Raw genomic sequence first — 121896 nt, forward strand, 5'->3', positions numbered from 1 at the left:
GGAGGTGAAGTTCAAGGATATGGACTGTGGAGGTTAAGTTCAAGGGTATGGGCTGTGGAGGTTAAGTTCAAGGACATGGACTGTGGAGGTTAAGTTCAAGGGCTCTAGAAACTAGAGAATTCCCCAGAGAGTCCTCAGGCTGATCTTTTGTCTATGGTGTTTAGCAGGCCATGATGTTGCTGCCTCAGTATCCTCAACCATAAACCAGGGATGCTGGCACCTTGTCACCCTTACCACCTCTTCAGAGAAATTCCATGGAAACTGGACATCCACATAGACCTGGTACAGAGGCCTGGTATTCAGCCTATGCCCAGCCTCTCTGCCAGTGCTCAGGTTACTAGAAAGGGAGGTGAATTTGGACCTTCTAAAGGTGTTGTCTGGTGATATGCTGGTGAGTGCAGAGTGAAGTGCCCAAAGACCCCACCTCTGGCTGTGTCCCTGCTGGACCTTTCCCTCCCCACTTATGGTTGGTTTCTCTCTACAGGAAGGTCAGCCTGGGTAGGCACTGTCAATACATGCATGGGCCGCTATGGCCTCCCTCCTGTGGGAAAAGATTATCTCCGATTGGCTCCAAGTTGGGCACAAAATCTTGCTCCAAAGAAGCAGTGCTCACTGGGAATCCATGGCACTGTGGGTCCAGGCTGAGTGTGTACTGAAGGGCAGAATACTTGCTCAGCATATGCAAGGGCCTGGGTTCAGCCTGCATAGGGGGTTTTCAAGCAGCAAATAATTTACCAGCTCCACAAGGATCACTATAGGTTGGACTACAGAAGAGGCCCCAACAAGGACTGGGACAGAGAGTTGGAGATGCTCTGGGGAGAGATCTTCGGCTGCCCCTGGGAGCCACCAAGGGATAATATAGGATAGTGAAGGGTGGGGGAGAATGGATGCCAAATTCTACATGTTTATTCGACCTGAGGGACTCTCCTGCATCACCCCCTGCTCAGGAGTTACTAAGCCCCAAGAAGGAAGGAGCTCTGGCTGGAGCCCAGCAGAGGAGCACCCATCTGGAAATACTGTGGAACCCGATAGTCTGGTGGCTGTGGCCCCAGGGAGGTTTGTCAATGGGGTCCCCCCTGTAGGAGCCCAGACTGAGTGAGCATATTTAAACATGGGGAACTCACTGCTCTGTTTCCACTGACTTCACCACCTTAGCTTCCCAACAGGATCAGGGAGAAGTTCCCTTTCTCACTAGTTTCCTAGTATCTTGTGGGGATCTGATATCACTTTCATGTCATGGTGCCAAGAGAGAGTGTCCCTACCTCTAGGGGGATCAAGAAACGGTAGGTTCTTCTCCTGGCTTGGTGACATGAAGACAGACTCCATGATGGCAGCTTACTAATGGTGATCAGTAAGGACACTTTGCTGGGATGGCTTTGTAGATATTACCTCTGTTATCTAGGGAAATTTTAGGCACAGATAATGCAAATGGTTCTCAAATTGGAATAAGCAGTGAAAGGACTTACTGAGCTGAAAACCTAAGGCAGGTTGCTTCCAAGTAAAACTGGATAGGGTTTCAAACGAAGTCACCAAAGTCTCCAGCCCACTTCACACTGAGGTATCACCCGCCCATACAAATACATATAGAAATTGTAAATAGGTCCAGGTGTGGTGACCCATGCCTCTACTTCCAGTGCTCAGGAGGCTGAGGCGGTGGGATTGTAAGTTCAAGGCCAGCTTGGGTAATAGTGAGACACTGCCTCAAAAGCCAAAGATAAAAATTCAGTGGTAGAGTGCTTGCCTAGCATATGTGAGGCCCTAAGTTCAATGTGCAGTACCACAAGACATAAATATTTAAAAATTAATTGGGCTGCAGAGATGGCTCAGTCCTTAAGAACACTTCCTGTTCAAGCATGAGGACCTGAACAGGCCTGAGAGCTCACTCAAGTTCAATTCCCAAGAACCCATAGAAATCGCTGGGTGAGGCACAGAACCCTAGTCCCATAGAAAAGTGGACACTCTAGAATCACTGGAGCTTGTGACAAAATGACAGGCTCTGCGATCACTAAGAGACACTGGCTCAAATAAGACTGGGGGAAGAGACATAGACCCAACAACCCCCTCCAGGCACTACAGGTGAGCACAGCCCATTGCAGGTATGTACATGAGGTGTCACATATGCATACATACACACATACACACACACACACACACACACACACACACACTTAATCAAAATAAATTTTCAGTGGACTACTGATCCCATTAACGTGGTGGGCTCAGGGAATTCAAGTTTCCCTCAGCCTCAAGTGCATGTGGGGAAGGAAGTGTGCTTTTCTAGGGGACCCAGGTATGCTCTGAACAAAAGATTACTGGGCAGGGGGCAATAGATCCACACCACAAGTCCCTAGTGTTCTGAGCCTGAGGTGGAAGCTGTGGGCTGGAAGCATAAGAAAGTGGGTGGGAAAGTGGGTGGGGCAAAGTCATGGGGGAGACAGAGACCTCGGGATCAGAAGTTCAAGTGGGGGTGGATGGGCAAGGTAAGCGTGACAAGGAGAGACACAACCCTCACGTTCTCCCAGCCCAGCTAGGACCTTTTCTCCCTTCATTCTGTCTGAGGAATCTCAAGTGTACCTAACTGGCCTGGTATAGGCCAAATGGAGCTGGCCTGTCCTTTGACTCCCTGAAGCCTCTTAAGAAAGCAGATGTCTTGGCTATAATCTCTAGAGACTGGGTGTGCCCTTCCACCACCCCACATTTCAAGGAGATCATTCACTTATAAAAGCAGTTTCTGATCCAGGAGAGCCTATAGTGTATGACTCTGCCCTAGGTACTAGGAACACCACTGATGTTCTAGTACCAGGGTCAATAAAGTTGGGCTGGAGAGATGTGGAGATAGTGGGTAAGGCACTTTCCTGCAAAGCCAAAGAGCCCAGCTTCGATTTCCCCAGGACCCATGTCAAGTCAGCTGCACAAAGTGGCGCATACATCTGAAGTTCATTTGCAGTGGCTAGAGGCCCGGTGTGCCCATTCTCTCTCTCATAAATAAGTACAATATTTTTTTAAAAATTTAAAAAAGAAATAAAAGTGACAAGATTGTTTTGAAGCAAATGTCACTACCAGAGAGTGAATAACCCAGAATGAATCCTTTTCGGGTATATTCAGTCAAGGAGGGTTCTGCTGAGGAGGTAGCTTTTGAAGTGAGACCTAAGAGAGACTTTATAGATCTAAGAAACACTGAGTGCTACATTAACAGCGTGAGATGGAGCTGCCACGAGTATGGGCCTGACTGGAAGGAGACTGTGGGCTTGAGACTGTGCTGAACGCCTTACCCCTCCTCAACAGAAGCCCCCAGCAGTCTCCTCCTGGCCGGCACACAGAGATGTTCTCTTTCAGGGACAGAAAGGGGAGTGAAATGGTCCAGGTTAAAGACCAAGGGAGAGTACTGGGAAAGGAGTGTCCAGCTGGACATTTCTCTCTGCATCACAGATTGGCCCTGCACCCTGCAACCCCCTGTCCTGCCCCTGGACTGTAGGCCAGAGGAGCCCTGTGTGTCTGGCCTCGGGTTGAATCAATGGGGAGCAAGTGAAAGCTCAGCAGAGGAAGAGCCTGAGACGACCATGTCTGCTGCCTCACTAGAGGCCCCTGCTCAGCACAGGTCTCCTTCCTTTGGAGTTGCACTGGGGTGATATGAGCCTTAGGCCTCTGGGCTTCTGTCCTAGGTGCCTGTGACACCTTTGTTCTCCCTTTACCTGCCAGGCTCCTGAGAGGACACTGTGGATTTTTGGGATATCTTGTGACCTGACAAGGAAGTGAGGTTTTGTGATGAGTAAAGCTGGAGAGATGGCTTAGCGGTTAAGGAGTGTGTGTGTGCCAAGCACAAGAACCCAGATCCCACGTAAGCCAGATGTACAAAGGTGAGGCTAGTGCAAGGTCACACATGTACACATCCAAGCATATGCTACACATACACACACACACACATATACATCCATGCATATGCCACACATGCACACACATGCCTCTGGGATTCAACTGCAGTGGCTGAGGCCCCGGCACACCACCAATTCCCTCTCTCTCTCTCTTTCTCGCACCCCACCAAACAAAAGTAAAGCAAAGACAAAGCAAGGTATAAAGAGTGCACAGAGTCCTTGGAACCCAGAGGGGTGGTAACCTGGAACTGGGGCTTCGATACGGCTGCAACTCTTGGACTCAAGGGAAGGCCTCGCCCGTTCGTACCTGGAAGGACCCCCGAGGTGCTCCTCAGATGAACTTGAGACCCAGTGGCAGCAAGGAAACAAGGGAAGGAAGAGCCTTAGGGGGAGGGGCTCGCTGGCCCTGGCTTCTTAGTTTCTTGTGGGTTGAACTTTTCCAAATAGGTTTCAGCAAAACACTTGAAGTTGGACAAGCCCAAGGTTAACTGACCCACACACTAAAAGTTCGAGTGCCGCCTGGCTCTCTTCAGGGCAGGGTGGCTAGAAGAAAGGCTCATCCTCTCTCTTTCTCTTTGTCTTTCTCTTTCTCTCTTTCTCTTTCCCAAGTTCTTGGATCCATTTTCTTTGGTATGGCTTCTGCCTCGGTTGGCCTCTGGCCTTCACCACCCACATCATATGAAGTGTACTACTGAAAGCTGCATGGAAAGTTCTAGAATTCTTCTTGGGCTTCAGTAGATACCTTTGCAGCCCATAGCTGAGCTACACCTTGCCAGGGAAGCGGCTCAGTTTCCATCAAGGTTTGCCACTGCAAAGCCTAGGGTGGGTCACACCCATAAACCTAGAGTGTGTGGGGTGGGGGGGCGGTTCCCAGAGAAAAGCTAAGGGGCAAACACTGAAAGCAGGCATAGGTCTCAGGAAGGAGCAGACCACAGAGAGCCATGACATACCCCCAAGCCCTGCGTTTTCAGGCTTTAGCGACTTGTGCTGCCACGTTGAAGGAGGACCCAGTAACCCTAGCTAAGTCCATTTCTTCCTCTGAGTCCTCCCAAGTGTATCTTAAATTCCAGGAACAGGGAGCTCGGCAGGCATGTACCCAGACTGGAAAGGGGCATGCCTCCTCAAACAGGATCATTCATCTCCAAACAAGAAACAAACTGTCCCCTCTAGCAGTAGTGACTTCCCGGAGCCATCAGGACCCAGAACCAGCCCTGAGATGGCCATCAGCCAGACTACTGTGGGGCCAGGGCTGCTGGGCTAGGAATGCTTCTTGATGCCTGCTTTGTCTTTCCCCTGCATATTCTGAAGCTCGCATCAGCACCCCAATTCCAGGGCTCAGGGTGCAGGTCCCCCCACCCGGCTTCTTCCCAGGGTAGCTACCCTGGATAACAAATTCCTTCCTTGCTTCACGAGTACTCATCTCTTTCTGATTGGCCTCTTGAGGTGGCAAGTGGCTGAATGTGGTCTTGAAGACACCAGTGAGCAACGCCTGTCTCTGTAGGGACATGAACTCTATCTGGATGATGTTGGAACCTAACACCGGAAATAGGGCTCAATGAAGAATTCCTGAATGAATGAAACTCTTGTTATATCCCAATGCCCTCCAATTGCAGCCTGGGTAGTTTCTAGGGCTATGGTAAAAAAGTTCTCTGGGGCTGGAGAGATGGCTTAGCGGTTAAGTGCTTGCCTGTGAAGCCTAAGGACCCTGGTTCGAGGCTCGGTTCCCCAGGTCCCACGTTAGCCAGATGCACAAGGGGGCGCACGCGTCTGGAGTTTGTTTGCAGAGGCTGGAAGCCCTGGCGCGCCCATTCTCTCTCTCTCCCTCTATCTGTCTTTCTCTCTGTGTCTGTCGCTCTCAAATAAATAAATTAAAAAAAAAAGTTCTCTGACAAGTCGAGTGGTTTCAAACACCTGAAATCCAACCTCACCCATTTCTGGTGGCTAATGCACGGCCACTTGAAGGCCCCCAGAGAAGACTCTCTCCTCACCTCCTCCCGCTGTTGTGGAATGCCGCCTTCAAAGCCTGACATGGCCTTTCCTATCTTAACATCAGAGCAGCCATGATTGCCTGCATGAGACCCTCACAAGATTGGGCCTGCACACTTTCCTTTGTGGAGGAAGGGAAGGCTCCAGAGACACTCAAGGACACGGCCAGTGGGCTCAGGTGTGATGTGAGAGGTATAAGGCCCTGCCCTTCCTTGAGGATTTTATAAGCCATTGATGACTGATGGCAGGTAAAGACTTTTCTTTGGTAGTATAGTCATACATAAGTTGCCCACGTTTCTGTCGATAAGCCCTCACCCATGCTCCTGCAAGGAACTCCAGTTAGACTCATTAGTTCACAAAGCTAGACTTGTGTGGATAGAATTGTGGCTTTGGTTTGTCACTAGAGCCCTATCTGAGGCAAATACACTTTTTGTTTTGTTTTGTTTTGTTTTTAGAGGTAGGGTCTCACCATAGCCCAGGCTGACCTAGAACTCACTCACTATGTAGTTTCAGGATGGCCTCAAATGCACGGTGATCTTCCTATCTCTGCCTCCCAAGTGCTCGGATTAGAGGTATGTGCCACCACATCTGGTTCACGTACACATTTGCTCACATCTCACACCACCAGCATCCCTACCTTGCAGCTGCCTTGCTTTCACCTTGGCCTCCCTCCTCATCTAGAGCTCTCCTGTGCATCTCTGTGTCCAAATTTTCATCTTATTAGGGCACACTTATTGGAATAGGCTCACTCTCATCCAATAGGATCTCAATTGGATTCTGTTTCAAGGCCCCATTTCCCTATGAGAACATGCATGGGGATAAAGACTTCTGAGACACACATCTGCTCCTCTCCCAGACCTTTTTCTTTGTTGGGATTAGCTAACAAACATATTCCCCAATCTCAGGGGTTTAATAAATCAGTGTGCTTCTCACACTCGATGCCAGGCATGACTCTGGTTGCTTGCATCCTGTGGCTTTGTTTTATCCACATGGGGCTCCCAGGGTTACTAGGCAGGGAATGAGAGCTCCTTGGAGGTGCAATGGAGCCCTGGAGTTTGTGCCTACACTCACTCACAAGCCCGTTTCCATCAGCTCCTGCCCACGCTCTCCTGGTCTCTTGGGCCTGGGTTGCGAGTGGGCCTTGCTGCAGCTCTGCAGGACCCCGAGCCTTCCTCTCACAGATGGAAGCTTCTGGAGCAGTTGCCATCATCAGATAGGCACTATTTACCAGCTTTATAAAAAGGAATATATTTTACTTATTTATGTATGTGTTAGGGGCCACACCAGAGTCTTTTCCAACTGTAAGTTTACATCTGGCATTATATGGGTGCTGGGGAATTGAACCCAGGTTGGCAGGCATTGCAAGCAAGTGGCTTTAACTACTGAGCAATCTCTCCAGCATCCCTGTTCACCTTCTTTGGACATTCATGTTCTTGAAGTGCCTAACATAAAGAAGATAGGCGGTCAAAGTTGCCCTCCCTGAGGATCAACACAAATTCCAGGCTAGTCGAGGCTACCAAGCAAGACCCTGTCCTGCAAAACTAGTGGTAGAAGGCTTGCCTAACACGCACAAGACCCTAAGTTAAATCCCCAGCAGTGGCAGAAAAACCTACCTTCTCCCCCCATAGGAGCTCACTCCAAAGCTATGTTGTTTAAGCTCCATGTCGTAGAAAGAATTTGGGGGAAAAGTTGAAATTTAAACCAGGTATCACTGGAAACTCATGTTGACCTCCCCCTTGGCTCTCTGGTCCTGTGATCTCTGTAGAAAGGCTACAGCGGGGCTGGAGAGATGGCTTAGTGGTTAAGGCACTTGCCTGCAAAGCCAAAGGACCCAGGTTTGATTCTCCAGGACCCATGTACACCAGATGCACAGGGTGGCCAGCCATGGTGTGTACATATTCTCTCTCTCTCTTTCTCTCTCTGCATCTTTTCTCTCTCACTCAAATAAATAAATTAAAATAAAATCTCTTTTAAAAGAAAGACTACAGAGGACACAGAGAGTAGTGTAGACTTTATTGAAGAGTCAAGAAAAGTATGCTCTCAGGACTGGAGAAATGGCTTAGCAGTTAAGCAAAGCCAAATGACCCAGGTTTGATTCCCCAGGACCCACATAAGCCAGATATACAAGGGGCACATACATCTGGAGTTCATTTGCAGTGGCTGGGGGCCCTGGCATGCCCACTCTCTCTCTGTCTCCTATCTCTCTCTCTCTTTGTTTGCAAATAAATAAATAAAAAGAAAAGTATGCTCTCCAGGGGTGAGAGTGGATAATGGTCAGTGTTTAGGCAGGCTTTTTACCATTTCTAAAGTTTCTGGAACAGACAGCTTCCCCTGAAGGGCATTGTCTTGACAGGGTGATTATCAGGTCCATTTGGATTGACTCTTACAGAGGGGGGCACCATTATATGATCACTTAATGACCTTCTGGGCAATTCAGAGTGCCTCAGGATGCTGTGTCTCCTCCTCCCAGGGCCAGAGATATGACTCAAGTATCATTCCTCTGACCAGTAATTACAGTCATGCAAGTTCAGTCTTTGGCTTTATATGTGGCTGTCTATGAGGGAAGGGTACAGTCGAATGGTCTTCAAGCCTGCTATATTACTTATTTTTTAAATAACTTATTTATTTATTTATTAATATGAGAAAGAGAGAGAGAGAGGGACAGACAGACAGACAGACAGACAGAATGAGCGCACCAGGGCCTCCAGCCACTGCAAATGAACTCCAGATACAGGCACCACCTTGCACATCTGGCTTACATGAGTCCCGAGGAATAAAATCTAGGTCCTCAGGCTTCACAGGCAAACACCGTAACTGCCAAGCCAACTCTCCAGCCCCATTCTTTAGTTTCTTGTTGTGATCAATTACCTAAATAGAGAAGCAGCTCTGGGGAGGAAGGGCTTATTTTGGCTTATAGTTCCAGGAGATTCAGTCCTTTATGAGGGGGAGGCATAAAGGAACAGGACACATTGGATCTACAGTTAGGAACCAGAGTGATGAACGCTGGTACTCAGCTCACTTCCCCCGAGGCAGCTCAGGACCCCCCTCATGGAATGGTGCCACCTACAGTTAGGATGGGTCATCATACCTCAATTAATATCTAGAAATTTCCTCACAGATATGGCCAGAGCTTTGCTTTCATTCTTATTGGTATAGGAATTTGGGGGTGTCTTGACAGCACAGGAATCTTATCTCAGCTCTCAGGTGGGCAATAGCTTAGGAGTTAGAGTGTCAGAAAACTGAGTAATCACGTAAAATTCAACTGCGAATAAGGCACTTGCCTGTGAAGCCAAAAGACCCAGGTTCAATTCCCCAGGACCTGCATTAGCACAAGGTGGCTCATGCATCTGGATTTCATTTGCAGTGGCTGGAGGCCCTGTGTGCCCATTTTCTCTCTTTATCTGCCTCTTCCCCAGCCTCCCTTTCTCCCTCTGACAAACAAATGAAAACTGTTTTTAAAAAAACTTCCATTGAGTGAGTGGTGTCTAGATTTTTGTCTTATGAATTCATGGAACTGAAGTCCACACACCAGAGAGTAAAGTTCAGTCAGTTCTTGTTAGATTCTAGGTAGAACTTAAAAGAAGAAAGGAAGGCAGCGCTCTTGCCCAGGGAGGCAAGGGTTTTCTGGGAATGGGGAAGCCCACCTCTATCCAGCCCTTAGAGAACATCTTGTAAGCCCATGGATGGGCTGCTGAGTTTTGAACAAAGGTCAGTTTGTTCCTGAGGCCAGGTGTCTGGGGTCAAGTTCTAGGGAAGGGATGAGTCCTTTTATACCATTCTTTCCTGTCACAGCATAGTAAGAGATAAAAACAGAGGCATTTATTCATCTCCTCTGGTGAGATAAAAAAGACAGATTCTCCCAACTGTCTGACATTTCTGACCCGTAGGAAAGCGAAATGACTTAGATTTTTCCCCTATGGGCCCAAGGTAATTCCTGTGCTTGGCTAAGAGAAAGCCATCTACTTTTGGGTCCTCATCACTCCTGAATTGCCTATCATGTCGTCAAGATTAACCATCACTTCAGCTAACAGTTAACTAACCACCTAATACGGGCAATTGATATAAATGAAAGTGACAGCTGTGGGCCCCACCCACGACAACGGAGAGCAGTGAGGAATGGGACAACCAAAAGCCCCTCCTCATCTGAAAGGGACCACCTAGCTTCCTGAGGGCTGCACATGGAAACAGACACCCAGGGTTGCTAGATCTGGGGCGATTCTTTAAGGAAAACCCCAAAGTCTAATTTTTGCACTAGGTTTCCCAAATTTCAAAATACCAGTCCAGCTGGATTCAGCCCACAGGCCACCAGTTAGCAACCCCTGCTTCAGTGAAGCAACTTTTTCCATTTTCACTCCCTGCTCTCTCGCTTAGCTCTCTGGCTATCCACAGGATGTGGCCAGGATCCAAATGGGGCTTGGCCAGCAGGCAATCCCCCTCCCCAAAGGACCTCAGGCTCCTCCCCCAGCCCGGCTGCGGGGCCTGGCTCCTCCCAGAGGCTCTTTGCAATTGACTGTGGTAAGCCCACCCCACAGGCTGCCTGGCAAGTCTGAACATGTCCAAAGCCCACTGGGATGCAAGCCAGTGAGCCCTGAGATAGCTCACACTCCTCACTGTGACTTCCAAGGTTCCTGTGGCAGGTGTCTCCTGGCCATCTCAGCCTATGACCTTGCTCCTGGAACTGACCCCAGTGCCACCTTCCCTCTTCCCAGACAGGTCCTCGTTGATCCCTCTACCCTGTACAGACAGGGAGACTTCCTTTTCCAGTGCATGTGGCTGGAACATCTTCCCACTCCTACCCAACCATACCACCTTTTATAACCCTTCAGGTATCAGCAGAAAAGCCACTTCTTCAAGGAAGCCTTCCTGGAATGCCCCTTAGTTCAGGGTCTGAGGTCAGGCCCCAAGAGAGTTTTATCCGTCACTACACTGTCTTTCCTGAGAGTGGGGAGACAGTCCTCAGGAACAAGAGAGCTGATTCTATCCATGTTCCTCACTGTATGTGTAGCATCCAGTCATTGAAGCAAAGTAGGAAGGAAGGACGAGAGGAGGGAGGCTGGACTCTGTCTCTGCCTCTCTCCATCTCTACTTATCTCCACTCTCTGTGAGTCTCCATGACTAAATGTCCAAAATCTCTAATTCTTTCTTCCAAAATGTTGTAGTATTGACACCTTCCATAATTGTAAACAACATACCATGATAACTACCTGTCCCCCCCCACCACCACTTTCCCCTTCACAACTCAGCTTTTCATCATATATCCTCTCACTCTCAATAAGTCTCTCTTTAACAAAATCTCTGATTCTTGATCAGGTATCAATGTCACTGGCCCTCCTTCTTTTTAACCATTTTTTAAAAATTTATCTGAGAGACGGGTAGATAAGAGAACGGGCAAGCCAGACCCTGTAGCCACTGCAAACTCCAGATGCGTGCTCCACCTTGTGCTGCTGGCTTTAAGTGGGTACTGGGGAATCAAACCTGGGGCCTTTGGCTTTGCAAGCAAGTGCCTTAACCTCTAAGCCATCTGCCCTGGTTCTCCTGTTTCTAAGCATCCCTTTTCCCACCCCCTCCCCAACCCTGCTCCAGGGAGTGTGGGGTGTCCTGACCCATTCAAACACTGCTGCCCTCCAACCTCCAGACAAGGGGTCCAGAGCAATCACCACCAGGTGTTTACCAGCAAGAACTCCTTAGCTGTGGACCAAGATTGCGGGGTACCAAAAGTGGGGTGGGGAGGAGGCACTGGAGGGGGGGCACAGAGGCCTGGAGTGGCGGGAGGAGGGGAAAACACACGCAGGAGGCCAGCAAAGGAGAAAACAGAAGAGCCAGTGGGGGGTGGGGCAGAGAGGGGCGGACCCGAGCGCGCCCCCTCCCCCAGCCTCGCGCTGCCAGCGCGCTCCCAGCCCAGCCGGCCACATCTGGTAGCTGCCCGCCCTAGTTTCCGCTGCTTCTAGACTTCCTCCGGTGGTGGCTGGAGGCTATGCATCTGGGGCTTTAAGGATACAAAGGGATTGCCAGGCTCTGCAAGCACGAGCAGCGGGCTGGGACGCAGGGCCCCATCATGAGCCCTTGAACCCGGTGCAGCCCCAGCAGCCGAGCCAGAGGACTCCTGGAACTCTGCTTGGAGCAGGCGCCAGCCAGGCGGCGACGCGGCCACACGCACCGAGCCAGCGACCCCGGGGGCGGCTTGCGGGGGCCCCGGAGCGCAACGATGGAGGCGCGAGTGGCCTGGGGAGCGCTCGCCGGTCCCCTACGGGCTCTCTGCGTCCTGGGCTGCCTGCTGGGCCGCGCCATCGCCGCACCCTCGCCCATCATCAAGTTCCCCGGCGATGTTGCCCCCAAAACGGACAAAGAGTTGGCCGTGGTGAGTTGCTATACTAGCCTCATCCAGCCAAGTTTAGACAAGCTTTCGGAGGCAGAGGACGGGGGAAGGGGAGGGCGCCCTACCCTCAGCTGGCACACAGTGTGGGGAGGGGCTTTGGTAAACACGATGGGGGAGTTCTTTGGCTAGCTGATGGAGGGCTCATTTCGGTAAAAGTTTGGCGGCAGGGTGACCTTTGGAAAGTAGAGAAGGCCTTTGATAACCAACTTGGAAAACTTCAGGGCACATCCAGGGAGCGAGGAAGGAACTGAGGAGAGGAAGATCGGTGATTTGGCAAATGTCTGGAAAGAGGTTTTTGTTTTTGTTTTTAAATTGTAAATAAAGGGGACATTGTCTACTATCTGGAGATTTGGGGCGGCGCGGGCTTTATAAACGACTTTTGGACACATGTGGGAAGCTGGCAGCAGAGCCCTTGGCAAGCGTCTTGGTAGGCCATTGGCAAACAGCTGAAGGGGAGGTGGTCTCTTGAAAATGGGTGGGGGACTTTGAGAAGGGCTGTTTTGGTTTATAATTTGCACAAATCTTTGCACTTGTAAGGATGGCCAAAGCAGGGCTTGGCAATCTTATGGAGGGGAGGTCTTTGGCACACATCTGGAGAGGGAAGACACTGGAGGACCACTTGGCAAATAACTGGAGCAGGAAGGAAGCAGGGACTCAGGGTACAAGTTGGTCGGAAGGATCCAAGTTTAAGAAAATTTCTTCGAACTTTTGCAGAGGACAGAAGGAGACAACCTGCCCGTGGCAGCGGCGGGAGGGCGGCGAGAGGAGAAAGCGCGTGGGGCGGGGGCGGACGGCGCCGGGCTGGGGTCGGCCAGCGGCCAGCTTCGCCCTCCTTCCTGGCCAGCTCCAGCGCTGCGGCTCAGATGTTATTGTGTGAGCGCGCGCCTGGCTCTGGGGCGCCCTTGGCCACAGCGTTGCATAAGCTGCCGGGGAGTGGGGAGTATCCCACTGCACCGTGCCACGATCACATCCTGCCGTGGCCGTGGACCACTCTAGATGTTTCCCCAGACCTCAGGATGTCTGTGCGTCTATTGCTTCAAGCACCCTAGATATTCCCAAACCACCAGCCGAGTTTCTCTCCATTCTCCCCAGAACTGTGAATAGCCTTGCCTCAGGTCACTTTGGGGAGCCTCTTTCCCCAACTCCCATTCTTTTGCAGCCTCTGTCCCCTCTGGGCAGATGGATTGGGAGGTAACAAATGTTTAGGGGCTACTTTTTTCAAGGGTCTAATGAATGATGTGCCTGGCGGTGAGTAGCTAGAGTGGAGCATCAGAACAGGGCAAAAGCTATCTGGGGCCCCACACCTACAGCCCAAGAAAGCCCATGTTTCTCAGAGGCAATGCAATGCGTGTGCGTGGGGGATATCTACAAAAGGGATAATGAAGGAGGGAAGCAATACAGTGATGGAGGAGGGCTTTCCAAGAGGGACTCTAGCTAGGTTTAGTGGCAAACACCTGTAAACCCAGCTCCAGGGGAGGCTGGGGCAGGAATATCCTGAGTGCAAGACTAGCCTGTGCTACACAAGACAAAATAAGAAAAAGAAAAGCTAGGGACTTTGAACGTATACTTATCTGTCTTCCGATGGAGTGTGCTAACCAACTGGCCTGGGGGACTTCTGAACTTCTGCGCTCTCATTTTCTTCATTTGTAGACGGAGGGTAATGATGGCAGCTATCTTGGGGTAAAAGGACAGGTGATCTTATACACTAGAAGAGTACTTGGTGCTTGGGAAGCACTCAGCAAGTGTTAGCCTTTATTACTATCATAATGTTGTTAATACTGTATCCTCTCCCCCCACCCCCCCTTGGCTGACTACTGGCAATGAAGTTAAGGAAGTCATGAGAACTCCTGGCTCTTAATTTTTCTTTTTTCTTTTTTTTGTTCTTTATTTATTGGAGAGTGACAGAGAGAGAGTGACAGAGAGAGAGAGAGAGAGAGAGAGAGAGAGAATGGGCACTCCAGGGCGTCCACCCACTGCAAACAAACTCCAGATGCCTGTGCCCCCTTGTGCATCTGGCTAACGTGGGTCCTGGGGATTCGAGCCTCGAACCGGTGTCCTTAGGCTTCACAGGCAAGCGCTTAACCACTAAGCCACCTCTCCAGCCAGCTCTTAATTTTTCTAACCCAGCCTTTATCACTTATTTAATTTTGTGTATCTTTGTGATCCACCCACCTCCCTGCACTGGGCTTTAAATCTTACGAACAAGAAGGGCCTGTCTGTTCACTAGTTAATCTCCACGGTAGCACAGGGCTTGGCACATAGTAGGTATCAGAAAAAATTTGTTGAGTATATAAACTCTTGGTGTCTGAACTTACGCACTGGCATGATTGGTTTTGGGTAGAGCCCCTGAAGGACAAGCATGGTCCCTTTTAAGGAATAGCAGACCCAAGATTTGAACCCAGGTCTGTTACCAGAGCCCAAGCGAATAACCCTTCAATCTCTTGATAAGAAAACAAAAAGGAAGAAAATAATCCAGATGTCGAGTGTCTCAGTGAGATGATGGTATCCAAGAAGGGTGCTGGAGTATCATGGTTTGAAGACAGGCTCTGGACAGAGAATGCCTGGGCACCAAATCCAGATCTGCCATTTGTGAAGTGCGTGACCTTAGGCAAGGCTCTTGACCTGTTTGTTTTAGTTTCTACTTGTATGTGATAGGGATAACCTGTATAATGAGCAGTAAATGAGTTAATGGATACTGACTGCAGGGCAATGAAAGGTGGTGGCTATGTCCTCGGTAGCCTTTGACTCAGCTGGGGGGGAGGGGTGACAGATTTGGGTGGGGACTGGTTGGAGCAGTCCACTTTGTCATCTCAACGTGGCCCCTGGCCTTGGGGCTGCTCTTTCCTCCCAGCAATACCTGAACACCTTCTACGGCTGCCCCAAGGAGAGTTGCAACTTGTTTGTGCTGAAGGACACCCTCAAGAAAATGCAGAAGTTCTTCGGGCTGCCCCAGACAGGTGACCTTGACCAGAATACCATCGAGACCATGAGGAAGCCTCGCTGTGGCAACCCGGACGTGGCCAACTACAACTTCTTCCCCCGCAAGCCCAAGTGGGACAAGAACCAGATCACATACAGGTACGAGGGGCTGGGGAGGCAGCACCAGCTGGCAGAGGGTCAAGAATGTCCTTGGGCCTTGGCTTCCCTAACTCAGGTGGCCCAGGAGATATCAATGCTGGGCACTCTCAGGAGTTTGCATACAAAGTTCTTGGCAAATGGAGTCAGGCAGACCTGGACCTATGCCTCACACTGGTTTTTGCCCTTGCCTACAAAGCCGGGCTAGGAAATCCCATCCTCCTAGTGCTGGTTGGAGAACTAAGCTACGTTGCATATTTATCAGGGGCATCCATAAATCTTGGGGATTGTAATTACCCGCTGGCTCAATGGAGCAAGAAGCAGGAGCTCAGTGATTGGCTGCTGACTGGGTTTCTATCTCATAGCAGTGTTATCATTGGTTGCTAATGGGGTGAAGAGCTCCAATCCATGGCCAGTGCTGATTCTCAGGGGCAGATCTCATCAAGACATTCTACGAGGGTTGTTCCCTTAGTGAGCTCGATTCAGCCCACTAATCTTCACAAGCATGCTTGTGTGCACACTCACACGTGCATGCATATCCATACCCTTTGTGCACACGTTGCCCCCTTACCCCCACACACTTGCATATACGCGCACTCACGTGCATGTCTGTCACCTCCAGGATCATTGGCTACACCCCTGACCTGGACCCTGAGACAGTGGACGATGCCTTCGCCCGGGCCTTCCAAGTCTGGAGCGATGTGACTCCTCTACGGTTTTCACGAATCCATGATGGGGAGGCTGACATCATGATCAACTTCGGCCGATGGGGTAGGCAGGAGGAGGCTGGCGGGCAGGACAGCCAAGAGACAATTGGGCTGTGGGGATCTTTGAGAGTCATGGGGATCCTGAGGACAGCTTAGAGAGCAGAGTCGCAGGTGTAGACACTGGGCGGGGGGGGGGGGGTTAGATGTGGGCAGCAAGGCACAGTGCAGACGGTGAGTCACACATGTGAGGGCAGAGGACAGTGTACTTCAGACAGCGAAGACTTGTAAGAGGCCCACTGTACCCCTGTGGGAGCCCCTGTGTGCATATAGTATTTGGATTTAAATTAGTAAAAGAAAACAAAGAGGTTTATTTATGAGAGAGAGGGAAACTTCTGGCACATGGGCCACTTTCTGGGGTCTGGCTTTGTGTGGGTACTGAAGAATCGAACCTAGGCCATCATGGTTTGTAAACAAGCACCTTTAGCTCCTGAGCAATCTCTTCGGCCCTCTCCAAACCAAGGAGGTTTCTAAAAATTAGAATTTAGCTCTTGGTCACAATAGCAATGTCTCAGGTGCTTAATAGGCACAGGCAGCTGCAGCCTATTGTACAGCACAAAGGACATTCACAGCGCTGTGGACAGTTCTGCTGGATAAGCTGGTAGATGGGAAGGGAAAGCAAGTCAAACTAGTGGAGCAGTGCACCCATGGGAGTGAAGGGACGGAACCCGGAGCTGGCGGTGTGAACACATGAAGGCTGCTGATGTGGACACTGAGTGGTGCAGTGGCGATGGAAAAGGGCAGGTCAAGAATCAGTGTGGACGCGGGGATAAGTGTGGGATGAGCATGGGTAAAGCACTGGGCCCAGGGCTAGATCTATGGAGAGCTGGGGTGTGGGGAGGAGGGCAGGGGTATGGACCTGGGGACCAGGGGGGTCTGCTGTGAGCATGCTGCAGTGGCACAGCAGGTGTGTGGCAGGGGCAGAGCTGATGCCAGCAGTGTAGATAGCGAAGGTCGGTGGTGTGGACCAGGGAGGCGTGTGGACTTAAGGGAACAGTGTGGAGCATAGGAAGGTAACAGCCAGGCCCACTTCCTCTGTGCATCTCCATCCAAGACAACCCCAGTGGAACAGGGGAAAGGAGCAGATGTAGGTGGGCACAGGGCTCCAGACACAGACTGGAGTGCGGATGGGCTTCAGGGTGCCCGGCTGGGGAGGCTAGAAGCTGACATCCACTGTGGGTTTCAGAACATGGAGATGGATATCCCTTCGATGGCAAGGATGGGCTCCTGGCACATGCCTTTGCTCCGGGCACTGGTGTTGGGGGAGACTCCCACTTTGACGATGATGAGCTGTGGACTCTGGGGGAAGGACAAGGTAAGACAGTGACCCTCAACATGTCTGCTTGTCCCCTGGAAGTAAAGCCCATGGGTTTCCCTGGCAACCTAGAATCATCTGCTTCTGCTTCATCTGCTCCAATGGGATCAGGGTGATGAGAGGGGAATGGGAGTCACACCCCCAGGGTGAGTTTGCAGCAGAGGCTAGGGAGGTCAGTGCCCCTCTCTTGTGTCCCCGCAGTGGTCCGAGTGAAGTATGGGAACGCGGACGGGGAGTACTGTAAGTTCCCGTTCCTGTTCAATGGCCGGGAGTACAACAGCTGCACGGATACAGGTCGCAGTGATGGTTTCCTCTGGTGCTCTACCACCTACAACTTCGAGAAGGATGGCAAGTACGGCTTCTGCCCACACGAAGGTGAGCATCCACCCTGGCCCTGACTCTCTACTCACCCAGGCCTCCAGCCTCCATTAGTTCCTGGAATGCTGACACCCTCCACACTCCACAGAATGGCAGCTTCCCTCCACGCCACTGGACCGTGGTCAGGGCCCATTATCCTGTTTTGATCCATCCCCATGTCTGTCATTTACTGCTAGGATCCTGCATTGTTTAATGTTCATCACTGTTGTGTGAACAGTGCGTTCTTTTTTTTTTTAAAGAAAACATTCATTATTATTTGCAAGCACAGAGAGAGAGAGAGAGAGGGAATGGAAGGGAGAGGAGGAGACAATGGGCTCACTGCAAATGGACTCCAGATGCATGCACCACTATGTGCATCTGGCATTTCATGGGTTCTGGAAATTCGAACCTGGGCTATTAAGCTTGCAAACAAGCACCTTAACCACTAAGCCATCTCTCCAGCCCAGACATAGTATTCTCATTCAACTTAAGATGGGTGTGATATCACCAAAGTCTCTGATGTTATGGGACCACTGTCATACATGTGGTCTGCTGTGACTTTAGTATTGTTTTGCGGTGCATGGCCATATTTACTTACTTCATATTTACTTAAAATCCTTCTCATTTTTAGAAGTCTCACCTGTAGCAATAAGATTTAAAATCATGAGTTTGATGTACATACAACTTTTTTTTAACATACACGGCAGTGAATTTAGCACATATGGTTAAAACACATAGTAGTTCTCTCTGGAGCTACTCTGCACCTCAAGACTGAGGATTCAAGAGGAGGAGGAGAGAAGAGGCGAGACATGAAAATGGATGGAAAGCCTATAATGGGATAGGGAAGCAGGGGTTCAACTCATGCTGGTACTCGACCCAGTTGAGGACTCCAATCCTGGAGATATCAGCCATCATTCCTGCACTGGTCATGATGGCCTTTGTGCTAGTGAGTGACATTGTGAGTGTGTGATCCTAAGAGCTGTACCACCTGATTTTGTCTTCTGTCCTTCTAGGCTAGGTGTCCAGCTCAGGCTGTGTCCCTGTGTCATGACAGGGGTATCAGGCTGTGTGTGTGTGTGTGTGTGTGTGTGTGTGTGTGTGTGTGTGTGTGTGTTCATCCATGATTGAAAACATTATGTAGAGATGTCCACTGTCTATGGGAACAGGGATGTTAAAAAAGGATGTTAAAAATGTATTAGTTACTTTCTCAGTGCTATGACCAAATTCCTGACAGGAAGCAGCTTAAAGGAGGAAGGGTTTATTTTGGTTTACAGTTCCGGAGGCTGTAGTCATCATAGGGTGGGGAAGGCATGGGGGCAGGAGTAGTGAGCAAATTTGGTCACATTGCCTCCAGAGTCAGGAAAAGAGGGTAGAGAGGAGGAGCAGGAAGTGTGGCCAGACTACACAACCGCAAGGTCTGCTCAAGTGACACACTTCCTCTAGCAAGGCTCCACTTCCCAAATCTTCTCAAAACACGGCCACCAGCTGGAGACCAAGTGTTCAAACACAGGAGCCTATGGGTGGCATTTCACATTCAGACTATAATAAAGGGCAAAGATGTTGATATTCATGTTTAATCCATTTTTGAAACATCCCTGACATACCTTGTCATCCTAAATCTGTTTTTTAAAGAAGTACACAAGTTTCATGTTTAATCAGGTCACCATATAGAGTGCTTCCAGAGATCAAAACTCCTCCAAATTTGAGGAAAATGGGGAGAAAATATAAGCATTTCCTATACATTAACTACTTGCTCATCCCCTAAGGCCTCTATTTTTCAAGACTGTTTTTTTTTGGAGAGACTATAATTGTACTTGTTTGTGAATCTCTCTCTCCCTGTTGCAACAGAATGTGGGCACCAATCATCATGACAGAAGGAAAGAAAGAGCTTGATAATTGTCTTCCTGTTTACACTTTTTGTTTATCCCCCCCTACTAGAAATCCCCTTAGGGCCTCTGCATGATAGGCAAGCACCCCACCTCCATGCATATCCCCAGCCCCAGTTATACTTTTATTACTGAAGCAAAGTTTGTATTAAATAAGGTCTCAAGCCACTGGTCATTAGTAGGTCAGAGATTCTTAAATAAAATTTCTTTCTGTGTCTTGCATTTCTAAGTAGGGACTGGGGAAAGGTGGCGCCCCTTCCATGAGGCAGCCCCTTAGCTGGAACAGGAGCATTGATGATGGATGTGAAAGCAGCTGCTTTTCATAAGCTGGGGTGGGTTGGAAGGGTGGAATGCTGGTCTTTTGCTTGGTCCTTAGCCAGGTGCAAGTGTGCATACCACATATGTGTTTGGGTCTGGGTTGGAGGTTCTAGTTACTCAGCCCCTCCTGACTGCTGAGTCAGCGTCTGCTGCCTGCTCTCCTCTTTGGGAGGCGGGTGGGTCCCAGAGGAGACGTGCTTCCTAGGTGGCAGAAATGTAACAGATGGGATGCTGGGGAAAGATGGCCCCCATCCAAGTTAACACTTTACCATCTTTTACTCTAAGTCTTTAGAGAGCGTGCTCAGTTCTGCCTCTTCTCTGGGCCCTGCTGTTCCTGGAACTACAGAGCAAGAGCAAAGTCTTGTGTTTGAGCAGAACTGAGCATCAAGGATAGAGACCCCCAACCCTGGGCTGAGAGGCCAGGGCTCGGGCTCCATTCTGCCCATGGTGGGGTTAACAGGCCTGGTGAGGTCACCTCTGGCGCCGCGGTGCACAGATGGTCCTTGTTACGCACTTGTGGTTTTGCTAGTTGGCAATCCCAGAGACACACCATTTTGTAGCTCTGGGGTGGGTGAAGGGATGAGGAGCTTCAGGAGAACTCCAAACAGACAGGCTGGCCCAAATCCCATGCCTCCCCCATTCTGCAATCACGGCACCCAGGCTGGGGTCATCAGAGTGGGAACCTGGACAGCAGCTGCCCCTCTGTCCCCTGCTCCTGGAACTCCTGCGGGCACTGCAGCAGGACTATCTGAAAAAGGGTCCGTGGCTGAAAAGAGGGGAGCTGCCTCTATAGACAGAGAGAGAGAAGGAGAGGGAGGGAGGGAGGGCGCAAAAGAGATTGTAATTAGTGTGGTTTTTCAGTTTTCAGGTACAAACTTCATTCATTTCCTTTCTCATATGAACATAAGAAGTTTAGTTTTATGTTTTAAATTTATTTATTTGGAAACAGAGAAAGAAAGCGAGAGAAGGAGTCAAGGCGTGGGGAGAGAATATGGGCGTATCAGGGCCTCCAGTCACTGCAAATGAACTCCAGATACATGTGCTACTTTGTGCATCTGGCTTTGTGTGGGCACTGGGGAATCAAACCTGGGTCCTTAGGCTTTAGGCAAGTGCCTTAACCGCTAAGCCATCTCTCCAGGTGCCTATTTTTATTTTTCAAAAATATTTTTATTTATTTGAAAGGGGAGAGGGAGAAGGAGAATGAACATACCAGGGCCTCTTTCCACTGCATATGAACTCCAGATGCATGTGCCAGTTTTTGCATCTGGCTCTTTGTGGGTTCTGAGGAATGGAATCCTTACCATCAGGCTTCGTAAGCAAGCACCTTTAACCTCTGAGCCATCTCTCCAGCCCAGGAACATAAGAAGTTTTGAAAGTTTCCCTATCAAATGGAGACACTGTTACAGATGTTCCCACATGAACAGTATGTGTAATAATTCCACTGTTGTAACCATTAGTCACACAAAATAGACAGTGACCTTGGGGATATGGCAGAGTTCTGGAGACCAGCTGTGTCCCAGGTGTTAACCATCGTATGGCTTGGTGTCCGTGAGGTCTGAGGAGAGTGATCATGTGAGCCACTCAGGCAGGGGTCCTCTCTGGCACCAGAGTAGCAGCTCATGACCAACAGGTAGAGATGATTTTAATATTTTAATATATATTTTTTAAATTTTTTATTTATTTATTTATTTGAGAGCGACAGACACAGAGAGAGAAAGACAGGTAGAGGGAGAGAGAGAGAATGGATGCGCCAGGGCTTCCAGCCTCTGCAAACGAACTCCAGACGCGTGCACCCCCTTGTGCATCTGGCTAACGTGGGACCTGGGGAACCGAGCCTCGAACCCCGGGTCCTTAGGCTTCACAGGCAAGCGCTTAACCGCTAAGCCATCTCTCCAGCCCGATTTTAATATTTTAACAAGGTAACAATTGACTGGAGTGAACCAGCAGGTGGGCATCTGGCCATCCCTGCCCAGGCAGGTGTCTCTTTCTCAATAGCAGTCTTCCCATTTCTTTCCCTCCCCAGCCCTTTTCACCATGGGTGGCAATGCGGATGGACAGCCCTGCAAGTTCCCGTTCCGCTTCCAGGGCACCTCCTACAACAGCTGCACCACCGAGGGACGCACCGACGGCTACCGCTGGTGCGGCACCACTGAGGACTATGACCGCGACAAGAAGTATGGATTCTGCCCCGAGACAGGTGCGGGTCGCCGCCTCTCCTTCCACCCCGCGGCCCGGCACCGTGCTGTGTGATAGACACCCGCCTGCCCACCGCCAGCTGCCTTTTCTTAGTCTCACCTGCTAGCCACAATGCTGAGCAGCTGGTGCTGCACGGGTACAGAAATCCAAACAGACACTGGGCATCGGCAGCTGGTACAGCTGTGTTAGTCTGGCCGGCAGGTCTGTCCAGCGTAGCTGGCTCGTACTCGCCGTCCCTTAGCCTCCTCGACACTGAGTACTTCTTCCCCTTGACCTTGTGTCTCCCCTCCCACATGCTCAGCATCTTATCTCCTCTCAGTCTCTGTTTTTCATCAAGGACTCCCTCCTTCCCTGCCTTGCTCCCTCCCTTCCTTCTCACTTCCTCCAGTCTCCACGAAGTACTGGGCCTGCTTCGTGCAGCTGACTCAGATGCTGGTCTCTGCAGGACTCGTCTGAGGGGTCACCTTCTAGGGCTCTGTGTTGAGACCATCAACACGCCCAGCCACTTAAGCACCTGGCCTCTCTGCCCTTCTCCACAGGCTCTAGACTCTGGCTGCCTGGGTTTGAATCTCTCCTCTGATACTTTCTAGCAATATGAATTCTTTTTTTTTCTTTTGGTTTTGATTTTGGTGGGAGAGAGAGAGAGAGAGAGAGAGAGAGAGAGAGGGAGAGAGGGAGGGAGAGTGTGTGTGTGTGTGTGCGTGTTGTGTGGGTATACATGTTTGTCTGTGTGAGGGTGAGCATGTGGGGGGTTCAGGCCAGAGGAATGCCTTGAGTGTTGCTCTTTCAGCAGTTGTCCCCCTTTGTTTATTTGTATTTTTGGAGGGATAACCTCTTTCTTTGACTTGTACCTGGCCAATTAGGCTAGGTGGGCTGGCCAGAAAGCCCCAGGGATCAACCTTTCTCCATGGCTACCAGCATGCCTGGTTTCTCTTTGTATGTGTTCTAGGGTTCAAATTCATGTCCTCAGGCTTGTAATGCAACCTCTAGACCCAACAGCAAGTTTCTTTTTCTCCCCCCACCCTTCTTTTTGGCTTTTCAAGATAGGGTCTCACTCTAGCCCAGGCTGATATGGAATTCACTGTATAGTCTCAGGGTAGCCTTGAACTCACAGCAATCTTCCTACCTCTGCCTTCCAAGTGCTGGGATTAAAGGCATACACCACCAGACTCAGCTGCAAGTTTCTTAATCTTTCAAGCCATGCATAATACGGGAGATAATATGGGGTCCATCTGTTCAGAGTTATTCATGAAGGGTGAGATGAGATGGAACAAGTGTGTGATTTATTAATGTCAGCATGATGTCATTCCTCCCTGGGGTGGTCTCAGAGTCTCGGCTGTCTCTTGATCCTCGTCCTTCACTTTACAGCTATGTCCACTGTGGGTGGGAATTCGGAAGGTGCCCCCTGTGTCTTCCCCTTCACCTTCCTGGGCAACAAGTATGAGAGCTGCACCAGTGCTGGCCGCAGTGACGGGAAGATGTGGTGTGCGACCTCGACCAACTACGATGATGACCGGAAGTGGGGTTTCTGCCCTGATCAAGGTATGAGACCCTGGCCTTTAGCCACAGACAGTGGATACCCCCTGCTTTTGGACTGGAGATGTGCCCGAGGCAAACTCCAGCACGGACAGTGCCTCCCAGACACCTTCCACTCTACTGAGGACACAGCCGCCCCCACGCTCTGTCCGGTACCTATGAGGACAGTTTCTTTTACAAGACGTCACTTGGCTGACACCTGATCCTGGGTAGGAAGCAGCCCTGTTATGTCCATCCTTACAGGCAGGGCTCTTGCTGCTGAAAGTGCCTCAATTGTAGGCATGGCTTATTGTGCCCTTAGAAACACCTCCGCCCATTCAGCTACGTCCTCAAGGAGCTGGGACACAGCCAGTGAGAAGGAATGTGGCATGATTTCATAGGAGCTCCCAGCTTTCTGCCACACTAGCTCCATCCTTGGCCAAGGTGTGAGTGCCAGGTCCTCCTCTGTGCTGGGTGCTGAGGACCTAGCTGGCTGGGACAGCTGTCTATCCTCCAAGACTCAGGGTGGGGTGAGAGAATGATCAGGGTACAGCCCCTGACCTTACCGCAGTTAGGACTGTGAGTAGGCACTTTAAGTTCAGCCCACAGGGGCACTGGGCTTCAGCTCCCGGGTGGCCTGTGTTGGCCTGAGGCAGGAGCTGGTCCAGGGACTGCTAGCATTAGGTCAGCCTGTCTTCATGTTACTTGTATTTGTTTTACTCCCAAAGACATGGAAACTGGCAAAGTCCAGAGGCTGCAAAAGGAGTGTTCCTTACCCTGATAAATGGCAGCTGGGATAGATGCTGGCTTTCCCTGCTCTGTGTAGTCTTCAAGATGCAGCGAATGGCTGGTGGTTCAACCAGGGTAAACATTAGCTTGCTCAGGTCGTCATGACAACGTGTGATAGACTGGTGGCTCAAACCATAAATTGGTTCTTTCCAGCTTCTGGAGGCTGGGATTGTAAAATCAAGATGTCAGCAGGCCCTCAAACCCTGCTAAGATGGTCTCGCTCCATTCGTTGCCTCGGTCATTACATAGTTCTCTCCCCTCTGTGTCTACACCTGTTTTTGTGTCTCTTCTCAGGAAGACACAAGCCTATAGGATGAAGGGCCGCTAATACTCCAATGTGATAGCATTTTATTTTAACGTCCTTTTTCTTTTTTTGTTTGTTTGTTTTTTTCAGACAAGGTCTCCCTATGTTGTCCAGACTGGCCTCAAACTCCCTTGAGCTGGGATTACAGGTGTTCATACCACACCTCGTTCTAACTGCCATTTTAATTATACCTGCAAATAAAATTACATTCACAAGTAATTGGAGCCAGGCACAGTGGCACGTGCCTTTAATACCAGTACTTAGGAAGCAGAGGTAGTTGGATTGCTGTGAGTTGGAGGTCAGCCTGAGACTACAGAGTGAGTACCAGGTCAGCCTGAGCTAGAGTGAGCTCTCACGTCAAAGAGAGAGAAAGAGAAACAAATAGTTGGGAGTTATGCCAATGAGTTTGAGGAGGCCACAAAAGCAACAGAATGTGATATAGTGTTTGCTTGCATTCTAGCTAAGCCTAGGTAACCCTTGTAAGTGGAAATGATAGTTTTTATTTTTATTTTTGTGGCTTTTTTTTTCCTGGGCTGCTGGGGATGCTAGAACCTAGGGCCCGTGTGCAGAGAGACCGCTTTTCTTGGGGAAAATGAGGGAGCCCTGGGTGCAGCATACCCCTACTTGTCTCTTGTGGAAGACCCTAAGCAGCAGGTTTTGCCCCGGCTCTTTATGGAGAGACAGAGGGCCAGGAAGCACGGCTTTTAACGCTTAGCACATCAGGTGTGGGCCCTGCGAATGCTTCCTGTCCCCCTCCTTCAGAACACATGTGAGGAGAGGCAAGAGGATGCTGGAAGAAGTTCATGAAAGCACGAGGCTTCCCAGGACAAGGAGGAAGTCCACACATACCACTTCTGGGGCTGTCAGCCCCTCCCTGGGAATGTGCCCCAAAGTCTCCCTCCCTCAGACTAAGTCTTGATGCCAATCTATTCTCTCTCCTGAGTTCTACCCACCCTGTCTCTTCTTTGGTCTACAGGGTATAGCCTGTTCCTTGTGGCAGCTCATGAGTTCGGCCACGCTATGGGTTTGGAGCACTCACAGGATCCTGGGGCTCTGATGGCACCCATCTACACCTTCACCAAAAACTTCCGCCTGTCCCACGATGACATCAAGGGCATCCAGGAGCTCTATGGTGAGAATCAGCTGGGAGGAGTCTAGGAGCAACCTTCAGCCTTAAAGAGAGGCTCTTAGAGTGGGAAATAGCACGATCTTATCTAGCCAGGAAGGCCAGGGACACAGGCAGGGGTCAGGAAGGGTGCTTTGTTCCAGGTCAGAGCAATGCTCTAAGGTTACTTGGACAGCCAGTCCTTTCTTTAAAAAGAAAAAAAAAAAAAATGGGGCTGGAGAGATGGCTTAGTGGTTAAGGCATTTGCACTTAACAAAGCCAAAGGATCCCGGTTCAACTCTCCAGAACCCATGTAAGCCAGATGCACAAGGGGGCCACATGCATCTGGAGTTCGTTTGCAGTGGCGAGGGGCCCTGGCATGCCCATTCTCTCTCTCAAATAAATAAATAAATATATTAAAAAGTTTTTATTGGGCTGGAGAGATGGCTTAGCGGTTAAGCGCTTGCCTGTGAAGCCTAAGGACCCCTGTTCGAGGCTCGGTTCTCCAGGTCCCACGTTAGCCAGATGCACAAGGGGGCACACGCATCTGGAGTTCGTTTGCAGTGGTTGGAAGCCCTGGCACGCCCATCCTCTCTCTCTCCCTCTATCTGTCTTTCTCTCTGTGTCTGTCACTCTCAAATAAATAAATAATAAAAAAATACTGTTTAAAAAAGTTTTTATTAATTATTTACTTACTTATTTGAGAGAGAGAGAGAGGGAGAGAAAGAGGCAGTGAGTATGGTCGTGCCATTGCTTCCTGCCACTGCAAATGAACTCCAGACACATGTGTCACTTAGTGCATCTAGCTTTATGTGTGTGTTGGGGAAATCGAACCTAGACCATCACTTTTGGCAAGCAAATGCCTTTGACCCCTGAGCCATCTCTCCAGTCCAGCCCTGTCCTTTTTAAATAACACTAATTGTCTATGCCTGCCTTGGCTTCCCATTTCTAGGGGGTCTCCACTTGCTAGGCTAGTAAGCTGGCCTAGCTGCCCAGGTTTAAGCAACCGGGTATGGTGTAGGATCCAGGAGAGGGGGTGACTACTGCACAGCATTTTCCATGCCGCAGAAACGTAAATGATGATACAGGCCTGAACATTTGTAGTTTTCACAATATACTCCTACTTTAGTAGGTAATAAAAACATAACAATGAGACCCTAAAAGCAATGCTTCTTTTTTTAATTATTGTTTGTGCTTACAGAGTTTAACTAGAGTTTAAAAATCAGTCCATTTCCTAAAAATGAAATGAATTCTATAATGGTCCTGGTGGTTTTTGACCCAGGCAAAATAGTGAAAGTGGTCTTGAGTGAGGAAACTTGGAGATGCTAAATGTGGGAAGGAATCTAAGACATTAAAGGTGCAGTGTGGGGTTCAGTCTGAACCCTGCTACGCACCAGCTGCAAGAGATTGTGGGGATCTTTTGTGCTCAGTTTCCTCAACTACGGCTGCATTTTAAGAAGAGTAAAGGAGTTAACCCTTAAGAAAGTGTCATATCCCTGGAGTAGCCCCCACACTTCCTTGTCTCCTGTGAAACTAGAAACCTGAGGAATATGCTGAATTCTTGCCCAGTGACTCAGCCTTTCTGGGTCTTTGTTTTCCTATCTATGAAGTGGGGTAATAATGATGCCCACCTCCTCTGGGTATCGAGAGAACCCCTCCAGATCCAGAAGATGTTTTCTTCTCACCTTAGCAGGTTGGGTGGGACAGCCCTGGGGCTAAGCCTGCTGGGGAGAATCCTTGTTGCTGTAGAGAGTCTAAGATCAGGTGTCCCCTCTTCCACAGGGGCCTCCCCGGACACTGACATTGACACTGGCACCGGCCCCACTCCCACACTGGGACCAGTCACTCCTGAGATTTGCAAACAGGACATTATCTTTGATGGCATTGCTCAGATCCGTGGTGAGATCTTCTTCTTTAAGGACCGGTGAGTGACAAACCGCTTCTCTCCTTGCCCCTTGTGCCGAGCTTCTTTCCCGTGTTCTGATGACTCCTCCTCATTCTGAGCATTCCCTGGGGCTCCACAACAAATCACCTGCAGTCTTCTCATCTGGTTTTGTTTTTATTTTTATTTATTTATTTGAGAGAGGGAAAGAGGGAGGGAGGGAAGGAGGGAGAGCGAGAGAGAGAGAGAGAGAGGGAGGGAGAATGGACATGCCAGGCTTCCAGCCACTGCAAACGACCTCCAGACGCATAAACCACCTTGTACATCTGGCTTACATGGGTCCTGGGGAATCAAACCAAGGTCCTTTGGCTTTGCAGACAAGTGCCTTAACCGCTAAGCCATCTCTCCAGCCCCCTCACCTGCTTTTTCATTGTCTCTCACAACCTACAGACCGCAGTGGCTTACCACACAGACAGTCCTCTTGCTCCCATGTGCTCCAGATGTATTAAGTATCTAGGCTTCTGCAGAGACACTCTACACATCTTTAATTCTCCTAGGATTAGTGGGTGATGGCTGTAGGATAACAGGGTGTAAGAGGACAAATCAAACCACATAAGAACCCTGAAAGCACACATAACACTTCTGAGAATCTTCCATCCATTAAAGCAAGAATGTGGCTAAGCCTGGTCATTCACCCTAGCCTAGAACCTTGAAGGATGGAATGTACTATTACATGGCAAGAAGAAACCTGGAGACAGATAGAGGGAAGGATGGGGAAAAAGTAATCCAGTCTCCTCCTTCTCCCAGAACACCTTTTACCTCAAGTGGCCAAATTATTGTCGGTGTGAGTAACCAGTGACCATGAGTAGAAAGAGGCTGTATCCTTTATGCCGTGAGTACAAGTTCCACTTATGACCAAATGCAGAAACTCACCCTAATGCCATAGGAAATGGCAAGCAGGATCTAGGACCTCATTAAAGCATCCTCAGCCATCCACATATACCTTCATCCATTCATCCATTCACTCATCCATCCATTACCTGTTATCCTTCCATCTGCTGATCTAATTATTCATTCATTCATAAAGTTAGTAGATGGGAAAATGGGCTCCAGAGACAGAACAACACTGCACCTCTATGTACAGGTTGCATGATCTCCAGCCAATTAATTATCTTCTTTGCAGTAGCTTTCCTCATCTCTAAGGTGGAGCTTATGTCGTGACCTATCAAACCAGCAGCTATAAAGAAGAAATGAACTTGGTGCTTACAATAAGGCCTGGACACAGAGAAAGTGTACTCAGTTCTATTAGCTGTCATCTTGACAAATCATTGTTTATTTATCCTCTATTGTGCCAGTGATCAGCTAGGTTTGGGTACCTGGGGGGAGGAAGACAGTATGCTAGGGACAGAGAGTCTCAAGGTCCATATCAGTGATCTCAAGAGAGGGGCATGGGCTCCAACATTAGAACCATCTAGAGTAGAGCTGTTGAAGTAGGAACTTCTGCCCTCTGTTCTGACCCTTGACTGGAATCTCTGGAGGTGGGATCCACACAATTGCATTTTAGCAACTTCCCCCGAAAGCTGTGCCCCTCCAGTGTGGTTGGGGAGACAAAAGCATGGAAACATGACATAGTAGAATGAAAGAAACATACTTGTGAAGGCAAGGCTTGAAGCATGAGCAGAATGCTCCTGCGGGTGTGTCTCAGTCAGGGAAGGCTGCAAAGAGGAGATGGTCTTTCAACAGGTCCTTTAAGAGGAAGCAACGGTCTATGATGGTGATGGGGGTGGCAGGCTGGGACTCCAGAGAGGAACTTGTGAAGGGCTCCCTGCTACAGGGCCAGGTGTGGGTGCTTTCCATCAGGTCTATGACTGCCAGCCAATGGAACACAAGAGAGAAATATGCTACTGCTGTCCCCTGTAGGGAGGGAGAAGAGGAAAGTGGGGCTTCTCTTTACAGCGAAGTCCTCAGCCTAGAGCACTTGCCACCGTTGAAGCTGTGATCATGTGCACAGATGTCAGAAGTGGGCTCCAAGCTGAGGCCCAGGCCAGGGCTGGTTTTGGACCTGTTGTATCACACTTTCATTCAAAAGGACTTTGAAGTATGTTTAATGAACTCACTGACTTAATCCATTAATTCATGAAAACATTGGCATCATGTTGGGAGGAGAAGAAAGGACAGCACTATAGGATGGTTAGATGTGGATTTTGAAAAAGACATGAGTTTGAATCTGGGTAATACCATACCCTGTATGATCTTCGTTTGCCAAATAAGGGTCATGACACCTTCCTATCAAAGGGTGTTTTGCTGCAGGTAACAGGTACAACCTATGTGTGCCTCACATTCAGAAGTGGAGAGAGTGTCCCAGGCTGAGGCTGCTTCAGAGGACAGAAGAGTCAGTGACTTGATGTCTTTGTTCACTGGCACCCTTTGCATTGACTGTATGCCAAGACTTAGTCACCTCATGGTCACAGGGTGACTGTCAGTGGCAATTGGGGCTCAGGCTTCCCATATCCAGGAGGAGGGTGGAGGGCGGCAGAGCAAAGAAAAGGGATTACCAGAGGTGAGATACCGGTCTATCTGCTCAATCTTGTCATGCCGATGTAAGACATGTGCCAAGGAATGCTAAGCTAGCCAGCTTTGGCAGACAGAATTAGCTGAAAGGCTTGTTAGAACAAATTCTCAATCCCAAGTCCAGAGAGTCTATAGATCTCAGTTAGAGTCTGACAATTTGCATTTCTAACAAGTGCCACATACTGCCAGTCTAGGGACTACACTTTGAGAATCAGGCGCTTAGACTAATCTGCGTCTATTCATAGAATGAGGATTGGGGTTGTAGGCAGCATGGGCTGGCGGTGGAGAAGGATGATACAAGTGGATCCAAGAGGAAGGACAGTATGGGAGGAAATGACTGTGCATGCCATCAAGAGTACATACTGCACAATTATGAGGATTACATGGTTACAAGGCACATAAAGTGCTTGGCTCTCAGTAAGCACTCAGTGAATGATAACTGTTACTCTTGGGAGCAAATGGGTGACTTCCCAGCTCTGGAGTCCTGCAGAGGGGCACCCTGCCCATTCTCCAGTCACTGTCCAACCTTCTTTTGACCTTGCCTGCCTCCACCATGATAGTACCATCGTTGGGATGTTTCTGGGTGGGCTTGTGGAGGCATATATGTTTAAGGATGTAGAATGACTGAAGGTGTCCCCTTCCCATTCCCAGGTTCATTTGGAGGACAGTAACTCCACGCGACAAGCCCATGGGCCCCCTGCTGGTGGCCACATTCTGGCCTGAGCTCCCAGAAAAGATTGATGCTGTGTACGAGGCCCCGCAGGAGGAGAAGGCTGTCTTCTTTGCAGGTATGTGGGAAGTGTCTGCTGGTCCTTGACATGGCCAGACTCCTTTCTCTGCCAAACTATGGTTTCTGGGACCTGTAGCTGCTCCATTTCCTTTAGGGGTCCATTCTTCCAACATCATTTTCCAAAGCATGGGATTCATCTAGGAGACTGGTCTACAGACACCCAGCATCATATAGCTCAGCCCACAGAAGGAACATTTCCTTGTCTTTGAGTTCTTTTTCAAACTTCCAGTCCCTTTTCTAAAAGAAAGGAACATCCCTTTCTAGTGCTAATGTGCCCCTAATATCTCTCAGTACTAGAGCCTTTGGCCAGCAACTGCTGAAGTTGGAACTTTCAAAACTTACAGGTTTTCATATTTTAAATTTTTAACAGAAACTTATTTTATCTTTCTATTTTTTGAGGCAAACCCAACAGACTACCTTTTTAAAAAGTGTGTGTGTGTGTGTATATGTGTGTGTGTGTGTGTGTAAGAGAGAGAGAGAGAGAGAGAGAGAGAGAGTGTGTGTGTGTTAGAATCAGGATGCCAGGGCCTGCAGCCACAGCAATCAAACTCCCAGTGCATACACCTCCTTGTGCTCATGCACAACCTTGTATCACTGTGCGTCTGGCTTATGTGGGACCTGGAAAGTTTAACTTGATTCCTTAGGCTTCGCAGGCAAGTACCTTAACTGCTAAGCCCTATTTCTATCCCCAGAAACTTATTTTAATGGCGGTAGTTTTTTTTTTTTTTTTTTTTTTTGTAGGAATGTATTGCAATTGGTTTTGGTTATCTAAATCTCATGTTTTGAATAATCCACTTTTGCCCTGGTTTTGATATCAATATTGGTTTTGGTGGGGCTCACTGCTTTTTAGACTGGATCTGATAATATAACTTAGTAGGATAGCCTTGAATTCATGATTCTCCTGCCTTGGATTCTTTAGTGCCAATGTCACAAGCATGAGTCACCAAACACAACCCAAACAAGTTTAAAGAAGAAGTTCTCAGGCTTGAGAGATGGCTTACTAGTTAAGGCACTTGCCTGTGAAGCCTAAGGACCCACGTTCGACTCTCCAGGTTCCATGTAAGCCAGACTCGAGGTGATGCAAGTGTGCAAGGCCACACATGTGCACTGCTAGGTGGGGCATGCTTCTGGAGGGCCTGGCATGCCAATTCTCTTGTTCTTTCTCTCTCACTCCCACCCTTTCACATAAAAAAATAAAGACATTCTCTTGAAGGATATTGAGACTAATTTCCTGAGAGCAAAATCTCAAGTAAGGAATACTGCAACAAGTCTCCATACATGGAAAAAAGTCATGGCTAAAGATGAGGAAACCCTGTTCACTAAATCACAATTGAATCACCTACTATGTTGTGGGCTCTGCTAAGTTGCAGAGATACGGCTCCTGCCCTCCTTTGCCCACTGAATCCTTGGTGAGACAGTCCCCTAGACTACCATGAGGACCATAGTGTGGGCTGTGATTGAAGGGGTACCTGCACTGACCTAAGGGGGACTTAAGGAAGGGCTTCCTAGTGTTGGTGACTATGTATTGTCCTACCTAGCAACATTCCATCTTCATTCTGTGGTAACTAGTCCTGATTAGAACACCTGCTGCTGGCTGTCCGAGTTCCTATATACGAATTAGGTAGAGGCGCCTCTCCATGGCAGGTCTGACACTTCGGAGGACTGTACCTCATGCCCCCAGTCACCACTTTGGCTTGGCACCTTCTGTAACTGACTTATGAAACCACATGTGAGGCCTGCTTCTGCCTCCACAGCTCAGATGTGAGCAGGAGGATGTGTCCTGCTGGAAATGCCTGGGGCCCTGAGAGGTCGTAGAAGAGACAGATCAATATGGGGAATTTCCCCACAGCCACCAACATGCATTCTACTCCCCACCTTCAGGGAACGAGTACTGGGTCTATTCTGCCAGCACCCTGGAGCGAGGATACCCCAAACCACTCACCAGCTTGGGGTTGCCTGCTGACATCCAGCGAGTAGATGCTGCTTTTAACTGGAGCAAGAACAAGAAGACTTACATCTTTGCTGGAGACAAATTCTGGAGGTAAGAGGTTGGTGGGGGCCTGGATAGGCAGCGGCATGGAGCTGGTGGCGGCATAGCCTCCTGGGTCATGTTTTGTAGGCCAGTGGCTGTGGATGCCCCCTCTCTGATGTCCAGCCTTCTCAGCTGTCTTCTGATAGGGCCTGTGGGCATGGGGTTTGCAGGGTCACATGTTAGGGTGACTCACAGAAGAGAGGGTGATTGCAATACGGATAATAACCGTGACTGTTGACACTGTGTGCCAGATACCATTACGTGGACCCAGCGAGGTGTGTTGCAGCATTATCTTCTCATTACTTAGACAAAATACCTGAGCAACCCCCACCCCCAGCCGTTTAAAGGAGGAAGGGTTTATTTCAGCTCACAGCTCCAGAAGGTAGAGTCCAGCGTGGCAGGGACAGTGTGGCAGGAGCAGACAGCCAGCGTCACACCATCACATATGTGGGGAGGAAGTCCAGAGTGACAGTGCTTCATGCTCTGCTAGCTTTCTTTCTTCCTTCCTTTCTTTTTTCAAGGTAGGGTCTCACTATAGCCCCCTGGAACTCACTTTATAGTCTCAGGCTGGCCTCAAACTCACAGCAGTCTTTCTACCTCTGCCTCCCAAGTGTTGGGGTTAAGGGTGTGCACCACGATGCCTGGCACTTTCTCATTTATAGTCCAGGAACTCACCTTCTGAAATAGTTCTGTCGGCAGGCCACAGGATGGAACCTTCTGCCTCAGTTAAATCAAGAAAATCTCTCACAGACACGAGGGATTTGTGTCCATGTTGATTCTAAATCCTGTCAAATTGACAACCAGAGATTAACCATCACATGTGTATTAGTCTTTGCATTTTACCGATGAAGAAACTTGGGTTCTGATCTGAAAGTTGAAATAAGTTGCTTCAAGGCCCATAGCCTACAAGTGACAGGTTGTGAGCCTTGGCATGCTGGCTCTAGGAGAACAGGCGAGTCTTCTCTGTGCCAGTCCTGATGCAGAGGTGTCCTAGGGAGAGGATGGTGGAGCCAGGGCAGCAGCACAGGGAAATGTGAGGAGGACAGAACATCCTAGCCAGGCCCTGGGAGAGCAGCAGACATAGCTGGCCCAGGCTGGTAGCATCGACTGTCAGGGACCAGCTTGGAAACAAGTGGCTCTGCTCCAGGGCATCTGGATGGGGCGGAGTCCAGTTCTGAGAGGCCATGGTCAAGCTGAGGGCCAGAGAGCACAAGTTTCCAGGGATACAATGGCCAGGTTGAGAGCCAGGGAGCACAGTGTCCGCAATGTAATCCAAACTCAGGAGTGTAATTATAATCGTTCATAACTTCCACCTGAGGATATTGAGGCTCAGGGAAATTTAAGACTTGCACATGGCTGTATATTGACACGGAGCCAGGCTCACAGCTGCTTCTCCTGTCTTCTCCCACTTCCCCCTGCATTGTTACCTCTGTATCATTTGGCCGTTGGGGGCAGTAGTACCAAGAATGTCTTCATTTCTTCCCTCTTGGTGTCCCCACCATTCTTCTGTGGCTGCCTCTGCATCTCCACCTTACCCAGGAATTATTTCGAGAATGCTCCCTGAAGCCTTTGTCTGGTACCCCCCTAACAATCCTGCCTCCTCTAAGGCCTCTTTCTCCTCCCCCACCTCCCTCCAAGCCTCTTCTCTGTCAGCTGCCCTAATTCAGAAGCTGCTTATGTCCCGGGGCTGCTCATGGCAGGGTGGAATTCTGGACACATTGCTGAGACACTTAGCAACCTAAGCTGATTGGTATCTCAAGCCTCAAGAAGGAAAACAGTCAGCCCGGAAACCGCTGAGCGAGCCTTCCACCCACAGACTGAAGCACTCCCCACACACCCACGTACTGTGAATGGCATCTCGGCCTCACAGACCCTCGGATCTGCACATCTGAGCATGGGGACCGGGGAGACAGAGAGTCACAGACTCATGAATGTTAGAATCCTAAAGCCCTGCAGTCTGCTTCATGGTGTGGGAAGGTCTCTGGGAGTCACTTTCCCACATGCCCTGTGTGTGTACCCGTGCAAGAACAGACGTGTCCTGTGTGAGTAGGAGTGCTCATGCACACACGTGGGCCCACAGGCCAGAGAATGCCTTGCTGGTTGCTGAGTTCTAGTCCTTTTCCTTAACAAGGAAAAGGTTTCCTCCCAGGTGTAGGTGTGAGAACAGACCCTGCTGAGGAGGTTCCAGGAGCCTTCAGTAGAAGAGTTGGAGTAGAAAGTACTCATCTGAGGCTCTGGATTGGGTTTGAATGTCCTGGAATAGGCTCTACTTAGGCTCTGGTGGCATTTGTGCCAGAAGGAGATCCCTGAGAGCAGGTGCCTTCAGAATGAGTGCTCAGCTACTGTCTTCAGAAGCCACATGAAGGCCACAAATAGATAGGTGTTAGGGAGATGGTGGCCCAGAAGTAGCCCTCCAGGAACTTAGAGTGAGTGAGAGAAAGAGACTTAAACATTCAAATAATGGTAACTCTCCTTCTTGGCCTGTCCCTAGTCCTTCCCTGTGTGGAAGGTACACATGCCACCTGGATTTCTTATTTAAGGCAGATGCTCTTAAAGGCTCCATTTTCCAGACCAGTGATACTAAGGCTGGGGTTCGTCAAGGCCTCATAGAGCAAATCTGGGACACCAGTGTATGTGCCCTCACAGCTGCTCTGTCCCTGTCCTGCCCCTCTGATGTCTGTGTGGATGAGAAGCTTTGTGAGACCTTTCAACATGATGGGTTAACTAGCACATGAGCAACTCCGGGGATGCTGGAAGAAGTGACACCCCTTTAGTGCCAACATCCTCTCATGCCACAATACCGCATCACTATGGTCTTCCTAGATGAAATGAACTTGAAAGAAAATTGTTTCACTTCTCTGAGCCTCCGTTTTCTCATCTATGCAGTGAGTTGATTCCAGCCCTCCCACCTGCCAATGGTAGAATGAGAAAAGAAACGAGGGCACATTCAACCATGGGGCATATGTCTGAGTCATCATAACCCTAGGAATGAGGAATGTCATTGGAGAGGGTCAGTGGAGGTCAGAAGGATGGAGGTGCTGGGATTTTGAGCTTAGGGAACTTGTTTTTGTTAACCTTGGTCACAAGGAAGCAGGTTTTGCAAGAAGACATGGCCGGGCCTATGTAGGCTTTTCTGGAAGTTCTTGGGTGATGCACTAATGGAGAGACCCTTAATAAAGGAAGCCTTGGGGTAAGCTGCTGCTGGAGTCTGTGGTAGAGGAGGTGAGACTGGCTGCGGAGCGTATGACAGCCAGCTGTGCAGATGAAAGCTTGGCCATCGCCAGGGTGGGATTCATAACATTATCTATCTTGATAATTTACTCCAAAAGAGTAAGACTGGAGGGCTGGAGAGATGGCTTAGCGGTTAAGCGCTTGCCTGTGAAGCCTAAGGACCCCGGTTCGAGGCTCGGTTCCCCAGGTCCCACGTTAGCCAGATGCACAAGGGGGCGCACGCGTCTGGAGTTCGTTTGCAGAGGCTGGAAGCCCTGGCGTGCCCATTCTCTCTCTCTCCCTCTATCTGTCTTTCTCTCTGTGTCTGTCGCTCTTAAATAAATAAATAAAAAATTTAAAAAAAAGAGCAAGACTGGATCTTGTTAACAAAGCTAGCCCCAGGTACAAAGATGGTGGGGGGGAGGTTCATTACATGTTTGTATACCAAATGGATTGATGGTCAGTGGGAAAACACAGGAATCAAAATGACATCAGCTCTTAAAAAGGCCCCCCCACCCCCACCAATTACAAACAACAAAAGTGCTTACTGGCTAGGGAGAACTTGCTAACAAGTGCCCAAGGTATTTACCTGAATGAAAGGGAGCTGTGAGCCCTGACAGCTGCAGCTGGGACCGAGGTGGCCTGTGGTCCGCCCTGTGACTCATAGTCCTGAGCTCACACTCACCACATTGCATGTAACCGCACTGTGGTCGGCACCCAGATGTGGCTTGGCATCTCTACTGGACAGACAAAAAAGCAGCAGTTTGTCCAAACCACACAGTGAAAGAATTATGGGGCAGCTCTGTGTCCCCGGGCTTCCGGTTCAGGGCCCCATGGGATGCTATAGGGATCAAAGTGTGTGAAGGAAATAGCAATCCCCAACTCCTTGCTGAGTACCAGGCATGGCAAGAGACACTGCGTGTACTTGCGTTTTTTTCTCTTTTAAATTTTATTTATTTGACAGAGAAAGAGGGAGAGAGAGGAAGAGAGAGAACAGGCGCGCTAGGGCCTCCAGCCACTGCAGACAAACTTCAGAGGCGTGCATCCCCTTGTGCATCTGACTAATGTGGGTCCCGGGGAATCGAACCTGGGTCCTTTGGCTTTGCAGGCAAATGACTTAACCGCTAAGCCATCTCTCCAGCCCCCCTTTTTAAATGTATTGTTTTAATTTTTAGTCAGCACACACATTTATTATCATTCATTCTGGCATTTTCAAATACAATTTGTTTTTGTTGATTCCCATTCCCCCTCATATCCCCAATATTTCTTCCTTCCCCAACCTCCTCTTCTCCTGGTATCCTCTCCACTTCTGTTTACATGTCACATGTGTCCTTTTACCCTTCCTTCACCCCTCTTTCAGCTCATCCCTTTATACTTGGTTTTGATTCAGACAGAACATGCAGGTTTTTTTTTTTTTTTTTTTTTTTTTTTTTTTTTTGAGATAGGGTCTCACTCTAGCTCAGACCTGGAATTCACTCTGTAGTCTCAGGGTGGCCTCAAACTCTCAGCAATCCTCTTACCTCTGCCTCCCCAGTACTGGGATTAAAGGCGTGCGCCACCACGCCTGGCTCAAGGACATGCAATTTTGATCTTTCTGAATTTGGGTCCCTTCACTGCTGCTTTGTCCAGGGTCATGCACATAAGACTCACTAGGGTAGTAGGTATGATTCATATCTAGGTCTGATCCCAGGCCCTGCACTATTGCCAACTGTCCCCCCGCCCCGAAGTGTCAGGCCTGGTTTTCCAGACTCACCCAGCACCATTATCTAAAACCTCCCCTCGAGGATGGAGAAGGACTGGCCTTCAGAGAGGCCCATCTGCATCTCCATGTCTCTTTCCTTAGATATAATGAGGTGAAAAAGAAAATGGATCCTGGCTTCCCCAAGCTCATCGCAGATGCCTGGAATGCCATCCCGGATAACCTGGATGCAGTGGTGGACCTCCAGGGTGGTGGTGAGTTGCCCAGGCCTCTGTGGCTTTCTAGGAGCCCCTGGCCCCAGCCAGGGCCCAGCTTTTTGCCAGCACATACTGCTACACCATGCAGGGTAGCTGTGCCGTGTCTCAGGAAAACACACCAGCGCCTTCAGCCCAGCGCTGGGAAAGTAGCCAGTTCCCTGACCCTTGCTGTGAAAGCCAGGCTCCAGGCAGTAAGACCTAGAAAGGCTCCTCCCAGCTGCAGGGCCTGGAGCCATGAAGCTAGAGGGCCGGGAGGTCTGGAGGGGCAAGGAACATGGCCTGGTGCCCTGGATTCATTCTGGGGCTTGAGCCAGGCCGTGTTGGGTTTCGTAGAAGGCCTTGTGACCGCCTCTGATCAGCAGAAGCATGGCTGCACTTGAGACAAGGCAAACTTTGTCATGCCCCATTGCTCACGTGGCAGTGACCCTCCACCCAGCTCTTTGCTCCCGTGCTGAGTACAGCCGAGCTAGTGTCAGCACCGGACAACACTGGGATCTTGAAAGCCACGTTCCTGGGGAGGCTTCTGTGAACTCTCAAGGGCCCTGCAAATGAGGTCAGCTTGGCTTCCTGGAGGCGATTTCAACTCAATTCCACAAAGATTTTGTTTTGTGCTCCCACCATCTGCTGCTGCTGAGCACATAGCTAAGAGATCCAGTAGTGGACAGCCTCACAAGAGCAAAATAACAACAGTGTATAATCAGGTGCTAGGTTAAGGGTTACTTTCGATCAAACTGTCCATTGAGTGAGTGCCTGCTGTGAGCCTGAGTCTGAATCTGAGGAAAGAGGATCATTTGTGCTAGGAGGAATTCACAGATTCCGAAGCCTCTGGGGACTCGGCAGGCAGGCAGAAGAGAATGGATGGGATTGTGATTGTGATTGTTTGTGTCAGTGTGTCGCAGTGAACAAAAAAGAAACACTTTCTTGACAGGGAAGCAGGAGTTGCTTCTTGACTTCTGGCCCACGAGAATCAGGGCCTCGTGTTCTTAGATATTCTAGTTGTTTTTTTAAAAAATTTTTTTATTTATTTGATAAAAAAAAAATAAACAATCTTGACAACCCAACAGGTTGCTAACTTGTTGAATCTTACTGGTAAGGCAGCTAGACCGAAGTAGAGAGAGAGAAAGAGAGGTAGAAAGGATGTGGGGGGAGAGAATTGGCATGTGAGGGTCTCCAACCAATACAATCTCCAAACACATATGCCACCTTGTGCATCTTTCTGATGTGGGGAATCGAATCTGGGTCCTTTGGCTTTGCAGGCAAGTGCTGCCTTAACTGCTAAGCTTCTGGCCCTCTAGTTTTTATTTTGTTTTGTTTTGTTTTAATGAGAGAGCATGCACACGCACACAGGTGTGAGAGAAAGAATCAAAGTATCAGGGCCTCCAGCCACTACCATCAAACTCAAGATGTGTGTGCCATCTTGTGCACATGTGCAGCCTTGTGCGCTTGAGTCCCCTTGTGTGTCTGGCTTACGTGGGACCTGAAGAGTCAAACATGGGTCCTCGGTTTCACAGGCAAGTGCCTTGACCACTAGGCAACCTCTCCATCCCTAGATTTTTTTAATTATTATTTTTTATTTGACAGAGAAAGAGGCTTCAACTCTCAGCTAAGGAACTCCAGATGCATGCACCCCCTTGTGCATCTGGCTAACGTGGGTCCTGGGGAATCAAACCTGGGTCCTTTGGCTTTGCAGGCAAACACCTTAACTGCTAAGCCATCCCACCAGCCCCCCTTGTTGTTTTTGATAAGAAGCCTGACATATGAATTGGAAGATATTTACATGTTGGTGACTTATTCAGATGAAGTCAAATCAAAACAAAAAGTTTATAAAGTAACTCAACCCAATAGGGCTAGTGGCCCACTGGTTTCCACTTCTCATATATGAAGTGGAGTACCGTTATTACTGTCACCAACAGCAAATATTGCCTAATTTAATCTCACCCAAGCCCTACAGATCCTTGTCTTGCAGATGGATCAAGCACAGGCCTGACTTCATAGTCATGTCCTTCCTCCAGCCCATAGAGCTTTCCTGTTTCAAACACTTTTTGCCCTCACCAGGCAGGCACGCACATTTCAGGGACTTGTATGTGCCATGTCGGGATGGGGTAGCCTCAGCCCCTCTTCCTTCTCTGCCCCAGGTCACAGCTACTTCTTCAAAGGTGCATATTACCTGAAGCTGGAGAACCAAAGTCTGAAGAGCGTGAAGTTCGGGAGCATCAAATCGGACTGGCTGGGCTGCTGAGCCTGTGTGGCTCCCACAGGCCCCTCATCTCTGTCCCTCTGCACACCAGGCCAGGGGCACCAGGGAAGGATGCAGAGGGCCCTGGCAGTGAGCTCTGTAATTAATCTCCATTTTCACCTTCACCTGGTGACTTAAGATTTCAGACAGCGACTTCTTATGCCCAAAGAAAGGTGCTGATTATACCCCTCCCAGGTGCCCTTTCCCTTTCCAGCCCCTCAAGAGATGCTTGGGTATTCTCAATGCAGCCCTGCTTTGGGCTGCCCGGTGCTGCCCCACCTCAGGCTCTTCTCCCTCCACAACCTTTATGGCTCCCAGCACTCTTGGAGTCAACCAAGACTGTCTTAAGAGGGCACTGGTGGCCCGACAGCATGGCATGGAGCAGTGGGATCGAGGTGTATCCAGGTGGCAACTCACAGCACCTGGCTTCTCACTGCTGGCTGCCCTAGAACATTCCTCCCTACACTTGTTGCACACACCTTGTTCTTTTCTCTCAATCTTCCTACTTTTCTACTTTATCACATTTCTCGACAGGACTCAGGTTGTCTGAAGTCACTGCTCAATGCATCTCAGCCGACATAGTAATGGTTTCCTTGTTCACTCTGTCTAGAATGCCCTACCCGGTCTCTTCCTCCACTGGATGGAGGAAAACCAAGCCAGCTGTGGCTTCCTGCACAGTCCTTTCCACCTCCCCCCTCAACAGTGCCCCAATGGGAAATGGCAACAAGTATAAATAAAAACATTAATTGAGTGGCAGTGTTTATATCTGTTTTAGCACAGCCAGAGAACCCCGCTCCAGCCAGAAAAGGAAACTTAGGAGCAAATCTGTTCTCTGAAGGGAGCAGAGAATGTGTGCTGGGAAGGTCAGAGTTGCCAAACTAAACAGCAAGAGAACACCAGCGTGGACGAGCTTAGTGCTTCTGATGCACACGAGGAAACAGCACCAAAACAGCCCGAAGTCTTGTTGCTTTAGTTACGGGGCCTGTTCAGATTCAAAGTTTGCTTTCTTTCAGTCAGTTTTTGTTTATCAGCCATGATAGCAAGAAGCAGTGGTCACGTGACCTCCTTTGTTAGGAGGGCTGTGTGCGTCCATCACTCAACCCTCACAACGCAACAGGCTGTGAATTATTTGAAGCTTTCTGTTGAGGCATTCAGGAGCTGAGGACAAGGAAGGCCACTGGAGAAACTTCACAGCCCTTAGCTCAGAATCCCCACCAACTGCTTGAGCTTCCCCCAAACCTTCTTCAGTTAACACACTTGGGGGACAGCAATGTGCTTGTTTCCCAGATACAGCCACTGTTAAGGCGTTACTCCTACCCCCCTCTAGTCACAGAAAAATTGAAGACCTGGGTTTTTGCTTTGTTTTCTCTCTAGAAATCCCGGCCAGCTCTGATAGTCTGATAGTTGCTTTAGGCCTTAACTGATAAGGTTGGTGGAAAAGGGAGGGAGGAGTGGACTTGACAGGAACCTTTGGAAGTGACCTCAGTGACCTCGTCTCCCATGGCCTGCCCAGTGGGTCTGATTCCTTGAGAGCTCTGTGCAGGTATTGGACTAAAGATGTGAAGCCACCCCTCCCATAGAGATGTTTATATCATAACAGTAATGTACTGCGGTTGAAGTTCTTTGTTACACATTCAGCTGTAGCACCAAATGCCATTTATTGAGTGCTTTTCTATGAACATAACACAGTGTATTTTATTTCATCCTTACTCTGCAACCCTATGGGAATAAGAATTCCTCTATCACTCCAAGAGGAGGCAACAAGCTCAGGGACAGACTGGACACACACATGCACCTGGCGAGGCTGGAAGATTCCGAGATTCTGCGGTGGCTTAGTTTGCAGAGGCAGCTGTCCCACGGACCAGAGGACTCTCCTTGTCTCCTGCCTGCTGGGAGCACAGCCAACCAGGAGGGAGGAGTGCTTGACCATCTCCAGGCTTCAACTCTCAGCTATGCAGGGTTCCACCAAGTGGCTTCGGGTCCTGGGACAACCCCTACTTGCTGCCCCCACCCCTCCCCCGCCTACTCAAGTCTCTCATAGCTCTTAGCACTTCCTCAGGGTGAAATGGAGCCACTGCCTCAATCATTTCCCCTTTCTGAGTGAGGTTCCTCATCTAGAGTAGAAGCTATTTTTTTTTTTCCATCTCTGAAACGGCAGTTCAGTTTTCCCTCAAGAGAGGCGTTTCCACACTGTTCTCTCGTGCTCTGAGTGGGAGACTCCAATTCTGATACCAAATCCCATGTGCTCTCTTTCAGCTGTAACCAACCAATCAGACTGGTTTACCTCCCAAGCCAAATCACACCCGACATCAAACACGGATAAAAGAAACCCACCCTGAATACATTTATTCACTTTTAAAAGAGCAGCCCAGGGCAAGTGGGCGCCGGATGCAAGATTTGTTGTTGCTGTTTGGTATTTTGAGGTAGGGCCTCGCGCTAGCTCAGGCTGACCAGGAATTCACTCTGTAGTCTCAGGGTGGCCTCGAACTCAAGGCGATCCTCCTACCTCTGCCTGTCGGAGTGCTGGGATTAAAGGCGTGCGCCACAAAGCCCAGCCGGATGCAAATGTTGTGTATCTTCCTATCCCCATCTCCGTTTTTTCAGAAAGAGGCAAATGAGGTTCATAGAGATCAGTGACTTGGCTTGAGGCTCAGGGCCAGTAAAACGGAAAAGTCTGGTTTGCCCAGCCCTGCAGCAGAGAACTCTGCCTCAAATGCTGCAGCTGCTCTGAAGCAAAGCAGGTGTCTCTAAGGAGGCCAGCTACACTCTCAAGGCGCCTACCTAGGGGGCGGAGCCAGGCAGTGGGCGTGGCTAGAGCAGTGGGCGTGTCCACCGAGGGGCGGGACAGCGCCTCTAGGTAACTGAGGTGCGTGCGCAGAAGCCGGGGAGCGGCGCCAGGGACCGGGACAGTAGTGGGGATCCGCCTCGGTTTGTCCGGCTAACTCATCCCGAGCGTTTCGCCTCTGGTCTCTGCTCGGCTCCGACGCCGGCTCGGTGATGAGCCGGTGCGCCGAGGCGGCGGCGGTGGCGGCCACGGTGCCCGGGGCAGGTGTCAGGGACGCGGGGCTGCGGCCGCCCATGGTGCCCCGCCAGGCGTCCTTCTTCCCGCCGCCCGTGCCCAACCCCTTCGTGCAGCAGACGCGGATCGGTGCGGCGCAGCGCGCGCAGGTGAGGGAGGGAGGGAGGCGGAGGGGCTGGTGGGTCTGATGGGGGAGGCATACGAGATCCTGAGTTTGACTCGGGAGACTGAGAGGATGGTGTGTCTGAAGGGAGAGGCATCTTTTAGGGCAGTGTGTCTGATGGCAGAGGCATCTCTTAGGGATGGTGTGTCTGATGGCAAAAGCATCTTTTAGGGATGGTGTGTCTGAGGAATGGCAACTTTCAGAGATGGTGTGTCTGATGGGAGAGGCATCTCTTAGGGATGATGGGTGTGATGGGAGAGGCATCTCTTAGGATGATAGGTCTGATAGGGGAGGTGTCTGACGGGAAGGTGGGTTTGACAGGGGAGGTGTCTAAGCAGAGGAGGTCTCTGATAAATGAAAGCGACAGGAATAAAGCTGTGATACTAGGGAAAGGGCTTTCTGAGTGGTCATGAAGGGCAGAGATGTTGCAAATCAGAATTTAAGGACTCTGGGGTGGGTTGAACCAGGCAGAATTTTGACTTGAGTTTGTGAGAGGTTGGTGGAGGCAGACCTCCACAGGAGAGTGGGTTTGGAGGAGTGTGTGTGTGTGTGTGTGTGTGTGTGTGTGTGTGTCCTGGGAAGGAGAGTGGTCAGTCTTAGTCTGGTCTGGCCTTGGAGCAGCAGGCAGGGCTGCAATGACCCAGCTAAGCAGGAGCAGACAGGCTGCAAATGAGAAGCAGAGTGAAAAGGAGTCACTGTGGTAGTTTGAATGGATGTCTTCCAATAGATTCAGTTTTTTATTTTTATTTTTCGAGGTACAGTCTCACTCTAGCCCAGGCTGACCTGGAAATCACTCTGTAGTCTCAAGGTGGCCTCGAACTCACGGTGATCTTCCTACTCTGCCTCCTTAGTGCTGGGATTAAAGGCATGTGCCACCATGCCCGGCTAGATTCAGTTTTATTAAAGCTTCTTAGATTTCTAGCTGCCTGGCTGGAGGAGGTGTCACAGTGGGTGGAACCTAGGGTCCAGCCTCAAGGTGAGTTTGGGGGTGGATCTGAATTCAAGCCCAAGTTAGGCAGAGTGCTGGAGTTCTGCCTGGGTTTCCCTAAGTATGCTTGTGTAAGTTTACCTAAGTATGGTGCTGGTGGTGGTATTTTTTTTTCGCATGGACATGTGAAAGGGGGCTAGCTTCTTCTGCCATTATGGAACTTCCCCTGGATCTGTAAGCTCCAGTAAATCGGTTCCTCTCATAACTTGTGCCTGGCTTGGAAGTTCATCCCTGCGATACAAATCTGAACACAACAGTCACTTTAAGGTCGTCAGGAGGTTTGGGGTGGAATTAGTCTTCCCACAAACACTTTCCCTTCACTGAAGGATGACAATAGACCAGACTGTCTTCCACTGCTAAAAATGGCTGTTCTCACAAAGGAAGCTATCTGTTCTTGCTCTTATAAAAGGCTGCTTTTACCATAAGCAGTTGGGCGCCCTCTTTAGACTTCCTCTTTGGTGAGGTTAGTGATTTGAGAACAAGATAGACCACTCACACTGCACTTGTCCTGTCCAGCAAGTTAAAAAACAACAACAACAAAAAAGACAGTGGTTCCTGTCCTCACAATCCTCAGTACTTTGGATTGAAGTGATAGCAACTTTTGCAGTCTTTTTGTATGCAGCTCTAGGACTGTTGTCCTCTACAAAAAAGACACTTAAGTACCTAACTAAGTACTGTGGAATGGCATTTAGATAATGACAGATTGCCTGGTTGAAGAAGGGTGTGAGAGAGGAAGATAGGGGATGTTGAAATACCTCTTTGTAAGAAAACAAAAGGTGTAAAATGTTGATCTTCCTGTCTCTAAATGTATAGAGATGTTCCCTTTCTGTCTGGAAGCATCCAAAGCAATTCTAAATACACTAACTATCCTGAAGATTAAATATAGATAAATAAATTTTATTTAAAATGAAAATATTCTCTGGGCGTAGTAGCTCACACCTTTAATCCCAGACCTTGGGAGTCAGAGGTAGGAGTATCACTGTGAACTCAAGGCCATCCTGAGACTACATAGTGAATTCTAGATCAGTCTCAAAAAACCAAAAAAAGGGAAAAAGACAAAAGAAAATATTAGGCTTTATAGTTTGGAGGAAGAAACAAAGTGCCCTATATAAATATTCATACTGTTGAGTAGATTAGTTTTTTGTTTTTTTTTTTTAATTTTTTTTGTTAATTTATTTACTTGAAAGTGACAGAGAGAGAAAGAGACAGAGAGAGAGAAAGAGATTGAGAACGGGCATGCCAGGGCTGCCAGCCACTGCAAATGAACTCCAGACGCGTGCGCCCCCTTGTGCATCTGGCTAACGTGGGTCCTGCGGAACCAAGCCTCGAACCAGGGTCCTTAGGTTTCACAGGCAAGCGCTTAACCGCTAAGCCATCTCTCCAGCCCACAGTTTTTTTTTTTTAATCACTTGGCCAGTTCTTATTTAGAGAGCTCTTTCTAAGAAGTCAGTGGAGTTGCATACAATGCAAAGATCAGTAGTCATTAATTGTGTACCTTGGCCAAGTCACTTAACTTCTTTGAACTATTTATCTATTATACTTTCTCATCTAATGAAATAATTTCTGAAATGAAGGTTAACATGGAGTGAGATAATATGAGACATAATGTAATACTGTTTATTGATCTTAATATTGGTAGTTCTGCTATTGGCTGTCTATCATCATATACTGTATACAACAGTGCACACATTGTACACAGTCTGGGCATTAACATTTTTAAAAATTCAATAAAATATTTTTTAAAGGGGGGAACTGGAGAGATGGCTTAGCAGTTAAGGTGTTTGCCTGTAAAGCCAAATGATCCCTGTTTGATTCTCTAGGACCCAGGTAAGCCAGATGCACAAAGGGGTGCATGCATCTGTAGTTTGTTTGCAGTGGCTGGAGTCCTTGGTGCGCCCATTCTCTCTCTCTGTCTGCCTCTTTCTCTCTCTCAAATAAATAAATAAATAACATATATTTAAAAATTATAAAAATTCATGTTGACCAGTGTTGCCATGCATAGTCCAGTGACTTGAATGGTGTGGATAAACAGGAATAACTAACAATGTTGTCTTTATCATCTAATGTAAAATAGGAACTTAATTTAGAGTAAATTTAATCTTGAATCATTATCAGTATCTTGTTTAAGGGCAGTTGTTACTTTAGCATGTCTTTTTTTCTTTTTGTTTCCGTTTTTCAAGGTAGGGTCTCACTCCAGTCCAGACTGACCTGGAATTTACTGTGTAGTCTCAGGGTGGCCTTGAACTCATGGCAATCCTCCTACCTTTGCCTCTCAAGTGCTGGGATTAAAGGCGTGCGCCACCATGCCTCGCCTTACTTTAGCATTTCATTCTAGGGCTTACAATTTAAATTTATCCCTACTTATTTATTTAGATTATATAAGGGCATTTTGCTACTTTGTGACATGGGAAAAAGCAGCCTAATTTTTATTTGCGCAATAGAGTATGGAATTGAAATGAGTGGTTATAATTATGGGGTCATCTAATGATATCAAAAGCATTTATTGGATGCCTACACTATACTGTCTACAGATCTCTGGACATAGAGCAGTGAACAAGAGAAATAGGATCCTTCCTATCTAAAGCTTACCTTGCATTGAGAAAGTTGGGAGTATGACAATATACAATTAAACATGTTAGCAAACAGTGCAAACAAAAAAGAGAAGACAACGTTGGGCGAATGCTTCCCTCCAGAGATGACATATTACTAAATGGAATCATGACGGAATCCTCTTAATTTGCCAGTTACCTTAAAGTTGGTTTAATGTTAAGTATTACCATTTTTTGCAGGCCTTGAAAATGTGCAGGTTACAAAAAGCCCAGTGTTTGACAACTTGTTAAAGTCCCTACTGGCTGCTCAGTGTAGATATGAGTGAATCTTGCATGAATATACTTTAAGCTCATTCCATCTCTTTCTTTTGAGTCTGTGATATGGTTCTTTCTGGCAAGCAAGATTACTTCTTGATTTTGTTCTAGTACTGAGAACTTTTGGAAGAGAGTCTCAGCCAATGACGTGTCAGAGTGACACGGGAAGAAGGATATGAATTTTCTCACCAACACTGTATTGTCCTTAAACCTTTCATCACACCAACCATTCCAAATAGATGATTTACTTTAAGAACTTTATGAAGAATCTCCTGGATCCAGTATCCCTTCTATGTGGTAGTTCTGGAAGTCCTGCAAGTCTAACATTATACCTGTTTCATTTGATAGGAAATAGAATGATAGCAAAGTTTTACAATATTTATAAATTAGCTTTCAAGTGAAGAAAAATATTAAGAGTGGGAGATTTGGTCTCAGGAGTGGTAAAGTAGCTTAAATCAGATGTCTCCCAACAGATAACTGTTGGGAACCATGGCCAAAATAAAATCGTGTATGAGGACACTATGGAAGAAAAAAAAAGAATTAAAGAAAAACCAGACAAACTAGAGGGTATTAGTTTCTTCAAATAATATAACCACATTGTGTGAAATTTTCCTTTTTCCCCTCTTTTCTGAGCATCTTCCCTGTATACCATAAGCGTAAATTGCTAGGAAAATCTTAGACTTTTTGATCTGCTGTATCAGAGGACAGAGTTCAGGGCAATCAGAATGGCTGGAAATTGAGGGAGAAAAATTCCAGGAAGTAGGAAGTCAAAGGAGCTCGCAAATTGGCATATACATTCCTCTCAAATCCTGGGCAGATCCCTGAAGTTTGTGTTCACAAAGGAGCATGGAAGCATCTTAGAGAAAAGCAACACATAGTCTGAATAGACACTAGAATTAGTGACTATCACAAGGATTACAGAGTCACATGGAGTAAAGGGACCTTAGTAAACACCTCACATTTTATATGCAGATTAGACTTTACAAAAGTAATATGGCAAGGAGAAAAGATGTACTAGGACTGAGGCTTCAGTCTATGACTAAGGGCAAATTCCAGAAAAAATTTTGCCTAGCAAAATATCCAAACAAAGCCTCCATAAGGTGAAAGTAATCAGACAAAACTTTACCTATGTACTAGGAAGAAAAAAAAAAATCACTCTTCAGAGGGAGATAACAGAATATAAAAGATGCAACGTGTCATTGAAAATGGGCAGTATAAAAACAATGCTAGAAATTAAAAGGAGAAAAATGTGACCTGGGTCAAGATAAAAAGTGGGCCTAAATGACTTACAGAACTAAGTCTATAAAAATATAGCCTAAAATGACCAATGTAAGAATTTGTAGATAAACATGTTAAAGTTGCTTTTATAAAAATGCTCAAGGACTTAAAGGGAAAGGGAGTCACTAGATAGTTGGATGAAGCTCTGAAGAAAATACAAGCTATAAAGGAGAGCCAAATGGTACTCTAAAACTCACAGGTATTATATCTAAAGTGAAAAATTCACGGAACAGTGTCAACAGCTTACAGGCAGGTGGTAAAAGAAAGGATTGGTGGACTCGAAGGATCACCAGAAGTTATTTAATGTAAAAGGCAGAATGAAAAAAGTTGAGATGGGACCAGCAGAAAGGGTGAAATCAGGGCCTTTGAAAAAAATTCTCCTTAAAAGCAATGAGAACACAGGTAAACATAAAAAGTGAAAATAGAATCCATTTTGCCATAGCTCTGAAAATAAACCGAGGGTTTTCAACAATCCTGGGAGCATTTGTTCAAGAAAAAGAAGTGCTGACTCTTGGTAAGAGCCCTAAACTTTGTGATCATTGAACCCATCCCCACTTTCTCTCCTCAGCTATGTAGCGTCCTTGAAAACAGCTTGCAGTCCAGTGAAAAGCCAGCAACCTGGCAGCCCACAGAAGAGGAAGAGTGGGATTGGATTTCTTCAAAACCTTAGTCCTAGAGAAACGTTATTATTTGATCTCTCTAGTGAGGGCTTGTAAGACTGCTTTTTCAAGACTGTCTTCATTTCATCTGGATTGGAACTCAGCCAGTGCAGTCAGTCTTTTCTCAGGAATTTTTAAAAAATTATTTATTTATTTATTTGAGAGCGATAGACACAGAGAGAAAGACAGATAGAGGGAGAGAGAGAGAATGGGTGCGCCAGGTCTTCCAGCCTCTGCAAACGACCTCCAGACGCGTGTGCCCCCTTGTGCATCTGTCTAACGTGGGACCTGGGGAACCGAGCCTTGAACCGGGGTCCTTAGGCTTCACAGGCAAGCACTTAACCGCTAAGCCATCTCTCCAGCCCTCAGGAATGTTTTCAAAACTAGTCAGAAACAATTGTTTAGCATTGCACCTGCCTTAGATAGTGAAGTAACAATAGGATCAAACAGTAGGCTAACTGGAAAAAAAATGGGATAAAATGGGCACAGGAGGCTTTAAAAAGCATCGATATATTCCTGGAAGTCTGGATGACACCTGTGTGTAGGGCTGTGTGTCCCCAAAATTATACACATGTTCTGAGAAGACCCAAGAATACTTGAAGGTCTTACCTCTGACAGACCTTCAAGCTCTGCAAAAGCAGGAAGCTAGTGCTAAGACAGAGGTGTGAATCATAGGACTAAGTGCTGAGATGTGTCCGAATATACATACAGACCCCCTTTGTAAGCACTAGAAAACTACTGAGAAGGAAAGTCCTCTTGAGCCTTTGGCTAATAAACTGATCAGAGACATCAGTAGCTATTCATGACAAAGAATACAAACATTAGAAAATTAAAGTCAAAGGACGCAGGTTTGATTCCCCAGGACCCACGTTAGCCAGATGTACAAGGGGGTGCATGCATCTGGAGTTTGTTTGCAGTGACTGGAGGCCCTGGAATACTCATCCTCTCCCTCCCCCTCCCTCTTTTGCTGTCAAATAAATAAAAATGAACATTAAAATGTAGTTTTCTTTTTTAAAAAAAGTCACTAAATATGTTCATATAATTAGGAGATAACTGAGTTCCAAAAAATGGTTCTGGAAAGAAATGACCGGAGTGCTCAGTATTGCAATATCTCTGTCACACCTTCCGAGGCTCAGGGTCTAATGAGGAAGAGGTGGCGGAAAGAATGCAAGAGCCAAATGAAGAGTAGGACTCCTTACAACCCAAAATGGCCTGGATATCCCTGACCTCACAGTGCCTGACACTACCTACACAAGACCATCATAAAGGGAGGAAAAGATCATGACATCAAAATAAAAGAGAGACTGGTGGGGGGGGGGGTATGATGGAGAATGCAGCTTCAAAGGGGAAAGTGGGGAAGGGAGGGCATACCCATGGGATATTTCTATAACCATGGAAGTTTTAATTAAAAAAAAATTGAAAAGTAAGAGTTGAAATTATAAAACTCTTAGGAGAGAACATAACTATCTTCATGATCTTATGTTAGATGGTGGTTTCCTATATAGAAGAAAAATGCAAAAGTAAACACACACAAGATTATATAAATAATACTATTAAAATTAAAAGCTTTGGCTGCACATGGTGGTGAATACCTTTAATCCCAGCACTCAGGAGGCAGAGATAGGAGGATTGCAGTGAGTTCAAGGCCATCTTGAGAGTACATAGTGAATTCCAGGTCAGCCTGAGCTAGAGTGAAACCTCCAAAAACAACAACAACAAAAAAGTGCTTTGAAGCACTCCCACCACCCAAAAATTGAAGAGAAAGTTGGACAAAATATTGGCAAATTACATATCTGATTAAATTTTATATATCTAAAATATATTAAAAAGGAAAACCTCAAGGGCTAGGGAAATGTCTCCATGGGTAAAGTACTTACTGTGCAAGTGTTAAGACAAGAGCTCAGATCCCCAGTGCCCATATAAATGCTGGGTGGTCACCATGGCTCCCAGTAATCCCAGTGTGAGGCAGAGACAAGGGGCCCCTCAGGCAAGCTGGCTAACTGGAGTGGCTGAATCAATAAACTCTGGACTCAAATGAGAGACTCTGCCTCAGTAAATAAAGAAGAGAGTGAGGAAGACACACACAGACACACATGCACACACACACACACACACCCATATATACACCATAGACACATACACTCATAAAATACAAACCAAACTCTTAGAAGTAAAACATAATTACCAATCTGGAAATCTGTATGTAATGAAAATGTTCTTCAAAACTTTTTTTTTTTAAATGATGATGTTTTAGATATGAAAAAGTGGAGAAAATTTGTTGTCAGACAAGACTGAAAGAAGTGGTAAAGTGAGGCTGGACTGTAGTTTAATGGTAGAGTAGCTGTCTGGCATGGTAAATAAATCTTCGTGTTAAATACTCAGTACTGAAAGCAAAAAAGTTAAAGGATTGTTTTTAGGTTGTAGAAAAATGACATCAGATTATAAGATCGAAAATGCAGGAATAAATAAAGAACACTAGAAATTGTAGAGTTGGAAATAAGTAAATAAAATGGTTTTTTTTTCATTTATGATTAATTTAATGAAGGAAACAAGATGTGAGTTAAATACAAAATATAAAAAATATAACATTGTTTTGTTGAATTTACAAATATGGAGGATACAGTGCTTAGTGGTAACTTCAAAGCTTTAAATTCTTCAAGAAAAAACGTCTTAAACTTCTGGTTTGTGCTTTTACTCAGGAACCAGAAGAGTGAACAACCCAAAATAAATCTATAAAAGAAAATAGATATAAGAGCAATAGTTAGCTAAATAGAAAACAGTCCACAAAGATAATCAACAAAATCACACATTTGGCTATTAATAGAATATATTAATAAAATCAGACAAGAATTTGGCATGTTCAGAGTGGCATGGCTGTAGATGAGATCAATTCCCACTAAGACTAGATTATAGAACATTATCCCTCATGATCATAGCTATAAGAGCCTTTGATAAAATATCAGCAGGTAAAATATAACAATATGTGGAAAGGATAATAAATCACATCCAGATTTGGTTTACATAAGGAATATAAGGCTGATTTAACATACTACAATTCAACATCAGTGTAATTCACTGCCTTAGCAGAATATATGATTTTTAAAATATATGATCTCAGTAGAATGTGGAAAGTTAATTAACTCATGTGACAAAATTCTCAGTAAAATAGGAATAAAAAGGAAATTACTTCAGTCTGATACATGGTATCTATGTAACATCTACAGTTAATAATGCAATGCTGAACCTGTTTTTTTTTTTTTTTTCAAATGGGAACAAGGCATATATTGTGCTTACCACTTTATTCAGTTCTACACTAGGATGCTATAAGATACCAAAAAGAAATAAAAAAACATAAATTGGAAAGAAAAAAAAGCACACTTGTCTTTTATTCACAGATGATATAATATGAACTCCCTAAGGATTCTACATAACAGCCAGCTACTAGACTTAATAAGGGAAGTCAGTAAGATCATAGAATATACAATCCAAAACTTTAAATAAATTGTGTATTTATGTCCTAGTGCAAATAATTAAAAATGCAATGAAATGATCTTATATATAATAAAATGATATTAAACTTAGAAGTACTTTTTAAACTTTGTATTGCCAACCTTCATGCATGTAGACAATATGCCATGATTACCACCTTCCTATTACCCACCTTTTCCCACTCCTCAAGCCTCCTTTCACTGAATCCTTTCTTTCTTTTTTTTTTTTCCAGCTAGTCTCTCTTCTGTTTTGATGTCATCATTTTCCCCTTTAAGAATGTATTTAACCAAAACCTCGTGTGGCCACTATGATGGAAACAACAGAATATTGCTTTGAACAATTAATGAAGACATAAATGGCAAGATGTTACATATTTATGAACTAGAAGAACCCATGTTATTAGGATGAAAGTTACTTTTAGATTAACTAAGATTCATTGAGATCAAGAGTAGCCTTCAAAACTGGACATGATAGCACATGCTTTTAATCCCAGTACTTGGGAGGCAGAAGTAGGAGGATTTCCAAGAGTTCAAGACCACCCTGAGACTACATAGTGAATTCCAGGTCAGCCTGGGCTTGAGTTAAACCCTACCTCCAAAAACCAAAATAAATAAATAAATAAATAAATAAATAAATAAATAAATAGAAAGCCTTCAAGGGGCTGGAGAGATTGCTCAGCAGTTAAGGCCCTTGCCTGTAAAATCTAATGACCCTAGTTTGATTCCCCAATACCCAGGTGGAACCAGAATTTTGGAGGACACATACCATTTAATTTTTTAAATTTTTTTGTTTACTTTAATTAATTTATTTATTTAAGAGTGACAGGCAGAGAGAGAAAGAGGCGGGGGTGGGGGATGAGAGGGAGAGGTGTGCCAGGGCCTACAGCCATTGCAAATGAACTCCAGATGTGTGCGCCCCCTTGTGCATCTGGCTAATGTGGGTCCTGGGGAATTGAACCTTGAGCCAGGGTCCTTAGACTTCATAAGCAAGCACCTAAACATTAAGCCATCTCTCCAGCCCATACCACTTAATTTTATCTCTGATTTCAAAACTACAATAATTAGAAAAATGGCAGAAATCGGGTAACTAGATTATTTTGGGCATTTTTGTAAATTATTTAATGATGTTCAGATTTATATAAATGTCAATAAACACAGAAGAAGGATGACAATGTTTGAATAGTGCAATGGGTTTATAAAAATACAAGATGTTACATGCTAGGATTATTTGTTAATTTCACTTAAAAGTCGATGTAGTGTAAGGATTAAAAGCAAGAACTTCATGAGCTGGAGAGATGGCTTAGCAATTAAGGTACTTGCCTGTGAAGCCAAAGGACCCAAGTTAAATTCCTCAGGACCCACATAAGTCAGATGCAGAAGGTGGTACATACATCCGGAGTTCGCTTACAGAGGCTGAAGGCCCTGATGCACCCATTCTCTTTCTATCTGCCTGCCTGCCTCTCTCTCTTTCTCTTAAACAAATAAAATAAAAAGTTTTTTTCTTTTTTAAAAAGCAAAGACTTTATAACTAAATTTGGCTCAAAATCCTGGTTTTGACATTAACTATATGATCTTGTTAAGCAATTGATTCATCTCCATGTGCCACTACTTTTATGTAAACAAAGAATATGATAACCAAATGAAGCACTATGTGCCACATGCTTAGAGTGCCTGGCACAAAGTGTTCACATTTTTATTGCTTTTGTTTACATAATATATATTCTTATTTATTTTTATTTTGTCCTCCTCCATCTCCTGTTGTCTAGTTACAGAGGACTGGCATCATTGGAAAGCAACATACTTCATTCGCTAATGCCTTCATACTCCTCTGTATGCCTCTCTCAAAAAGCCATCTTCCCCTCTTGCCTTACTCGCACCTGCTCATTTTATGTTTTGCAGCTGGGAGTCAGACTCAGGGAGCTCACACTTACAAGGCAAGCCCGCCATCAGCTCCTGGTTTAAATTTTGAGACAGGATGTTGCTAAGCGTCTTGAGCACTGAACCTATTGTAGCTCTCTCAGGCTTTGAACTTGCAGTCAATCCTTCCCAAGTCGCTAAGGCCAAAAGCCCTGGCACCTCCTTGTTTGGTAAGACCATTCACACTGTTCTTCCTCTATAAAACCCTGGGTACTAAGTCACACATCTTTACTTTGTGCTACAAGCATCTTCAATTCACTTTCTTTTGATATATTGATCAGGTTGTCTGATTTTCTTCACTACTTCTGCATGTAGTAGCTTTTGAAGATCAAATGTCATGGTGTATTTTCCTTGAATTCATCTTTGAATTAATGCATGAATAGCATGAGGATTTATGTTACATGTTTCTGCTCATCATGATCTATCAAAATGACAAACATTCATCATGTTTTGTCAACTTTGATTTACAGATTTTTCTTCTTGGCATTATCCTGCTTCCACTTCGTGCATTACTGGTTGCAGTAATTGTGTTACTGGCATGGCCATTTGCTGCCATTGCCACAGCATGCTGCCCTGAAAAGCTAACCCACCCAATAACTGACTGGCGAAGGTAAGAAATAATTATGTCCAAATATGACATAATATTTTTTAAAGATTTGTTAGTTTAGTGACCAGTAAGTTTAGATTATTGCTGTTTGCTCAGTTTTTTTTTTTAATTTTTTTAAATTTATTTGAGAGCGACAGACACAGAGAGAAAGACAGATAGAGGGAGAGAGAGAGAATGGGCGTGCCAGGGCTTCCAGCCTCTGCAAATGAACTCCAGAAGCGTGCGCCCCCTTGTGCATCTGGCTAACGTGGGACCTGGGGAACCGAGCCTCGAACCGGGGTCCTTAGGCTTCACAGGCAAGCGCTTAACCGCTAAGCCATCTCTCCAGCCCTGTTTGCTCAGTTTTAATAATTTTTTTTTCAAGTGAAACTTCATTTCTATAGAAATTAGCATGTAAGCACATTATGATAAGCTTCAGTTTTAGTTATAATTTCCTACTGTTAAATGTTTTGTTCTTTAGTTATTGCAAAGAAAAAAAAAGATACATTCCTGGTTCTGAAGGAATCCTTGTGTTATAATTTGAACATAGACTCCCTCCTGTAGCCTCATGTACTGGAGGAATGGTGGGCAGCTGATGGGCTTCTGAAAGTGATTGGACTATGAGGGCTCCCACATAATCAAAAGATGAACCCCTGACCGGATCCATACTACGATGGCATTATTGAGAGATGACGCAAAGTAGGAGAGGCCTAGCCTACTTGGAATAATTAGGTCACTGGAGGTGTGTCCTTGCTGAATGTCTTGTGCTGGTCTCTTCTTGTATTCCTTTTCTCTATTTTTTATCCACCATGAGGCAAGTAGCCTCACCATATACTCTCATTACCATGATGCCCTGCTTCATCATGATCCCAGAAACAGTGAGGCCAGCCATGAAGTACAGAAACCTCTTGAAGCCATGAGCTAAAGTACATCTTTCCTCCAAGGCAATTGTGCCAGGCGTCCTGACACACCAATGCAGAGTCTGAACAAGGTGCCGTTATTGTTTCGGGAACCATTGTGGCTGCAAATACTTGACTTTCTTTTGCTTTTTCTTAACTTTTACATTTGCCTTTGTTCTCCTAAGGTATGCTTTATGCAGTGATGCATTTTGCTGGATCAATTATATTATTTTTATTAACTACATTAGTGGTTACTGGCAACAATTTAATTATTACTCAGTGTAGCCAAGTGTTTTCAGATGTTGGCACTGAGGCAGAGAGAACTGCTTCTCCAGTATTTTCCAAGTTGGATGGTACTAGAGAATACATAGGTCAAAATTGAAGAAAGCCAATAAAAAAAGTGATTCCTGTTGAGCAGAACCAAATCATTGCTATTTGTAGACCTTGAAAGTGGGCTCCTTAATATGCTCTCCATGGGCCCACATAGATGGCAAACCCAGAGATTTGCTTAGGATATTGATGAAGTCTCTGAAATCATGCAATTTGTTTTTGTTGGTGGTTTATTCCATACTCAAGTGAACCCGATTTTTATCCAAATTTCAAATGTAGATGTGTTGTCCAAACTTTTTGAGAACTGTGATTGTAGAAAAACTTGTATAGAAGTAGTTTGCTGCTCAGTTCCCATCCTGCTGCATAAATGTCAGTATCAAACGCAAGGCTGATCTGAAGTGGAAGTGCATCCAATGCTCGTGGTGCCCAGTCCTCGCAAGTCCTTCTTCTTGGTTTTGTAACTCAGGGTGCTACAGTGTACCAACTTCAAGGGATGCTTTTCTGGACTCACATTGCTACAAGATTATCTCTTTGTTTTCACTGTCAGTAGCTTTAAAAATTAAAAAAAAAAAAAGTACAGGGTAATTGGAGAAATAATCCAGAAAATATAATATATGTTGGGAAAGTTTACTTTTTTGTTCCTTTTTTAATAAAAGGAAAATTTACAGGCTGGAGGGATGGCTTAACAGTTAAGGCATTTGCCTGCAAAGCCAAAGGACCCTGGTTCTATTCCCCAGGACCCACATTAGCCAGATGCCCAAAGGGGGCGCACACATCTGGAGTTCTTTTGCAGTGGCTGGAGGCCCTAGTGCACCCATTCTCTTCTCTCTCTCTTTCCCTCCCATCCTCTTTCTCTATTAAATAAATAAATAAATAAGATTTAGGTGAGATAAGACATTCAGTATGATATTCCTAGACATAAAGAGATTTAAGTATTTTTTTAAAAGATTTACTTTCATCAATTGAAAGTGTCTTTCTCAAATAAACAGGAAATATTGAGGAAATTATATGATACCAGACTTTTAGACCCTTGAAAAGCTTTCAAACCGAAGTAACTAAGAGGTCTGAATAACGTGTATTCTGAAGTATATTCACAAGAAGCTACACATCACTACAAATATAAAAAGGTGACAGGACCAGGGATAGCTCAGCAGGTAAGAGCACTGAGTTTGATTTCTAGCACTCATAGGGGAAGCTGGGCATGGCCGTACCTGCCTGTAATCCCAGTGCTGAGCTAAGTGGAGACAGGAGAACCTCTAGGCTCGCAGGTCAGTCGTTCTAGCCAAGAAATGATTGCTCCGGGTTCAGAAAGAGTCTCATCTTGAGGAAATAAAGTGAATGAGGATTAGAGGAGGGCACCTGACATCCTCCTTATGAGTGTGTGTGGAGAGTGTGCTTACACCACACGCGCATACACACCCACACCAACAAAAGGGAGGTATGGAACTGAGGTGAGGGCGTGCTTTGTATTCCTGTATCACCATAGCATACGTTTCATCTTTAAACTAAAGGAGAAAGGACTACACTCATTTCTCAGTGCCCTCTGAAGATAGTTTACTGTGTCTCACTTCTCTTTGTGAAATAAACCTTACAGCAACTTGCTCAATGACTAGCTTCTCACTAAGTCATCATATGAATGTCTAAAGAATTGGAAGGAAGGGAGCCTGTTTCTTTTTAAGGTTCTCATTCATCATCACCTTGTGGGTGATAATGGCAGTGGGTCCCTCATTTGTAGCTTCAACCAATTATTTATCAGTGATGCTTAGTAAAATATACATATATCTGTACTACTGAACATGAATAGACTTTTTCCTTCATCCCTAAACAATGCACTATAGCACACATTTATACTGAATTGGGTATTACAGCTTGCAGATAATTGAAAGTCTATAGAACAATGTGTTAGTTTGTATGCCACCATTACATTTGTTATATAAAAGCCTTGCAAATCCAAGGATTTTGTTATTTGCCAGGGTTCATGGAATCTATTCTTTAGAGATACTTTGGCATGACTGTACATAATTTTCTTTTTCTGAATAAGCTGTATTGTTGTCTAAGCTTTTCCTGGGAGAAATTAACAAATGTCTGTTCACCCAGATAGGGCACCTACAACAGACCAAAGGACAACTTGGTAAAGCACCAAGTTTAATTGAGGCTTCTTACCTCAAAGAGCATGATTACTTACAGGCTTACTTACAGGCATGTGGGCAATTTAAGGGTGACTCCATCACCAAAGCAAAGGTAGTCTAACAACACGTCCTTCTACCCCAAGCAAAGATAAATTGCTTATATATATATATTGATCATTGGGGTGGGGGCGTGGCCTTGTGAGCCTATCTTCACCACCACAAAGGAATGCTAGTGGGCCCAATCTGTGAGGGGTAATCATAGCTGTTTGGATATCAAGATGGCATTGGCCATGTCATGCCTGGAGGGCAACGTCCACAACATATATATCTGCTGTATTCTGAGTTATCCAATCTGTGCTTAGGAGTCTAAAACATCTGAGTATGTTTTTGCTTCTCAATTCATTGAGCTTAAGTTGGTAACTAGATCTTACTTATCATATATGCCAAGCACAGTTCCTTTCAGAGTTTGATCATTAATCTTTAATATCCGAATATTTTTACATCATTTTAAAAAGTAAATAAGTAGATTTCTAGAATTGCTTGAGTGCAGCTCTGTTCCATGAAAGTGCAGTGGCAAGTTTATTTCTGAAGATCTGTGATGGCATCTAAGAGCTATAGCAATGTAGGGGAGATTTATTCCTCAAACAATTCAGCATAAGACTTTCACATGTATTTGGGAAAATAGCAGCATCTTCATCACACAAGATGAATTCATTCCCAAGGTGACCACTTTGAAGACCAATACTGGTGTGGATGGCCTCAGTGTGGAATATAAGTTAGGAATTCATTTTTGTCACTTTATGGTTACAGAGTAATAGATCCATTTATTATCTGCAAATTACTTCTATATGCCTCAGATTTTTCATTTGCAAAGTGAGGGTAGTAATAAATAACACCTACTTCATAATAATAGGTGAAGGATTAAAAAATTAGCACACGTAAACCATTGAGAATAAAGCCTACCACTTAGCAGAAGGCACTTGATGTAAGCATTAGCTATTATTCTCCTTAACTCAAGTTTTAAGATGCAATTTCTGGGCTGGAGAGATGGCTTAGCTGTTAAGTGCTTGCCTGTGAAGCCTAAGGACCCTGGTTTGAGGCTCAATTACCCAGAACCCATGTTAGCCAGATGCACAAGGGGGCGCATGTGTCTGGAGTTCCTTTGCAGTGGCTGGAGGCCCTGGTACACCCATTCATTTTCCCTCTCTCTCTCTCTCTCTCTCTCTCTCACTGCCTCTTTCTCTCTGTCACTCTCAAATAAATAAATAAAAATGAATTAAAAAATTTAAAAAAGATGAAATGTCCTGACATGCTTTGGTTTGCCTATTGTATTTTAGAGTCAGGTCATGTTGCCAGTTTTAGTAAGCGTAGGTAATTATGTCTTGTCTATGATTGATTTCAAAGGAAAATCACTCAGCCAGCTTTGAGATTTCTGGGTCGTGCCCTGTTCTTCTCAATGGGATTCATGGTTTCTGTGAAAGGAAAGATTGCTAGCCCTTCTGAAGCACCGATCTTTGTTGGTGCCCCTCATTCAACATTCTTTGATGGAATTGCCTGTGTCATAGCTGGGCTGCCTTCTCTGGTATCGCGAAATGAAAATGCACAAGCCCCTCTAGTTGGAAGTAAGTATTTGTAAGGTAACAGATAAAATATTATCATGCTCATGCCTTAAGTCAAAAGAATCAGGTACAGCGCTTTTTGATAAGTATTTTGAATTTATTATCTTTATTTATTTGTTTACCTTTAGTGCTTGAGAATTGAACTCAGGGTCTTGCTCATGCAAAGCAAGGCTCTGTCACTGAACTGCACCTATAACCACTTAATTTTTAACATATTTTTAAAATATTTAAACAACTTTTCTTTTAATGAGATACTCTATGGAAAGAATAAGTTTGTGAAAACAGATTAGAAATTTACCTTATCTATGACCTCATCAGTCTTTTGAAAACTTGACTCTGTCACTGTACCATCATATCTTGCTGTTGTTATATGTGGTCAGGAAAACCTGCATATATATGTGTGTGTGTGTGTGTGTGTGTGTGTGTGTGTGTGTGTGTATTAGAAAGAGAGAGAGAGAGAAAATTTAACCAAAGAACCTGTGAAAACCCAACGCACATGTTATTTCATGAAGCTCTCTTCAGGATATTAGGATGATAAATATACTATATCTTTTCTCCTAGCTCTGTTTTCTAAGTTATTGTCCCCTGTGTTTCCCTGAGGGACATTTGTGGAACTCTTTGAAAATTATGATGTGGAACCATAAGTGCTTCCTGCCATAAAAAATAATGAAGCAAGTGAAATGTTTTCCCTGCCAGATGCTTCAGTCTCTCCCAAAGGAGTCAGTCTCCAAGTAACTGCTCCCCGTTGTCCCAGGGTTCTTGCAAGCATCGAGGTCGAGAGAGCGGGTGTGAAAGTCGCAGGTGTTGCCAAGTCGCTCTGGAGAGTTCCTGGTCGTGCTTGCAGCTCTGTCATGCAGCTGACACACTTATTTTTCTTCAGTGTGTAACTAGAGCACTCAATGTGACATAAGTTTTTCCTGAAAAGCTGTGTAGCCACACACAGTTAAAGTGAATTTTACCTGCGCCAGGAAGCGACTTAGAAGACTCGGGCTGAAAATTTTAGCAAAATGAGTTATAATTGCCCTTTAATAATTAATCTACTCAGGTTTGGTTTTAGCTATACATAAACTAAAATAAAATCTATTACTAACTCATCCTATGAATTCACATAATCTCCACTGAGGGTATTCCTAAAATCAAGGAAGATAATCTCGTTTCTCCTTCCAAAGGTTTAATATCAATTCAAGAAGACTGTTAAGGAGAAAATTGCATTTGCTGTTTTTCTTATTATTGCTACTGACTTCTGCTAAATCAATGAAATAAAATCCACCTCTGCTTTTGAAATCATCATCTCAGTTTAGTAGATTTTGAATTTTTTTAATAAGCTGTTTTCTGATCTGATATTATTTTTATTTTCTATAAAACTTTGTCTTATGACTTACCCAGTATTAATGTCATTGTGGCTATAGCCAAAAAATAACTTGGCTATGTTTTTGTTTGTTCTAAAGGACTGTTACGGGCTGTGCAGCCAGTTTTGGTATCCCGTGTAGACCCAGATTCCCGGAAAAACACAATAAATGAAATAATCAGGAGAGCAACATCAGGAGGGGAATGGCCCCAGGTAAAACACATTAGTCATTCATTTATATTGAAAGTTTATTATCTGTCTGCAGACTCACTCATATGCATGCACACATAACAAGATAATCTATGCCAGCTCTCTTTAGCATAATGGATACAGAATAAATGAACTAGTGAGTATTAAAAAGTCCTCTTCCCCAGAGATATACCATAGATTTAAATATATATTTCTTTTTCATTTCTCAGACACTTTGAGTCAAATTTACTTGGTGTCATAAAAAATGATTCTCTAACTCTGACTTTCATTACCATTAAGAAGTATGAGTATTTCTTATAATTTAACTCACTTAATTCAGAAGTGTGGTAAGTGTATTAAGTCTTTTCTCTGATCTACTTAAAGAAAGCTTGTCAGTTCTGAGGGCATATCAAAGAAAATAACCTGAAAAACTTGAACTTTACCACTTCCTTCTCTTTTCTGAGTAAAGGAAGGCAACATTGCTTACATAAACCAGAGGTGAGCTATCTTTGCTCGGGTGCAAGCGAATGCTCTAGCAATGCAGTGGTCAGGACACCAGTGAGGACATACAGTATTAAAGTGCCAAGGCGAGCGTGGGCATACAAGGAGGGGAAGGGGTGGGCAGAAAACAAGGCATGTTTGAAAAACTGATTGAGAAGGGGTGGCATTTGGGATAGCAGTTTAATTTTTCTCTTTGGAGCCAAGAAATATGTCTAGGATTAGTAGATCACAGGTCACAAGTAGATTTTAGCTCATTTTGCTCATCTTGTGGAAGATCTTTCTGTCTGGAGATAAAACGGTTGATTTGGTATCCTTTTCAGGCATTGGTTGAGCAACTACTTGGAGGGATATTCTAGAAAAATATTTGAACATTAGCATTGTTAAGTTACTTTTGATGACTTTTCCATCTCATGAGATTTTATGGTACACTTTATACCATTCTTTGTTCAAAATGTGGCTATATACAAAATAAAACATATTTACTATTACGTATGGTTGTCATGGGAAATCTATTTTATAAATTTGAGGGTGGAATTACACTTATCATAATTTTCATAAATAAATTAAGTGGATAGCAGTCTGACCCCATGTTTTCTTTCTCTATTATAAAACAGGTATTACTAAGTGCAGTGTAGTCATGGGTTTTCTTTTTAATTTAATGATTTTATGTACTTAGCAATTTACTCATGATTAAATCTTAAATGCTTCAGAAAACCAAGCTCCTATCTGAGTTAACAGAGAAACTAACAATACTACATGTCATTCATAAAGAAAACAAAATAGCACATTAAAAGCAAAACCACTTTCCCTAAATTAAAAAACAAACAAACAAACAAGTTCTGAAGTTGTCTTCCGTATGCTAACCAATTCAAATAAACATACAACACATTGCAGGCATTTTTCTCCTTTTTCCTCAAGACATACCTGAATGATAAATAGAAATAAATTTCACTTAATGAGAAAACTGAAACAAAGAGATTGCTTGGTTAGGAATGTTTTATTTTAGATTCATTCAGATTATTGATAGAAATATCATTAAGAAAATGTCAACAAAGAGACTTATGTAGCACATTTTATAAATTAAATATATTGTCTGTCTGAATTTGTAATCTACTTTCTAATTACCTTCATGGTAAAACTAACTTCTTTTTGAGGAAATGGAATAACCAGATACCAACTTTCATTAGAATCAAGTGTCAGCCTTTTATTTTTTTAAGCATTGGCAGCTGTTGAAGTCATAAGAGAAAAATAAAAGAGGTAATCTATTAATTAGACTAAAATATTAAATTTATTCCTTTTCTCCCAAGATACTAGTTTTCCCAGAAGGTACTTGTACTAATCGTTCCTGTTTGATTACTTTTAAACCAGGTGAGATAAATTAAATTATGTATTGTAACAATATAGTGTGGAAGATTTCTCAAATGGTTAGACTAACAAAATACAACTCAGTGGCTCCAAGAATTTCTTCTTTTCTAAGGAAACATTTTGAATGTTGTGATTCTATAAACTTACCTCTTTGCTTTCTTTTCTGGTTTCATGACTTTTCCTTATGGTGTCCCTATGTTTTTGTATTGGCTTCTGCAGGGCTCAGCACCAGAGTCATTACTCACTCACAGCACATAGAACTTTTGTTTTATCTAGATATTCTTATTTTCTCTTTGTCTTGATTTGTCATTACTTTTTTTTTAATCTGTTGGATCATATGTATTTGAGAAATGAAAACACCTAAATTTTTTAAATGATAAAATTATATATATATATATATATATATATATATATATATAATTGTTTTAAAATAATTTTTTTTTCTTTTTTTGGTTTTTCGAGGTAGGGTCTCACTCTGGTCCAGGCTGACCTGGAATTAACTATGTAGTCTCAGGGTAGCCTTGAACTCATGGCGATCCTCCTATCTCTGCCTCCCGAATGCTGGGATTAAAGGCGTGCGCCACCACGCCCGGCTAAAATAAATTTCTTTATGACTTTTTATCAAAAAAGGAAGATTGAAAAACAATGGATAAATACATACCCATATGGTTTTATTTTGCTTACATCTTAATTTGAATAATTCCTCATGTTGGTAAATACTTTAGCATAGTTTGTGTTATTAATAATCTGAAGCTATCAGTGTATTTATATTATAATTAATTTTTAATTATAAAACTATTGTTCAGAAATATAAGCACTAGTAAAATTTCCATGTGGTTCTAGGAGCCTTCATTCCAGGAGTTCCAGTGCAGCCTATCCTCCTCAGATACCCAAACAAGCTGGTAAGGAAATGATCTCAGCAGGTAGCACACATCCTCCAGGACCCCTTGTGCTGATTTGAATAAGGGTATGAGCAGATAAATGGTAGAAGCAACTGGGTAGATTCATTCTGTTTGCCATCTGGTTTTTAATATTATATAAAATCTTGTTTTTCAATTTTAAGCATTAGGGAGACATTTTTAAGCCTCTGTTCTACTATTTCTGTGACTGAAAGATGAGGTCCCACATTTAATGTCTCTGATTACCCTTGAAAGTAGAAATTCATTACTTTCATTAAGCCTGGAAGGAGACTTTTCCATATTCACAGGTCACTAGTGGTAGGGAAGGATGGACATAGCTAGATATGTTTGAGAGGGACCTAGTCTTGGATTATTGGTCTAGTATTTACTAGGTCTATGGCTATTGGCAAGGAGTCTAATTAAATAAGAAAGTCTTAGAAAGACCTCATGTATCTGTAGTCCAGGGTTGGCCAAGGGAATAGTCTCTTCTGCATAAGTTGGGCAGATGTCCACCAGGTATCAATTATACTACCATTTCCCCACAGCTCTTTTAAAGGGTGGGGAGAGTGGCTAGAGAATTTATATAAAGAGACAGGATGTAATTATTTCTTGTTTATGCCATTTAAGATCAAGAGATTTTTAAACTATTCAACTTTCTATTCAGTGACTGGCTTCTTAACTTGAATATAGTTAAGAATTAAAATCTATTAAACATCTACTCATGTTTTTGTCTATTAGTTTGGATTTATTATATATTCACATTCTTTCACTGTATACTTTAGTCTTCTATCCCAAATAATTTTTGTTGCTGTTGTTTTGAGAACAAATGTATTCTGGATTTTTGGTAAGCAAATTAGTTTTCCAGACATACTCATAATGGGAGAAAAATAACTGAACATGTACAATAGATTTTTAAAATTCAGAATAAGATCTTCTATAAAAGATAGAGATGTAGGAAGAAGGCTCTTTGCTATGAATATATGTATATATTTTTTTCAGGAATGCATGCATCAGTTCATTGTACCTTAATAATTATGTGCTAATTTGGGTTTCTAACATGCTTCTTTTCATTCCAGAAATATATACAGAAGTCCTAATATTAAAAAAGAGCTCTATTATATTTGGTATTTTCACTCTAGCCTAACAGGATTATTTTGCAGGTTGGGTAGCATGGGAGGACAGGGTCTTATATATCCCAGGCTGGCCTTAAATTCACTGTGGAGCCAAGAATAACCTCACATGCCTTATACTCCTGCCTTCATCTCCCAAGTGTGGGGATTATAGACAACAATACCAGGCTAGACTAACAGTTTGAATACTTTTCTTGTTACAGGATACTGTGACCTGGACATGGCAAGGATATACATTGTAAGTCATTTATATTTTTAATGGTTTTTGTAAACTTTATTTTAATGAAGAAAAATACTCATTTTTATAATCAAACTTTGTTTTTGTAAAAGAAAATATTTCTAGTTAGAATCTTAACTCTTATAACCAACATCACAATAAAGAGTGTCACTACTTTGCCCACTAATGTTCATGTCTCCTTTTTGGAGATTCTAGTCAAATGTCATGTTCAAATGGATCTCAAGTTTTTATGTATTGGTTTCTAAGGAACATTCCAGTGATCTATCTTGTTTCTTACTTATCTTGAATTTTGTACTGTTTTTCCACTTCAGATTGAATATCAGCTAGTATGTCTGTCCATAGTTTACAACATTGGCTTAAGCAGTTCAGGTCATCTTTGTGTCATGGTCTGAAATCATGGCTATGTCTAATGTATCGTGAGAAGATAGCTAACCAAGAGTTCAGTTCCGTTCCTATGTTTCAAAAGCACAGATATCAGCAGCTTCTGTGAGCTCTTAAGAGCAGAGTAATAGTTTCACTATTAAACAAGAAGAAGTGAAACAGACCTTTCCAAAAGAACAGAATATGTAGAATCCAGCTTTACTTTCAAGATCATTTCTTTAGCTCCTTCTATAGAAATTTGAATATGCTTCTGAAAACCTGAACCTGAGGATTTTCCCCAGAGGCCTGCTCAGTTTTGATACTATTAAGAATAGAGCTCAAATGACATAGCTGGTGGAATAGTGACTACCTCTTGGAAATATTCCAAGGGAAAGCATCCTGGGCTTCTCTGCACACTGTGGGTATATTTAGATATTGACACACAGTCTTGTGAGCTTCCAAAAATCAGGGGGAGGGTATATAATAATTTCTCCTTTTGTGTACATGTTTTTTTTAAAATAACAAATCAGAATAGATATATTATGGGTGAGTGGAATACACATTAAACATATAAGACAGTTATATCCCTATTGTGCCTCAGTCCTCAATAGTTCAAGTTAAGAAAATAGTATTAATATAATGATCAAGTTATACAGGATATATGAGTAGTCCGTTATCTTTAACTCTTCAAGAACTCCATTCACTCAATCAGAATACATGTTTCACACCACTACTGACTGAATTCCTGTTCATTAGCAGTCAAACAAATGGGATGAGAACATTTTAGAAAGAGAAGTTCCTAGAATCGGGTACTGTTACATTTCCTGTTGTGCTCAGCCTTCACTCCTTTACGCTAAGTTCCCTGTAGAGGCAATGACTGGGTCCCCTGTGTCATCAATGTAACTTTTTAAAAGATAGTTTAAAAGTTTAAAACTGGGCTGGAGAGATGGCTTAGCGGTTAAGCGCTTGCCTGTGAAGCCTGTGGACCCCGGTTCGAGGCTCGGTTCCCCAGGTCCCACGTTAGCCAGATGCACAAGGGGGCGCATGCATCTGGAGTTCATTTGCAGAGGCTGGAAGCCCTGGCGCGCCCATTCTCTCTCTCTCCCTCTATCTGTCTTTCTCTCTGTGTCTGTCGCTCTCAAATAAATAAATAAAATAAAATGAACAAAATATATATATAAAAGTTTAAAACTATTTTATTTATTTATTTAGAGAAAGAGAGAGTAGCATGTAGAGAGAATGGTGTCCCAGAGCCTTCTAGCCTCTCCAGACACATGTGCCACCTGTGCTTCTGGCTTTGCATGGGTACTAGGGAATCAAACCTGGGTCCTTTGGCTTTGCTGGCAAGTGTCTTAACCACACTAAGCCATCTCTTCAGCCCCCATCAATGTAACTTTTGTTGTTGTGAGCAGTCAGTAGGCAGGTGTGAAGGTTAAACAGAATTATTTTGTTGCAGTCAGGTTCACATTGCTGACAAAAACACCCAACCAAGAGCAGCTTATGGGAGAAAGGGGTTTATTTTGGCTTACAGGCTCAAGGGTAAACTCCATGATGGCAGAGGAAAATGATGACATGAACACAGGGTGGACATCACCTCCTGGCCAGCATCAGATAGACAATATCAACAGGATAGTGTGCCAAACACTGGCAAGAGGAAGCTGGCTATAACACCCATAAGCGTGCCCCCAGCAATATACTGCCTCCAGGAGCATTTAACTCCTAAATTGCCATCAGCTGGGGACTTAGCATTCAGAACACCTAAGTTTATGGGGACACCTGAATCAAACCACTACCGCTTTCTAGAAGGGAGATTACAGAAAGAAAATGGGATGGTTTCATTAATTTAGCTTTCTAGTCAGGGACATAGTGGTAAAGGGAAAAATAAAATTAGAAAGTATATTCAGAAAAGAGAGCAAAACATAACATAGGGGTCAAAGATTTCTTAGGACTTAAAAAAAAAAAAAGTGAGGTCTTTAGAAAGCTCAACTGTGTATTGTACAGATGCCATCATGCTTTCCTATGGCAAATCTCATTTGTCTCTTGGCCTACTTGTTATTGTTAGCACCATGTCTATTACCTCCAAATCATCCTACTTCTCAGATGTCATTACTCAGCATGTGGATTCTAGGGAAGAAGTTTTACTATGGGAGAAGAGACTTGGAGGGATCAGCCAAGAGAAGGGACTGAGCTGTGGAAGGCTGTTTTCTATAAGAAGTATTTGGTTTGTCTTAGTGTGGGCAAGACAAGTTTAAGAGATTTGATGGGTCATTTTGTTTTTAATGGCACTCATACTTTTAAGAGTAGAATGTATGTTTATTCAGATACTTGAATTATAGAACTCTATTTAAATAACTCTAAAAATTACTTGATGGTGAATAATGTAGGTTGACTTGTCTTGGAGTACATAGGTAGTAAATGATTGTCTCCTTTTTTAAATGGAAGTTTTGAAAACTATATTAACAGTTTATAATTAAGTGTAGAAGTCCTACATCTACTTCCTGATTTCCTTCTCTTAACTACATTCCTTGTTGAAACTCCTAGCTAACTTAAATCCTTGCAGATAATTGTTTACAGATAACTCATTCTTTAGTTTAGTACTAAACAAAGGCTCAACTGGATATGTTCTTACCCATAAAGTCTAATCCACTCTGCTTGACTTCTAAGTCAGCTGTGTAAAGAGATTAAACTGAAAATCCTGCAGATACCTTATCCAGAGTTGACATATCTGCAGGAAAGCTTCAAGTCAGAGAATCTATTTCAAAGACTATCTTTGAGAGGGTCAGGAAACCACTTTAATGACAGCTTTTGTCTCATTTTACAATAAAATTTGAAAGCCTTCAGAACAATTTCCCATAGCTAAAACATTTACTACTGAAACAATTTTGATAAGCTTTCTAATTTTAAGGAAAGGCCTACTGATTTTAAAAAAATTATTATAATCCAAAGACTTTAGAAATAGAATAGTCTACTCAGCAGCTTTTCTATAAACACATTTATGTACCTTAAAATGGGCCTTGGGTTGTGTCTGTAGTGACTTGGTCCTACACATATATGTTGTCAAGGCGACTGCAGATTTGTGGGTTAGTCTATTGAGCTGTGGCTCTGAATCACAAAATAATTACAGTGCACTAATTACACTCAGATATTTCTTTTTTGAACAGTAAAATTGTCTAAACCCCCAAAGAGTTATAGCTGCAGTGTAGCAAAATACATGTGAAGCATAGTGTGAGGGTGCTTTCAACTAGAGAAAAAGCTGGGGAGTCACTATGGGTGGCAGGTGGCCTGGCTGTGTAAGAACCGTCTCTTCTCTCGTCTCCTCAGCCTCCAGCTTTGTGTGCTTACTTTCTGCCAGCCCTTCACCAAGGTAGAGGTCGAGGTAAGTCATTTCCCTGGAGCCTTGGATCTTAAGGTGAGGCCTTTCCTTTCATGTTGAATTTCTGGCACAGAGAGCCCACCATCCTTAAAATCAGCCCTGATCTTGTACATTGTGTCTCTAAACCCATGCCATCAGGTTTAGTCCTTAGAAGCATGATAGGAAACAGACACATCAAACTTCTGGGTACTTCCAACACGTAAGCACTTGGTCAGCTGGATTTGTATCCCTTGTTCCCCGCATCTTGATTCCGTTGAATGCTGATCTCTGCCTACGCAGATAACATGCTTTCATACCTGACAACAGGGACAGATGGAAGCAGGTAGCACCAGCTGTTCCCTGAAGAATAGGTCCTGTGAAGGCTGTGAGGTGAGAGTTGAGGCTTGAGGGAGAAACAGCAAGGTCAGAATCGTCCTGCACCGGAGAAGCCTGGGGGAAGTCACGTCAGGGAAGTGCCGCATGTTCACGGACAGAGTCTTTCAGGTTGAGATGTCATGACAGGTGGGGGATTATGAGATAATTAGAACATTTTGAAAATTTGGACCAGATTTCTAAGACTTTTAGAAGTTGGTTCTAGGTAACAAGGGTTATCATCAGTTAGTTACTAAAGAGTGAAAGTTAGAATATTGGGTGTTAGACTGGAGAGATAACTCGGTTGTTAAAGGTACTTGCTTGCAAAGTCCAATAGCCTGTGTTCAATTGCCAGGACCCACATAAAATCAGTTTCACAAAGTGGTGCATGTGTCTGGAGTTCATTTGCAGTGGCAGGAATACCTGCATGGCCATTTTATTTCCCCCTTTCCCTCTGCCTCGTCTTATTTCTGTCTCTCTCAAATAAAAATAAATAAAATGTTTTTAAAAGAATATTGGGTCCTAAGACTCTTGCCTGGATGTTCTAAAATTCATTCATGGATTATGTAATGAAAATCTTGAACTTTCATATGTAGTGCAGAGTTCTGAATGGAAACTTGTGCTTTTAAATTCAGGACTATGAAATTTAATTGAGCAGAATGCCATTTTGCTCTGCTAGATAGTTATTCAGCAGTTTTTAGGTGGTCGGCAATATCCAATGACCTATGAAAGTAAATTATACCTCACACTGAGCTCAAATTTAGTAAAAATTTTCTTGAAATTTTTATGTCGTCTGCCTACCTTGAAGATAACTGTTTATTAGTTTTATTGTACACCTGCTGACTTTAAAACCCTGCATTGCACCTGTCAGCCTGATTATAAAATACAACATGGTACCAGCCCTTGAGATATAGTGAGTTGTTTCTCGTGGGGTGGGGGAGGGCTAATCTGTATCCTAAAAAGTTCAGCAAGTGCCAGGCTCAACACAATGAGTGAGGGTGCTTTTCTCAATATTCTCAGTGTCTCTGAACCATTTGGCCACAAAAAAAAAAAACCCTTTCTTTTCTCTAGCTATCTTCTAGAACCAGTGTTCCGTAGAATATGCCTCAGCAAACTCAGCACCATGTAATCCTTAAGTATCAGAGCACTGATAGTGAAGTTATATTTTCCTTAAAAAATACTTAAACTACCTTGCTTCATGCTCTGCAGACTTTCAAGATATTGTGTGTATGTGTATGTGCATCTTTCTCTCTCTCTCTCACACATACACATACACAAATACACACACAATTCTTTCCTCAGATTGACTCTTCAACTAAAATAAGATCTAGTAACAGATGTGGAAAAGCACACAGAACTCTGCTTTGGGTAAGCACATGTCATGCCATGGTGAAACTGCATTACAACAGAGGTTTTGTAAATTCCTCATTTTGTGCCCCTGACTGCTGTGACCACATTTCCTTTCCATGTCATGACTCTCTTTCTTTTAAGAAGAAAAAAAAAAAAATTACAATGTTTGCATCCTCCAGCTGGTGCCGAGGCCTGCTTGGACAGTATTTTCTAGTAAAGAGAAGAATGCATTCCTTGTTCTATCACTCCACAAACGAAGTGATTTTCAGCCCATCCAGAGTAGTTGAATCAATAGTGATGTGACGTAGGAGAATTGTGGTGCAGGGTAAAAATTGGAGTTTATGAACTTTAAGTTTAGTATTCTTATTTTAAGTATGTTTCAGATTTATGATTCTGCCTTTCACCAGTGTGAATCTACTGGCAAGGGGGTGTGGAGGTTAACCCAGCTATCCAAGCAAACGAATCATGGCCTCTGTCACTGATTTATGTCCTAGCCCTTTTAATTTTATTTTTAGACAATATTCCTGAATTGTCCAGGTTGGCCTTGAATTTATGATCTTCTTGCCCCAGTCTCCAAGTAGCTGGGATTGTAGACTATTAGAGCCACTATGCCTAGCTCTAATAGCTTTATGATATTTGAATTTTGAGCTGTCCCACATGGAGCTTGGTTGGTGGTCTAAGTCCATCTTGGTGCTCCACTTTCAGGTATGTTGGTGCAAAAATACTTCCCTTTTTTCTTTTATTTAAAATTGATGGAAATCCTTGTTATTATTGTCAACATGCTTATAGAACTTCTTGAACATTAAGTAAGCCTAACTCAAGACATTTTACTCAAGAATTATTATTATCATATTTTTAATAATTATGTGTACATGTGTGGGTGAGCGGGCACATGTATTTATGTGTTTGCAAATGTGGAAAAGTATAATACTGCCCACTTTTTTTTTTTTGAGACTATGCCTCTCATTGGCTTGGAGCTCACCATAAAGTTAAGTTGGCTGTCTGGTGCACCCCAGGGGTCCTCCTGTCCTGCCTCTCCAGTGCTGGATTATAAGCACAACCACCATGCCTTTCATTTTTACATGGGCTCTGAGGATGGACCCTAGGTCCTCATACTAGCAAGAAAAGCACTTTAACCAACTGGCTGTCTTCCCAGCTTCCAGAGTTACGATTTCTAAAGTGAACTGTGAGTCAATTGTTGTTTCTTTTTAAAATTTAAAAATTTTTAAATTTATTAAAAAAATTTTTTTTTTGAGGTAAGGTCTCACTTTAGTCCAGGCTGACCTGGAATTCACAATGGAGTCTCAGGGTGACCTCAGACTCACAGCCATCCTCCTACCTCTGCCTCCCGAATGCTGAGATTAAAGGTGTTTCCCACCATGCCTGGCCAATTGTTGGTTTTTTGAAAAGGTATGGCTCTGTTTCCATGGCTGGCCTGGAACTCACTGAACTAAGAGCAGTCCTCCTACCTCAGCTTCTTGAGTGCTAGAGTTTGAGAGGATTATTAAAGTGCCCTTTCAGACACTCTTAGTTTTGTGAGGCACAGGACATCTCATATGCCAATGGCTGGAGCTTTCAGTTTTACACATCTCCTTCAGAATGATTATATAGCTCTGCAGTTACCAAAACCTTGGATAGTCAAAATCTTGTGAATATAATAATATTTAGGAAATATTTTCCTACATCATTTACTTCATTTCTCCCTGTTCCCCAACATTAACACCTTATTGGAAATAATTTATTGCTTTCTTGACTCTTAGATCTTAAAAATATAGGTTCATGCCTTGTGGACTTGCTCTCTGTCATCCTTGAGCAATGGTGATGGCATACATGTCTACAGAGGACTCAACTAAAAATTACATTTATTTATAAAGTGTCTTCAAGTGATCACATTGATCAAGCAGCTACTTCATAAGCAAGCTCTTGTAGACAGGAGGTAGTGGATAAGTAATCACAAAATGTGGCAAAAAGTCTGCTTTATGTTTTATTTTATGATGCAGAATTTATGCTAAGTCAGATGGTGTAGCACCATAAGGCCCGCACTGGTTTGTAAGTGGAAACACGCCTGCCCAGTTAGTTTTCTTTCTTGTAGGCTACATATAAGTGTGCATTCAAACCATGCTGACTTTAGAAGCCATCCTCTGTAGTATAAATACAGAAAAATGGCTAGTCTATAGGCACAAAGGTATGTATTGCTTTAGGAAAACTCTTATAAAGCTTATAGCAATTTTAGAGTAGCTAGCATTAGACTTCTGATACTTCAGTACTAGAAATGGATTTTTTTTAAGTTAAAAAATCTGATTTAAGAAAGGACTATGAGCCAGGCATGGTGGCGCAGGCCTTTAATCCCAACACTCGGGAGGCAGAGGTAGGAGGATCGCCGTGAGTTTGAGGCCACCCTGAGACTCCATAGTGAATTCCAGGTCAGTATGAGCTAGAGTGAGACCTTACCTCAAAAAAACAAAACAAAACAAAAAAAAAAAAAAAAAGAAAAGAAAAGAAAAAGAAAGGAAGGACTGTGAATAATAATTAGTGCTATGTTAAACTTTTTAAGTCTTCAAAGAGCCAGTTGTTTGGGAGGCTGAAAGATACTCATATAGTGAATAGCAACAGGGATGTGTTCAGAGAAATGCACTGTTGGCAGTTTCTTCACAGGCTGAGTTACACAAAAGAAGATGGAAGAGCCTAGCCTGTTATGGAAAAGCCTATTGCTTCTATACTACAAACTTATCCTGTATGTTATTATAACAATAATGCAGGTACTTGTGATACAGTGTTAAATATTGATGTCTAAACATGCATAAACATAGAAAAGGTACAGTATAAAGTGTAAAATAAAAGATAGAAATTAGTACACCTGCATGGTTCACTTGCCAAGAATAGAGTTTACAAGACTGCAGTTGCTTTGGGTGGAATATAAATGAGACATGAGGGAACGTGTAGGTCTCAGGCATGACTGTGCACTGTGATAGACATTTTGTTAGATTTTTGTGACAGAGGATTATTGTGTAGCCTGTACCTCCTTGCTTCTTACTATAGACTTTAAATTGTTTACTTTAGACTATGCACTAAGGTTATACTGAGCTTATATACATATTTTTATTTAATAATGAATCAATATTAGTTTATGCTAACTTTTAAATGAAATTATTTATTTATTTATTTATTTATTTATTTATTTATTTATTTATTTATTTATGAAAGAGAGAGAGACAGATAGAGAGGAAAAGAGAATGGGCATGCCAGGGCCTCTAGCCATTGCAAGGGAATTCCAGATGCATGCATCCTCTTATGCATCTGTCTTATGTGGATTCTGGGGAATCAAACCGGGGTCCTTAGGCTTCACAAGCAAATGCCTTAACCATTAACCCATTTTCCCAGCCCTAGTTCATAATAACTTTTAAAACATATTTTTTATTTACAAGTAGACAGAGATTGAGAATAGGCCCACCAGCGATTTTTGCCACTGCAAATGAAATCCAGATGCATGCACCACTTTGTGCATCTGGCTTCATGTGGGTACTGGGAAATTGAACCAGAGCAAATAGGCTTTATAAGCAAGCACCTTTAACTGCTGAACAATGGTTTCTCAAGCCCCCACATAATAACTTTTTACTTTGCAAAGTTAAATTTTTAAAAACTTTTTGTTGTATGTATGTGTGTGTGTCTGCACACAGAGGCTAGACAGAAACCTTGATGTTGTTTCTCAAACCCCATCTACCTTTTTGTGAGACAAAATCTCTCATTGACTTAGAGCTTGCCAATTAGGCTAGATTCGCTAGCCATAGAGCTCCAGGGATCCTCCCATTTCCACTTCCCAGCATTAGGAATAATTTACCAGGCCTAGCTTTTGTTACATGGGTTCTGGGGATCAAATCTGAGTCTTCATGCTTTCAAGACAAGCACTTTACTATCTCTGCAACCCACAAAACCCTTTTGATTCTTGTAATAATAATAATATTTAAAATATAAACTCATTGTAGACTATAGGAGTTTCTCAGATTCAATATAATCATTGCCACATAATGTTTTGTTGTTCACCAAAATGATCCATATGGTTGTTTAGTTGTACAGTTAATTCAGATATCTGAATACATTAAAATCATCTGTAGTTCTGAATATAAAATGGGCCTTTTGGAAAACTTTCATCTCACAACTATACATATATATACACTGAACACAGATACATGTTCTAACAAAGCTAATATATTCTAGAAGCTAGCAAAAGTCTGGAACTAAGTGCTACTAGAGAAATGGAGTGTTACAAAAAGTATTAGCTGGAATTATTTTTCAGTTTTTTTTACAACTTTCATGTATGTGTTTCAGAACATGACTTAAACTTCTGGAAGTCTATGTTTTCAGTAGCAAATGGAGATTACAGCACATTTTTATAGATTGTGAGGATTTAATAAGGTTACTTATGTGGTACATTTAATAAGTATTTTGATTTTTACTTCGTACCTTACCTGGCATTTCCTTTCAGAAGGAAACAAAAAGTATTGTTCATAAATAACTTCCTTCTTTTGTATTTTCTCTCTGATGATTTATAATGATTTACTTACGTATTTTTATTTACTTGAATGGGAGTGAAAGAGAGTGAATGTGAGAAAGAGAGAGAATGGGCATGCCACAGTCTCCAGTCACTGCAAATGAACTCCAGAAGCATGTGCCACCATGTGCATCTGACTTAGGTGGGTGCTGGGGAATTGAACCTGAGTCTTTAGGCTTTGCAGGCAAGCACGTTAACTGCTAAGCTATCTCTCCAGCCCTCTCTAAAGATTTCAAAGGAGAATTATGGGACAGGAGAGATAGCTCAGTCAGTAAAGTGTTTACCTTTTATTAGGACCTGGGTTTGATCCTCAGTACTCATGTAAAAAGAAAAAAAATGCAGACACGGTGGCCCATGGCTATGATTCAGTGCTGGGGTAATAGAGACAGGAAGATCCTTGGGACTCCCTGGCAAGCCAATTATAGCCTACTTGGTGAGCTCTAGGCTAGTGAGAAACTCTGCCTCAAAGGAGTTGTACAGAGTTCCTGAGGCTATCTTCTAGCCCCCCATAGGTACATGTGCATACACACACATGTGTGTTCACTGCACATGTTCACATGCATACACTAACACACATGCACATATGTGCACACTCACAAGCATAAAAATTAAAAGAATCCTAGGAACAACTAGAATCCCACATTTACTAAGATTGATTTTAAAATGCTTTTCTATTCCAAGAAAAAATAATTGATGATACTGTCCCCCCAGTTATCAATCTTCCTCTTCCTACTTGTTAGTAGAAAAGAATGTGCTAGATGTGGTCAAGAAACACTGAGCAGGGGCTGGAGAGATGGTTCACTCAGTAAAGTGCTTGCCATGAAAGCATGTGGAGCTGAGTTCAGATCCCCAGAACCCATGTAATATCAGTGGTGATGTGATTGGACAATGGGGGTAGAAGGATCTGTAGGGCTTGCTGTCTAGCTAGACTAGCTAACTCAGTGAGCTTAGGTTCAGTTAGAGACTCTGTCTCAACAAATAAGGTAGAGAGTGATTGAGGCAGATGCCTGACTTTGACTTCTGGCTTCCAATTCATGCACAAACATATACATACACACCTGCATGCCACATGCACACACACACATGCCCTACCCACATGCATATGAGCACATGTACACACACAAAAGTGCACTTTAAAAAAATAAAAGGAAATAGGATGGAGAGCTTGCTTAGTAGTTAGTGTTTAAGGCACTTGCCTACAAAGTCAAAGAACCCAGGTTCAGTTTCCCAGGACCCACATAAGCCATATGTAGAAGGTAGCTCATGTGTTGGGAGTGTGTTTGCAGTGGCTAGAGGCCCTAGTGCACTTGTTCTTTCTTTCTCTCTTTCTTTCACTCTCTTTTCTTTATTTCTCTCTCTCTTTCTTTCTATCCCTCTGCCTCTTTCTGTCTCTCTCTCAAATAAGTAAATTTAAAAAAATATTTTAAAAAGGAAGCAATGAGCAACCTGATTTTCCTGGTTCTCAGCACTGATGTAAATAACCCAATCTCACCTTATGCAATACACCCAAGAGTTTTCACTTCATCTTATATACAGTTGAAAGCCCTAGAAGAGATAGGGCACAGTAAAATCAAAAGCACAAAGAAAGTGTCAGTTGGGAGAAGGCTGGCAGCTGGCACCCTTTTCACCTGTAACAGGGTATGGTAAAGTATAGGGCAAACTGGCGAGTGCTTAAGATCTGGAAGGGTGTGGAGCTGTGGAGCCAGTCTCAGGTGCAGTAGAACAGAACAGAAGTTCTCATGGAATGTCTTCGTTCTGAAGTTGAAAGTGAAATGTCATTGTGCCAGGCAGAGAGGGATCAAAGTGGAATTGAAACTTGAAAAGCATGAGACCCATGTAACTTCTTTTAAACTCCTTTCATGCTTTCACATGGGAGTGGAAAGGCAGAATGAAGTGGGGTGACCAAGAGAATGTGTGGCACTTAGTGTAGTTGAGGCAGAAGTGAGAGATTCCAGGTGAGGGAAAGGCCATATGGAAATGTCTGACTCCAGGTCCAGTGTAGATAAGGCAGAGAAGTGTTGCCAGAGGGACTGGATGAGGAAAGATGAATAAGTTCCATTGTAACTGTCAGATTGCCAAAGCCCTTTCCAGACATTAAGGAAGAAATAATGTGTACTGAGGGAAAATTGACCAAAGAATTTTTCAGGGTGAATGTGATCAAAATACTTCATGTATGTATGTATGTATGTATGTATGTATATATGAATTTGTCAAATGAGTTTTTAAAAATGTAAAGACCTTTTTCAAAGAAACAGATAAAATAGATAAAAATCATATGTCTCTTACTGGAGTTGAAGTGGAATTGAAAACACTGTTGGTAGCCAGGGAAAGGCGCTGTGACATCAATGTGGCACATGCACTGAGGACCATGAGAGAAGATAGAGGTAGGAAGAAAAAGTGTGGTCTGGAAGTCCCTGGGATGTTTGCATGTGTGTTGGAGCCATCATAGCTCAGGGCTGCCACGTTCCTTTCTCTAGTGGATTTTCTCTTCCAAATAAGGCCAGTATTCATTCTGTGAGCCCTGAATGACTGTGTAAAGAGACACACGGTACAGAAGGCCAAGTCTTATCCTAGCAGAGATAACCTTATTAGAATTTACACTGAGTTGCTTCTCAATAGGCACAGAGCTGCCAAGACCCAAAACTGTTAAGTCCAGGCTTTTAATTATTATTATTTTTTACTCTGTGGAATTTATTTCCTCAAGGATAAAATGCCATACCACCATGAGAGTTACTAGAAGTCATTTTATGGAAAATGTTACCTGCACTAGTAGAACCAGACCCATAGTTCACTGGACTTTGTTTGACTAATGGTGTAGAAGCAGTTTATTTTGGAGGGCTTTCATTATGTTTTTATGACCTATAAATCAAGTGTATCATAAATGGCCATTTGGCTGTTTTAAAAAATAAAGAAATATTTGGCAATTTAAAACCTAACTTTCTTGTACTATTTTGTTAGAAATGTAATAAACATTGACTTTGAACCTACTCTGTTCTTTCTTAAATTTCATAACATGCAAATATAAGAAATTTGACTTGATGAAGATGGAGGGAGATTTTAGTACTATTAATCTGCCAAGTTTTTGTTCTGGATAGTTAAGTGATGGGGAGACCCCTGGTGGCTTGGCTTATTCTTCCACTTTAAGGAATAACTAGATGCTCAGTAGAGAGACTTCCAATTGGGAAGGATCTTTGAGAGCAGGCATAGTTATTCACTGCACAGAAGCATGAGAGGCCCATCAGGGCAGAATGTTGTCTTTTTCCTTTATCACACAGCAGGGCCAAGGCTGAGTGCTCTTTCTCTCATGTGCCGCTGCTCCCTTGAAGAATTTAATGCAATAAATATGAAAAGTAATGTGGCAGGGAGCACATGATTCTGTAAGATCTACACATGTAAATGGTCTCTTGTAGTCCAGCTACGCTCTAAGCCCTCCCTCCTCATATTGCTGGTATTGAGGATTCTCCTGGGACCACCGCTGTATCCTGTAGGCAGTCACCATGCTCTTCCTTGTATCTCTGGTGCTCTACCACTGAAGTGACTCAAGGACTGGGACCGTATCTTGTTATTCTCCTTGGCTTAAATATTATCACTGTCACCAATGTCCTGGGCCTCGTAACATGATTGACAAGTTTAAAACTAGGTCCTAGGGGAAAAAGTGCTATTTCTTTCTACAGATCTCTCTCTCTCTGTCTCCCTCGCCCCCTTTCTCTCTGTCTCTCTCTCTCTCTCTCTCTCTCTCTCTCTTCAGTTCATAGTTCTGATGACCATGTGTGACTTGGGTTATACTGATCAATCTCTGTAAGCTCATTTTCATCTTTTAACTGTAAATAGTAGAACTTACCTCAGGGAATTGTTAAGAGAGCTAGTTCTATAAAGCATCTAATATAAAGAACCCAGTGCATGATAGATGCTTATAGGCAGCTCTCCTGAGCTGATTTGGCTCATTGTATGAAAAATTTCTATCCCATTGCACAGAGAACTTCTTGAGGGTAGGAACACCAGTGCCAAATCTTCAAGGCCTAGGGTTACTGCCTGGGCACATGATAGGAATGTGTCCCAGCAATTTAGCAATATTTGTTGAATGGATTTGAGTCAGTCATTTAACCTTTGTGAACCCCTATTCATTTTAAAACTTTTTATTTAGTCATTTGAGTGTGTGAGAGAAAGGGGCATGTAGGGAGGAAGGGAAGGATGGGGAGAGAGAGAGAGCATGCCAGGGCCTCCAGACACTGCAAATGAACTCCAGACACATGTGCCAATGTGCATCTGGCTTACATGGATCCTGGGGAATTGAACTTGGAGTCCTTTGGGTTTGCTGGCAAGCTCCTTATCCAGTAGGTCATCTTTCCAGACCCCTATTCTTTTGTTTTGAATTTTTTTTTTTTTTGAGGTAGGGTCACAGTCTAGCCCAGGCCTGCCTAGAATTCAGTATGTAATCTCAGAGTGGGCTGAAACTTAACAGCAATCATCCTACGTCTGTCTCCCAAGTGCTGGGATTAAAGGCATATGCCACATGCCTGGTAGACCCATATTGTTAATGATAGAAATGGAGGATGAGTTAATGAGATGAGATGATGCATATGAAGTACCATAAGTATAACTCAACAAATAGGAACTCTTGGCAAAAGGACATCCACTAGAAGCCCTGATTTAGCACTGACTTCTTAGTAGAGCACGTGGTACGGAATTAGCTGTCTTGTGTGTAACTTCTTCCTAGCTGTTGCCTCTTGTGACATTTCTTGTGACATTTCTCTGTCCCACAGCAGAATTAATTGTTTCCTGCTCTTTCCTCTCATACCTTAGGGAAAATGGTTTAGTGGGTCAAAATAGGTCTGACAAATCTTGAGCTGAATCTGGGCACTGGGTAGGTGAGGTAAGCTTTTAACCCCCTTATGTGATTGAGGTAATAGGTATGTTGAATTATCTGATTAAAATTGGCAGCAATATTGTGAAAGCTATAAATTTATATAAATTCTTGAAAATGGCAACAAAAACCTTCTTAATGTTAGCAAACCTTAAATAAAGACAGTGTGGTTGTTTGAATTATTTGTCCCTTATAATCTCATGTGTTCTGCATGCTAGGTCCTCAGCTGATGGCAACTTGAGAATTGAAGCCTTGCTGGAGGAGGGATGTTGTTGGGGTTGGGCTTAAGGGTGTTAAAGCCAGCTTCCACTTGCCAGTGTTTGGCTCACTGTCATGTTGCTATTTTCTACCTGCTATAACAGAGGTGATGTCCAGCCTCTGCCCATGCCATGTTTTCCCTGCCATAATGGAGCTTCCCCTTAAGACTGTAAGCCAATAAAAACCCTCCCCCCTGAGCTGCTTTTGGTCAGGTGTTTTATGCCAGCAATGCAAAGGTAACTACAACAAAGACACTACAAATCAGAAATATCAGGTGGAGAAAAAAGTGAGACTAAACCCGATAAAGCAAAAAATAAGATAGACAGAAAGCTAAAAAGCCAATTTTGAAGGTTATTTTTAAAATATTTTATTTATTTATTTGAAGGAGAGAGAGACAGATAGGGAAAGAGAGAATGGGCACACCAGGGCCTCTAGCCACTGCAAATGAACTCCAGACACCTTCTACACCTGGCTTATGTTGGCATTGGAGAATCAAACCTAGGTTCTTAGGCTTTGCAGGCAAGTGCTTTAACCACCAAGCTATCTTTCCAGCCCCCGAAGTTTAGTTTTAATTTTTCTTTATTTGAGAGAGAGAAATAGGCAAGGAGGGAGGGAGGGTGGTAGGAGAGAGGGAGAGGGAGAGGGAGAGAGATTGAGATTGAGAGAGAGAGAGAGAGAGAGAGAGAGAGAGAGAGAGAGAGAGAGAGAATGAATGGGCATGCCAGGGACTCTAGCCTCTGCAAATGAACTCCAGACGCATGCTCCCCTTTGTGCAACTGGCCTACATGGGTCCTGGTGAATCGAACCTAGGTCCATTGGATTTGTAGGCAAATGCCTTAACCACTAGGCAATTTCTCCAGCCCTGAAGTTTATTTATTTATTTTTTAAAATCAATAAAAATGTTAATGAAACTAATGGTTTACATTGGAATGGATGGGGAAGAAAATACTACTTAAAAAGAAAAGATTTGAAAAACAATGAGAAAAGAACATTTTCACATAAAATGGGAGTAGATAAAATACAGCTTTGTTAGGAGCTTAAATTTTACAACTTCCAGAGTTCTAGACAGTGGCTTACTTCAGTGTCACAACCGCAAGAACAGCGGGTGACCAGAGCCTCCTTTCCACACTTGAGGAGATAGTTTAACAAAATTAACACACACAGACTTGTATGTATTTAGTCCATGCCCAGCTTTCCTTCCATGACCTCATGTGAACTATACTCTAGAAAGACAAAGGATAAAATGTGCTGATAGATTATTTACTGGTTTCTGGAATACAACCCCTGACCAGAGGCAGTAGATGGAAGGAAATGGGTTATTTCCAGCTTATAGTTTTGAGAAGTTTCATGGTGGGGACAGCATAGCAGGAGCAGACAGCCTGGTGCCATCTCCACACCAGCAGGGAAGAAGTAGAGAGAGAACCTAGCTAGCGCTGGCAAGCAGGGCTGGACTACAAAATTCTAAGCCGACACCCAGTGATGCACTTCATCAAGGCTGTCCCTCCCAGAGGCTCCACCAACTTGGGATTAAGTGCTCCTCTTTATCCCAAGTACATCAGGCTATGGGAGACATTTTATAGTATTTTATAGTATAGGTAGTTAAAAAAAGATTATTGACAAGTGTGGTGGTGCATACTTTAATCCCAGCACTTGGGAGGCAGAGGTAGGAGGATTGCTGTGTGTTCAAGGCCACACTGAAACTACATAGTGAATTCCAGGTCAGTCTGGGCTAGAGTGAGACCCTACCTTGAAAAAGAAAACAAAAATTATTTATTTGAGAGAAAGAGACCACAGACAGATAGAAAGAGACACAGACAGAGTATTGGTATATCAGGGGCTCTTGCCATTGCAAATGAACTCCAGATACATATACCTATTATGCATTTGGCTTTATGTGGATTTTGGGGACTTGAGCCTGGATCGTCAGTCTTTATAAGCCAGTGCATTTAACCACTAAGCCATCTCTCTAGCCCCAACATATAGGTAGTTTACAAATTAATGTATCTAATGTATTGGGTCTCAGGATAGTTATGAAAGGTATATTTGTCTTTCAGTTTATGCCTGTTCAAGTACCAAGTGATGAAGAAAAACATGATCCTGTGCTTTTTGCCAGCAGAGTCCGGAATTTAATGGCAGAGTAAGTATCCATATGAGTCTAGTCAGTAATAAGAAAATAGTTGGAAAAAAATCACTTAATATAGCTTTAGGCTTACCCCCCCCCCACCTTGAGTCTCATTAGGATGCTGAGAGACACCCTAAACATTTCAGAGTGGCAGCCACAAGATAATGGGAATGTGTCTTCACTAGCAAGTTAGGGATGGATGCAATAACTGGGCTGTCATTGTTATAACAGAGCCTCTTTGATGGTCTCACACATTCTGGCCGAGACCTGATTTCCATCCCTTCAGCCTTCATACAGCTGCCAGGGCTGATGTTTCTGAGGCATTCATGATGATAGCTCCAGAAAAGAAAAAGTTTACAAGGGTACAAGATGTACAAAAGAGAGAGAAAAAAGTTACCTTTGTGTAGAAATAGCTATAAATTTAGGATTTAGAAACTGCATAGCACTTAAGGAAGTTTTAACTGGCCAGTGTTCTATTTAGATAAATCACCTCCTGTCTTGTAATGAAAGACTGCGTTGTACTATTCCACTGCCCAGGGTCCTCCAGATGCATACCCTTCTCCCCAGGCACACGTCTCACCATTAGCCCCAGTAGGAGGTCTGGAGCTAATAGGCTTGCAGCAGGTTTTCTCTTCTAGTAAAAATTCAACAGGAACTATAAATTTAGCTTCATAGCTGAATGTGGACTTGTAGTTAGATTTCACATTCATATCTATACACATTACATGCAGTGGTACATTACACACATATAAAATCCTGATGCATATTAATATTTCATAGCAAAATACATAATTTTCAAAATAGGATAAGCACTTATTAAAACATTCTTTTGCTACTAAGTGTACTTAGGTGTGTTCATTTTATCTAATTTCTGAACCAGCTACAAAATTTGCTTTTAGGTTTTTTCTTTCTCAATGTAAAAGCAAATTTTGAAGCTGCTTGCTTCCTTGCATCTTAATAAAACATTAGAAACTGAAAGAGTTTGATACTTTGGTTGTCAAAAAAAATAACAGCTAAAAACAAAGGAGGAATTTGTTCCAGCAGCTGGTTTTTTTTTTTTTGTTTTTTGTTTTTTTTTTTTCTGAATTGCAAGATTGGGGAAGGTATAATAGCCTTACATAAAGAACTACATTGCACAGAGAAACTTTAGCTAGCTGCACTAACTAACTTGAACAAGTCCTCTCCACAGTTCCTTCTCATGTGTGAAAAGGGTATTAAAATTATTGCCTTGTCTTTCACATGGTTTTGATTGTAAGAGAAAGAAAGTACATGATAAAAGCACTTGAACATGAGCCAGGTGTAATGTGGCCCATGCTTGTAATCCCAGCACTCACATGGGAGACCCACGCAGGGGTGCTGCATACACAGTGAATCCCAAAGTGATCAAAGTAAAGGCAAAAATGTGATAAGATCACAAGTGTGCTAGGCCTTCACTTGTGGCATCTAATGCCATGCTCCTTATGGCACCTCTCTGAAGCAAGACAATAGAGTCAGGTTGATAAGCAATTTCCCTACAACTATAATACTGAAATCCACATTCCCTGTCACCAAACTTCTATGATGTTGCATGGCTTATTTTTTAGCATTCCTGAAACATTTTGAGACTCCAAACCAGCCTAGTTCTCTGAATAGTAGTGAGGTTCTGGTCTCTTTGGAAGATGGAGAGTATTAAGCTTAGAAGAAATAATGCCCTAGGATCAAATTGTTTTAGTATTTCTGGAAGCAGGTGAGCTGTAGTTATGGGAAGAACCACAGACAGTGATGGTTTGGATAGATTATTTGCTTGCCATGTACACAAATGCTGCGTATTTGTACACTGTGACTCTGCAGGCGACTGCTGTTACTTCATCCCTGCAGTAACTGAACTAGTATTCCTGTGTACTCCTGAAAGAGTGAAACTTAGGGTTAGTGCCAAAAGGCCCACAGCTGCCAAAGAAGTGCAGGTTACCACTTGAACCTAAGTCTTCTTATTATGTTCAGTGACTTAGATAAACTATTATTATTATTCTTGTCCTTGTAGTTTAAGCACAAAATGAAAATTGTCAGATCCACAGGCAGAAGTTTACAGTTATAAAAAGTTTTAATGAGCCACAGTAAAGCAGTGAAGTAAACAAATGTGTCTTTGGCAAAAAAAAAAAAAGCCAAATTTGGTGGTCAAAAAGGTAGTAAATATTTTTTGGTTCAGTATTATCTACTGGCCATGTCAGGGGTAACAAAAATGCATTACTTTAAAAAATTGATTATTTTCTTCTTTGTAGAGCTCTGGGAATACCAGTAACAGATCATACCTATGAAGACTGTAGATTGATGATTTCAGCAGGACAGCTAACATTGCCTATGGAAGCTGGATTGGTTGAATTTACTAAAATTAGCCAGAAATTGAAGTAAGCATTTGTTAAAAGTACTGGTCAATACTAATCAGTCATAAATGAGTATAAAATCCTGTACATTTATTTTCTCTTGTTTTATTATTGCTCAGCTCTAGTACCATGTAGTGTTTACTAGGAAAGCTGGGACTGTGACTTTATCTTCCATTTTCTTCATCTAGTCTTGTTTGTTCAAGAACACTTAGGTGAGAGATCAGGATAGGCAGTGGTCACAGGAAGAAAGCAAATGCCAGAAAGCATGGGTCTGTAAAGACCACCTGCCACTCCAAACTGTCTGACCATCACTGATGTTCAGATGTTTACTTGAGGTCTACCCAACTTTTTTCTTCTGTGTTCCTATTTTTTAAGGCAAAAACTCCCCTTTGTGCTCTGCTGTGTGTATGTGTATGTAGTGTTTACTACTTATTTACTTGAGAGTGTGTGTGTGTGTGTGAGAGAGAGAGAGAGAGAGAGAGAGAGAGAGAGAGAGAGAGAGAGAGAAGCAGATAGAGAGAAAATCGATGCACCAGGGCCTGTAGTCACTGCAGAGGAACTCCAGACACATGCACCATCTTGTGCATCTGGCTTTATATAAGTGCTGAGGAGTCGAACCTGGGTCCTTCGGCTTTGCAGGCGAGCACCTTAACTGCTAAGCCACCTCTCCAGCCCCTCTTCATGCTTTAATGACCTAGTTTAAGGTCCAGTTTAAACCATTCCCACTTGGCTATTTGGTATAAAAGGTATGACCCTCCCATCCCCTCTAATTATGACTTATTCTATTCTCATCCTTATTAGGAATTTTCAGAATTTGTTAATTATTTAATAGACTTTGGGATCCTTCCTAGGAAATTACTGCAGAATCAGTTACTGTTTGAGAGTTCAGTATTGAAATATAATATTTTATAAATAGTATATGAAATATTAGTTGCATCTTGTAGATGACAATAATGACAATAATGTTTTGCTTTTGTTTTAGTACTATTTCCACAGTAATATGTAGGTCTGAAGTGTACATAGTCTCTGGAATTGCTTATAGAAACATATGGTCAGTCAACTTACTTAATTCTTCAAGGCAAAAACAGAATATGATACATGCCACAGTACATTTTCCAATCAATATTTTTAAAATATTTATTTATTTATTTATGAGAGAAGCAGATAGAAAGACAGGGAGGGCCTCTTGCCACTACAAATAACTTCCAGACGCATGCACCGCCTTGTGCATCTGGCTTTATATGGGTGCTGGGGAACTGAACCTCACCCTTAGTCTTTGCAGGCAAGCTCCTTAAATGTTGAGCCATCGTCCCAGCCTATATCATCCTTATATTTTATAACCATTGAAGGAAATGTATATAGTCTAATAAATTCCCCTATTGCAATAAGAATAATCACTCTGAAAGTTCTTTAAGATCAAACTTTACTGTTTATTTCCTAACAGCCCTGTAACTGTGAACTTATTAGATAATGTTTAGGTAAAAAATTCCTGAGCTATTTATTATTATAGCACAGTGATCTTTTTGTTTTCTTTACTTCAAATATTTGGAAATTTTTTAGTTATACTAAATTTTTAATTAAAAATTAAATGTTTGGGCTCAAGAAGTGGTTTAGCAGTGTAAGGTACTTGCCTGCAAAGACAAAGGACTCAGGTTTGGTTCCCCAGGACCCACATAAGCCAGATACACAAGGTGGCACATGCATCAAGAGTTTGTTTGGGGCTAGAGAGATGGCTTAGCAGTTAAGGCACATTCCTGTGAAGCCTAAGGATCCTGGTTTGATTCTCCAGATCCCATGTAAGCCAGATGTACATGGTGGCGCATGCTTCTGGAGTTCTTCGTTTGCAGTAGCTACAGGCCCTGGCATGCCCATTCTCACTCTCTCTTTCTCTCCCTCTCTCTATGTCTAATAAATAAATAAATAAATAAACAAACAAACAAATAAATAAATAATATTTTTTTAAAAATGAAAGAGTTCGTCTGCAGTGGCTGGAGCCCTGGCACACCCATTTTTTTTTTCTCTCTCTCTCTCAAATAAATAAGTAAAAATAAAATGTTTTAACACATATTCAAGATATTCTTTTAAATACCCATTTTCACTTTTCAGATTTAGCATATAAAACATGTTCCCCCTGGAAGTTAATGAAGCAATGATGATAAAATGTCTATGTGAATTGGAAAGTTCTAATAACATGTGTTTGTTTATAATCCACTGTTTAGATTAGATTGGGATGGGATTCGTAAGCATTTGGATGAATACGCATCTATTGCAAGTTCTGCAAAAGGTGGAAGAATTGGAATTGAAGAATTTGCAGAGTACTTAAAGTTACCTGTTTCGGATGTCTTGAGACAACTTTTTGCACTCTTTGACAGGGTAGGTTAAATTTTAGTATATGAAAATGCACCCCATTGGTTATAGTTCTGTGAGTTCTAGCAAATGCATCGAAGCATGTAACTACTACTGCACTCAACATGCAACAGGTGTTAAAAAAAAAAAAAGAAACAGTAATAATTCCCTGTATCGGGCTAGAGAAATGGCTTAGTGGTTAAGCGCTTGCCTGTGAAGCCAAAGGACCCTGGTTCGAGGCTCGATTCCCCAGGACCCATGTTAGCCAGATGTACAATGGGGCGCATGCATCTGGAGTTTGTTTACAGTGGCTGGAAGCCCTAGTGTGCCCATTCTCTCTCTCTCTCTCTCTTTCTCTCTCATCCTCATTCTCTCTCTGTCTGTCCCTCTCAAATAAATAAATAAAAACAGAAAAAGAGATAAAAAAATAATAATTCCTGTATCAAGCCCATCCCCACCTTTAATCCCTTTCAATTTTTATGTATCCTTCCCTGTAACTTCCCATTTTCTGATGTCATATAAGTAGAATCTTACAGGATTAGATTCTTAGCTGATTTCTTTCACATAGCATAATATATTTGAGATTCATTGTGTTTTATGTATTAATAATCTGTTCCCTTTAGTAGCTAAGATTCTATTATATGAATTTGTCATCATTAACTTATCTATTCCTCAATTTGATTTGTGACTGATTAGTGGCAATTATGTATGTAGGTATAATCTCAGTATTCATTTATAAGTTTTGCTTTAAATGCAGGTTTGCGGGGCTCCTTCCCGCACAGGTAGTGCCGAGGTAAGGACGAGGCCTGCTGGTTCCTCCCTAGGGGTTGAGGGGATGATGAGCGTCGGACGACTCAGAAACCTCTCCTGGCCACCAGAGAAAAACCACACTGAGTCGGGAGTCTTTGCAATGCAGGAACAACTCGCTTTATTACTCTGAGCAGTTGCCTATATCATGTTGGGGATGAAGGCGGGGATTTTAGGGTGGGAGAAGAGGTAAGGGCCAATAGTAAACTTTAACTATTGAAATGGTAATTACAATTACCAGGAGGAAGTAGCAGGCCAGAAGCCCTTAGGCATCCTGCTGAGTCATAGCTGGCCAGAGACAGGTCGCCAAACTTTAGCTAGGCTCAGGAGGTTCCACTAGGCCTCACGCCTAGGCCTTTCAGGGCCCAACACAGGTTTTAATTTTATTTCATTTTTGGTAAATATTTATTAGTATAGTGTCTTTGTTTTTCATTATCTGAAGACAACTTTATTTTTCAATTGTTCCTAAGGCCTTGACTATGCTGTTAACAACTTTAAGAAGTCCTATTGCCTTCAGGCCGGTACGGTCCATGACCTTACTGTTATTTTCAAGTTTTGACTTCCTCAGCAGTCTTCTTGCTATGGGATTTTGTTCTGAGGTGGTTAGCTCTTTGTGTTTATTCAGAGATATTACTTTAATTGAGAAAGAGGGCTTAAGTTAAGCTTATTCCATATTGGCTGGCATCAAAAGTCCCAATTCTCTGTTACCAATAAGAAAAGATATTTTGCAAAATATAAAATTATGGCTTGATGACAGATAGGCAAACCTTTTTCCTCCTCCCCCAAGAGCATGAGCATGTTTCTGATGATTTTTATGTGACTTAATAGGTGAGCTTTTCTTTAATATGATGCAGTTGAAGAGCTTCTATATCTATATCTAGATTCTTCTATATTTAATACCTGGGTCTTTCTTCTGGGCTTACTTATAGCATACAGATGATCTGTCCTCCATGAAATGATAATGCATCAGTGTCATGGTGTTACTATACAGTGTGAAGGTTTAAGGGTAGGTACAAATAAATTATTGGATGTAATTATGTAAGTTGGAAAAACCCACTTTTATAATCACTCATCTTTCTGTGAGATTTCTATAGCAACTTTCGCTATGGCTCAAGAAATTATGCAAGTAATTTTAAGTAAGTTTCTCAGTAGTTGCCATTGGTGATGGGAAGGAATATGGCAAGGATATACAATCAGGAAAGGAGAAAGGGAAATTGGAAGGGCCACGAAACAGGGACAAAGGAATAAATTTATAGCGTGTCTTAGATATCACCAGAATTTTTTCCTCAAAATTAAAAATAATTTCCATAGAAGTTGCCTTGTCCTTCAGGTGTCAAACTGTCATACCTAGTGCTACATAACTGTTAGGGAACCACCTCTGTCTTCTGATGATTTGTGATGCCTGCCAACATCCCAGGTTTCTGTATCCATTCTAAACACATGAATACTTGGGAGTGAGAAAGGAAGCTAATGCACGCAGGTGGTCAAATAACCATCAGTTAGTCAGAATGACTCACTCAGAACTAGAGAAGACAGTTAGCCTCAGGCCTTAGGAAATTGGTGGGAACAGCACCTATTTGGTCAGTCACATTTCTCTAGGAACTGTTTCTACAGGCTCAATATATATGTGTGTTTATGTGTGTACATACATACATACATATATATGTATATATATGTGTGTGTGTAATATAAATATTTGCACATATATCTTCTTGTTTTGTATAATGTACTCTACATTGAATATAAACATAAAATCTTCCTTCTTGGCTCCTTACGGAGTGTATGATTTTAACTTTGCCTGTTCATGAACTCTTCACATATACATATGTTTATCCTTGCAAAATAGCATAACATGAGTCTCTCTCTATCTATCTAACTATCCACACATATGTATATGTGTGTATGCTATTTTTATTTATTTAGTTGAGAGAGAAGGAGGGAGAGAGAGAGAGAGAGAGAATGGGCACACTGGGGCCTCCAGCCACTGCAAATGAATTCTAGATGCATGTGCCACCATGGGCATCTGGCGTACATAGGTACTGGAGAATTAAACCTGGGTCTTTAGGCTTTTCAGGCAAGCATCTTAGTTGCTAACACATCTCTCTAGCTCTGATACTTTCTATTTACCAGTCTGGGCTTTCTGCTTTGTAGAATTTTCCCATTCCCATTCTCAAAGTTGTTTCTTAGTTACATAGATAGGCAACAATATTCCTAATTTCTGATCTGCTCCTCTTATTTAGCTATGGGCTTACTTTTAGACAACAAAATGTATTTTGAACACAAAATGCTTTAGGATTATTAATTACTAAGTTTGAAACTATATTTGCAATATAATACAATGTTACAACACACAATTCATTAAAAATCAGAATGTCAATTTACACATGATGATCTCATCTGTATATTAAAAAGAAAATATAGCCACTACCATAATTTGAGCCACCCACGAGATTTAAATTAACTTGAGAAACCACTCAGTGACAGGGCTATACTAGCTTGAGGTTCATACTTTGGGGGCTTTCCTTTTCTTCTTTCTTTTAAAAAAATATTTATTTTATTTGCAAGCAGAGAGAGACAGAGAGAAGAGAAACAGGCAGACACATACACACACAGAGAGAGACAGAGAGTGAGAGAATGGGTGTTCTAGAACCTCTAGCCATTGCAATCAAATTCCAGACACATGTACCACTTTGTGTGTCTGACTTTTCATGGGTGCTAGGGAATTGAACCAAGATTTTTACTCTTTGCAAGCAAGTGCCTTAACCTCTAAGCCATTCCTCCACCCTCTTCTTTCATTTTTTTTCTGGTTTAAAAATGAAAATGGGGTGGAGAGAGGGATTAACAGTTAAGGCATTTGCCTGTGAAGCCAAAGGACCCAGGTTCCATTATCCAGGACCCACATAAGCCAGATGCACAAGGGGTTGCATATATCATCTGGAGTTCATTTACAATGGCTGAAGGTCCTGACACATCCATTTTCTCTCTATCTGCCTCTTTCTTTCTCTCTGTCTCTCTCAAATAAATAAACTAAATAAATATAAAAATAAAGGCATATGCCACCACACTTGGTGAGATAACCATTAAAAAATATAAATAACAAAACAAAAACACTGAGGGAATTTTTTTCGGCAAAAATGCTTTGAAGGATGACAAGGAAATGGAAAGATGGCTAAGGGCTCATCCATGTATATAGGGAGATGGAAGTGGACATGGTGTAGAGGGATGCAGAGGCTGGGAAGAAATTCCTAATGATAGAGACACAGATCTGGCTACCACATGCAGTTTATAATTTTAAATTTTCCTCATGTGTTTGTGTGGTGAACTTAGCTTTAGAAAAAACCCATGTTAGTCTATAAAGTGCTTCACTTTTGATCTTTACATGTTGGAAGATAGAGAACTCATGACTAGTGCATCTGATATATTCTCTCTGTCTCTTGTTTTCAGTGTACCTTCATGTCTGTACCTGTGAAGGTTTTCTTTGTTTTGAAAAACTGTGTTATGCAATTGTTGCCACACCTTGTGCACATACCCATGTCAGGCCTGTTCTCTCAGTCTAATTAACTGATACAGCTGGGAAACATTTGAAGGAGGAGCAAGGAAGTTTAACAACTCCTTGTTGCTCTCAGTAGCTTCACTTGTTAAATTCAGGATTTAGTGAGGAGATATGGAGAAACGTGAAAGGGCAGGTGCTACTGTTCCTGGCCCAGCAGCTATAAACTCAAAGCTCCCATGGTCTCCTCACATGTTCCTCCCACATGGATCTCTGTTCCTCTTCCTTTCCTAAGACTAATACATTGATTAGTATTTTAGGAATGGCTAAAAGACATAAATCTCTCTCCAGTATCTCCTTGCTCTTTTTTTTTTTATCAGTTATAGTATTGATTTGTCTACTAAAGCTTCACAATGTTCTTTAAAAATATTTTATTCATTAGTTATTTATAAGGAGACAGAAAAAGAAGAAAAGAGAGAGAGAGAGAATGGGCATGCCAGGACCTCCTGCCACTGCAAACAAACTTCAGATTCTAGCTTTACATGGGTACTAGGGAATTGAACCCAAGGCTTTCAGGCTTTGTAAGCAAGCTCCCTTAACCACTGAGCCATTTCTTCAGCCTCCACAATAGCTTTTGCCTAAATTTGTTTTGGAAAACAGTTAGTACCTTGTAGTATGTTCTTTAGATTCTCAGGTATATGATTGCAGACAATTTGGAGGGTCAAGAATAATGTGGTATCTTTGGCAATGTCCCATCTCGTTGAGAAACAAAAAAGAAAAGAATAACATAAGTTTTATTTTATGACCATGTATTGCATTTTCCATTTCAGATATTAACTAAGAAATTAACTAAATGCCCAGGTGAATTTCAGTTGAGATCTCAGGCAATGGCTTGGGATAGTTGCTTCTCAATATTTTATATTCATAGCTCAAATATATACTAGATTTCTTTGTTAACACATTTGAAAAAACCTTATTAATGAGATTAATGAATAATGCTGGCTAAATCAAAAATACTTGCCATATCTCTAACAACATATTGTTCATTTTATCCACCATAGACACCATGCTTTTGAGCAGGTGCGGGTACTGCCCTGCCAATGGTAGCTTATATAGCTATGAGACATCCCTCAAGTACTCAGTACACACAGAGCTTTTCTTGCTAGCTTGCCAACATTATCTGCCTCTTCTGTCTTACTACTAGCACATATGCCACACTGTATTTCATTATGTATTTGGCTTAGTGTAACCATCTAATATTATATGGTATTTATGCATTTGTATTCATACCTACTGGTAGCAAAGTTATATTCCAATCAGCAAAGTTTTTCCATACATGGTCAAATGTAAAAAAAGTTTTGTCTTTTCAGACCATATGATCTCTACTGAAAACACCTCTGCCCTTATAGCATGACAGCAGTCTTAGAGAGTGTATAGACAGAATATCATGCTAGTACTAAGAAAATTTTATTTGGTCTTGTTTTATTTATAGAGCAGGCACCAGTCTGGATTTGGCCTTTGAGCTATAGTTTGCTGGTTCATGGTGTATTTTCTAAGCTGATAAAAATTAAGCATGCTGACAGAGTTAAGGAATGGATCAAAAGATGGGGTTCACTGCTCATAGTGATCATTGTTCACTTGTGGGATATTCCATAGCTAATTTAAAGCAGATCACCATGAATTTTTACTCTTGTCTAATCTATCTCTCATGGATACATCCCACAGTTCTGCCTAAAAAAAGAGAAGAGGAAAAGAATGCTATTGTCTGATACAAATTCATGCTTTCTCTCTCACTAATACTGTTCTGTACATAGACCATTGCCCCACGAATGGTAGATGGTTACTATTTTCCCATTCTGTAAAACAACAACAACAAAAATAGACAAGTGATGTTTTCCCATTTCTGTCATCTAGCGCTAAGTTCTTTTGGCAGTCCTCTGTCCTTTGTTTAAATATGAGACAGGAAAGGTTGTGTATACTTCAGCACATTGGCAATCCAGCCTTTCTGGCTGTTGTGAACTTCTGAAGATCTTTCATTACTGTTTCATTATGTGGAGTGAATGTGTTTCTTTATCCCAAGTCCTTCCTGGGTCTGCCCTGTTCTTGGTATGAGTTCAGATAAAAGTGTTGAGTGCCAAAAACAACAAGCATCCTTGTTGGCCGCTCCCCATCAGAGGAGGCAAGTTGCTGTCTGGGGCGGGGCTTTTGCTCACATTGAAAGTTAGAAGATGATACTTAGTGGTTTAAATGGTTGGAAATCACCTATGAAATTTCCTATTATTTAAATTTCCAGTTCAATTTTGACTAACTAATATAGTGGACATGTGTGAAGAAATCATCTTGATTCAAAGCCAAGTTCAGCCAGAATTTGTCATAGGAAATCCATTTGTTAATTTATGTAATATAATTGGGGGAGAGAGGAAAGGCTAAAGCTTTCTGGGAGGGACAGGTGAACTTTTCTGTGTAGTTTTCCTATTCATTTGGCAGTCTTGTGTGCCTGAACTCTTCTGTCCTGCAGTTGACTTAACACTTGCACTTCCTCCATCTTAGTAGTATGTTCTCTGCTAGTGTTATTTACTAGAGACTTACCCATGACAATTATATGCTTTACCTTAATGCATGTATACCTTGGGATGCGAACAGAGGTAAAACAAAGGTGGTTACAGCAATTCGAGTGTTTTCATTAGAATAAATGAGCAATTTCTGGCCTTGGAGAACACAAGGGAGTTAAAACCAGAGCTTTGTAGAGAACAAACTGTGTCAGATCAGTTTATTTCTCCACATGACAAAGTAAGGACCCAAGATAATAACAGAGAAAATTGATAATATCTGTGTGGGCTTGAGAAAAGCTTTTGATTCTATCCAACATGACACACTTATCACAAATTATCAACAAAGTAGGATGGTCTGGTCCAGATCATGTTGCTGTTGATGAAAGCCCCACTTGGCAGAGGGGCTTTACCTGAAGTGGGAGCTGTGCATCCTTCTGTGTTAGTCTAGACCAGGTCCATTTCTACACCCCTCACCCCTCCAACCTTGACCTTGACATTCTGTTTAGAACATCAACATACATATGTTATAGGCAAGAACATCTTTGAACACTAGACAAATGTAAATGTTGGGATAGGGGCCTGTAAATATGTCTTTCAAAATGATGGAAACAACTTCAAGATGTAGATAATTAGACTAGTATGTAGCATAAAAAAAGGCATAATCACAAGAGGGAAACAGAACTCAAAGGAAGAATGAGGAAGCTGCTGTTACTGTTTCATGGCGCATGAAAATTTAGACTCCCCAAACTGCAGAATGTAAAAGTCATTTGGTACCCAGTTTCCCATTCTCTTTATTTTGCAGAAAGCTGCTAGTCCAGTAGAGGAAGTGGCATGCTCATAGCCAAGAGCTGGCTAATTATAGGACTGAGACTAAAATCCCTGGTTTGGCATTCCTTTTGCTATAAACTGTCACTCCTTACTTAAAAATAACTTTCTGAGGCATATTTTACATATCATATGACTCTTTTCAAGTGTACAATTCAATGACTTTTTTCTGATCTATTTTCAAGTTGTGCACACATCACCATAAATCAGTTTTAGAACATTTCCACCAACCCAATATGATCCCTTGTATCATTAACTGCAAATTCCTGTCACATACTTATCACCCAGCCCCAGGCTACCACTAATCAGCTCTCTGTCTTTGTAGATTTCCCTATCTAAATGGAATACTACAAGGTGGTGTTCCTTGTGTCTGGCTTCTTTCACTTAGCATGTTTTGAGGTAGATCCATTTATCAGGAATCCATCCTGTTTTGTTACTGAGTACTATTCCTTTGTGTGGTTATATCACATTTTGTCTATGCAGTTTGTGAACATTTAGGTGGTTTCTGTGTGAGGCTATTAGAATAATACTGCTCATAACATCCACGTGTCATTGCTTATCTCTTAGTTTCAATAAGTCTTGCCCCAAATTGAGACTAAATTTCCCATTAGGTATGGCGTCTCCTTACACCTTTTTCTTCAGTTCTTACTAGTAATGTTTCCTTCTAGATAGAAACTTGGGTTGTTATTAGTGTTTTAATAAATAGTGGTGGAAGGTTAAGTAACCCAGTGAAGAAAAACTTATTAACCTAATAATAGTATTTTATTCTTTGATGATGTATGAGAATTTGTTAGCCAAATGCCCTCCTTCTTTGCAGAAAATAAATGAGAAGAACTGTATTTAAACTGCAACAAAACTCCCACTTCAGTTGGGTAGAAGGAGGCACATGATATACAACAGTGGCTTCTATCAAGCCAACTTATAATACTACAAAGACAAAGCCAATGTTATTCCTCTTGGAGAGACTAACATGAATGAGTTTAAACCTGTGTAAGCTTAGATGACTTCTTGTGAGCTTCTGAAAGGAAAGTAGTCTTTTTGTGGTCCTTTTACTGTGTGGCTACGGAAAACATTTGTTCTTGTATGTTCACAGAGTTCATTTTATTGTTCCTATGAAGAATAAAGCTAGTTATTGTATGTACCAGGAGATGGAACATTGCTCCTACAGCCTAGAAAGGAGTGATGTTAACTGGCTGTAGTGGCACATATACCTGGACTCCTAGCATATGGTTGTTGAGGCAAGAGGATGAATAGTTTAAGGTCAGCCTAGGCTACATAGTGAGACTCTGCCTCAAAAAAAAAGCAAACGAGAAAGAGAGAGAGTGGGAATGCAAATGTCCTCTTGTAGCTACTGTTCTTTTCCAAATAACAGATCGAATAATCATTATTCAATACCAGAAGTATACAGTGCCAAAGTAAGTTCATATCTATTCTTTTTTTGACTTCACATTTAGGTCATTGGTAGTTCTACACAGACCTGTGAGGGAGACTTTACTACCTGGAAGTCCAAAACCCCTCCAATTCCATCTCTGTTTCCTACTGCTCTCCGAAATAAATTCATCACATGTACTACTCACCATCTCTTGAATCTCTAGTATCTTTTAGTTCCTGTCTGTTTTTACTGTACTATCCTTTTAACTCTGCTACCCACTTAGAGATGTCTCACCCAGCTGTACTGAAGCATCTACTTTCTCTCTTCTGCAGGTGAAGGTCCTTCCTTTCTCTGCTTAGGCAGAGTTCATTGTTCTTTCAGCAACCATGCTGGTCTGACAGTGCAACACACGATGTGTTAGCTTCATGAACCTGACTGAGTAGCTAACTCTTCTGAGTTTCTCATTCCTTATCTGGAATACATTTTTGTCTTTTACAGAAAATTCATGAAACTTGAATACCAAACCATTACTACATGGAACTGCCATGGATTATTATCAATAGTAGAAATGAGAATATATACACCAGCTTATAATTACTACCAGCCCTATAGACTGACTTGATTCTTGAGCACAACAATCCTGTTCTGTTTATCTTTGTATACTAACTACCTACCTCACCCAAGTCCTAAAAGTAAATCAGACTGGGTCATTTTGAAGTAAGCAGGTGAGATACTGTTACCATTACTTTTCAGATTTAAAATTGAGACCCCGTGTTCCAGCCACCTTTCTCTGAATTCACCAGTAGAACTATAAGAGACCCTGGAAGGCTTGAGTTCTGACTACTTAGTATGAGAGGTAGGTTTCACAGAGCATTGTCTGAGACTACTGATCATAGATGGCCTTCAAGAAATGCTTATTACCGGGCTGGAGAGATGGCTTAGCGGTTAAGCGCTTGCCTGTGAAGCCTAAGGACCCCGGTTCGAGGCTTGGTTCCCCAGGTCCCACGTTAGCCAGATGCACAAGGGGGTGCACGCATCTGGAGTTCGTTTGCAGAGGTTGGAAGCCCTGGCGCACCCATTCTCTCTCTCTCCCTCTATCTGTCTTTCTCTCTGTGTCTGTCGCTCTCAAATAAATAAATAAATGAAAAATTTTTTAAAAAAAGTGCCCATAGTTTAAAAAAAAAAAAGAAAGAAATGCTTATTACCAATACAAAACCAAATCTCACAAACAGAATGCTAAGAAAAACATCCAAAGAAGCCAGGCCCCCCAAAGGAAATAAAAGATGAGCTATTACCGCCAATTTTTCAGAAGTAAAATGGATTATAAGTGAGTACTGTGCATAACTGTATAGTAGTAATTTGGATAACTTAGGTGAAATGGACATATTACTGGAAGTACACAGTTGACCAAGCTAAAATCATGAAGAAGTAGAGAATCTACAAAAAATACTAGATTTTGATCTATGTCAGTAACTTCTCAATGAAGAAAAGACTAGGGCCATAAGGCTTCACTGGTGAATTCTTCCAAATGCTTAAAGAAAAATTAGCCCTAGTTGCCCTCAAATTCTTCTAAAAACTTGAAAAAGAAAACTTCTTAACTCACTCTTTAGGGCTAATATTACCATGATAGTAAATGACACAACAACAAAAAAAACCCTACAGTCAAAAATGCCACAAACTTAATATCAAAATCTTCAACAAAATACTAACAAACAACTCAAAAGAATATTGAAAATATGATATGGTACAAATTAAGCATGATTTATTCTTGAAGTATAAAGATGGATCTCTATATTGGAAATTAATGTAATATACCATATTACAAGAAGGAAAAATATATTGTAATCTTAATTGATTCAGAAAAAGCATTTGACAAAATTCAGTGTCCTTCCAGGATAAAAATAAACTCCACCAACTAAGATCAGAAAGAAAATGCCTCAATATAATAAACTATATACAAAAATCCCAGAGCTAAGTTCATAGTCAGTAGTGAACGACTCAACACTCTTCCTCTAAGATGAAGAGCAAGATTAAAATGTCTGCTTTCACAACTTCTGTTCAGCATACTACTAGAAGCCCTAGCAGGATTAGCTAAGCAAGAAAAAATAATAAAAATCTGTGAATTAGAAAGGAAGACATAATAGGTTCTTTGTCCGCAGATGACCTGGTTATATGTAGAGAATGACTTTACAGGTCCTACATACACAAAACTAGTAAATGAATCTGTTATAACTGCAGGATATAAATATAAAGCAGTGCACAAAATTATCTGGGTATCTGTATGCTAAGATAAACCATACGAGAAATGAACTAAGAAAACAATTCCCGCAGCATCAAAAAGCATACAATACTTAGGAAAAACAAAAACTTAATGAAGGAAGCGAAAGACATGTACACTGAAAACAACAAAGCATTGTTAAAGGAAATTAAAAGACACAAATAAATGGAGAGATGTTCTGTTCTCATGGAGTAGAAGAAAGTCATGTTAAACTATAACTCTACCTAAAATGGCCTACAGGTTTAATAAAGTCCTTATCAAAATCCCATTTTTTATACAAGTAGAAACCCCAGCCCTAAACTTCATCTGGAATCTCAAGAAACTATGAATATACCAAAAGAAACTTGCCAAAGAATAAAGTTAGTAGCTGTACATTTCTTGATTTTAAAACTTAACTAAGATGTGCTGGAGAGATGGTTCAGTGATTAAGGGACTTACCCACTGATTAAATCAAGTTCAATTCCCCAGGACCTATGTAAAACCAGATGCACAAAGTGATGCATCTGGAGTTCATTTGCAGCAGCTGGAGGCCCTGTCATGACCATTCTCTGTGTCTCTCTTCTCTCTGTCTCTCTGCTTGCAAATAAATAAATAAAAATACTTTTAAGCCAGGCATGGTGGTGCATGCCTTTAATCCCAGCACTCGGGAGGCAGAGGTAGGAGGATTGCTGTGAGTTCGAGGCCACCCTGAGACTCCATAGTGAATTTCAGGTCAGCCTGGGCTACAGTGAGACCCTACCTCAAAAAACCAAAAAAATAAAAAATAAAATACTCTTAAAAGAACTTACTAGACACTTATTGTAATCAAAATAGTGAGGTGCTGGCATAATGACTCATGTACTAAAGGAACATAACAGACACCCCAGAAATAAACCCTTCACATATGGTCATGTGATTTTTCAAAAAATATACAAAAACTATTCAGTAATGGACAGGACAGGCTTTATAACACACAGTTCTGGGAAAACTCAACATTCACATGAAAAAAAGAATGAACTTGGATCTTTATACCATATTCAAAAATTAACTCAAAATGGATCAAAGTCCTAAGCATAAGAGCTGCCACTATCAGTCTCTAAGGTGAAAATATGGCAGAAGCTTCACCACAGTCAGATTTTTTTTTTCATTTAAGTACAATTTTTATTTTGCCTTATAATCAACAAATATCTTCATTTAAAAACAGAACTTACAGAGGTGCCAAACAAACCAAATATTTACAGTACAGATATTCATATCTCATTTCTAAAGATTCAGTAGACTTTTAATAATTTAATGTAATTTTATTATTGGATAAGATGCCAAAAGAAGCATGGAAGAGGCTATCTGGGTTTGGGTGATATTCTATTTCTTGGCCTGGATGCCATGAGAACATTTTCTTTAAAAATTCTTTTGGTGTTATACTTCAAGAGATTTTCAAAGGCTGGGGAGTTTTCTCAGTGAGTAAAATACTTGCTTTGCAAACATGAGGACCTCAGTTCAGATCCTAGCACCCACATAAAAAATTGGGCAAGGCAGCACACACCTGTAACACCATTTCTGAGCAACTGGAGGCAGGAGGATCCCAAAGGCTTACTGACCAGTAAATGTAGCTCATTTGGTGAGCTCTAGGTTCAGGGAGAGACCCTGTCTCAAAATAAGATGGAGAGCTATCGAGGAAGATGTCAGATGTTGATCTTCAGCCTCCATGCACATATGAACACATGCACATGCACTTTCACACATACAAACACACATATGCATGTGCAAATGCACCACACATACCCACACCCACAAGAGTGGTGGCTGGGAAGGTGGTTCCTGGATAAGACACTAACCATGCAAGTGTGAGGCCTGGAGTTTGGATCTTTAGCACCTATGTAAATGCCTGGAATGTGTGGCAGCCTGCCTATAATACCAGTACTCAGGAGACAAAGACAGTGGATCCCTGGATCAAGCTGGCTAGCTAGACTGGTTGGATCACTGAGCTCTGGGTCCAAGTAAGAGAGCCTGCCTTTCTAAATAAAGTGGGAAGCCACTGAGGAAGACATCTAACATTGCCGGGCTTCCACAGACATGCGCATATGCACCCCCCCACACACACCAGCATGCATGCATGCATGCATACACATCACGCAAAAGTATTTTTAAAAGCTTCCAAAAATATTCATCTTGGATCCCACAGAAGATTTCTAGAATCAGATCCTCTTCCAAGTTTTTCTTAAGGATATTGGATTTTGAGAATCTCATGTCCTTTTGGTAAAGCTACTCATTTAGGTGGAAGTCTGCTGCCTGCAGAGATGTTACCAAAGAAGCAATACTGACTTCAAATGTCCAAGAATTCTCCAACTCAACCACTATAAAAATTTTTTCCTTAGGAAAAAAATTAGTGATTCTTCCAGATCCGTTACCTTCCCCTATTAGGAAAATTTATATCATCTTTCAGGTACTAAGAGAACTAAGAAGGCAATGATGTATATAAATATATAGTTGTATGTCTTCTATTTAAAATATTATTTGAATGCATTGAAATATGATACAACTTTGATCTACGAGAGTGGAAAACAATATTGTGTTGAGGCCCTTGGAAGTCTGACGGGTGCTAGGACCTCGTGGAGTTCAGGCTACGTGAGTTGGAAGTGAAACATTACATCGTGGGTGTGGTGCTCTGTAAGCAGGTACAGAAAAGCCAGTTCTTCCACATGGAAGGTACTCTGCATTTCAGCTTTCTTCCTACCATCTCCAAGATTTCGGCAGCTTTTCTGCTTGCTTGTTAAACAGAAAGCATGTTTCTTGCAAAGGCTATACTGGAAGGGGCAGATCGAGGTCTTGGAGAAGCTCTTGGAGGCCTTCTTGGAGGAGGTGGTCAGAGAAGAGGAGGAGGCAATATAGGAGGGATTGTTGGAGGAATTGTCAATTTTATCAGCGAGGCTGCAGCAGCTCAGTACACTCCAGAGCCGCCTCCCACCCAACAGCATTTCACCAATGTGGAGGCCTCCGAAAGCGAGGAAGTCAGGCGGTTTCGGCAGCACTTTGCACAGCTGGCTGGACCAGACATGGAAGTAGGTGCCACTGACCTGATGAAAATTCTCAATAAAGTCCTTTCTAAACAAAAGGACCTGAAGAGCGAAGGCTTCAGCCTTGACACGTGCAGGAGCATCGTGTCTGTCATGGACAACGACACGACAGGGAAGCTGGGCTTTGAGGAATTTAAGTACCTGTGGAACAACATCAAGAAATGGCAGTGTGTTTTTAAGCAGTACGACAGGGACCGTTCTGGCTTTCTGAGAAGTTCTCAGCTGCAGGGGGCTCTGCAGGCAGCAGGCTTCCAGCTAAGTGAGCAGCTTTACCAAATGATCATCCGCCGTTACGCCGACGAGGACGGAGGTATGGATTTTAACAACTTCATCAGCTGCCTGGTCCGTCTGGATGCCATGTTCCGTGCTTTCAAGTCTCTGGACAGAGATGCAGATGGGCTGATTCAGGTGTCCCTCCGCGAATGGCTGCAGCTGACCATGTACTCCTGAAGTGGACGCCCAGAACTGCTCACAGCCTTGTCATGCCAGCACCCCATCGGGCAGCTGTTGTTTCCTGGCAAGCCTTTTCATTACCCTGTACATCTCACTGCTTCATTAAAACTTAATTTGCTATGGAAACTGTTCTGAGTGGTGTGTGAGCTTTTTGAGGGACTTAATGTCTGTAGGCACATGTATCTGATGGGGAGCAATGGGGTTGACTGTAAAAGGCTGTTGCGTATTTGATGAAGGAACCCCAAGGAGACAGAGCATTGTTGTTGTGTGACTGTTGTTACTAGCAAAACCTTAAAAATCCTGGAGTAAATGAAGAAGGCACTTAGGACATACATTTTTCCTTTTATAAAGGCAAGGAGAAAAGTTTAAAATCTGTTTTGCTCATAATTTTGCATATGTTCTTTCCATTATGCCAAGGGGGTATTTACTACATAGAAACAGGTTTAGAAGTATGAAATTAAACAAGTCTATGTAGGGACAGAAATTCTGTAAATGGTACAGCAACTATCTGAAAATCTAGAATTCTTTGGCACTGTTTTCTGTTCCTATAAACCACATTGTGTGTGTGTGCGTGTGTGTGTGTGTGTGTGTGTGTGTGTGTGTGTGTGTCCACCTGAATGAATCAAAATGATCACTGTTAGTTTACTTCAGCCAAAACCCAGACATGCCCAGGTAATGCTAGGCCAAGACTTGCCTTGTCTTGCCCTACCTTAGAGTTTTGCTTATCTTTGGAAACAGCAGGCAGCAAAACAAAGCACGCAAGGCAGACAGAAGGAAAAAAATACACAAGTATCTATCCATTAAATGAACCATCAAGCAACACAAATGACAAACATTGCTTTTATTACAATGGTTCTTGACCCCAGCTGCAATGAAGAATCCCAGAGAGTTCTTCAGGAATACTAGTTCCTAAGTCCCACTGCATACAAGGTAATAAGACTCCTCAGAGCCTCCCTTTCATCAAGCCCCCTGGTGATAGCAATGAACACATAAGCTGACAGTCCTCATTGCTTTCAATGATAACATCATGCATGGGTTTTCAGATCTGTCTTAGCCAGAACTGAGACCGGGCGGAGAGTCCGTGCTGCCCCCAATGGGGACAGGGAATATAGGAATTCTGAGAGGTGCCACCTTGAAGCTGATTAGTCATGCTTTTCTGCTCTGTAGCTCTTTGTCTGATTTTATAGGTTCCATGTATTTTAGCCGAACAAACAAAATGCAGAACCCCAGTACACACAACTAGAGTCAGAGAGGCTGCATTCACAAGTCTCCTTTCACCTACAGCCTGCTGTGTCATTGATTCTTACCCCTCTGCTGCTGCTTCTAATGCCTTTCCTCTACCCTTTGAAGCGTCCTCCTGACTTCAAAAATAAATAAATTCTTTCCTCTTTTGACTCATGAAAGAAAGTTGCAACTATGGCCTGTTATGAGCCCCAGGGCGCCTACTAGAAGTCCTCAGGGACACTGGGAGAGGCTGGTGTTTGTCTGTTCATCACCACCACTGTTGTGTAATATTAATGAATCACTCACATACATAATTCTGCAGTAAAGCCAGTACATCCACTTTCTGCAAGAGGCTTGTACTTCAATTTCGTCTGATAAGCTACTTAGACCAGGTGCGGTTGTATATGCATGGGACTACTGCCAGCACCATACATGAATGTCAGCCTCATTGCTTGAGAATGAGCCAGCAATAGGAATTGGAGATTAACCAGGAAAGGGAGAAAGCTGTCACAATGCCTATTAAGGACATAGACAAATAACTTTATTGTTTGACTTCCTCATGATGATTGTGGAAAGGACAATGTGGAGCTGAATTTTGTTCAAATTTTCATTATAATTTTCTTTTTCTTTTCTTTTCTCTCTCTCTCTCTCTCTCTCTCTCTCTCTCTCTCTCTCTCTTTCTTTCTTTCTTTTCTTTTTTTTTTTTTTTGAGACAGGATTTCATGTTTCCCAGAGGGTCTCTAATTTCCTGGGCTGGCTTCAAATTCACTGTGTAGCCACAGATGACCTTGAACTCCTGATCCTCCTGCCTCTTAACTTCCAAGTGCTGGATTACAGGTGTACAGTGTCACACCCAGCCTTCAGCATGCACGTTTTGTAAAAGTTAAGACAGTCTTCTACGTTAGGTGTGGCATTAATGATTTCCCTTGTGCCTCAAGTTAGAGGGAATACTTTCTTTCATGATTGTCTTCCAACATGTACAAAAACAAAAAACAAAAAAACCTAAAAACCTAGAAGCTACCTAAGCTTTGGTTCTCTTCTGTGTTTGTATAAAATTCATCTATATAACCTCAGCTGCCAATGTGAATACTAGGAAATTCAGTTCAAACTAGATTTTTTTTCAAGTACATATATGTTTGGCATAGTATAGAACCAACAGCCTAACATTAGTGATTGAATTGCATAGTTTTAAAAGCCATATTTTCAATATTAGAGAAAGTATTAATTGGCAGCCTTTAAAAAATATATGCATGATGGACTGGAGGGATAGCTTAGCAGTTAAGGCATTTGCCTTCAAAGCCAAAGGACCCAGGTTCTATTCCCCAGGACCCAAATTAGCCACCTGCACAAGGGGGTGTATGTGTGGAGTTCATTTGCAGTGGCTGAAAGCCCTGGCATGCCCATTCTGTCTGTCTGTCTGTCTGTCTGTCTGTCTCCATATTTCTCTGTCAAATAGATAAATAAATAAAAATAAATATTTAAAAAAATATTTGCATGGGCAGAAGAGATGGCTCAGCAGTTAAAGTGCTTGCCTATGAAACCTAATGACATAGGTTTGATTACCCTAGTACCCACGTAAAGTGCCACAAAGTGGCACATGCACCTGGAGTTTGTTTGCAGTAGCTAAAGGCCCTGGCATACCCATTCTTTCTGCCTCTCTTTTTTCTGTCTGTCTCTCTGCTTGCAAATAAATATATTTTTAAAATGTATATGCATTTCTCTGGGTGTATGACCCTAGCACTCAGCAAGTGGAGGCAGGAGTATTTGGAGTTCAAGACAAGCCTGGGTTAGAAGTGAGATCCTGTCTAAATTGCCCCTTCCCAAGTACCCATTTTTATATGTGGACAACTACTTCAAGTCTAAGAAAGCATTTGGGTCATCCATTTCATTATAATTGAATGCCTAACAATAAATGAAAAATAATGAGAAAAAATGTATCATATTATACCTTTCACATTTTTACATTTCACAATGTCACACATTATTGAAAATAATTTTATCTTGATAGAATACACTAAATTCTATAACCTATAAGAGGAGAAAACAAAAGTATGCTCTGTATGTAAAAGCAATAAACTCCAAAGCATTCAACATTTGTATGTAGTCTGACGGTCACTTTAAAAATATATTTTAGTATTTTAGAAGCTGACTTCCATAGCAACCTTAGTGAGAAATCTCATTATGATGATGATTATTGCACAAATACCCAGAATAGGCTTTTAAACTGCCTTAGGGTACTTAATATTTTTAATCTTGGACTTCCAGAATTGCTTTTTTAAAGTGCTTCCTAATGTTAAGTATATTAAAACAAATTAATTGTAAGAAAATTGGTAGTATTCTGATGTAAATATACTCTTAATTAGAGCATCCAGGTAATCAGAAGACCCATCCTTGTTTTGGATAACTGAGAATTTACAGTATTTTAATAATAATTTTTCTTCTATAGAGTACCTTTAAAGATGGGGACTTTCTTCATATTGATGAGTAAAATACTGTTTATTTTAAAACTCCTATTTTTTATTTGAGAGAGGGAGGAAGGGAGTGAGAGAGACAGAGACAGGGAGAGAATTGGTGTGCCAGGGACTCAGCCACCGCAATCACATTCCAGATGCTTGTGCCACCAAGTGGGCATGTGCAACCTTGTGCTTGCCTCACTCTTGTGCATCTGGCTAATTTAGGATCTAGAGAGTAGAGCCTGGGTCCTCAGGCTTCACAGGCAAGTACCTTAGCTGCTAAGGCATCTCTCCAGCCCATAAATACTGTTTTATGTGGGTACTAATACTTAACCTATTCTAAGAACCCTGATTATCTCATTCATATAGATGATATTGTGTCAATTATAACACAATAAAGAAAAAATATCCCCTATTCCTAGTACTGTGTCATTGCAGAATGTATTTAAAATCACATTCTTAAATGTTGTAAGACTCAGGACCTGACAAAGAATATCAGATTTTAAATTAATCAACATGTAAATAAATTCAGCTATAAAACAACCCTAGAGAACTGATATCTGAGACTGAGACCATTGGTTTCTCTGGAGATCTTCAATGGCTAGTGTGGGAACAAGTGGCCTAGACTTCCCACTGCACCTGGAATCCGGGATGGCACATAAAAGGTGCTGGGTGACTGAGGACGCACGGTTTCCTCCCACTGTCACCCCAGACATCCATGTTTTCTAATCCTGCTGACCTCTAGGAAATGGACAAAGGCCTACATGGTTCTCAGGGAGCCTTGGGCACATTTATTTTTGCAGTGTCTTATCATAACTCCTTGGTGCCAACTCTGGACTTTCTCTGGGCTCCAGAGTGGGGAAAGTCATCAAGGAATGGTTAGTGGTCAGGTTAGGGCTTCTTACTGAGTGGTTGCTTTTCTTTGTTAAATGTAGGTTTGAGACAAACTTTTTTCTTTTCCTGTCTTTCTTGCTTGCTTTCTCCTTCCTTCCTTCCTTCCTTCCTTCCTTCCTTCCTTCCTTCCTTCCTTCCTTCCTTCCTTCCTTCCTTCCTTCTTTCCTTCCTCCCTTCCTCCCTCCCTCCCTTCTTCTTTCTTTCTTTCTTTCTTCTATTTTTCTTTCTTTTTAGAAAGAGTGAGAGACAAACAGAGAGACAGAGAGAGAATTGGTGTGCCAGGGCCTCAGCCACTGCTATTGAACTCCAGACACTTGTGCCACCTAGTGGACATGTGTGACCTTGCACTTGCCTCACCTTTGTGCATGTGGCTTTCATGGGATCTGGAGAGTCAAACATGGGTCCTTAGGCCTCACAGGCAAGCGCCTTAACTGCTAAGCCATTTCTCTAGCTTTGGGACAAACTTTTGAGGCAAGATATTATTAACTTCATGAGTTTTCTTGGAGAATTCAGCAAAATTTTAAAGAAAAGCCCTTCAGATTTATTTTTATTTTCAGAATATTTTTTAATCAAAAAATTAATTCAAAACATAAAAATAAAAGGACTTTGTTTCTGTGTACCTCTTAAATTAAAAAAAAAAAATTGTGTGTGTGTTTTCAAGATAGGGTCTTGCTCCAGCCCAGGCTGACCTGGAATTCACTATGTAGTCTTAGGCTGGCCTTGAATTCATAGCCATCCTCCTACCTCTGCCTCCCAAGTGTTGGGAATAAAGGCGTGTGCTTTTAATATGCTTTTGAATGTACTTTGCCAAGCTGTTTGCTTTAATTTGCTGGCAGTTACAATAACAATGAATTTTAGTAACTAGAAATAAAACTTATGTCTTAGTTTTTTCCCATTAATATAAAGGAAGAAATTGAGTGATTTCCAAGATTTATTCCAGTTTATTATTATTATTATTTTATTGTGAATTTGGAATGTTGACAGTGTATACTTAATGTGATAAATAATCCTAATAGATAATCTTTCAGAAGAGTTTCCATGCTGGACATGTCTTCACATTACTAGAGTGAAAACTTAAATACTTTTTCATATAATTAAGGTTCTACATATAATTTCATATAATTAAGGGTCATAATATTTAAGTGAAAAAATTTTTCTAGGGAAGAATGCTTGCTGCTCATATGTAAATAAAATGTTGGTATCTAGAATTTTACCTTGTTCTGTGACTAGTCCATTATTTTTCCATTTTTCTGTCTGTAAAATGAGGTATGCTCTCTGATCTGTATTATATATAGGGCTTGATGGTAGAGTAAAAGTGAAATGTCTTACAATAAAGATATATCATATACTCAGTGGAGTACTTTCCATCATACAGATAATCTATAGTTATAACTTTATTGTCCATCATTTTTAGATCAATTGCTCAGAAGTTCTATTCAAAATTTCTCCACTGCTTACCAGAAAAGAGCCAGTTACTTGAGAAATTTATCTATGATGAGCAATTTAGCTATGATTCAGTAAGCCCCTCATCCTCTGAAGCTCATTAACAATAGCTATCCATAGGGAATAAAAAATTAAGTGGTAGTGATACAAGAAGAAAATTATGTTCGTTAAAATTCTCTGTTCAAGGCTAGGAAATACCTCAGTGGATAAAGCAGGGAGTAGTGGAGTTCAGATAGCCAGAACACATGTAAGATGGATGATGGCGTGGGCGTGTATACTCTCAGTGTGCCTGTGGTGAGATGGGACATAGAGACACAGGAATCCCTTACCCCAGTCCCTGAAGTTTCTAGGCCAGCTAGTAGAGGTGAAGAATGACCCTCTGCTTCACATAAGCTGAAAGGCAAGGGCACACCTAAGATTGGCCTCTGACTTCCACATGTGCCATGGCAGTTGTGAGCCCATACTCAAGCACATGTTTGTGCAAAGACACACACACACACACACACACACACAGGAATTCTCTTATCTGAAACTTCTGGGGTGATGAAGTATGTTTCTGGCTTCCCTGCTGTATCCTTTGTTAGTCAGAGCCTACACTTAAAATGGATACATCTTGTTGGATGTAAATGATGCCACAATATAATTGACTTAAAACAAAAGAGATCAGTTCTTATTATAGACTGGTTTTTAGACAAATGTGAAAGTCAAATGACCTGAGTTTTGACTCAGAAATAAACCCTGGTACATGAGGGAAATCTCAAAGCCTCTGTTTCAACCTCCTCTTTTGGGAACATGAAATTAAATTATTATTCCTTTTAGTTTCTTCCCTGCAGTAAAATAAAGTAATATAGTGAAAATGATTCTAGAATTCTTGAGTTCTGGTTATTGAGAAGCTGATGAGAAGCACTGGGATTTTTCCTAGGAAAAAAATATCCATATAAAGATTACAACACCCTCGGGGGCTTCACAGGCTCCCCCTTTCCTCACATTCACTGCTGGCAGTCACACTTGAAGGTCACAGTCATGTCCATCCTGCCCAGGGCTGTTAGTATATTGGATTAGGTGTTGCACTAGAGGTTTTGTCACTGGCTCGTAGTTTATCTGGGAATTCATTGCCTGAAGAGTCTCTGTCAAAATGTTTCTCCCCCCTGGGACTAATAACATGCCTGTTGGCAGTCTTTCTCCCTGTCATTGTCTCTCACTCTCCACCTTGTTTTTCCTCCTTTCCTCTTGTCTCTTAAGCTCCTTCCAGCCTGTTCTTTCTTCCTTTAATCCTTCTTCACTTTATGCCCTAGCTCCCTCTCCTCTTCTTCGTTGTCTTAAGTACCCATTCTCATTAGTTTTACCCTTTTTGTGCAAGTAACATGTGTAGGGTCAACCTGGGTTGGAATTATCAATGCTTTGTTTTCTGTCACTATCATGACACCCTTCCAGAGTGGTATCATGCTCATCGTTTTGTTTTCTTTGACTCAGAAGTGCAGCAGCTTCTATGGCCAGAAACCCCCAAGGGGCTATTGAAGGTGCCTGAGTTTGCTCTTGGTAATCTTTAAATTAAGTGAGACAGAGAGAGGAAGAAGAGGAAGGGAACAGAGAAGGGGAGAGGAAGAAAAAGGAAAGAAAGAAAGAAAGAAAAAAAGAAAGAAAGAAAGAAAGAAAGAAAGAAAGAAAGAAAGAAAGAAAGGGAGAAGAAAATGAAAAGAAAGGAAACAAATGATGCCCCAGCTTTCCCTTTTTCTTTCACTTTATATGGAGAGTTATTTAGAATATCTCTCCAGGGCCCTTTGGTGGTTTTATGGCATTGGCCATTCTGGCAGGACAACTCAAATGATGGGACATACACTTTATTTCCACTAAGGGTGAAAGTCTTATCCCTGCCTCTCTGAGTGGCTCCTATTAAAGCAAGGCTGAGCTCAAAAATGCATGTGAAGTGTCAGTGGGACACTTTAAATGGCTTTGGGGGTAAAAAATTTTTAGCATTATTGCTTGGAAGAAAATGTGCTTTTCTGTCTCCTGAACTGAGAATGGGTGGCCCCTTGCTTGCTATTCCTATCAAAAGAACTCCACATAGGTCCAATGCGTGATGCTACTGAGCTGCACAGCATGCTTGAACCTCACCTTGAGATGTGACGAGCAGTAATTCAACAAGTGTCCTTCCTAATTGATTTCCCTCTGCTTTCACAGAACAATGATGGCCGTATCGATTTCCGAGAGTATGTGATTGGCCTGGCTGTCTTGTGCAACCCTGCTAACACAGAGGAGATCATCCAAGTGGCATTTAAGGTATTGTCAATCCTACTGACAGCATCTTGGTTGGTCTTGTAAATAAGTGTTGACTCTAAGGACATAATTTGAAAAATCAGTGAATACGTTGCCCGAGTTTACAGATCTGCTGTGGCATGCACAGGAGGATAATGTGATTAAGTCCATTGCTACTGAGAATAAAGAAAACACAACATCCATTTAAGCAAAAATGGAAGTAGCCTAGGTAACAGCATCAAGATCAAAGAGCAGGTGATTTAACAAATTAACTGAAAAAATTATTGCTTTTCATCCTCCCTGTTCTCAGGCCCTGAAGTAATGTTTATAAGTAAACACCACCTACTGCCAATCATCTTCATTCACTATCAGGGAAGTCCTGATCTGTCCTTATTTGTGCATTCTGTCAGACAGTTCAAGTGCCATTGTGCACTGGGATTTATTTGTGTGCTGCTGTCAAGTGACCACTATTGTAAATGCCCCAGTTTCTACCCTGCTGATCTTCCTGTGGTATCACATGTATTTTCAGAACAGCACATGGGTTTAAATTAGGAGCAAATGACTAGAGCCTGTGTCCCTTGTCCCCAGCAGAGTCTGACACAAGTTTGTATTGTAAAGGCCCACACTCCACTTCCACTTCCAGGAACAAAAGGAGAGAGAGAGGGCACTAGATTCCCAAGGGTTGTCCTTTGGAGAGGATTCAGCATTCGCTTCATCGCCAGTGTTCACTTGTGTTTCCGGAGTCCTCAGCTCGTGAGGTCAGCCCTCAAGTAAAGTGATGTCTTGTTCTCCCTACTTCTCTTGCCAAGTGGGTGCACTGGCTTGTGCAGCCACGTGGTCTCTGCTTCCATCCAACATGACAGCCAAGGACCTTCTCGCCCCTGTTTCCTCCTCTTATCTCTTCCTGACTTTCTCTGACTCCATCAAGATTTTTTCCCCTCTCTATTATCTAGCAAGGCTCTTCCGCCAAGAATTCTTTCTCATGTTTAGAGGCCACCAGGGATAGCCTTAGGAATTTTCATGTGTTCTGTCATTGTTAGAAGAATCCTTCAGTTTCCTTTTTTTATTTCAGGCTGGTTTAAGCTGAGTTAATGAGGCCTATAAAGAACAAGAGTGCTTGATGCTTAGCAGATGGTCAGAGCACAAGGCCCCCAAATTTTTCCAAAGTTTCAAACCTTCAGCTTTTACAGACTGATTCATCATAAAACCTAAAATTACACATAGAGCTAACTTATTCCGATCCAAATAGTTTTGTTTGCTTGGGAATTGTATGTGTAATTACAAGTTTAGCTGAACAAATGTTCACTTTTGGTTTGCCAATGAAAGACTCAATAGAAAATTTGACCCTTCAGCATAGTAATTACTATTTTTAAAGAAGTTGTTAGAATTTTGTCTAGCCTAGACCTTGGTTTTCAGATAGGGGAGAAAAGAAAGGAAGACTTATAGCTATAATTATCTCATTTTTCAGTAAGGCAAGGGTCATGCTATACATTGGTTATTTTCTATTTATTTATTTTGTTTCTTTGAGATAGGACTTCACTATATAGCCCGAGCTGGCTTCAAGTTTGCCACAGCCTCTTCAGTGCTGGGATTATAGATATGGGCCACTATGCCCAGCTTATTTTTTAACATACCTTTTCAGGTATGCCTGTGCTTTGGAAATAATTTTTCATTCCTTTATTTTTCATTTAATAATATCCTTTCTATAGAATATTTTCACATCCTTTCAGGTGGCTAGCACTCTGTGGTTAACTTCCCATCATGTATGTTAAATGACCTTGCCATTGACCTTTACAGGTGGACCACTGGAGGGTTTCACCACTCTGGCTAACACAAGCTTAATTGGTTGTTAAGGCCAGAGAGAACACGTAGGAGAAAGCTCAGAACCAGATAGGTCCAGAAGTCCCTACCCCGCACCCTCCCTTGGACCCTGCAGTTAATATGAGGAAATTTCACCTTGGCTCATAATTCATATTCCAGGAGGACCAGAATGGTCTTGGACCATGTGCTTGATAGGAAAGACAGGATGTTTTAAAAAATCTTTTTATTTATTTTCATGCACAGGTGTGCATGTGCATATGTATGGGCATGCCAGGGTCTCTTGCCATTGCAAATAAATGCCCGTCTGGCTTTCTAGGGACATCTGGGGAATTGAACCCCCAGCAGGCAGGCTTTGAAAGCAAGTACTTGTAGCTACTGAGATGTCTGCCCAGCCCTAGGATGTTTTGAACAGGAGTCCTACAATACAATGGGAGGGTTTTGTTCCTCCAAAGGATATGGTGGTGTTAAGCTTTCTCAAAGCCCAGATAGCGGGGTTTATGATAGATCTGGGAACTGGGTAGCACAAAGACCATTGAGAGTAGGGGCTAGGGAGGGAAATTTAGGAGTTGTGTAAGGGGAAGGGTCTAGTACGGTTGTGGCAAAGGACCAATGAAGGGAGTAAGGTCCATGAGGGACTGTGTGAAGAGAGATGATTCAGAAGTGAAAGTACCAACTCTAGCAAGAATTTGAACTGCTGAAATGAACTGGAGAGAGTTATTCAGGAATTAAATGCTGGAGAAAGGTTAGAGGCTATGAGGAGGGAGGCGCCACTGAATTCTGGCAGCTACTATTAGAAGTCCAAGATGCATAGGAACCTGCTATCTAATGTCTGTGAAAACGTTAGAATTCACTTCTCACTTTATAGTCCTCCGTTCTTAGTGAAGAGCGAAGTGGCATGAAGTGAACCAGAAGCCTTTGCTCCCAGCTGTGGGGCAATGCATCACAACTTCAGGTTATATTTTCTTTGCTCTGACCCACAAGAATGAACACTTCAGTGTTTGCTTATAGTTCTTTCCATGGTTATCACAACTTACCTAATGCCTGTTTTTCAGCCCTTGATCTTGTATCTGGTCTGAAGTAGAAAGACATCACCTTGCCTGCATTTGAATGTCAGCTGTAGCACTTACTAGCTCTGTGACCTGAGGAAAGTTACCTAACTTCCTCAGGCCTCAGCTGCTCCAGCTCTAAGATAGGCCTGACAGTGGCACCTGCCATTAAAGTATTCTTGGGAGGGCTCAGTATTGTTATAAGTGAAGGGGGACGAGGATTTGATCAGTGGCTATAAAGAGTAAGTACAGGCTGAAGAGATGGCTTAGCAGTTAAGCGCTTGCCTGAGAAGCCTAAGGACCCTGGTTCAAGGCTCGATTCCCCAGGACCCATATTAGCCAGATGCATGAGGGTTCGCATACATCTGGAGTTTGTTTGCAGTGGCTGGAGGCCCTGGCACACCCATTCTTTCTCTCTTTCTCTGTCTCTTTTTCTTTCTTATCTGTTGCTCTCAAATAAATAAACAAAAATAAATTTAAAAGAAAAGATTAAGTGCAATTACCATGAAAACTCCTAATATCCAGGAAAACTGGTTATGGGATATTTGTGTCCATCAGTTGTATCTGCCATGCTGCCTGACTTTCAGCAGGTCCCAGTCCACTGCCCTTCCCTCCACCTGCAAACGCTCATTGTTTCCCTCCCCAAAGACAATAGCCACTTGTGTTTCATGACTCCCTCGCTGTTTTAGTCTGCAATGTCGTAGAAATGCCCAAGCCAGTTGTCATCACTTGTCGCTTTTACTCACCCTTGATTCCAGTTCCCCAGAACTGTGTCTACTAAAGTTGTCACAACCTCCCAGTTACCACATCCAGGAAATGTTTGCGCATCGTGCTTGGCCTTTCTATGGCATTTTACTCTCTTTCCTAGGAACATGGTCTGTGTCGTGCTCTCTGGCATTAAGACCCTTCCTCCATCATCTTCTTCTTTCCTGCCTCTGTTTGATACTTCTAAGCCTGTGAGTTCATTATCTGTGCACACATGTCACCTGTGCCTGTTCCAGAGCCTTGCCTCACTGGGCATGCTCTGCAGATAAGCACAAGCTTCAGCTCTTACCTGAATTCCTACCTCAAGCTTCATCAGTCTCCTGCACTGATATCTGAATTGTTTTTCTTACTCATGGCACCTCTGGCTGTAATGTCACCTATCTAGTCCAACTCTTGATCTCGTTTGGCAGGTGTTCTTTTGTTTTCCCTCCCTTGGTTAAGGTAACCAGCTTTCTCCCAGATACCAGAGCTAGACAACTTCAGCCATCTTTGGCTCCTTCCTTCCCATCACTTAACTTCGTTTGCCTGTCCCATCTTTGCCACTGAGATATTCTATCCTCTATTGTCCTTCCTACTTGTACTCCCCAGTCTTAATTGTTTTTCTTGCCTGTAACCTTAGCAGGCTCCTGCCACCACCCCATCCTACACTCTGTTTCAAAGACCTCCTTCAGTATACACCTGGCCATACCACGTCACCTCTCCTCGTCTCCCCTCCCACATCAGCCCACAGGATGAAAGGAGGCCTTGTATATTCACGATCTGTTTCTTGATTATCCCTCGGTCTCTGGACTTGAGCCCCAGGAGGTCACATAGTATTCCCTATATCTTCTGGGAACATCTCTTGCTGTTCTCAGAGCCAACTCTAACATTAGTGTCTATGGAAAGCCTTTGGTACCTCTTTGGGTAGGATTTGTCATGTTCCCTTAGGGCTCCCATGTCCCTTAGTACATACTACTTGTGTGGCCCCTATTCTAATTGTTTCTTTTAAAAGAATACCTTATTTTTATTTATGTACTTATTTGATAGAGAGAGAGGGGGAGAGAATGGGCATGCCAGGGCCTCTAGCCACTGGAAATGAACTCCAGACACATGTGGCACTTTGTGCATCTGGCTTACATGGGTACTGGGCAATTGAACCTGGGTCCTTAAGCTTCACAGGCAAGTGCCTGAACCATTAAGCCATCTCTCAAGCCCCCTAATTGTTTCCTTCTTATAGTAAACTCTTTATTATAATAGGAGCAAAGACCATTTCTCTCTTTCTCTCTCTCCCTATGATATAAATATATGGTATATATTTATATGTATGCATATTGCACACACACACACACCCCTTGGCATAACAAATATTTGCAATATTAAACAGCTTATTTTCCAAGATCATTAAATACATTGAATACCTAACTTTTTTATTTTGTTTTCCCTGAAGCTCTTTGATGTTGATGAGGATGGCTACATAACAGAGGGAGAGTTTTCCACCATTCTGCAGGCTTCTCTTGGAGTGCCTGACCTTGATGTTTCTGGTCTCTTCAAGGAAATTGCCCAAGGGGACTCTATTTCCTATGGTGAGTAGGCATTTTGGCTTCCTGGTTTCCAAGGAGGCCATCCAGATGATGAATTGATTCGCAATGAGGGTATTGCCCTTTGCTTTACTACTATTATTTTATTCTATTTCCTTTACGACTGTTATTTCTACTATTACGTTAATAGTAAAGATGGAAACAGTAGTAACAGCAGTATTGTATCTTGTAGCAATAGTAGCAGCTAATTATCGAGGCATTCTTGTACGTAGTTTATGTACACTTAAGCTTATTTCATCTTACTGCAAACCTGTTTACTCGATATTCTTTTGTTGTTGTCATTTGTGGTAGGTAGGGTCTCACTCTAGCCCAGGCTGACCTGGAATTCACTATGTAATCTCAGGGTGGCCTCAAACTCACAGCAATCCTCCTACCTCTGCATCCCAAGTATTGGGAATAAAGGTGTGTGCCCCCGCGCCTGGCTTCAATATTCTTTTTCTTCAAATCAGTATTTGACATAGTACAAAGAATTGGATTACATGTTTTCATCACCCAGCTAAAGTTCCAGGAATCAAAACCGAAGAGCCTGCACCATTGACTGTGCACCTCTGTGCCTCTCCTGTCTGCTGCTAGTATGGCTGGGCAACCTTGAGCAAGCTAATCAAGCCAGGTTGTAGCTACAGCAAAGGACCAAGGACCAAAGTAGCAACAATATTAGTAGGTAACCCATTCAAGGATGTGTCAGGTCCCAGTCTATGTGAGCATACCCACCCAGTGCCTCATGCCCTCCTAACAGCATCCCTTGGGACAGAGCAGCCCTTGTGAAGGAAGACCTGTAGTAAAGGCAGGCTGGCCCATTCAGTAGCTTCTGACCCAGCTCCTAATGGCTCAAGTCCACACATCCTAATGAGGATGGATGGTGAATCACTTTCCAGTATTTCCCAGTGCAGTTATTAAGAAACCTATCTCAGTGGAGAGGCCTAGGCAATTGTTTCCTGCTTAGCTTTGATGTGGTTGTAGATGTTAGGCCAGCTTATCTTCCCCAAGCTTCCCCCTAGGGCCGGAAGGACATTCTGTAATGAGTTAATGATATTTCCCTGATGGTGTTCAAAGAGTTTCAGCTTGTTAACTTTCATGGGATGGGGAAAGCAAATCACATACTTCTCTTCCTCTGTTCTTAATTACTGTGATTTTGGCTGCCCCATATTCTCTTAGTTAAGTAAGTGCATAGGGTTCTGAATGTGTTGAATTAATTTTAAAGAAGAAAATAGAAAGTATAAATGGGAAAATATATGCACTGACATAAAGCTTCATAAACCCATGTTTATTAATTTTTCTTCTCTGGCCATTTTCCTTTTATAGGTAAAATTTTCTAGTACTCAGAATTACCACTCCAAACTACATGGGATGACCATTTCATTGAAAAATAATCGAAAAACTTATTTGTAGGCATTCATACATTTACCTGTCAATTTAAGTAATCTGTCAGGGAAAGTCTACTGTGAGGGAAGTCTCCTTTATTCTGTAGTCTTAACCTGGCCTCAAACTAACAGTGATCCTTCTACCACAGGATTTGTGTTCTGTTCTGTTGGATCTTATTTTCAGAACACATAGCATGTCTCTCCTCCCCAAATATTATACATGTCCAATTTTAAATAAGATTGGAGGTCTTTAAGTATTTTATTTTAAAAAGGTGTTGATATGTGCCAAGGATGTGATTCCCCCCCCCCCTTTCTTCCTCTCTCCTTGTCTCTCCCTCTTTCTCCTTCACAAATGAATTTTAAAAATATATGCTTTTAAATAAATGGCTGGGAGATATCTTAGTATTTAAAGCCACTTGATTACAAAGCCTGCCATCCTGGATTTGCTTTCTCAGTGCCCATGTAAAGGTAGATGCACAAAGTGGTGCATGCATCTGGAGTTCATTTGCAGTGGTAGGAGGCCCTGGCATGCTCATTCTCACACCTACACATACTCTCCCTCTCCTTCCTTCCCTCTCTCTCTGTCTCTCTCTCCTCAAAAATATGTTTTTAAATGTTACCCCTTTCATTAGTCAAACTAATGCCCCAGTTCCTCTTACAGTTAATTTACAGATGAGATTCTTTTAGGTGCCACATATATCTCGATGAGGGCCTTGACCTTTTGAACACACCACATGTCTTGACATTGCAGTCTTAGTTTTAGTAAATCATTTCTTGTGCTCGATCCTTTTAAAAGTCATCCACATACTCTTCTCCATCTTCAAATTAGACTCATACAGAAGAGAATAGAGAATTTGGAACATCAAAGACAGTATGGTGTTTTAGAAACTTCAGCTTATTGGAGGCTTGCGATTCAAACCCTAATGGTTGGCTTGGTAAGCCTTTTCTACCTCTATATCAGCTCCTAGTTCTATACACTGTTATTAAAAAAAAATCAAGGTTCAGGTCTTAAAATATGATTATTACATACCTTGTTGGTTATAAGCCCTGGCTTAGATCTTCAAGACTCCATCTTTCTTTTTTTGTTTTGTTTTGTTTTTGTTTTGTTTGTTTGTTTTTCAGGTAGGGTCTCACTCTAGCTCAGGCTGACCTGGAATTCACTGTGGAGTCTCAGGCTGGCTTCGAACTCTCGACGATCCTCCTACCTCTGCCTCCCAAGTGCTGGGATTAAAGGCGTGCGCCACCATGCCCGGCTAAGACTCCATCTTTCTATGTAAGACTTAAGGGCTAAAATAGTTTTAAAAGCAAGCCATAGATATCATCTTGGGTAATAGAATTTTTTAAAAACAGAAATCAGAATTAGGGCTGGAGAGATGGCTTATTAGTTAAGGCACTTGCCTGCAAAACCAAAGGACCCAGGTTCAATTCCCCAGGACCCATGTAAGGCAGATACACAAGGTGGTACATGCGGCCAGAGTTTGTTTGCCCTACCATCATGCCCATTCTCTCTCTCTCCCTCTTTCTCTCTCAAATAAATAAAATAAATAAAATATTTTTAAAAAGAAGAAGGTAGAATGAGGCATAGTAGCACACACTTTGATTCCAATGCTCGTGAGGCTGTGGTAGAAGGATCACTGTTAGTTTGAGGCTGGGCTAGGACTACAGAGTGAGTTCCAGGTCCACCTGGGCTAGAGTGAGACCCTATCTCAAAGAAAAAAAAAAACCCTAACAGAATAAGACATACATTTAGAGAACAATAAGTTGTACAGTAATACCTTGTAACTACTATTCAAGCCAAGAAATGAAGCTTTTCTTAAGTCCCACAAGCCCCTCTGTAACCCATTGCAGCCCCTTCCTCACTCATGAAGAAATGTCTGCTTTGCTCTACTTTACCATTTTGCTATACTTAATACATCTTCCCATTCTATATTTTAGTATCCTTTGAAATATATATATTATGTATATATTTCATATATATTATATATATTTATAAATATCTATATGTATGTATGTGTATTATATAACCTTTATATAACTGGACTCTTGCAATGTGCATTATTTTGTATCTGGCATTTTTTATAGAGTCTTAAGGTGCATGTGCTGTTGTCACATAGGTGATCATTGACTTTTATGCCATAGCCTTCTTGATTTTCATGACCATGGTATAATTTGTCCATCACTACTAAACTGATAAGCATCTGGATTGTTCTCCTGTTTTTCTGTTATGAATCGCGTTGCTATAAGCATCTCGTACATGTCCTCAGAACTCCGTATGCATAGTCTCTATAGGTTGTGTACTTCACAGGAGAACTAACGAGTCATAGAGGAGATTGTATATTCTCCATTCTTCAACTTGACTAGATTTTGGAAAAAGTGTCTTGTAGAATGTAAAATTTCTATTCCCGCCAGCAATTTTGAGTTGAGTAACAGAATTTTGCAATAACTTTATAATGAAGACCTATTGTCAATCTACATTGTGCCAAAATAAGAATCACCCCGATTTATTGAATTTTGGGGGGGTCTTTTTTTTCTAGATGAATTCAAAAGTTTTGCCCTGAAGCATCCAGAATATGCCAAGATATTTACAACATACTTAGACCTCCAAACGTGCCATGTGTTTTCATTGCCAAATGAAGTCCAGACAGCTCCCTCTGTTGCAAGTAATAAAGTCAGTCCTGAGAATCATGAAACGAGTACCTCAGACAAAAAGGAAGACTGAAAGTGGTCCTGCCATGCAGCAAGCTCAGTTGTTTTTGCTTAAAATTGTAAAGGCATTTATTGAAAATACTGTAAATTTGCTTGTAGAGCGATGATGTTTAACATGGAAAACTTTCCAATAAAACTGAGAGATTGTGTTATTAAAATGCTCTTATTCATTGCACATATCGAACAATATTTCTTTTGTTTTTTGTTGTGTTTTGCTGATGATAAACACTGTGTATTTCTGTGGATTTCCAGGTTAGTTCATACCACCAAATGAATAAATACTTTGGTCTTACTATTTGTTGCTCAGCCATCAATGCTAGGAGGAGTTTAAAAAAGACAGGGCTGAAGATATAGGTGGCTTAGTGGTTAAGGTGCTGGCCTGCAAAGCATAAGGATCCAGTTTCAATTCCCCAGTGCCCACATAAGCCAGATGCACAAAATGGCACATGCATCTGGAGTTTTTTTGGAATGGCTGGAGGTCCTGGCATGCCCATTCTCTCTCTTTCTCTCTCTATCAAGTAAATAAATATATAGAACTTAGTACAAGTACAGATGCTTTACACTCCTCTAAAGATCAACAAAATACTTTATCTAGTACACTGCTCTGTGGAAGTAAGAATGAAGCATCTGAGAAACACTGTAGGATTTTGTAAGCTCATCTTCACAGGGCCACTTTTCCATTTGAATTTTATTCCTGGGTCAGTGGCTTTGGGAAGGAACATTAATTAGATGAGACTTCCTCAGAACTCATTCAACTTAGCATGAATCTCTAGTGCAGATTTCTTGAAACCACCTACTAAGGAAATCATCTCCTTTTACAGGTGCTATGGGGTGGGAACTGTGTTTTAGAGGTGGCTGCTGTAGCCACAGGCTAAGTGGGAATTGCCTTATTGAAGGGAACAGTGATTGCCTAATGAGAAAATGAATTGCTTGCCACAGAGTTTAATTTAATTTGAGTTGGATGGCTTAGAAGTTAGCACTTGTCCAATAAATAAATCAGATTTGTTCTACTTATGTAATGGTAGAATTAATACATTTTTACCATTCAAGAGAAAGTTTTATTTTGTTAAATGTCATCACAAACTTTAGAGTTTGGCTGAAATATCTACATGGAAAGCCAGTTACCAACAAACCACTGAAAGCCATGGAATCAAAAAGCCTACTTTATTAATGCAAGCCCACAACTTATGCCTCCAGGCAGAAATCCAACAGCAACATTTCCCCTCAAGGTTAAGCATGAATTTTCCCGAAATACCATTTTTATTAGGTCTCCTACATGCATATTGTTAATATCACTTATGTGTGAGACTGTGAACAAAGGGCCAATTTATTAATATAATATAGGAAAATAGTGGGTTCTCATTCTGCATTCAGTCTTTGAAATCAAACTTTTTGTTTTGGCTGTATTTCAGAATGTATTAGTGATTCACCCCCAGGCTACTT

At 42.7% G+C, this 121896-nt stretch overlaps 3 protein-coding genes across 5 annotated transcripts; all 3 read left to right on the plus strand.

Moving 5' to 3' along the window:
• Positions 1 to 11779: 11779 nt before the first annotated feature.
• Mmp2 (matrix metallopeptidase 2) lies at positions 11780 to 41286 on the plus strand. Its single transcript, XM_004664864.3, has 13 exons — positions 11780 to 12216; positions 15086 to 15312; positions 15932 to 16080; positions 17260 to 17388; positions 17590 to 17763; positions 21973 to 22146; positions 23514 to 23687; positions 25730 to 25885; positions 27641 to 27782; positions 30963 to 31099; positions 32983 to 33142; positions 38187 to 38296; positions 40435 to 41286. Exons 1-13 carry the CDS (start codon positions 12064 to 12066, stop codon positions 40536 to 40538), a joined length of 1989 nt encoding a protein of 662 aa, XP_004664921.1. The 5' UTR covers positions 11780 to 12063; the 3' UTR covers positions 40539 to 41286.
• A 2139-nt stretch (positions 41287 to 43425) lies between these two features.
• On the plus strand, positions 43426 to 120612 carry Lpcat2 (lysophosphatidylcholine acyltransferase 2). Of its 3 annotated transcripts, XM_004664866.3 has the most exons (14): positions 43426 to 43703; positions 55382 to 55521; positions 60260 to 60477; positions 61923 to 62035; positions 63820 to 63880; positions 64721 to 64779; positions 66110 to 66144; positions 69826 to 69880; positions 83304 to 83386; positions 85630 to 85755; positions 87951 to 88104; positions 111103 to 111201; positions 116236 to 116371; positions 120282 to 120612. In XM_004664866.3, the coding sequence occupies exons 1-14, from the start codon at positions 43533 to 43535 to the stop codon at positions 120464 to 120466; spliced, it is 1635 nt and encodes a 544-aa protein (XP_004664923.2). In that variant the 5' UTR covers positions 43426 to 43532; the 3' UTR covers positions 120467 to 120612. The 3 variants fall into 3 exon arrangements, with proteins under 3 accessions (XP_004664923.2, XP_045014655.1, XP_045014658.1); XM_045158720.1 differs by lacking the exons at positions 63820 to 63880; positions 64721 to 64779; XM_045158723.1 differs by lacking the exons at positions 43426 to 43703; positions 55382 to 55521; positions 60260 to 60477; positions 63820 to 63880.
• Capns2 (calpain small subunit 2) lies at positions 102097 to 103033 on the plus strand. Its single transcript, XM_004664865.2, has one exon. The coding sequence runs from the start codon at positions 102164 to 102166 to the stop codon at positions 102902 to 102904; it is 741 nt and encodes a 246-aa protein (XP_004664922.1). The 5' UTR covers positions 102097 to 102163; the 3' UTR covers positions 102905 to 103033.
• Positions 120613 to 121896: the final 1284 nt, after the last annotated feature.

The sequence above is a fragment of the Jaculus jaculus genome, chromosome 1 (assembly GCF_020740685.1).
Source record: "Jaculus jaculus isolate mJacJac1 chromosome 1, mJacJac1.mat.Y.cur, whole genome shotgun sequence".
NCBI lineage: Eukaryota > Metazoa > Chordata > Mammalia > Rodentia > Dipodidae > Jaculus > Jaculus jaculus.

Coding starts and splice junctions, on each gene's coding strand:
- Capns2 (XM_004664865.2), top strand. CDS start 102,164: ATGTTTCTTGCAAAGGCTATACTGGAAGGGGCAGATCGAGGTCTTGGA.
- Mmp2 (XM_004664864.3), top strand. CDS start 12,064: ATGGAGGCGCGAGTGGCCTGGGGAGCGCTCGCCGGTCCCCTACGGGCT. Junction 15,313..15,931: donor AAGAACCAGATCACATACAG/GTACGAGGGGCT, acceptor TGTCACCTCCAG/GATCATTGGCTACACCCCTG. Junction 38,297..40,434: donor GGTGGACCTCCAGGGTGGTG/GTGAGTTGCCCA, acceptor TCTCTGCCCCAG/GTCACAGCTACTTCTTCAAA.
- Lpcat2 (XM_004664866.3), top strand. CDS start 43,533: ATGAGCCGGTGCGCCGAGGCGGCGGCGGTGGCGGCCACGGTGCCCGGG. Junction 88,105..111,102: donor TTTTTGCACTCTTTGACAGG/GTAGGTTAAATT, acceptor CTGCTTTCACAG/AACAATGATGGCCGTATCGA. Junction 111,202..116,235: donor TCATCCAAGTGGCATTTAAG/GTATTGTCAATC, acceptor TTTTCCCTGAAG/CTCTTTGATGTTGATGAGGA.